General features: G+C 50.5%; 3 protein-coding genes and 1 non-coding gene across 5 annotated transcripts; 1 reads left to right on the top strand and 3 right to left on the bottom strand.

Moving 5' to 3' along the window:
- Window positions 1-10,015: 10,015 nt before the first annotated feature.
- Window positions 10,016-29,980, top strand: NCR3LG1 (natural killer cell cytotoxicity receptor 3 ligand 1). 2 transcript variants are annotated; one of them, XM_045796487.2, is made up of 5 exons: window positions 10,016-10,556; window positions 12,970-13,317; window positions 22,852-23,178; window positions 24,712-24,803; window positions 26,620-29,980. In XM_045796487.2, exons 1-5 carry the CDS (start codon window positions 10,403-10,405, stop codon window positions 26,704-26,706), a joined length of 1,008 nt encoding a protein of 335 aa, XP_045652443.2. In that variant the 5' UTR covers window positions 10,016-10,402; the 3' UTR covers window positions 26,707-29,980. The 2 variants fall into 2 exon arrangements, with proteins under 2 accessions (XP_045652443.2, XP_087711458.1); XM_087855332.1 differs by lacking the exons at window positions 24,712-24,803; window positions 26,620-29,980 and adding an exon at window positions 24,173-24,359.
- On the bottom strand, window positions 12,059-12,187 carry LOC123791685 (small nucleolar RNA SNORA72). Its single transcript, XR_006779475.1, has one exon. It is a non-coding gene; the product is annotated as a small nucleolar RNA SNORA72 (small nucleolar RNA).
- Window positions 29,981-31,627: 1,647 nt separating the features above from the next.
- On the bottom strand, window positions 31,628-35,364 carry KCNJ11 (potassium inwardly rectifying channel subfamily J member 11). Its single transcript, XM_045796600.2, has one exon. It carries the CDS (start codon window positions 34,388-34,390, stop codon window positions 33,218-33,220), a length of 1,173 nt encoding a protein of 390 aa, XP_045652556.1. The 5' UTR covers window positions 34,391-35,364; the 3' UTR covers window positions 31,628-33,217.
- Window positions 35,365-38,679: 3,315 nt separating this feature from the next.
- ABCC8 (ATP binding cassette subfamily C member 8) lies at window positions 38,680-112,196 on the bottom strand. Its single transcript, XM_045796603.2, has 39 exons — window positions 112,040-112,196; window positions 110,653-110,794; window positions 106,227-106,348; window positions 101,065-101,231; window positions 99,149-99,391; window positions 98,100-98,288; window positions 91,343-91,507; window positions 87,910-88,065; window positions 83,367-83,501; window positions 82,820-82,982; window positions 73,929-73,969; window positions 72,633-72,778; window positions 70,767-70,872; window positions 70,479-70,595; window positions 70,019-70,094; window positions 69,196-69,301; window positions 61,314-61,346; window positions 59,508-59,543; window positions 58,744-58,842; window positions 57,564-57,648; window positions 56,814-56,894; window positions 54,995-55,132; window positions 53,455-53,580; window positions 52,452-52,551; window positions 51,985-52,226; window positions 51,715-51,881; window positions 50,553-50,622; window positions 49,896-50,053; window positions 48,098-48,190; window positions 44,203-44,305; window positions 43,566-43,679; window positions 43,114-43,234; window positions 42,888-43,018; window positions 41,883-41,961; window positions 41,562-41,670; window positions 41,042-41,145; window positions 40,122-40,255; window positions 39,387-39,449; window positions 38,680-38,872 (listed from the first exon to the last, which is right to left on the bottom strand). Exons 1-39 carry the CDS (start codon window positions 112,185-112,187, stop codon window positions 38,735-38,737), a joined length of 4,746 nt encoding a protein of 1,581 aa, XP_045652559.1. The 5' UTR covers window positions 112,188-112,196; the 3' UTR covers window positions 38,680-38,734.
- Between the last annotated feature and the right edge of the window lie 9,051 nt (window positions 112,197-121,247).

The following is a 121,247-nucleotide window of genomic DNA, read 5'->3' on the forward strand; positions in this document are numbered from 1 at the left end:
AAGTGAGAACATTCTGTATTGCTTTTAAAGTAAATTTATATTGTTGTCACTCATAAAGATAGTCTTTTATAGGTGCTTATCATCCCCTCTCTTGATAAAAGTCTCTGTGATGTTCATAATTTTTCTTCTGAGAAGACCACACTTTCCCCCAGTGTTTCCTCTTAACTTCTCCTACTTCCAGCAACCTTAACTGCTAGAAATTCTACTAAATATCTTTTGCTACCACTTCAGGTCATGTTTTGGTTCATATTTTTGCTTTCTACTCTATTACTTAAGATCAGGTTCTGCTACAAACAAACAAACAAACAAACAAACCCAGAAAAACCAAAGATAACAGTGTTTTAAACTAAATAGGAATTCTTCCCTCTTCCATAAAGGAAATCTGGAGGTAGGTGGTGTCCAGGTTCCTACCTCTCTGCTCTGTTATCCTCAGTGCATGGTTTTTATCCTCAAGTTACCTCATTCTCACTGTCCAAGATTGCTTTTGAAGGCAGTGGGCAAGAGGAGGAAAAGGAACCCCCCCCCCACGCCCCAAGTTGCATCAGCTTCCTGGAGTCGATGTTCCTAGATTTGAACTTACGTCTCATTGGTCATGTAGCTACTAGGGAAGCTGAGAAAGCCATGTGGCATTGGGACCAGCTAAAAGTTAGGATCTTTAACTAAAGAAGCGGGTCATGTTTGGTAGGCAACTTTCAGTGTTAGCCCGGACAGCTTTATTGGCTACTTATGTATCTGTATACGCTCTTCTGAAACATAGAAAACATTACTTGCCCAGCCCCAAAAGGAAATGCCCCACATCCAATCCATTATTGCATAGAGCTCGAAGACCATGATACCCTTGTATAGTCCCCTCTGGCGGGTTAGGATGTGGCACCTCATGTTCCGGCCATCCACAAACTAAAAAATAAGGTGTCTGCCTCCTGAGTACCAAATGCATAGTGGTGGGATAGGGACAGGACAACTGCAATAAAATGGACTTTTCAGAAGAGGGGACAATAGCTACTGATCCATAACACTTAAAAGGTACTGCTTGGCCAAAAATAAGAAGGTCTCTCTGCTCTGTCTATAAATACATTCCTTGGTTTTTGCATCAGGAAACCCCTGATTCACTTTTGTGGGAGGAATTCCCTTGTCGAATGTCCTCAAGGGCCCTTGGTGCTGCCTTCTAGGAAGTTTTTATTGTCCATTAATTTTCAAGGACACATTTGAGCAGGCATTGGAAAGTGTGCTGGTCTTGGGGGCTGGACAGCTTTAGTTCTTCACTTCCTGTTATGGTGGGTTAGGGGCTTGGGAATTGTTCTAGATAGTTACAGGCTGTTGCTGGCCAGGTTTGGGGTTTGTGTTCGTTTTGGTTTTGGTTTTTGGCAAAAAAAAAAAGTTCCCTAAAAACTTAGTATGTTTCTGGTCTGTCTTTTGCAATTATTACCATGAGTCACCACAAAGATCTTGCCAAGACACAGTTTTTAACAAAGAACATCATCTTTTACTTGCTGGCTTCTGTGCTCTCTCTCTCTCTCTCCCCTTGGGTCTTAAATGAATGGTACCTCCTTGGGACCATTTTAAACTGTAGGCTTGGGTGGGATGGCAACAATCGGAGTCTGATCTCTTTCCTTACGATGGCTCCCATTACTTGGCAGAAGATTCTTAAGAAAGGTTGAGGCAGAAAAAGGAAAGGCAGAAAAAGGTTGAGGAAGCTTTAGCAGCTTCCTCAGAACCTTAACTTTGTAACTATTTCAGTTTGGAGTGTGGTAGTAGCTAACTTTTTCAATTTTTCAGGGCTCCAGATTGGGGACTCTTGTCAATTTATTTTGTGGAGAGCCATTCCCTCGGCAAAACTCTGTTCCTTTCCATCTCTGCAGTCTTTTAACCCTAGCCTGAGTCACATGTCTCCTGTAAGACTTTGCTGAAAGAGGCTAGAAGCAGCCCACACATGCTAGCATTCCGAAGTTCTACCACTACTTCCTCTAATACCTTAACCTTAGCGGCACGAGGTCTCACTGCCCAAAACCCTACCTCCTCAGCTAAGCTAACTCCATATTTGAGATCCTTTTACTGGCTGTACCTTACTTCTAGCTACCAAATTCTGTATAGGTCAGGATCCCTGGTTGTAGATAAAGGAATCTTCTTTGGCTATTAAATAGAAGGGGCTTGATTAAGGGGTGCTTGATTAAGGGTAGCTCACAGGGAAGGCGGATGAAACAGAACCGAGGCTGAGCCTCAAAGGAACTACATCACAAGAGTGGGCTGCCAAAGAAGCTGCTGCTTTTGGAACGATCGAGAAGCTGCCTGTCAGTTCAAGAAGCCTCCTGGGGGATTAAGGAAGCCATGTATGGTTGGCACCTCTAGAGCTGTAGCCCCTCTGCAGTGCTTTGTGTTGGCAAACGTGGACGCCTCCTGTGCTGCCCCTCTCCCCATGTAACTTGGTTCTGAGCAGAAGTCTCAAGTGAGTGCATCTGACTGATTGGACTAATCATATCTGGAACCCTAGCTGCAGGGGAGGTTGGGAAATCATAGTATTTAACTTCACTACCTCGGTAGTGCAGGAAGGCATGTGTAAAGCCGTTGAATGAGCCAATCTGTTGTAACATCTCATAATTTTACATTGTGTCTCTTCACATTAATAATTTTTAAAACTCTTAGTCCTCATTCTACGGAATTTTTAAATAATCGGTGCATGCTCCAAAGATACCTTAGGTTTTTTTTTTTTCTTAAATCACGGATCCCACGATTAAATGTAGCAATCTGGAAAAGTTCTGCTTATATACAGCTTTAAAAAAACACACGCACAAAAATCACTCAATAGAGTAATGCTGTGTTTCTTTAGAGATGGAGAAGGATTCCTCTCTGTATTGTTTAAATTGTAGGAAACATTACAACATGATCTGGCATATCCTTTTGTTGATGACTCTATCTGTGACAAGAAACTGATGAGACAGGGATTCACCCAGGGTAAACACTTTTAGATGATGGACTGCGGTTCAATCAGAAAGGAGTTGGAGACGACAATATCGTACTATGATTACATAATATGATAAATATGGATACAGGGTAATCATATGAGAATATATAAATGTATCAAAGTAACATGTACATCTTACATTTACATGATGTTATATGTCAAAGATAGTAAATTAAAAATATAATTGGAGGAGAGTTTAGAGACGTTTCTTAAAATGATCTTTTGGTATGAGTAATAATAGGTGGATATTACTGTAGTCATACCTCACAGTTTCTAGCAAATTATCATAATTTATATTATTAAAAAAAGAATGTGGGGCACCTGGGTGGCTCAGATGGTTAAGTGTCTGCCTTGGGCTCAAGTCACGACCTCAGGTTCCCGCTTCAGCAGGTGAGTATGTTTCTCCACTCACCCTGCCCCTCCCCCTACTCGTGTGCTCTCTCTCTCTCTCAAATGAACAAATAAAAATCTTTAAAATAAAAAAGAAAAGAACTGTTAGCCCAAGATTGTCTGTGGACTTAAGGAGTTCCAGTTGTTATGAGTATTGGGCATTTATGAGCCAATATTTTTTCGTACAGAGTTGCTAATAGTATTCTTTACAGCTCTGTTAGAAAATATTGGTCTTATGTTTAATTTATACCATTCTTTTTTTAATTTTTAAAAATTTTATTTATTTGAGAGAGATAGCGAGCACATGAGTGTGGGGAGGGGCAGAGGGAGAGAGAGAGAATCTCAAGCAGACTCCCCACTGTGCATGGAGCCCATCATGGGGCTCCATCTCAGGACCCTGAGATCATGACCTGAGCCGAAATCAAGAGTCTGACACTTAACCAACTGAGCCACCCAGGTGCCCCTATACCATTCTTCTTAATAATTTTTAGGTATTCAGTAGTCCTGTTTAGGTGACTTGGTGGTATGTATTAGTAACTTGGGGTTTTGTTTCACATATGAATTTTCATGAAGCATATACATTTTAGTATACTTAGGTATATATAATCAAAATTCGATTTTAAAAGATGTTAGTCCTCTGGAATAGTTGACTCTTGCTAAAAGAAACTGCAGTTTAGAAGTAGTGGTAAAAATTCTTTGAGATACGGCTCTACATTTTTTTTTAACCAAAATGTGTTTACAACAGCATTGTTTTCCATGCTAATTGACCAGATTTGTATTACAGGAGCCGAAATGCACGTTTTTCACAGAAAAATATAAAGAAAATTTTACAGTTTCAAGAGAATGTGTTTTTTAAAGTAGCCTAGTTACTAAAAGAGGGGGTTAAGAAATCTATTTTCTTTAGGAAGAAATTTTGACAAGACTAGTTCTGGTTAGTGCCTAAAATTTAATCTTTTTTTACAGCTGTGCAGTACAATGACGAAGCTGAAAAAGAGCCAAAGTTAGATGACGAGCTTCACGGTTCTCACGTGAGATTTTTATCGCTTGAAGACCCTGCTAACGAGGTCCACTTTCACCCTTAACCGCTGGTGCCTCAACTTAATACTTTAGTTTTTTTTTTTTTTTTAATTGAGAGACTAAGGTGTATTGAGTAAAGTGCAAAGTGTACTTTTTGTTTCCTGTGGGTGAAAGAATGAAAGACTGTACTGACAGCTTGCTTTCAAGGGGCGGGATTTGGAGGGAAATCTGGCATTTTCCTTGCTTTTTTTTTTTTTTTTTACACAGTATCATTATCCAGATTCCAATTTTTCCTTACTCACATTTAATTTACTTTTTAAATGTGTACTTAGCTATGGATTAATACCCATTTCTTAAACAATCCAAGAACTGAGGCAGAACAAGCAGCAACAGCAAGTGGTAAAGACACCAAACTGAAAAATTTGAATTTATGATTCCTAGTACTGCCGATCTCTTTCTTGAGACAAAAGCAAAGCAAAACCAATAGAAGCTTTTACTTAATTTTAGGTATTTAGATTTCCCCCCCAATATTGCCTATAGAATTATGTAGAAAAAAAACCCTGCATTTCATGTTTATAGACATCCACAGTTTTCCCTGCAGAGCATTTCGTTTACTTTTTTTTTTTTAAAGATTTTATTTATTTATTTGACAGAGAGAGACAGCCAGCGAGAGAGGGAACACAACCACGGGGAGTAGGAGAGGAAGAAGCAGGCTCATAGCAGAGGAGCCTGATGTGGGGCTCGATCCTAGGACCCTGGGATCACGCCCTGAGCTGAAGGCAGACGCTTAATGACTGAGCCACCCAGGTGCCCCTAATTTACATTTTAAATGGCATCAGTCGTAATCTTGATGAATACCTTGTACCAGCTTGGTTGTTAGCCAGCCCTCGACAGTGTGTTTTTCCCTATATGCTTACCTTCCATTTACCTTCAGAGCTGTGCATGCCTGTAAACAAATTTCATTTGGTTTATAATTTATTGCAAGCAACAGACTTGACTTTTGCTGTGCGAATTTCCTCATCTCTTTTTGTTTTAGCCTTAGTAAGAAGTATATTTTCCAAGATTTCCAGGATTATGAATATAGATCTTGTCGTTAAAATGTTAAGATATTTCATTTTACAATTCTTATAATTTTGCTGCTCTGTGGAATTTAAAAAATGGGTACTGATTTAGCTCCACATGATTTTAAAGTTATGACTTGTCTGCTTTAAAAGTGAGAGAGAAGAGATGAGTCCATCTAGTTCTCTTTGCCTTCTCCCATGAATCATTGTATTAATGTTGCGTTCAATTTTAGTCCACCCTAACTGTAGATTTTTAGTGATATGAGAGTACGTGTCATTTAACTACATTCCTGCCCTCATTATGAAACCCATGTACAGCCCGAGCCAAATTCTGTATTTGTTTTGTACAATGTTCTTTTACCCACTTTACTGTTCACTATTACCCTTCAATGGTTAAAGTGATTTGAGTTTGCTTTACTTTTGAATCTTACCCTTTCTGCTCTTGGTATTGCTTCTTTGTAAATATTTCCCTATTCGTGTAGTGATGTCTTATAGATTTTTTTTCCTTTTTTTTTTTTTAAAGATTTTATTTATTTATTCGACAGAGATAGAGACAGCCAGCGAGAGAGGGAACACAAGCAGGGGGAGTGGGAGAGGAAGAAGCAGGCTCATAGCGGAGGAGCCTGATGTGGGGCTCGATCCCACAACGCCAGGATCACGCCCTGAGCCGAAGGCAGATGCTTAACCGCTGTGCCACCCAGGCGCCCCTTTTTTTTCCTTTTTTAAAACATTTGCCATGCATCTTAGTGTTTAAACATTTTCGTGGTAGTATTGAAGCATTTTTGTCAAACACAACAATTTAAAACTCCTACCGTCTTCTTGTTCTATAGCGTTGAGCAATGGATGTTACAGATTATATCTTAATTTTTTTTCTGATGAACTCTCAGTTCTAATCCCATATACATTTCTTGTTTCCTTTGATGTGTATGTTTTTTCACTCTCTTCGATAGTTACAGCATGTTTCATTAAGATTCACGATTGATATTGGGGAGAAGAAAAACCACACTTGCAGAAAGTCAGTCAGAGCTATTTAGACAAGCAGGCAGGCATTTCTAGAGGGGTTTTCTAGAGCTATTTAGGCAAGCTGCAGTCATTCCCAGAGGAGTTCCTGAGCACTGTGGAGAGGAACTCTAACCCTCAACAAAGTTTCTAACTCGTGAGTAGAGTTCCTGACTCCTCTGCCACGGAATGAACCAGCTTATGGAGCAAATGCGTAGCATTCAGACTCTGATGAATGTCCTTTGTCCAGTTCTTTAGCTTTTTTGTACCCTTCTTAAGTAATAATAGTTAAAAAAAATATTTTGTGCATTCCAGCAGACATTTTCTGTCTTACAGTTGTTAATAAAAGGGGAAAAGAGTATTTTTTGTAATAGAAAGACCAGGACATGAATTTTGCATTCTCTGGTTAGAAGAAAAGTAGCATAGTTTTTTGTATTTGTTGTTTTTCCCCGGGTGATCTGAGTTGTTTTTTTTTTTAAGATTTATTTATTTATTTTGGGGGGAAAGGGGCATAGGGAGAGAATCCCCAGGCAGATTCCCTGCTGAGCAGCGAGCTGAGGCAGGCTCCATCCCACAATCCTGAGACCACGACCCAGTAGACCAGGTCTGGAAACCCAGAGTCGGGTTCTCCACAGACCGAGCCACTTAGGTGCCCTGATTTGAGCTTTAAGTTCTTTTCTCTCTATGAACTCTCCCATTTTCTACTTTTGTATTGACTTTCCCACTGCTGTGTTTCTAACGCACCTCCTGAGTCAATGAAGAAAGTTTTGACTGATATAGAAAGTGGGTAGCACCGCTGTCAGCTCTCTTCAAGTTTCACTGCCGCCAGCTTTTGGGGTTTATTATCAGGCCTTTCAGATGAATTCTGCCCTTCCCTCACAATCCTAAACTATTCATCTTTTCTCCAAGGAAGTCTGTTGTATTACTAAAGAAGATGTAGAGTTGACTTTATTAAAACAGGATTACTTTACAAGAGATTTATGTGAAATATAATAGAGGCTAAGGATTTTATTTTAAGGATAATTTGAAGCTAGTAAATGCCCAGAGCGCCTGTTTCATTGTTTTGTGATGGCTCTGGTGATTTCCAGATAGCTCTATTTGCACCTTTCCATCTAGTTTCAGGGCCTAAGAATGGAAGAGCCCTGGAGACTCATACTGTAGCAGAGGTGGAGGAAGGAGCCCCTTTTCAGTGAAGGTGTTTCTTTCTTGGAAGCTGTTAGTCCGGGATCTATTAGCACACATGAAGTTTATAATAAGCCCTTATAATAAGCAATTTTCAACGTGTCTATGTACCAATTTTTATAGCCGCTAATTGAAAGATCATAGTTCAGAAGCAATATGTGTACATGTATATGTAAGCTTGTGCCTAAAATAGGTGTGGAAGGAAGACCGTTATTCTGTGTCTTCTGAGAAAAATTGTGTCCTGGAATTAAAAAGTGAAAAAATTTTGCCTTTCCTTTTCATGAAGGAAACCAGTGCTGCATAATCTGTATTTTATCAGTATTTATTATGTTTTAAAAAAACTTTTAATAATGATGGTATATACATCCTATTTCAGAGGCCATTTATTTTACTTGTTATTGCTAAATTTAGGGGATTGTGGAATTTTTTTCAATTTAAATGTTGAATTAAAAACATAACCTTTTATAAATATATGGCCAAAAGTGTTCTGTTAATTTTAGAGTTTAGACAGAAATTTTATTAATCTGAAGTGTATTTAGATTTAATTCTTTTTGTCTTCTTTAGAAAATTGGATCATTTAAAAAAGCTATGAATAAGCTGGATTTTAATTTGATAATCAGGAAGACCCAGAGACCTTATACAAGTTTGTTATATTTATATTTGTTTTTTGATGTTATATTGTAAAAATTCTCCCAGTGCAATATTTGTCAGAAAATATTATTCTAGTCATCATTTGTATAGCTTTGTTTTTAATTATATTAAATGTAAAATCAGAAAAAATATGTAATATTTGTCGTAATTTTCTGGGGAAAAAGACAAACTTGGCAATGTTGAAAGAATGGGTTGTTTGCAAAACACAATTATAGAGTCATAAGGTCTGAGGGCCTTAGAGATCATGTATCAAAGAAGGAATTCCTTTTCCAGCATTTTTTAGTATCCAGCCCCTGTTTCCAGTTATAGCATAGAAGTGGAAATTCCAGTGGTTTGCAGAGTGACTTACTGGGCAAATAGGGGAATTCACCAAGTAACTTCCTTTGGGGGAAGTTACTTAAGGATGTCAGTAATACCAGAAGAGGACTTCTTCTCAGGTTAAGACTCCCTGGAAGAGGTAGCAGTTGAGAAGAGGTGTAGTTTAGGATTTTAGAATTCTATAGCTGGACCTAACCTTGCAGATCCCTTGTTAAAACTGTGGGTCAGAAACCGTGACCTTCTGAAGGTCCCTCAGCTAGTTGGTGTCAGTGTGGGCACCCCGCACACCTCCCAGTTCTATGCTCTTTCCCCTCTGCGTGCTGTTCTGCAGGTAAGTGTGCACGTAAACATTTGCTTAGTTACTGACAGTACCACGAAGTCTTCATTCACACCCAGCCTGATCCTGTAATTCTTAAACAGCCCTGCAGGGAAGATTTTAGCATCTTAGTTGTAGAGAAGTGAAAACTGAGGCAACTTGCCCACTGTCCCACGGTCAGTGATGATATAGCTGAAACTTGGGTCTTGAGTCCAGATCTGCCTGTGATTTTCTATAGATTACATACATTGTTTTTAATGATGTGAGGAAAAAATTCAGTAGGATCAGCGAGACTACTGGAATGCAAGATGCTTGGGCAAGAGGTGTGTGCATTTATTATAATGGAACTGCTATTTGTGTTCTTTTTTTTTTTAAATATTTTATTTATTTATTTGACAGAGATAGAGACAGCCAGCGAGAGAGGGAACACAAGCAGGGGGACTGGGAGAGGAAGAAGCAGGCTCATAGCGGAGGAGCCCGATGTGGGAATCGATCACAGATCGATCGATCACGCCCTGAGCCGAAGGCAGACACTTAACCGCTGTGCCACCCAGGCGCCCCTGCTATTTGTGTTCTGAACTTTGTAGTTAAAACTGATTTAAAAACTGGTCTGGAGGTGGTAAAACGTAATGATCACTTAATGAACATTTTAGGGTTTTTTTGTTTGGTTTTGTTTTTAAGAGAGAGCAAGGCGTTTGGTCAGGATGGGGGGAGAGGCAGAGGGAGCGGGAGAGAATCTCAGACTCCCCGCTCAGCAGGGAGCTTTGAGGGGGGTGCTGATCTCACCACCCTGAGATCGTGGCCTAACCCCAAATCAAGAATGGGAAGTTAGGGGCGCCTGGGTGGCTCAGTCTTAAGCGTCTGCCTTCAGCTCAGGGCGTGATCCCAGGAGTCCCGGGATCGAGCATCGGGCTCCCTGCTCCGCTGGGAGCCTGCTTCTTCCTCTCCCACTCCCCCTGTTTGTGTTCCCTTTCTCGCTGGCTGTCTGTCAAATAAATAAAATCTTAAAAAAGAAAAGAATGGGAAGTTAACTGACAGAGCTACGTGCTCTACCGTAAGAGCAGTGACCACGCTCCGCCCCGCCCCCTGACATTGCATTCACTAGCAAAGCCACCACCCTCCATGGCCACCAGGGTCCGCGGCGCCTTGCGGGAGGGGCACCTGCGGTAAACCGGCTGCCGGCTCCGGCCTCAGTTTACAAAGTGACCTGGGCCCAAGGCGCCTCCCCACTTCTGGAAGGCAGGCTCGATGCTCCACCTTTGCCAGCCTCCCGCACCCCTCCGCGCAGGCTCCGGCCTGTCCTCCCGGTAGGGGTGTGGCCGGGCGCAAGGCTCTTACGCCCGGGCCGAGTGGAGTGAATGAACTCCTTCCAACTCACTTCGCCGACTACCAGAGGGGACCCAAAGGCCTGGAAGTCCGTTCTGACCCTTAGATTAGTTCCCTCCATCGCCACCCGGGCTCAGCGCATCGCGCCGCAGTTCCGCCCGTGTCACAGCCACAGCTAGTTGCATGACTTCGTACGCGCCGCTGCCGGCGGCTTCGCGGAGTGTCCCGGGCCCCGGCCGGCCAGACCAGCGGACCGAACGCATGGCGCACTGGCGGCTGCTCCGGCTCGGGTTTGTGCCTCTGCTTCTGGCCCTGTGGTCCTGGCCACCCAGCACAGGTAGGCCCGCGGCGCGGGAGGAGCGGGTGGTGGCGGGGAAGAGAGGCCGGGGAGGCCGGAGGGGTGCTGGCTGCGCCACAGGTGCTCAAGGGCCGCTGCCGCGGGAGTCCCAGCTGAGGTCCGCAGCCGCCCGGGGCTCCCGTCTATGACCCGCGGCTCCGTTTACTTATTCTAATTTTTAGTGACGGCTACTCTGCACCGAGTTGGTACTTGTAGGAGCCCGAGACCGGGTGCCTCCTTTGATTCGGCGCCCGGAATGCTCTGTAAATTTCAGAGCCGCTTTTGCATCACTTTGGATGCAGGAGCTGAGAAGAAAAACTAGGTATGGGGGATGGGGAGGAGTGGGAGTAAGGAAAATACTCCCCTGCGTGCTGGTGAGGGGGAATATTTCACTTTACTGAAGCCTTTGCCAAAAGTGTGAGGGGAGTGTTTTACCTTTGTGGTGACATTCAAACGTTCTCTTTTACTTTTTTGGGCGGGGGGGGGGGGGCACGGATGGATGTTTCTAATTATCAAACAGGAAACCAAAGGCAGAAAGGCATATGAAGAGATGTTTAAACTCACTACTAATCATAGAATAGAAGTTAAAACAGTAAGATATCACTTGACACTTTATAGACTGGCCAGAATAGGCCGGGCTGTGCAAAGTGGTGGTGGCTGGATGGGTGGGGATGTGGGAATTTAGGGGACCCTGGGGGTGTCCCATCCCTGGGGCTGTGGATGAGCCAAATGTAGATTTGCATATGAAGAACTCATCATTAGCTCCAACCAATGGACTAGCTGTACACGTATCAATGAGAGAGGATTTGAAACAATGCCGGGAGCAGAAACAGTAACATGTAACTCCATACCATTTTCATAAGTTTGAGAAACAAAATAAGGCAGTTTTTTTTTTTTTAAGAAATACCCTATTGAAGGAATCACCTTTTTAAAAAGATATTATTTATTTGTCAGAGAGAGAGAGAGAGCACATAAGCAGGGGGAGTGGCAGGCAGAGGGAGAAGCAGGCTTCCCGCTGAGCAAGGAGCCTGAGTGGGAACTCATCCCAGGACCCTGGGATCACAACCTGAGCCACCCAGACGTCCCACAAAGCAAGGCAGTTTTAAAGAGAGCAAAATGGAAGCATTCAACATCTTAGAATGATTGCCTGTTGGGTGTGGGAGATGGAAATAAAAAAGAATAAATAGTATTTCTATGCACTTGTAGTGAGCAATCCAGAAATAAAATTAAGAAAACAGTTCTATTTATGAAACCATCAGAAAGAATAAAATACTTAGGAATAAGTTTAACAAAAGAAGCATAACATTTTTACTCTGAAAACTATAAAGCTTTTTTTAAAATTAAGTTTTATAGTTCATTTAGTGGCTAATGGTAATCATCAAATTAGCAATGGTTATCTCCAAAAGTTATTACACTAGCTTTGCCGTCATTTCTCAAAGATGATCAGATACCTAGAGTCACGGGCATTTCCCACATAAGATGCATCGTATAAATCAGACTTGGTCTGTCACCAGCATTGATAAAAGCAGACCTAAGGAAAGAACCAAATCCGGGGACACATGGATGGCCTTAATATAGCAAATGTTTAGCTTGCTCTGATTATTACATCAGAACAGTGAGACTATTTAAGGTTGAAAAAAATTTAAGTGAATCTAAATAAGTGAAATGGAAAAGCATCCTGTCTTAAGTCTTTTTAGGCCACCCTAACAAATACCTTAGACCTGAGGCTTAAACAACAGAGATTTATTTCTCACAGCTCTGGAGGCTGGGAAGTCCAAGATCAGGTGCTCACTGATTTGGTTCCTGGAGAGGGGCCTCTTCCTGGCTTGTGGAGGAAACCTTCTTGCTGTATCCTCTGGTGCTGAGAAAGAGGTCTTTCCCTCACGTCTTTTGTAAGGACACTAATCCCATTCATGAGGGCTCCACCCTCATGACCTAATTACCTCCCAAAGGCCCTACCTCCAAATACCATCACACTGAGCAGTAGGCCTCAACATATGAATTTTGGAGGGACACAAACATTCAGTCCATTGCATATCCCAAAAACAGAGTCATGGATTAGAAGACAACATTGTTAAGATGACAGTACTCCCCAAATTGATTTTCAGATTCAGTGTGATTCCTATTAGAAGCTCAGTGAACTTTTTTGTAGAAATTGATAAACTGATTTTAAAATTCCTATGAAATTGGAAGGGACACAGAATATTGAACACAGTCTTGAAAAAAGAAGAATAAAGTTGAAGGATCTTATTTGGATTAATGTGGGGCCGTGAACTAAGGAGCCTCTGTACCTGAGACTCCCCCTCCCCCACAATAAAAGGAATTTGTTTTCAATTACGTGGCAGCGTTTGAGAGCACCACGCCTGTGTTTTTTCCAAGGGTCTCCCATAACTGAGTTCTCTTATTGCCACAGGTTCTCTGCAAGTGGAGATGGCAGGGGAGACTCAGACGGTGCTCCTGAATGACAATGCCACTATTGTCTGCAAAGTCCAGGGTCCCCGCCACCTGGACATCACAATTATGGGTGTCACCTGGTTTTGGAAGCATCAGATGTCTGCAACAGAAGTTATACTGTTTCAGTTTTTTGGAGCCCACCGAAAGATAGTCCGACCTGGAGCCTCCGTGCCTCTATCGAGGCTGGAAAGGGCGGATGCCTCGCTGCAGCTCCCAGGGGTCCAGCTGTGGGAAGCAGGAGAGTACCGATGCGAGGTGGTGATCACCCCTCACAAAGCAGTGGGAAGAGTCCGGCTGGAGGTTATGGGTGAGTGCCTGGGGCAGGGCCCTGTGGTTGCTGTGGTGCTGAGGTTTGAGGTGGAGCTGTGGGCCAACCAGAGCAGAAACTTGGAGCGTGGGCTGCTGAGTCAGACAGACGTGGGTTTGAGTCCTGGGCTTCCATGGGCAATTGGACAACTTTGGGCAAGTTCTTAATCATGTAGACCCTCCTTCTGAACAAATGTAATAACACCTACCTAGGAGGCCTGTTGTGGGGAAGAGTCTGAAAAATGCAGGTAACACAGCATAGTGCTTGGCCCATTGTAAGTGCTCAGTGAAAGATAGCTATATTAGTTATGATATAATTCGCTTAGGGTGTGGACGGTGCGTGTTCACTGAAGAGGTGTCTCTGAAAGGCAGCTGGGAAGGGAGAGAGATGCTGGGCTCTGGTTCCATAGATCTGAATCCTCTTTTAGCTTTGCTGCTTCCAAACTGGGTGATTGGGCCAGCCATTTCACATTTTTGGGTCTGAATTTTCCCATGTACAAAATGGGTTGATAAATCGTACCTGTCTTGTAATATTCTGAGGATTACATAAAATAATGTATGAAAATGCCCAGCTGGGTACTGTTGTGAGGTCCGTGCCCAGTGAAGACTTGGAACAGCAGCAACACTATACTCCAAACACCTCTTTGAGCTTGACTTTTCTTTTTTTTTTTTTTTAAAGATTTTATTTATTTATTCGACAGAGATAGAGACAGCCAGCGAGAGAGGGAACACAAGCAGGGGGAGTGGGAGAGGAAGAAGCAGGCTCCCAGCGGAGGAGCCTGATGTGGGGCTCGATCCCAGAACGCCGGGATCACGCCCTGAGCCAAAGGCAGACGCTCAACCGCTGTGCCACGCAGGCGCCCCTGACTTTTCTTGATTCTGATTGGTCTGATACTATGTAGGTGGGCTTTGGGGGTGTATTCGTTTGCTAGAGTTGCCGGAACAAAATACCACCGGGTGGGTTAAATAACAGAAAGTTATTTTCTCATAATTCTGCCGTCCATCAGTCTGAGATCAAGGTATCAGGAGGGTTGTTTTCTTCCGAGGCCTTTTTGCTTGGCTTGTGGGTAGCCGTCTTCTCCCTTTGTCTTCACATAGTCTTCCCTCTGTGCACGTGTCCTCCTCTTTTCTTCCTGCAAGGGCATCAGGCCTGTTAGATTAGGGCCCAACCTAATGTCCTCATTTTAACTGAATTACCTCAGTAAAGACCCTGTTTCCAAATACAGTCACAGTCTGAGGGACAGCGGTTGGGACTTCAGCCCAGTACAAATTTTAAGAGGCCGCAATTCAGCCTATAAAAGAGGTACAGTGTCTATGAGCCCCCCAAATTGTACTGAGGACTTTTAATATTTTGTACATATGAACTTGGGGGATGGGGATGTTAAGTTAGGATTAATTTCCTCTGCAACCGACAGAAAGCTTAAGATAAAAGTATTTTATTTTATTAGATTTATTTATTTATTTATTTGAGAGAGAGAATATGCGTGCGTGTGGGGTGGGGGGGAGCAGAGGGAGAGGGAGAAAGAGAATCTCAGGCAGACTCCCTGCCCAGCCTGACATGGGGCTCAAACTCAGGAGTCTGAGATCATGACCTGAGCTGAAGCAAGAGTTGGATCCTTAACCAACTGAGCCACCCAGGTGCCCCCAAATAAAAATATCTAAAAAAAATTAATAGGCTTTATTTTTTTAGAATAGTTTATTTTTCTTTTTAAGATTTTATTTATTTATTTGTCAGAGAGAGAGAGCACAAGCAGGGAGAGCAGTAGGCAGAGGGAGAAGCAGGCTCCCCACCGAGCAAGGAGCCCAATGCGGGACTTGATTCCAGGACACTGGGATCGTGACCTGAGCCGAAGGCAGATGCTTAACCAATTGAGCCACCCAGGTGTCCCAGAATAGTTTTAGATTTACAGAAAAATTGCAAAGACAGTACAGAGTTTTCATATCACTCCCATCTCTGCATACCACTTCCCCTGTTATTAACATCTTGCATTAATATGGCATATTTGTTACAAATAATGAACCAGTATTGGTAATTATTATTAATTAAAATTGATAACTTATTCAGATTTCCTTAGTTTTTAATCTAATATCCTTTTTCTGTTCCAAGATCCCGTCCAGAATACCACATTGCATTTAGTTGTCATGTGTCCTTGGGCTCCTCTTGACTCTGACAATTTCTCAGACTTTCCTTGTTTTTGACAACCTTGACCTTCTGAGGAGTAGTGGTCAGGTATATCAAAGGGTGCCATTTTATTGGCATTTCTCTGTTGTTATTCCCATAATTCACTGGAGTTATGGTTTTGGGAGAGGACAATCACAGAGGTAAAGTGCCATTTTTGTCCCATCCCATCTAATTGAACGATTTATGACTATTAATCGTTTAGCTTAAGTAGTATTTGCCTGGTTTCTCCACCATAAAGTCACTCTCCTCCCCCTCCTTGTCTTGCTACACTCTTTGAAAGGAAGTCACTCTGTGCAGCCCACATTTATCAGACTTGTTAACCTGTACCCCCGTGAGAAACACTTTGTCAACTAGAGTACAGTATTCAATTGCAATTCATTTTGCCTTTGTTCTTTTTTTTTTTTTAAGATTTTATATATTTATTTATTTGTCAGAGACAGAGCAAAAGCAGGGGGAGTAGCAGGCAGAGCGAGAGGCAGGCTCTCTGCTGAGCAAGGAGCCCAATTCAGGACTCGATCCTAGGACCCTGGGATCATGACCTGAGCTGAAGGCAGATGCTTAACCAGCTGAGCCACTCAGGCGCCTTTCATTTTGCCTTTGTTCTTATAGACTCCATTTATTTCAAAAGTTTCTTAGGTCAGCACCTTTCCTCTGTCCCTTGCAGTGAGGTTGTTTCATACATTTGTAGTACACTTAGATTTGCTTATTATAGTTTACCTTCTCTCTTTCTTGGGATTCCTTGAACTCCTAAATTTTTTTTTTTTAATTTTGCATACCTTAAGAATCACTCTTTGTTTTTACAGTTCTGTGAGTTTGACGTATGTGTGATATCATGCACGTACCATTACGGTATTACAGAATAATTTCACTGCCTTTGCTTCACCTATTCGCTCCTCCTCCTGACCCCTTGCACCACTATTCTTTTTGCTATCTCCATAGTTTTGCCTTTTCTAGAATGTGAAATAATTGGAATTGGAATCATCCAATATGTAACCTTTCCATACTGGCTTCCTGCACTTAGTAATATACATTTAGGGTTCCTTTGTGTCTCTGGAGTGCCTGGGTGGCTCAGTCGGTTAAGTATCTGCCTCTTGATTTTGGCTCAGGTCATGATCTCAGGATCTAGAGACTGAGCCCTGCGTCAGGCTCCGCATTCAGCAAGGCGTCTGCTTGAGATTCTCTCTCCCTCTCCCTCTGTCCCTACCCTCCACTTGCATGTGTTCTCTCTCTCTTTCTCAAAATAAATAGATAAACCTTAAAAGAAAAGATTCCTCTGTGTCTCTTTTTTTTGGTGGCTTGATAGCTCATTTCTTTTTATCACGGAGTAACATTCTATCGTACAGATCTACCTCGTTTGTTTATCCATTCACCTACAGAGAAACACCTTGATTGCTCCCAGTTTTCGGCAATTAGGAACAAAGCTGCCATAAACATTCAGGTGTAGATTTTGTGTAGACATTATTTTTCATCTCAATTGGGTAAATACCTAGGAGTGTGATTGCTGGATCATATGTGTTTTTTTTTTTAAAGATTTTATTTATTTATTTGACAGAGAGAGACAGCTAGTGAGAGAGGGAACACAAGCAGGGGGAGTGGGAGAGGAAGAAGCAGGCTCCTAGTGGAGGAGCCTGATGTGGGGCTCGATCCCAGAACGCCGGGATCACGCCCTGAGCCGAAGGCAGACGCTTAACAACTGCGCCACCCAGGCGCCCCCTGGATCATATGTTAAGACTGTGTTTAACTTGTAAGAAACTGCCAGTTCTTTCAGAGTGACTGTATCATTTTGCATTCCTACCGGCAATGAATGGGAGTTCCTTTTGTTCTGTACCCTTGTCAACATTTGGTATTGTTAGTTTCTTATACTTTAGCCATTCTAATGGGTGCGTAGTCTCAGCTGTTTTAATTTGCAATTCCCTAATGATATATGATGTTGAGGATCTTTCCATTTGCCTTTTTTTTTTTTTTTTTTTTTGGTCACCTGTTTGTCCTGTTTTGAAAGATAATTGTTTAGATCATTTGTCCATTTTTCAGTTGGGTTCTTTGTTTTCCTATTGTTGAGTTTTAAGAGTTTTATATGTATTTTATCATTTTTTTTTTTTAGTACTCTGTGTATCAGATATGAGTTTTGTAAATATGTTTTCCAGTCTGTGGGTTGTTTTTCATTTTCTTCATTGTGTTTTGCAGAGCAGAACTTCTAAATTTCAATCAAGTCCGATTCACCAGTTTTTTCTTTCATGGATCACGCTTTTGGCAGTGTATCCAAAAGCTCATCATGGGGGCGCCTGGGTGGCTCAGTTGGTTTACTGTCTGACTCTTGATCTCCACTCAGGTCTTGATCTCAGGGTCATGAATTCAAGCCCCGTGTTGGGCTCCATGCTGGGCATAGAGCCTATTTAAAATTAAAAAAATTTAAAAATATAAAAAATAAAAGCTCATCACCAAACTCAAGGCCACCTAGATTTTCTCTTATGTTATCTTTCTAGAAGTTTTATAGTTTTATGTTTAGGTCTGTGATCTATTTTGAGTTAATTTTTGTGAAAAGTGTAAGTTGTATGTCTGGATTCCTTGTGCAGACTTTATGCATACGGATGTCTAATTGTTCCAGCATATTTGTTGAAGATTACCTTTTCTGCATCAAATCGCCTTTGCTCCTTTGTCAAAGATCAGTTGAATACATTTGTGTGGGTCAATTTCTAGGCTCTCCATTCTGTTCTACTGGTCTATTTGTCTTTTCTTTGACCAATACCATGTGGTCTTGATTGTTGTAGCTTTATAGTAAGTCTTTAAGTCAGGTTGTGTCAGTCCTCCCAAATTGTTGTTCTTCACTATTGTGTTAGCTAGTCTAGACTTTTTGCCTGTCCATATAAACTTGAGAGTTAGTTCATCAATATCCACAAAGTACTTTCTGGGCTTCGGATCGCATTGAATCTATAGATCAAGGTGGGAAGAATCGACATCTTAACAATATTGATTCTTCTTATCCATGAGCAGAGACGATCTCATCATGTATTTAGATCTTTGATTTCATTCATCAGAGTTTTGTAATTTTCTTCATACAGATTCTGTGCCTATTTTGTAAGATTTAAACCTAAGTATTTCTTTTTTGTGGGGGAGAGAGGGCACTAATGTAAATGGTACTGGGTTTTTAATTTGAAATTCCAATTGTTTATTACTGGTATTTTAGAAAGCAATCGACTTTTGTCTATTAACCTTGTGTCCTGTAGCCTGTTGTAATCACTTGTTAGTTCTAGGGTTTAAATATTTTTTGGTCAAGTCTTTGGGATTTTTCTATATAAATCATGTGTCCGAGAGCAAAGACAATTTCATTTTTCCTTCTTAACCTGTGTATCTTTTATTTCCTTTTCTTGTTCTCTTTTACTGGCTAGGACTTCCATTACAATATTGAATAGGCTTGGTTTGAGGAGATACCCTTGCTTTGTTCCTGCCCTTAGTTTTTCACCATTAAGTACAATGTTAGCTGTAGGTTTTTTGTAGATGTTCTTTTTCAAGTTGAGAAATTTCCCCTTATTCCTAGTTTGCTGAGAGTTTTTAACATGAATGGGTGTTGGATTTTGCCAAATGCTTTTTCCACATAATTGATATGTGGAAAATATCCACATTATACAATTTTTCTTCTGTAGTCTGTTGATGTCATGGATTGTATTCATTGACTTTTGAATGATGAACCAGTCTTGAATACCTGGAATAAGTCTCATTTAGTTGTAGTGTATAATTATTTTTATACATTGTTGGATTCAATTTGCTAATATTTTGTTGAGGATTTTTGCATTCAATGTAATGAGAGATATTGGTCTGTAGTTTTCCTTTTTTGTGATGCCTTTATCTGATTCTGGCATTAGTTTATTACTGGGGTCATAGAATGAGTTAGTATGTGTTCCTCTGCTTCTAGTTGCTAGATGAAATTGTAAAGAATTGGTATCATAATTAACTTAAATATTTGGTAGAATTCACCATTGAAACCATCTGGACCTGGTGCTTTCTCTTTTTGAAGGTTATTAATTATGGATTCAATTTCTGTAATAGATGTAGGCCTATTCAAATTATATTTTTTTTCTTGTATGAGTCTCGGTAGTTTGTGTCTTTCAAGGACTTCGTGCATTTTATTTAAGTTATCAAATATGTGGGCATAATGTTGCTCATAATATTCCTTTGTTATTCTTTTGTTCATAGTATCAATAGTGATCCCTCTTTCATTTATGAGATTAGTAATTTATGTCTTCTCTCTTTTTTCCTTAATTTACCTAGAAGCTTAGCAATTTTAGTAATTGTTGCAAAGCACCAGTTTTTGCTTTCATTGGTTCTCTCCATTGATTTCAACTTCATTGATTTCTGCTCTGATTTTTGTTATTTCTTTTTTCTGCTTGTTTTAAGCTTAAATTGCTCTTCTTCCTCTAGCTTCTGAAGGTGGAAGCTTATTTATTAAGATAGTTGATTTTATATCTTTATTCTTTTCTTAAATATGTATTCAATCTCTACATTCCCCTCTAACCATTTCTTTTGTTGCACTTGCCAATTTTCGTAAGTGGTATTTTCATTTTAATTTCATTTAGTTCAAAATATTTTAAAATTTCTTTTGAGACTTTTTCTTTGACCCCTATATTATTTAGAATAGAAGTGATTTAAACAGAAGGGGGAATGAACCACGAGAGACCATGGACTCTGGGAAACAAACTGAGGGCTTCAGAGGGGAGGGGGCGTGGGGAATTGGGATAGGCCGGTGATGGGTAGTAAGGAGGGTACGTATTGCATGGAGCGCTGGGTGTTATACGCAAACATGGAACACTACATCAAAAACTAAGGATGTGCTGTATGGTGACTAACATAACATAATAAAAAATTTTTTAAGAAAGAAAGAAAGAACCCCCCCCCCGCAAAAAAAAAAAAAAAAGAACAGAAGTGATTTATTCTCCAAGAAATTTGGAATTTTTCCAGCCATCCTTCTGCTTATTGATATCTAGTTTAACTCTATCGTGGTCTGAGAACATATTCTGCCTGATTTCTATTCTTTAAAAATGTTAAAGATGTATTCTATGAGCTAGAAGGCAATTTATCTTAGTGAATATTCCATATGAGCTTGGGAAGAATGTATACTCTGCTGTTGGATAAAGGATCCCATTGATTGATTTGATCCAGTCGATTGGTGGTGATGTTCCTTTCGACTATTTTCTTACTGCTTTTCTGTCCGCTGGTCTATCAGTTAATGAAAGACGAGTGTCAAAATCTCCGACTGTAATTGTCGGATTTGTCTTTTTCTCCTTGTAGTTCTTTCAGGTTCTGCCTCAAGTATTTTGATGTTCTTCTTCTTCTTTTTTTTTTTTTTGAAGATTTTATTTATTTATTTGAGAGAGAGAGTACAAGTGGAGGGGAGGGGAGAGAGGGAGAAGCAGGCTCCCTGCTGAGCAGGGCCCCCGATACGGGGCTCCATCCCAGGACCCTGGGATCATGACCTGATCCGAAGGCAGACGCGTAACCGACTGAGCACCCCGGGCGCCCCCGGTCTCTGTTATGTAATTTTTGTGTTTAGACCATTGATTTAAAGTGATTGTATATATAATTGGATTAGTATGTACCATTCTATGCGGTGCACTTGTTTTTTGTTTCTTTTCTTTTTCTCTCCCCCCCTTTTTATTGTAAAATATGTTTATTGATGATAAAACATATAATTTATTCCTGATACTTGATGTTACAAACTTTAGGGTCTTTGAGAGATGCAGGATCCTTGTACCTGGCATAAACCCCATTATCTGAGCTCTCTTAATCGCTTTTGTGATTTCTTTCTGTTTCTTCCCACAAAGACTTGCTATGTGCCTTCCATAAGTGCTTCCAGCAAATGCAGAAAGAAACTGGGACAATAACCGTACATTCTTATAATGTACTTACACGATTTCCACACAAGATACATTTTCTAAGAGGCTCCTTGTAAGGATTTTTCATCAGAACAGGCAGGTCCTCATTGCCGGCTGCCTGTTTTCCTTGTTTCCCTCTTTCTTAAGCAGAGTTGGTGCCTTGCAGATCTCTCAGTTTTCATCTGCTGTTACCACCCTGAGCCCTGTTGCTGTGGTGATAAAGGGTTGCAGAGGGGAAGCAGTCAGTCTTACCATTAAATCTCATTCTTGAAGTCCCCCGAGCCCCCAGGCTGTAACCTTCGGAAGCCTTTGTAGGTGAGGCCAGAAGGCCAGAGGGGGCTGAATTTAGCTAATCATCCTTTACCCAGGTCGGAAAAGGCTCTGGCAAAGTCTTTTCTCTTGAGCATCCTTTGTTGCCGTTCACGCGCGAGGTTTATTCTTAGTTACTTTTCCTCTCCCCTGAAAATAGGAGGGGATTTTTCTTGCACCTTCACTGTGAGAATCCGTGTGAGTTTCCCGTGAGCCTGGGCCCCCAGGAGTTTCTTCCTGTCAAGCTAGTCCATGCTCGTCCTTTAGCAATTTGTAAGTCACTGCTGAAGTGCTCCTACTGGTTTATGGCTCTGGCATCTGCTTAAGGTGACATGATCTTGGCCGTGATTCTTTCAGTCTGCCTGTCTCTCTAGTTTTTGGGGTGCTGGTTTGTCCTGTCACCTTAATTCTCTCATGGATCTAAGAAAACTTGTTGTCTTGTAGTTTGTTCAGCTCAGCTTTTTTCTTGTTACGACTTCCAGGGTCTTTACGTGGCAGAAAGGAAACCAGAAGTCAACAATGGCTTTTTAAAAAGTAGTTTATTGTCTTTTACACAAATGTAGCCAACCCAAAGCAGCTATGACAGTTCTGTGACCATAGGGGACCTAGGATCCTTTTATCTTATCACTTTGCCATTCTCACCTTATGTTTGGAAATGGCTTCTCCATCTCTAGCCAGCAAGCTGTTCCAGCTATTCTGCAGGAAAGAGGAAGGGGGAGAGGAGAGTAGGGTACGGTCCTTTTCTTTATGACACCCTTGTTGTTTAAGGGTACTCCCTGGAAGTTGCTCTCATCATTTCTGATTACATCTAAACGGGACCCTAAGTTCACGTGGCTACATGGAGGTTGAGAGAAGCAGCTTTAACTTGGAAATGTCATTGAAGAATGGAAATTGGCCATTAGTAGTCTCTACAACAGTGTTCTAAAGCTTTCCTCAGATTCTCACAGGTGCCTATGTATGATACAAAGTAGCTTAAGAAACCGTGCCCTATAAAACTGCTCTGAGAGTAGGGGGCCAGATCAACTGACACCGAAACCAACATACCCAAAATATTTAGCCTAAGCAGGATCCCATTCAGAATGCTCAGCTCTCCTGAAGGCTTGCTGTGGGTCAGGCATTGGGCTGATAAGAAATAGTCCCTACGTACCCTCGAAGCATGACTTCTCTCTCTTGGCAGCTTACCCAGTCAGCAGCTTGTTTCCGGAGCAAGCCATGGTGAAAGAAAATGAAGAACAACTTATTTCGTGTATGGCTAGTGGGTTCTACCCCACGAACATTAGCATTACATGGAAAAAGTGGACCCAGAAGGATCCCCGGTATGCGGAAGTTTCTGAGGATGTCTTCACTAATAGTATCACCAAAAATGAAGATGGCGTGTTTAATGTCACAAGCTTCTTGAGGCTGAAGCCCTCTCTGGAAGACAATATGACCATCTACCAGTGTGTGGTATGGCACAAATCCTTGCCTACCTGCCAGAGGCTCAACTTCACCCTGACTGTAATAGGTAAGCAGCCTCCTGAATATTTCCCCTACTCTTCACCTTGAGGTCGGGTAACGTAAAACTTTGGTTCCCAGGGAGTCTTAGGGAAGACAGGAGACGGTGGGGAAGATGGAAGCTTGGTCTGGTATAGCTCAGCCCCAGAGTCAGCAGTCCGGACTAGGTCTCTAAGCCAGGGCAGGTGGTCTAGTTGGTAGAGAATGGTGACAATAGTCCTCCGATGGAAATAGGGCTACCTTTAGCTCATGGTGACTTAAGTGATCTGGGTGGTCTATAAGGCTTGGAGTGTGAAGCTTGCTAGCTACAAGGAGAGAGGGGACAGGATCCTGTCCATGTCCTCTGAAGATAAGAGTCTCTCAGGGGCCAGGGACCCAGCCCTGCCAGCAACTCTTCTGCTCAGGCCCCAGCTGCACCACAAACTGTTGGCTGGTAGAGGCTGAATCAGTAGTTCTGTCTTATGGATGGTGCCCAAGATGGGGAGGCCATAGTAGGGTGAGCCTGCAGACGCTCAGGACTTTCCCCAGGGACATGGGGTCCTTAGATCCTTAGATCTTCAAGGTCTACAGGTCAGTACAGAATCCCTCCTGCCGGTGGGATGAGGTCCATGAAGCTCACATCGTGGCTCCCATGGTCCTGGCTATGGTCCTGGGTGGGTATGACGCTGCTGGTCAGATGCATCTGCCTGGAGCTAAGAGGGGTAAAGAAGGCAGCATCTGACCAGGGCCCCTGGGGGATGTGGTCTGGGTATCCAGGATGGCCCTGGAAGGAGAGAGGAATTTTCCTGGAAATAAGGGCTAGGAATGTGTGTGGGTGGTGTGTGAAGAGATGTGTGCAGAGTATGTGTGGGGCATGGGGAGTGTGAAATTGAAATATGCTTTGTGTGTGGTATGAGGGGTTTGTCTGGGTTACATGTGTGTTTTAGTCCATTCAGGTTGCTGTAACAATTTGCCACAGATTGGGCGGCTTAAAAACAACAGAACTTTATCTTTCATGGTTCCAGAGGCTGAAAATTTGCGATCATTGTGCCAGCATGGTTGGGTGAGGACTGTCTTCTGGGTTGTAGACTTCTTATTGTATCCTCACATGGTGGAAGGGATGAGGGGTCGCTCTAGGGCCTCTGTTATAAGGGCACTAAATCCATTCACGAGGGCTCCACCCTCCTGACCTCATCACCTCCCCCAGCCCTACCTCCTAATACCATCATGTTGGGCACTAGGATTTCAGTATATGAATTTTGAGGGGCACACGCATTCACTCTATGGCAGTAAGACGGTGTCATGGTTGGGAAGCTCTACACGTTGCATGGCGTGTGTGTGTGTGGCACGTGGCGTTTGATATTGTGGCATATTCTGGCCAGCGCCAAACATGCTGTTGCATGGGTCAGGTGCATGTGATAGGAATGGAGGGGGCCAAGACGTGTGGCAGAGGGTCACAGGGACAGGGAGAATGACCTACAACCACAGATCCTAGCGGTGGTTGTAGGGTCTCTGGCTCTGGCCACGAGGTTTCTTAATGTCCTTTTCCTCTTTCTCTCTGCAGAACCTGAGAAGACAACGTATACTTGGGTGTACGTTTTTGTCTCTGCTGGAATCTTAATATTTGTACTGATTTTATGTATTTCTTGGAAACAGGTAAGTGGTTCCAAAGCAAAGGGTAGCCCTGTGTTTTGGCGTTGGCTTTGGGAGTCCAGGGATTATTGCCAGGGTACGCTGTCGAGGAGTTCTTAGGACTGATATTGGGGTATTCTAAGTGTGGCGTGTGTTTGTAGTGGGTGGCTTTTTCTTTCTTTCTTTTTTTTTAAACATTTTATTTATTTATTTGACACAGAGAGATAGAGAAAGCAAGAGATAGCACAAGCAGGGGGAGTGGAGAGGGACAGACTCCCCGCTGGGCAGGGAGCCCGATGCGGGGCTCGATCCCAGGACCCTGGGATCATGACCTGAGCCAAAGGCAGATACCTAACCAACCGAGCCACGCAGGTGCCGGGGGGTGTGGCTTTTTCTGAGGTTCTGTTGATGAACTTTCTTTTCTGCTCTCCATGTGGTGCTTTATGACTCTGGGGAGACGTAGCATAAAGCCCCTCGCGTCTTCATAGTACACCAGTTTCACTGTATCAAACCTGACCTTATTGGTTCAGACCAGGTTTTTGAGCCATATGGGGGCTGCACTGTTGTTCTCACACATAGAAACGGTGGCTCAGAGGTAAGAAATCCTGCCCCCGGGTACTCCTATTTTGTTCATAGCTCAATGGGACAGCTTACCCCCAGATTTCATTGGTTTAACCAGGGATTTCTAACCCTCCCTAAGTGTTTCCAAACTAAAACATGTTTTCAAACATGTTTATCCCTGACTATGCCCCACATCGCAAATAAAACAACTCACACCGTAGAGGCCCAAGAGACCGGTGTAAACATGTCGGTTACGTGGTTCTGCATAATAAAATTGCCCTCACTTAGTTTGGACCTGCCAAGCCAACTCCGTGCGACAGCTAATACGTCTCATTATAAATGCCTCGTGATACTTGCGAATGTTCTGGTTCTTGCCTTCGTCTGGTTTCCGATAATCCGGGGGCTATCATGATAACCTCACATTTGGCAGTGATATTTATTGAAAAAGAGCCTCGAGCCTTTGTGATTAGCCTGGATTCTGTGGTGGTTTGCAGTTCGGGCTCCAAGCCTCCGCCCTTCCTCCCATCCTGTCCTTTGCCATGTAATTTGGAGCGTCTTCCGTTGATGCGCGGCCCCTTGACATTGGGCTCAACCTTGTGACCTGCTCTGGCCAGTAGAATGAGCCCAATGAAAGAGTGCCGGCTCTAAGTCTAGGCCTCAGGAGACCATTTGCGATCTTTGGTGCTTCCGATAGTAGTAAGAGGAGGGTGCGTCCAAGGGTGTCTGTTGGGGGCCGAGTGACACCGGACGTTAGAGCTGGTTGTGCTAGGAGAGGCCAGTCTAGATCAGACGATGGCCCACAACTCCCACTCAACAGAGCCAACTCTCAAATGCATGAGAAATACATACTTTTTTTTTTTTTTCTCCAAAGCCACTGTGTTTTAGGCTGGGTTTTACACAGCAAAAGCTAACCAATACAGCTCCTTAGGAAGTTGAGTTTTGACTAGAAAGTGTGGTTGCTATGGAGATGTGCTGCTGAGACCCCTTAGAGAGCGAGCCTGCTGTGGAGTGTACTCAGCCAGCATGCTCCAGCTGTGGCCTGTCAGGGACCTGCTGCAGTATCCGAGCATTTGAGGGAAAGCCTGGCATTTCCCTGGGCAGCCCCAGAAAGAGCTGAGAAATGCAGGAATCCTTGTAGCTCCCCTGAGACTTTCTCAGGCTTGCAGTGTAGTCTGGGGCTCTTGCTACACACTTCTCCCTTTAAAGATCTTACATCTGCATCATGGTCTAAAGGCTTTGCCGACATACTCATGTGCCCTCTCTCCTTCATCTTTTATAGGTGCCATGTCGAACAAATCCCTTATTCTCCGTCTTGAAAGCTTATTCTCAGGACACCCAAATTGACACAAGTACTGAAGAACTATAACGAGGTGCTTTCATTATGATGCGTTCATGGTTTATTCAGATGGGGAAACCACTGGAAGAACATTGGAAGTTCTTGCACAGAAACCACAGAGACAACAACGTTTCTCAGTGAATGCGTATGTAACTGAAATTACTTTCCCTGCCTTTCTTGATAACCTCCTGCCAATCAGCTTATCTAAGAAAAAGAAAGCAAGACTTTCCAAAGAAGACATACAGATGGCCAAAAGACACATGAAAAGGTGCTCAACATCGTTTATCATCAGGGAAATCAAAACCACAATGAGATATTACCTTACACCTCTCAGAATGGCTCATTCTGAGTATCGAAAAGACAGGAAACAACAGGTGTTGGCAAGGATGTGGAGAAAAGGGAGCCCTAGTGCACTGTATTGATGGGAATGTAAATTGCTAGTAGCCCCTATGGAAAACAGAAGTTCCTCAAAAAATTAAAAATAGAACTACCATGTGATCCAGCAATTCGACTTCTGGGTATTTACCTGAAGAAAATGAAAACGCTAACTCTAAAAGATACATACACCCCGATGTTCACTGAAGCATTATTTATAACAAGAAAGGTATGGAAACAAGTATCCATTGATGAATGGATAAAGAAAATGTGAGATTGTGTGATAAAGAAAATATATAATGAAGTATATGTATATAAAATGAAATGTATATATAAATATATATTTATAAATAATGGAATTTTGTTTATCCATTAAAAGAAGAATGAAACTTTGTCATTTGCACCAACATGGATAGACCTTGAGGGTATAGTGCTAAATGAAATCAGACAGAGAAAGACAAATACCGTATGATCTCACATGTAGAATCTAAAAACGAAATCAAAACCCAAGCCTGTAGATAACAGCACAATGGTGGGTGCCCGGGGCGGAGTGGGGTGGATGAAATGGGTGAAGGTGGTCAAAAGGTACAAACTTCTGGTTTTAAAATAAATTATGAGGATGTAACGTACACCATGGTGCCTATAGCTAAAAATACTGTAATGCATATTTGAAAGTTCCTAAGAGTAAATCTCAAAAAAGTTTAGAAAAACTTTTAAGAAAAAAATATTTTTATAACTATGTATAGTGACAGATGTTAACTAGACTTATTGTGGTGATATTTTGCAATATATATAATTATTAGATCACGTTGTACACCTGAAACTGACATAATACTGTATGTCAATTATACCCCTCCCCCAAAGTAAGACTTACTGTTTCTAGACTGTGACCCGTCTCCATTTCAAATTCTACTTCTTATGGGGCGCTTGGGTGGCTCAGTCGTTGGGCGTCTGCCTTCGGCTCAGGGCATGATCCCGGCATTCTGGGATCGAGCCCCGGATCAGGCTCTTCCACTGGGAGGCTGCTTCTTCCTCTCCCACTCCCCCTGCTTGTGTTCCCTCTCTCGCTGGCTGTCTCTGTCAAGTAAATATATAAAATCTTAAAAAAAACCAAAACAAATTCTACCTCTTAATTCCTTGTGTTCCACCTCTACCTGCTAATAGAAGAATAAACGTACGCAGCTGCACTTTTAACTTAATGTCTGAGTTATTCTTGAGAGATGAGTGACTTGTCTAGGATCTCATGGCTAGTAAAGAGTAGAGCTTGCATTGTTAATCAATATGCCGTACTACCAGCAAAGATCCAGGGTGGGGTTGGAGTGTGAAGGATGAGCTGGATCCTTAGGTCTAGAGGAGAGGCTCACTCTGCTGTTCTTGTCTGTTTTTAGGGGAGGACCTGTGGGTTGGCATGTTTGACATTGCCTCATTTTCTGTAACTGAACCAAGGTGGCTGATGCTATTCCTACCTGGACCTGTGTGCAGGCATCTCATTCAGGACAGAGGGTGACAGGGCTGTGGGGAGTTTCATGCCAGGTGTTAGGCATGGGTAAAGGTACAGTGTGGTTCTGAATGCAGTTATCAGGGGATGTGCCGTTGTATTACAGGATCTTTGTGGGGTAGACAAGCCCTGTTCACATCTCTACTGAAAGTTGAAGTAATGACCCTGAAAACAGTTTGGGGGCATGGTGGTGGAGAGGGGCACAGTGAACTCATTCATGGCCATAACTGACATGGAAGACTCTCGCTTGGAGAGAGAGAGAGAGGACAGCCAGTAGCTGAGCTCCCACCTGAGGGTGATTTAGAGTGGCCTCTAGTGGCGGCACTGGGGATTGCGAAATCGGTTTACTTGGTGCCTTTATCAAGAATATATCCTATCATTAGAGGAGACAATGAATCTCATAAAGTGGAGATCTGGAAGGAAGAACAGGGCAAGAGTTAGAACTGTGAAACAAATGAGGTAGTCGAAAGCCACCTACAATCATTGAAAGAGTGATTCAAAAAGAATGACACCCTTTGGAAAAAAAAGTAAGGCAGTTGAGATTTTAAAAGAAATAATGATTTTGTAGAGATTACAATAGAGTAATAAAGTAATATAAGGAAAAAATAAAATTGGGAAAATGACAAAAGGGATCTTTTTATCGGAAGATAAAACATTAGATGTAGGGGCGCCTGGGTGGCACAGCGGTTAAGCGCCTGCCTTCGGCTCAGGGCGTGATCCCGGCGTTCTGGGATCGAGCCCCACATCAGGCTCCTCCGCTGGGAGCCTGCTTCTTCCTCTCCCACTCCCCCTGCTTGTGTTCCCTCTCTCGCGGGCTGTCTCTATCTCTGTTGAATAAATAAATAAAATCTTTAAAAAAAAAAAAACATTAGATGTAAAATGTGGGGGATTGTAGGATGGACATTATTGATTGGAAGGGAATCTATGATGCAGGAAAAAGAAAGTGCATTAAGGAGTTACTAAGCTCAGAAATGAGTATGCTGGTCAGACCTTCAGAGACGTGAAGAGGCTCACAAGAGGCAGAATTATAGGATGATTTTCATTCTACTTCCAAGCTGGATGGGAGATCAAGGACACAGTAGGAATTTGATGACAAATGAAAGTCTCAGTCAGAACTGTATTGCATTTATTTCTCTCGGGAGTAACTCCCCTTCCCCAACAATGATGGCATCATGAGAAAAACTGGAATTGATCAAATGAAGCAGAGAGTACACAGAGGCAGGGCTACCTGGTCTGTGTTGCTTCACCTTGAGTGCCGACGGTCTGGGGAGGAGGAGCGTGGGACAGACCGTGCTGCAAAGAAGGATACTTTCATGAAGTACAGGCGTGTGACTCATGAAAGCTGAAGAGGGTTTTGTGTGCTGTTGCCCCATACTCTTGTACATCATTGCTTCTCCCAATGAAGGAAATAAATTGCATAGTTGCACAGTACTTCGAATCACCCATTCCACTCATTGGTATCAGTGCCCGGAAGGACACAAGATCGGGGAAAGGTGGAAGTTTGCACTCCTTGTACCCAAGCTGGCCAGTCTAGGTAGCCTACCTTTCATATCAGTCCAGAGTGGGGCCTTCCCAGAGTGGGAGGGTGTAGGTAGCACCTTCTTCCCTTTCCGTGAAGGTGTACGCGATGCCCCAGGCAGGTGGACATGGCAGAGGGGATGCCAATAATCTAGGTTCTAGTGCAACAAATCCACTCCCTGGAACCCAGTTCTGACTTTAACCCCATCACTCTGCCTTTTCCCAGCCGCTTTCAAGCTGGAACAGATCTGTTGTGCTTTCAGACCTGCCCCGATCTGGGGTCAACATGACTTTGACATGCAGAATTCATGTCTTAGGGTGTCTGATACTTAAAACTGGGGAGACCTCAGAGGTGAGCCCAGAGAGCTGGGGGGAGCCAGGGGCTACTCTACTCCTCACCACAAGCTCCTTAGGGAAGGATGTTGGGGAGGATCTCACGTTTAGGCTGGAGCTGGAAGGATGCCACATGGGGAGAGAAGGTGGGTCCTGTGGAAGCTGAGTGTGTCCTCTCCAGCAGAAAGGCCAGAGGGCCACCTTCATGGGTAACATGTGGGCCTTGCAGTAACTGGCAGGAGATACCAAATCCATAGGCGTCAGGCCTGGCAGTTTTCCAGTATGGCTAGTGGGCTAGTTTTTCCAGACTAGCAACTGAGTTTCACTACAGGAAGACGGTGGCTTGGATTCCCTTTCCTGTTGAGCTCAGCAGCTCCCTCCATACCTGGAACTTTCCAGCTGCTCCCTGAGCTAAGCCTTAAGGCTAGGAGGTCTCTCTTAGGAGTGGAAAGACTGGGACCAGTGGCCCTGGTTTTCTCTCAAGTAGGTCTTCTTTGTGGCCAGCAGGTGGCGCTGAGCCCCCAGTTCTGTCGGTTCGCTGTCACCAGCCATTTAAGGTGGAGGGAATGGAGGACGGTTACTTTGGATGGGGTCCCAAGAATGGTGCTGCTGAGCAGCTTCTCATTAATGAGTCTGGCCCCTCTCCTGGTCTTAAGGACAGCCAAGCTGAGTCCCAGGAGCCAGGCACTGTCCCCCGAACTCCGGGCTGACTCTGAGTAGCTTCTCATCCCTCTGCTCCTGTATCACAAACTGGTCAATGTTGGGGGGCTGTGTGGGTGCAGGAAGGGGGAGCTTAGAGCCTGGACCAGCAGCAGCAGCTTCCTGGCTCTTCAGCCCTACCTCCGGAGTAGCCCAGGACAAGCTCTCACTGATCCAGCTAAAGCCCACTGCAGGCCTCCAACAGCACCAGTGATGCTGGCTTGTTGTCCTATGTACTATGCATCGTTCATTCATTCTTTCAGCACGTACTTAGTGTCAGACACAGTGCTGAATCAGATACAGTTTCTGACCTCAAGGAGCCACAGACTTGGGGATGTCACAATCTCTTTCATTCGTGTAAGGAAGAGGCAATTGATGTGGTAAACTTCACTGATGTCTAATTTTTTAAAAATTGCCACAGCCCCCCAACCTCCAGCAGCCACCACCCCAATCAGTCAGCAGCCCTCAACATTGAGGCAAGACCCTCCAGCAAAAAGATTACCACTCACTGAAAGCTCAGATGATGGTTAGCACTTTTTAGCAATAAAGTATTTTTTAATTAAGGTATGTACATTGTTTTTTTAGACGTAATGCTATTGCACACCGAACAGACTACAGTATAGTGTAAACATAACTTTTATATGCGGTGGGAAACCAAAAAATATTCATTTGACTCTCTTTATCGCACTATTTGTTTTGTTGCGGTGGTCTGGAACCAAACTTGCAGTATCCTGTACACTAATGCATCTGATGGCCCCACCCCTTCCCTGACCACCCCAGCCTTCCAGCAGATCCCCGGAGTGGAGGCCAGGCCCAGGGCTATAAGCCTGGTAGGTGCCCCAAAACTGAGATGGTCAGACGGGCTGGCAGGGCTGGGCTGCCTGAGGCAGAAAGGTGAAAGTCTCCTGAACCGGGTGATCAGGGTCGGCCCCAGGTCCTTTTCCTGGCCGCCTGGCTAGGATCTGTGGCACCTTTGGAATGTGGGCCGGCCCCTGCCCTCCCTGTCCGCCAGTGTGCCCCCTCCCTCCCCCGCAAGAACTGCCCAGCGTTTAGGGAGGTTTTAGGGACAACAGAGAAGGCAGCATCCCGGGCAGGTATGCGCAGCACGGCTCCAGGAGCCCCGCCTGCGGTCAAGCCCGTGGGGACTAAGGACCTCGCTCACCCCCACCATCATGAGCTTTCCAACACCTCCTTTTCTAGCGACCCAAAGACCCTCCACGGACACCCTCTGGCCAGCCACTGGTGGGGAGCCAGAGCCAGAGTTCAATCTGTATGGTAGGCCCAGGCCCCCCTCTCCTCAGCCTCTTTCTGCTTGGCACACCGATGTCTGCCCGAGCCCGTCCCAGCCTCCCGGGGCAGGGACGGAATGGGAGCAGGCAGGCACAGCAGCCCCTCCCCAGAGAAGCCTTGGTGTAAGGGCACGGGGCGGGGGCCCAGGGGCCCAGCTCCTCTTTCCTGTGCCTGACCAGGGCTCAGCATAGCTGCGTGTCCTCACACCACTTCCTCCGTGCCTGAGTCTGCCCTAGGGAGGAGAGTCCTAGCAGACTCGGCCTGTCCCTGTCTGTGTCGGTTCCACTACCTCTAATCCTCCAGCTGGAATACGCTCCTTCATTGACTGCCCTCCCCAGCTGGCAGGGCCCACCCAGTAGGCCATCACTTCTTCAGGGACCAAGAGTGGCCGGTCATCTGTTGGGGCCACCGAAACAGAGTAGCAGGTTGCCCACCTGGGACTGTTCCCCAGCCACCTGCCCAGCTTGTGGTCAATTGATCACGGGGATGCAGAGCTGGCAGGAGACCCAACTTTAGGGTCCAACACTTCCCACAGCTTCCCCAGCCTGGGGGTGGGTGGGTAGGGAGGTGAGCCAGTCCTGAGCTGGGGCTGGGAGGGGCAGAGACAAAAATAACCCAGTACAGGCTCCTGCTGAGGCCAGAAATAGAGTAGTGACAAGTGCCCTGTAGCACCATGGGCTAACAGCAGGAGGGGAGGCTGAGCTGAAGAGGGCCCAGCGTCACACCAGGTCCCGGCCCGGCCAAGGGGCCCACACCATGTCCACTCTACATACCATACCACACTGCCCCCGTGCACACAAGCAGCGTGGGGGCCCAAGGGACCATGGCTCAGGACAGGGAATCCGGAGAGATGCTAAACTTGGGTTTGGCCTTGGCCACAGCCACACTGCGCTTGCGCAGGGGGCCACGGGCCGAGGCGAGGGTCAGGGCGTCCAGCAGGCTGCGGTCCTCATCAAGCTGGCGGGCCGTGCAGAGCGGCGTGGGCACTTTGATGGTGTTGCCAAATTTGGAGTAGTCCACGGAGTAGCGGCCATCCTCCTCGGCCACAATGGGTACAAAGCGCTGGCCCCAGAGGATCTCGTCGGCCAAGTAGGAGGTGCGGGCCTGGGTGGTGATGCCCGTGGTTTCCACCACGCCTTCCAGAATGACGATGATCTCGAGGTCTTGGTGGTGATGCAGGTCACTGGGCGCCAGGTCGTAGAGGGGACTGTTGGCATCGATGACGTGGTAGATGATGAGAGGGGCCACCAGGAAGATGCTGTTGCCCCCCACGCCGTTCTCCATGGGGATGTCCACCTGGTGGAGCGGCACCACCTCGCCCTCGGGGCTGGTGGTCTTGCGCACCACCTGCATGTGGATGGTGGCGCTGATGATCATGCTTTTGCGGAGGTCACCCACGCGCAGCATGAAGCACAGGCGGCCGTGGCGCACCGCGATGACAGCGTGCTTGCTGAAGATGAGGGTCTCGGCCCGCCGGTGGGCCTGGGCGGTCTTCATGAAGATGCAGCCCAGCATGATGGCGTTGATCATGAGCCCCACGATGTTCTGCACAATGAGGACCAAAACGGCCAGCGGGCACTCCTCGGTCACCATGCGCCCGCCAAAGCCGATGGTCACCTGGACCTCAATGGAGAAAAGGAAGGCAGATGAAAAAGAGTGGATGCTGGTGACACAGGGCACAGCAGTGCCCTCGCCAGGGGCCAGGTCACCGTGAGCGAAGGCGATGAGCCACCAGACCATGGCAAAGAGCAGCCAGCTGCACAGGAAGGACATGGTAAAGATAAGCAGCGTGTGTGGCCACTTGAGGTCCACCAGCGTGGTGAATACGTCCTGCAGGAATCGGCCCTGCTCCCGGATGTTCTTGTGCGCTACGTTGCAATTGCCATTCTTGGACACGAAGCGGGCCCTCCGCTCTCGGGCTCGGTATCGGGGCTCCGCGGGGTCCTCTGCTAGCCGTGTCAGCACATACTCCTCAGGGATGATGCCTTTTCGGGACAGCATGGCTCCAGCAACCACCAGGGAGAGGCTTCCCCCATGGGGGGCGCCCCCCTGACCAAGCCTTGGGCCTCACTGTGGAGTTTCCTCCCCGGGGAACCCTTCCACTCTGGGACCGTCCTCAGTCTGTGCTGGCCTCACTTCAGAGATGCCTCCCCAACCAGACTCATCCTCACCTCCAACTGGCCCCTGCTTTTTTAAACCAGCCTCACACCTCAGCCCACCTGCCCGTCGCCTAATGAGCCTCCTACCCCGCCTGTTCCCTAGCTTGCTTTCGATCTCAGCTCCACTCCTCCACCGTTGACTTCCCCTGGGCCTCCCGCTAAGACTCCTTCTCAACCCACCTCCTCTACCTTGGAACTTAACACTTCTGGATCTTACAAAACTCACCAGACCTCACACAACCCCCGCCATTTCTCCTGCCTCACTCACTTCTGCTCCCGGCCCCCCTTCCAAGCTCCAGCTTCATATTCTGATGACCCCCCCGTCTCGCCTCCAGGTATGCCCCCTTTTCTACCCTACCCTCTGTAGCGCCCCCGCGGCTGATAGGATCCTCCTCCAGCTCTCGTCCTTTCTGTCTCCTTGGGATCCGTGCGCCCTCCAGAGTCACCACCCGACCCGACTCCACTCCAGGTCCCCTCGCCCCCAGCGCAACCTGGCCGGGCTCACTCACAGTCGCGGCCTCTCGGCTCCCAGCCGGCCCACGCAAGCCGGCGCCGCGCCCCCGCCCGGCGCTCCGCTCCGTCCTGCCCCGCCCGCTCGTCGCCGCGGCACCTGCTTCTGCTCCTCAAGCTGCAGCCGTCGCCTCCCCGCCCCTCCTGCTGCCGGGGCGTCCCAGCGGGTCGTCCTCTCGTCCGTCCGTCCGTCCGTCTGTCCGTTGGTCCGCTGAGACCGACCTGCGCTGGGTGGGGGCAGAAGATTGAGGGCGAGGGCGCCAGAGGAATGGAGTGGGGACCCGGAGCCGCCAGGGGGAGCCCGACCTATTCCTGAGCCGGAGGGGGGGCGGGCACGCGCTCAAGCCCCGCCCCTCGCCATTCACACCCGCCCCACGCCCCGCCTTCCTGTTCCAGATTCAGTCTGGCCTTGGGGGTTTGCCCAATCGGATGGACCAAAAGAGGTTCCTCCTGCCCACTCGGGGACAGTGAGGGGAGTCGCCACCCGCCCTTTCAGTCAGGACTGCAGCCCCTGTTGCCTTGACTTTCCTCCTCCAATTTTCCCCTTCTCAGCTGGGCCAGTATCCACCTCTCCTGCAGCCTTGGGCTTTGCGGGTTCCCAGCGAGGGGAGGCTCTGAGGAGATGCGTCACCAAACTGGTGACTGCAAGAGGTTAGGTGGCCTGAGGATTCCTCAAGTGACTGCTTCTTCTCTTTGGGGATGCTCTTAATCTTTTCTGAGTCGTGGATTCTCCCAGAATTTGACGAAAGCCACGGACTCCCTCCCCAGAAAATAATGGACCTTACTAGCAGGTGTGGGAGCACGGTTTCACACCAGCCCAGAAGCCTGGGTGGTTCCTTCTTAATCATCCCACAACGACACCCTTGTATTTTAAAGAGAGTTGGAACTACGGACGCTTGCTGTACACCTCCTTACACCCGCAGCCTGGGCTCTTATACCTTAGGTAATAAATGGAATGGACGCGGGTCCGAGGGGCTGTATTAGGGTTGGCTTGGGAACTGGGGGACTTAAGCTCTTGACCTGAACATGAGTGGTGCTTCTACTGCAGGCATCAGTCTGCAGCCCATGCCCTGTGGCTTGGGCCTCTAATGGGGCCCTCCAGTTCTCAGCTGGGAGAGGAAGCCTGCTAGGTCTCTGTTGTTGGGACAGTAGCGGCCCCACCCCCTCTCTGGGGCTCAGATCTTTATGTAGCCCTGACCCGTGTGTGTGCATTTGTTGGAGTGTGGGCCTGAGGCAGAGCCCCAAGATGGGGGCAGTGGGGATATGGGTCACAGTGGGGCAGACTGTGATTTTCATATTGAGCTTTCCTTTCTGTCTCATACTCACCTGCAGGCAGAGTCTACACTGTTACTCAGGGTAAGTGTGAGCTTGGGCTATATTAACAGAGATGCAGTGCCTAGAGTGGGGAGGGGAGAACATGATGATCACAGTGGGGGAGCTCAAGGAGACAGGGTTACACAGGAAACCTTTGAGTCAACTACATCTGTTCAGTCACCAGAAAAAGAGCCTCAGAGAGCCCCCTAGGGAGTTTGGGCACTATTGCAGAAACCCCAGGAGTCCAGGGGGGATGGACTAATAGTTTTATGTGGCCCAAAGTATAGAACCAGTACAGACACTGAGTGGAAGAGATTTCACGTATGGAAGAGTCAGTTCTAATAACCAGAGATGACCCATGTCTTTGGAGTATCCAAGCCAGAGTCGGCAGGCCATCAGGGATACTCTAGCGGGGTTTGGGCCAGAATGGCCTTGGGCATCCCTGCAAGACTTCAGTATGAACCCTGCTACCTCCCTTCAATCCCTTGGGGTGTGGTGGGCACGAGGTGGCAGTGGGGTTGGGAATCTTCTCCCTTCCCAGGCTCTACTCTTGGGAGGCCCCTCAGTGGAGAGGGCTGCTAGGCCCCCAGAGGCATCTTAGAGCTGGAAAGGCAAGGCCCTGCCTCACAGTGTGGCCCTGAGGCCTCAGCCATTACCTGCTCCACCCTTTCTAGGAGGGGGAGCCCCTTACCCAAAGAGCTCAGCCTCCTGCCCTGCTCCATTCTTACCTCCTCATGCTCATCTCCCCCCAAAACCGCATTTGTCAGGTTCCTTTCTCACTCGGAAGCCTTCTCCACTTCCCTTTTGTTCATAGGCTTATCCTAGATTCCTTGTCCTGGCATTTAAGGCTCTATGATCTTATGCCCCTACCCCCTGCCCCATGGGCCATTTTCTCTAAGTCTGCCTGTCCAATTTCCACCCATCTCATGCCCAACTCCCATCTTGCCTCCCCCAGGCAGCCTGCCAGGCCTTACAGAGCTCTCACTTCCTGATCCAAAAGGTCTGTGTTAGGCCTCTCTCCAGGGACCGGTGGGTTTTCCTTACATTGCTCTGACCCCATTGCAACCAAAAGGGACACAGGCCCAAGACTCCTGGGTCTGCACCCCAGAGCTGGGATAGACAGTACTGAAGTCAACATGTAAATGATAATAACGTGATATGGAAATGAGCACCTGCCATTTCTGGGCTGGGGGAGGTGTGCACTCCTGTTGCACGATGCTGATAGACTCTGAGGACATCCGTTGTTTTGGTCTCCCCAGAGTGTGGCCTCAGCATCTCCAGCCACCACCTGGCTGACTTGTGGTATATGCACTGTGCTTCCCTCTGAAGGACCACCTTCTCCCATTCTGAATGCCTCTCCATGGGGGACACAGATGGGAACATGTGATCCGGGCCTAGCCAGTCAGTGTGTTCCAGTCCTCTGACCCAATGATTGGCTAGAGGTACGGGTATGATCTAACTTGGTCCATTGAGATTTGCTCCCAAGACTTTTGCTGGGACTATTGGGAAAAATCATCTCTTTTTCAGAGGGGTAGGGTACAAGCTGGAGGTGCTAGTGACTACTTGTCATCAGACAGGGAGAGGAAGATGGAACCCAGAAATGGAAACACATCCCTGCAGTCAGACGCCTGGGTCCAGCCATGCTTGAAGCAGTATACCTCCTGGCCTTCTCCATCACAAAGGGCAATGAATTCCAGTTTTTGTTTAAGCCCCTTTGAGTTGGTGTCCTGTCATTTGTCATGGAAATGGTACTAATCCCAGGTACACCACAATTTTAATCCAAGAAATAAAGTGAGAAGGAAAGGGACTACTTTGTCTAATGAGATAATCACAAAAATGCGATAACCCTTGTTATGGACCCAATTGTGTCATCCCCCCCGCCCCCCCCCCCCCTCCGCCGCGCCAGTCCATTTGTTAAAACCCTAAACGCCCATGTGGAAGCCATGCAGTGTGACGGTATTTGGAGATAAGGCCTGTGAAGAGGTAATTAGGTCCTTAGGAGAAACCAAAGCTCTGACACTTTGATCTTGGACTTCCAGGCTCCAGAACTGTCAGAAAACATTTCTGTTTAAGTCTCCTAGTCCGCTATTTTGTTACGGCCACCCAAGCAGACTAATACAAACCTCACTTCACAGATAAGGAGACACGCTTCTGGCCACACTCACACAGCCTCAGCTCTGCCTGATGCCACACAGCCTGGCTCCGTCGGACCCACAGGCCACCCCAGGCCCTGCCCACCAGACCTGAGAGGCCTCCAGTAGGAAACAACCAATCTCTTTATTTACAAGTGATTTACAGTTAGAAAGCCCAGGCGGGAGGCGGGGGCAGGAGAGGGTGTGGGGTGGCACTTGGGCTCCGGCGGTCACTTGTCCGCACGGACAAAGGAGGCGAAGACGCTGTCCTTCCGGCTGAGCAGCTTCTCTGGCTTGTCGAACTCAAGGATGGCGCCACGTTTCAGGACAATCACCAGGTCTGCACTCAGGATGGTGTGCACGCGGTGCTGGGGGGCAGGAGGGGGCTGTCAGGGTGGTGGGGGGAGGGAGGGAGGGGCAGCTGAGGGGGTCCCTCCTGCAGTTCGGAGGAGGAGGCCTGTGAATGGAATGTCCCATCTCTGGGGTGGCTGTGACCCCAAGCCACTAATGACGCCCTCTCCCCTCACCAAGTCTCAGCTCTGCCCTCACCTCTGGGCTCCAAGACTCAGAGATCGCCTCACAGCCCAACCCCCACTATGGAGACAGTACTCTAGCCTAGCTCCTGGGGCCTTAGGACAGGGGCGGGCCCTGGAATCTGCAGATGGAGAGGGGGATCTGAGGGAAGTGCGGGTGTAAGTCCTTCCACACCCCACGTCCTGCGGTCCAGGTTCCCTGCAAGCCCTCCAGTCTCTGCATCGTGGCTCCAGGCGCCTGTCCTGATTACCAGGCCCAGGTGAGCGCAGTGGCTGCCCTCTGAGGGCAGCTTCAGGAAGCCAGCCCTCTCTCCGGCTGTCCCCCGCACTCCAACAAGGGGCCCCTTACCGCGATGGTGACCACAGTGCGGTCAGCGAAGGCCGTCATCACCACCTTCTGGAGGATGTTTTCCTGCCAGGTGGGAGGAGCAGCGGTTGGCTCATCGGCCTAGTGGGTGGGGTCTGGCCTGGCTTTGGAGACATGGGCCCAGGTCTGCGGTCCGGCTCCCATGTGACCCCAACACTAGCCCACCCCTCCTTCTGTCTGCCTGGTCCTTGTCCCCACAGGACCAACCAAGTTCTAGCATTCAGGGGCTGGGCTCAGCCTGTTGGGCGCTCGGGTCTGTGCAATGTGTGTGCGCTGTGAGTGTGTCTGGCTGTGCTGTGTGGCGGGTGATGAGTGTGAAGTCTCTGTGGGTCTGTGTGCAGCTTGTGTGTGTGTGTGCTATAAAAGTTGGTTAAGCGTCTGCCTTCAGCTCAGGTCATGATCCCGGGGTCCTGGGATCGAGTCCCACATCAGTCTCCCTGCTCAGCGGGGAGCCTGCTTCTCCCTCTCCCACTCCCCCTGCTTGGGTTCCCTCTCTGGCTGTGCTTCTGTCAAATAAATAAATAAAATCTTAAAAAAAACATGCCCTGAGGCTAGCTGTAGTCAGGGTCCCCCCAGCCCTTTGCTTTTTCTGCCACAAATGGCCCTTGTGTTAAAGACAACTTGAGCTTCGGGACCACTTTGTGCAAATTTCACCCTAATACCCCATGACAACCCTCTTCAAGACCCCCCGCCCCCACGGCTATGCTCTGGACCGACCGTGGCCATGTCGATGGAGGCCGTGGCTTCGTCCATGATGAAGATGCTGGTCTTCCTCACGAAGGCCCGAGCCAGGCAGAACAGTTGCCTCTGGCCCTGGCTGAAATTCTCCCCACCTTCCGTGATGATGGCATCTGAAAACAGCCCCGGGGACGAGGAGCAGGGCTGAGTCAGGCTGGCAGTGGGAGTTCAGGGGATAGCATGGCTTCGGGGGTGTTAGGAAATGCATGCACAGGGGCAGATACGCAGGGGTGTGTCATGAGGCGCGGGTGTGCAGGGCCGCTGCACCGTACCTGACCACACACGTGCCATCGCATGAGTTACCCCGCAGGGGTGCGCTGCCGCGGCCCCGGGCCATGCCGGGAGGGGGAGCGTGCACGAGTGTGCATGTGCTGGATGTGCGGGGGCACTGGCGGGGCCAGTCTCTGAAGCCAAGTCTTGGCCGGCCCCCATGCCCTGGGGGCAGTAGCCAATACCACCAAGGCTCCCTGCCCTCTGGGGTGGGGGGCAGTGTCTTCCCTGCACCCTGGAGGGGTGACCCGTGCCTGTGATTTTCCCCTCTGTCCTCTCCTTCCTCGGGGCAGAGCTGGGCAGGCTGGTGGCCGGGGTGGGCAGGGCCGAATACACTGCGTGGGATGACGGACTTGTAAGCCAAGTCTCACGGTGACTCCTGCTGGCCCCCCCGGATCCCTCGGGAGGAGCTAGCCCCTGAATTGACCAGTCGTGAGGCCTGGGACAACTCACTTGACCTCTCTGAGCTCCCGTAAGGTAAACGGGTACACGGAATGGTCTCTGGGGTCCTGCCAGACCCTGGACCAAACCCCGGGCAAACGTCGGACACGGGTGGGCGTGTTCCCTCAAGCCCCCGCGGACGGCCTTGAGCGCCGCCGCCGGCCCGCTGCTCCCGCGGGAGCGGTTACCCAGGCCTCCGGGCAGCGCCTTCACCACCAGCTTCAGCTGGGCTATCTCCAGGGCCTCCCACAGCGTGCTGTCAGAGCACTTCTTCTCCGGGTCCAGGTTAAACCTGCGGGGTGCCACAGAAAGCTCCCTTAGGGAGGGAAGCAGGGTCCCGGCTCATGCCCGGGGACTGGCAGAGGCTGAGGCTGGGGAAGGGAGCAGTGAGTGAGAACTGCTGCCTCGGGGGGCCTGGCTGGAAGGGGGCAGCAGGCCGGTGAGCGGGTGGAGGAAAGCAGCCCCAGCACTGGGGGGCTACCTCTACCAGCACCTGCCCGGGCCTCCCAGGAGAGAGAATGGCACGCGGGGGAAGTGTGAGGGACCGGGCCAGCCCATAGTGCCGGGAGCCGGAACAGGGCTGCCTGCCTGGGGAGGGGTACCCAGCTGAGCACTCCGGGCCTCGCCCACCCCTCCCCTCCTCACGCTCCAGCCCCAGGGCGCTGGCCTGGGACTGGTTGGGGGGCCTGCGGGAGTGGTGGGGCTCACCGGATGGTGCCGCTGAAGAGGACAGGGTCCTGCAGGATGATGGAGAGGCGCGAGCGCAGGGTGTGCAGCGGCAGTTTGGCGATGTCAATGCCGTCGATGATGATGCGCCCTGCGTGGAGACAACGTCACGGAGGGGGGGGGGCACGAAGGAGTGGGGGGAGCTGGTGGTGCCGGGGACAGGTTCAGCCTGGGAACGTGGGTCCCACGAGGATGCAGGGGGAGGCAGTGATTGCTGGGCCTCCTATGACATCTGACCAGACACTGGGACTGAGGTCCCCTCTGGTGGCTGTGGGTACACGTGGGGCGCCTGTCACCACTCACCTTCGAACATGTCCACCATGCGGAAGAAGGCGAGAGAGAAGGAGGACTTCCCACTGCCTGTGCGGCCACAGATCCCAATCTGGAGAGAGGAGCACGTACACCGTGAGTCCCTGGGGGAGCTTCTGGGCTGTGCAGGCATTGGAAGTCACAGCAGCTCTTTTGTCCTGGCTTCCTGACCAGCTTCTATTTGGGCTTGCTTCCTGCAGTGGGTCTGGAGGGACCTCCCACGGGGACCCACAGGCAAGTGCAGGGTGTAGATGTCCATTTCTTGGGCCTGGGTGTAGGCCTTGCTGTGCCTGGGACGGGGCTGTGGGGGAGCTGGGGCACCGGTGCATAGTCCGTGCGCGTGGGCATGGTAGGAGAGCCTGGGGTGGCTCAGTGAGGTTTGCAGGGATGTGCCCACCGTAAACTGGATCATCTCTGACCCCACTGCTTCCCGACCATGGGTACCAATCGAAAGGACAATAAGGGACCCGTACAAAGACCGAGATGGTGACACAGAAGGACGAGAGAGGTAGGGACAGATGGGAGGAGCCAGAGGCAGGGACAGAGAGTGAGACAGACAGCCACAAAGACAGAGAGACAGAGACAAAGAGACAGAAGGAGGGGGGCAGTGTCAGAGCAGAGGGGGCGTGAGGAGGGAATCAATCAGAGAGTTGGGTCAGAGTGCCAGGCAGGGGCTCCCTCCCCAGGACAAACGTGGCCTCGCTCTCTGTCCCGAGGACCTGCTCTGAAGCTCAGGGGGCAGTGCCGTGGGGGAGCCCTTGACCATTTGCAGAGGGGCCCTGACAAAAGCCCTCTCAGCCAGGGAGTCTGGGGGGTCCATCTCCTGGTGGATGAGTGAGGGCAGCAGAAGGAGCAGGGAAGACGGAGTGGGGGAGAGGTGGGCTGAGCCTTGTCCGTGTGAGGGGCCCAAGGCCAGCGACTGGGGGGTCTGATTAGGCGGAAGCCCTGGGAGGCCCGGGGGCCGCGAGTTGACTGTGTGAGGCTGTCCGGCCCACTGACCTTCTGTCCTGGGGAGATGAGGGCGTTGACGTGCTTCAGCACCGGCTTCAGGGAGCTGTCGTAGCGGACACTTAGGTTCTGTATCTGGATCTTCCCTTGGTCGGGCCAGTTCTTCGGGATGAGCGAGGGGGCTGGGGGCCAGACCGGGGCTCAGCCAGCAGATACAGGCTGCAGCCGGTATCCGGGAGGGCCCCCCCACCCATGCGCCCTCGTCCGGGCCTCTCACCCAGCAGCCCCTCGTAGCTCTCCGCTTCGGTTTTCAGGAGCCCATGGATGCGCTTCACAGCCCCCAGCTGGATCTCCATGTCCGCCAGGTTCCTCACCATCCAGTTGAGGTAGTTGGAGACCTGCGGGGAGTCGGTGAGCACTTGGTGCCACCCCGGCCACCGGGACGGCTCTTCTTACCGCTGAGGGGCCAGGGGCCCTCCATGTCTTCTGCTGGCTATTCAGGGGGTGCCCCCCTGGAGGCAGGGGAGGGTTACGATGAATGCGGATCCTTACCCACCACCTGTCCGGGACCCCGGCCCTGGGTGAGCCCTCCTCCCTCATGGTCCCTCCTGCCTCAGACTCAAGTAGCTTGGGGTAGGGCCTGGAGGGTGTCTCAGGTGGGGAAGGCGCCTGAGATTCCCCGCGTGCTGATATCTGAGCCCTCCGCTGCCCCAGTCTGCGGCCACTCACCATTAGGGCGTAGGTGAGGCCCAGGCCCACCAGGCCGGCAGAGAGCTCCCTGTGCAGGGAGTTGGAGATGGAGGTCACGGCGGCGATGAGGACCACGCAGGCACCGATGTACTCCTGCGGAGGGAGGCGAGCCGTGGGGGCCCTCGGGGGTCAAAGCCACAGTGCCCCTCCCACCCACCTCACTCCCTTTAGGGCAGGGAGCAGCTCCGCAGAGACTCTACTCCAGCAACACGCCCACACGTCATCAGACACGCGGGAGGCCTTGAAGGCCGGAGCCCCAGGAGACAACGTGTGCACAGAGCTTCTGCTGCTCCCCCACCCCCAGCCATCTGTGCAGGCCTGAACGTGCCTGCCTCACCAGACGGCCCACTTCAGACACACCCTCGTCGCAGTGAAGCACACCTCAGGTGCACGAGCCCCCCGGTGGAGATGGGGAAGAGGAGGCTCAGGTCAGACACCAGGAGGGCCGCCCGGGCTGGGGCAGCAGGAGGGCTCGGCGCCCGCCCTGTGTGCACACACAAGCTGCTATTCCATCCCCTCTCCCTACCCTCCGGTCCGCGTTTGACCCTTGCTCTGGCTCCACACCCCTATCAGAAGCCCTTGTCTCGGGGTCCGGGGGGCGGGTGGGTGCACTTGCCATGCGGACTTCTAGCCATCTGTTGGCGGCCGTGAGGAAGAGGGAGGCAATGTTGTTGGAGTCCGTGTATTCGAGGAGCTTCTGCTGGAACCTAGCCTCATACCTGCAGGGAGGGTGGGGAGGGTCTGAGGGTCCACATGGCCCCCAGGCCCTCCTTACTTACGGAGAAGCAGCCAGTAAACATGCCGTGTCTGACGTTGTGTACGCCATTCCTCTCTGACTGCTCTCCCAGCTCCTTGCTGTTTATTCAAACTTGTCCAGACTCTCACCTCCTTCAAACTCCTGCTTTCACCGCAGGACCTGTTCTCTCCAGGGCCCCCTGTTACAGTGACGTGCACTTCTGCCCTACTAGATGCTCAGGCCAGAAACCGAGGAATCACCTGGATTCACACACACTCCCTGTACAAGACCTCCTATTTCCACTTGTAAAATAGCTCTTGCTTCTGCCTGCCTCTCTCCTGCTTGCTGCCCACCACAAACTCACCGGGGCCACTGCGCCAGCTGCCCCACAGGTCTACCTGCTCTCTCCCCACAGCCTGCTCTGCTCACGGCGGCCGGCATAATTTTTGTAAATCACAAATTACATCCCATCTCTCTCCTGCTTAGACTATCAACGGTTTTGAGGCTGAAGAAGCCCCTCCTTGCCAGGAGCCTGCGTGAGCTGGCTCCTGCCATCCTAGCCTCCTTCCATGCCACAAATTCCCTTGCTCACTGCCTCGCAGCCACAGAAATTACAATAATTTATTACTTGCCCTTTCTCAGTTTTGTGACAATACCAAGGTCTTTCCCACCCCAGGGCCTTTGTACATGCCTGGAATGCCTTCTCCTCTGCTCTTCACCAGGCTGACTCATCTCAGCCTTCAGGCTTCACCTCAAATGACACCTCTTCAGGGTGGCCTTTCCCGGCCTATTGTTCCCCATCTCTGCAGCCTGTATGCTTCATAACCTCTGCTCATATGTTCATTTCTCTAGCTGCTTATCTCCCTCACGAGACTGTAAACTCTATGAGAATGGAACCCATGGCTTTTTGTTCACCAGGGCATCCCTGGCACCTGGCACTGTCAATAAATACTTGCTGAATGAACAAATGGAACCTTCCCTGACCCTCTAAGGTGGATGGGATCTCTCTGTACAAGGAAGGAACTCTGGACGCTTCTTTCCTTCTCTTGTGTCCTCATCATGTTCTCCTTGCGCTACTTTGAATGGACCTGCTTTTTCTCTCTGAGCAGCCTGGGCTCCTGGCATCTCTCACCCTAGCCACCGCCCCACACCAGGCTGGCTTGGCCAGGCCCAGAGGAGGGGGCGGAGCGCTTGTTTCATGATGAGCAAAGGAACAAATGGAAGCCGAAGCCGTCTTAGCATTGGTCTCAGGGAAACAACTGGGGACTCAGAGGACTCAGAACAAGTCTTACTGAGCATTTGCTTTTCACTCTTGGAAGGTGTTTGTTCTGTTTTGATTATTTCCAGGTGGAGGGGCTGTGCCTGACCCACGTGTCTGAGGAGAGCAGAGTGAGTCTCTGAGGTGTGAGAGAGCGTACGATCGCACAGCCACGGTGGCGGTGTGTCAGTGGGTGGTGTGGCTGAGGCGAGTGTGTGTTCTGAAGTCTGAAGGGTGTGACTGACTGTGTGCTGAAGGTGTCTACCTGCTTGTGCTCGTGTGTGTGAGAGGCGAGCCTGAGGGGTGGGTGTGCATGAGGGTGTGTGGGGGCTGCGGCTGCTGGGATAGGCGTGTGTCAGCGTGAGGGATGTGGAGAGCCCCAGCGTGGGGCCACGCAGACCCACGTTCTTACTTCCTGGCTGTGTGTCAGGACTGAGACTCAGTTTCCGCGTTAGTAAAATGGGCCAGTAATAGTTCCCACCTGGGCTGAGACCGCCTCTGAGCCCACCACTGAGTCTGGGGCTGGGGTACGCCTGAAACTTTTCTGGGAAAAGGCAGGGCCTCCTAGAGAAACCAGAAGGTCCCACAGGCCTGGGTTCCAAGCCCAGCCCTGGCTCTGCCCACACCACGTGTGTGACCTCCGGTTGGTGACTCAGCCTTATCTGTTGAAAGGGGCTGCTCGGATCTATGTCACGGGGCTCTCATGAGCATTAAATGAATAATAAACACACAGCACTTAGCACAGTGCCTGGCACGTGTTAGGGGCGCGATCAGGAAATGCTAGTTAGCTCTCAACAGGGCCGGCTGCTGCACAAGAGCCAAGGAATTAAACACATCCAGGGAGGACAAGTCCCTCATCCACATGTAAAGATGCCCCACTGTGTCCATGTGGGGCGTGCGAGGCCTCACTGGGCAGCAGTCCCGCCGACTGACCGCAGGCTGGGTCTGAGGCTGCCTGCAGGATGCTGCGTCCACTCAGATCCTACTGAGAGGGTCGAGGCCTGTGGAGGAAAGTCACAATCTCTCCGCCCAGGCCCAGCCCGAAGGCCGCCAGGCCAGCACGTGTAAGAGGAACGGTACTAACACGGAGGAGAGGCCAGGCCCAGGAGTGGGGAGGGCACTGGCAGTCAAAGGACCTGCGGAAGTGCAGGCCTGAGACAGGAAGGAGGCTCAGAGGAGACCTTAGTGTCATGCCAGGTTCCAAGGGGTTTCTGTGCGGAAGACAGCACAGGCTTGTCCAGGGGGCAGAGCCAAGGCCAGGGCACAGCTCTGAGTTGCTTTACTTTACTCAGATAAGACCCCTATGAGGACCTTTCGCTGGTGCAGATGTCCAGGGAGTGAACGGGGCCTCAGTGTTGCACCAGGGGCCTAGAGCCTTGGGGCTTGGAGGGAGGAGCCGCAAGCCTCCCTGAATCCTTTTGGCTGGTCCTTGAGCCCTAGGGTTACTGCTGGACACGGGACCTGGTGTCGCATGCTTACTGTCACACCCTGCACAGCTGTGCCATCCTAAAAATAACCTGGAATCACTCTCTGGGTAAGGCTTAGAGACCAGAGTCCAGCTATCCGAGGCAGGAGTCTCTGGCCTGTTTGGCTGGAGGAGAGATGTTCTGATACATCAGACAGAGTCTGGGGCAGGGAGCAATGGCCCCTCTACTCCCCAGGCAGCCTCAGATGCTCCTGTCCAGCCCAACATCATGACTGAGGGTGGAAAGCGGGGGCACTGAAGTTTTGGGGGGAGTTCCTCCAGCTCGGTGAACTTTTATTTACCCTTTGATGCTGGCTCCGACAGCATCTCCTGTGTGAAGCCTCGGTGACTGCCTCCCTTCTAGATCCCACAGCCTGCATTCCCCTTTCTTTCAGAGTCCCTGCCGCGTGGGCCCCTCCTGGCCTGCTCAAAGCCTGGACTGTAAGCGCCTCCAGGCCGGCGGCTCATCTGACTCATCTGTGTCTTTTCAGTGCCTGGCTTGAGCTTTGGCTCTGTACATATTTACCGAATGAATGGGCAGATGCAAGCCTAGGCTTTAGAGGACCTTACACAGAGCGGTTATATAGTCTCTCCGAGCCTCAATTTCTTTGTTTGGGAAATGGGAATAACACATGTACTGCCTTGGATTGCAGTGCGCCATGAATGAGATTGGCATGTAAATTGCTTAGCGTAGTGTTCAAGTCACCGGAGAGTCTCCATAAAAGATGGCCTTAGGGCTGGCCCACATGATGGAAAAGCCTTCCCAGCATTGATAATGTGAGGAAATACTTCCCGGCTTTGTTTCTTGTCCTGCCTTAGCTCACAGAGGCTCTGGCCTTGGCTGCGGGGCTGAGATTTTCCTCTCTGGATCATACAATAGAGCCCACCGGACCTGACCCCTCTGGGGGACATCATCGAGGCTTCTGGGCCTGAGGAGGGGTTGGGAGACACGAGTCCTGGGTCTTCCTAAGCCAAGCCCTGACAACCGAATCACATGACCTGTGCCCCTGGCCCCAGTCCCACCCACCCCCGCCTCGGGGTAAATCTGGTACCTGAAGGCTCGGATGGTGGTGAGACCTTCCACAGTTTCAGCAAAGTGGGAGAGCAGGGGGAGCTGGGTGGTGTCATCCAGCTGCTGCAGGTCCCTGTGCAGGGGAGCAGAGCAGAATGGTCAAGACAGCGGGTGCAGGGCTCAGCCCAGGTCTGAACCCCAGCTCCACCCCCAACCACTGTGTGCACCGATGGCTTCACCTGTCTGGGTCTCAGTGTCTCCCCTGTAGAGAGGGAAGCCAGTGGTGCCCCCAGCAAAATGCTTAAACAGCACACCGGGGCAGGCACTGTGACCCCGGGCACTGTCTACCTCCCAAGGGAGTCTGTCCCTCACTCTCCAGTAAGGCGGGGCAGGCACGGTCGCTTCGCTCTCCCAGGGAACAGCTAGCGAAAGGAGCAGGAAGACCTGACACAAAGCTTTCAGTCCCCTCCCCAGTAACCACATAGGTTTTGGCACATCACGGGTCAGGATCTACAGAGCTCCTCGAGGGGGAAAGGCCAGAGGTTTCCACGGCAACAGGATTGCCCCTGCTCCCCACAGCTGCACCTTGACAAGCACATCAGAGCCAGGGAGGTCAGGCTGGGATGCAGGAGGCAGCTTTCCTGGACAGACTGTCCCCAGGGCAGAGTGGATGCCAGGGGAACAGGGTGGTTTCTCTGGCAGAAGACACGAACTTTGTAAAACAGCTTGTACAGCGTTTAAAAAGCCCCAGTGATCTGTGAACACTAACGTGCTCCTCCTGGGTGCCGGGCGGTTCTACACCACCCGGTATGCGAATCTCGATCCTTGTGGGCAAGGTGACCGTGGTCGAAATGGATCTAAATTTAATTGTTCTTATTGGTAATCTGCATTTTGACTCCCGTTACTGATCAACTATGTGCACTTGGGAAAGGTACTTAACATTTGATTGTAACCTGCGGTAAGAAATGCATTTTATACTACAATCATTGCACACACACACACACACACACACGCACACTCCTACACGACCCAAACAAAGGTTTCATGAAGCAAAACTTACTATATGCATACAGTCCGATATGATCTGTTCAATTTCATTTGATAAAGACGCTGGCTGTGATCTATGATATTGACTTCATGACCCACTGATAAGTTGCAATTGGCAGTTTGATAAACACTGGTCTAGAGATTCTTTTAAATTTTCCCGACAATTATTTGAACCTATGAGTTTAACAGAAGCGCTCCCAGAAAGAACTTCTATTCTAGAGAATGTTCTTAGAAACTTTGGAGTAGGAAAGAAACCTGTGTGACTCGAACACTCTCAAGGGCGAATGTGATCATTGTGAAAGTCTCCTTCAAGTCAAGGCTCCCAGGCACGCGCTGGCCTCCGTGAGCTGGGGGGTACAGTTGCTATACACCCCTGCCATCAGGTGCCCTCAATTTCTTGCATCAGCAATCAGCCTGGTCACTGCACTCCTACAACCCTCCTGAGAAGCATTTTGGCAAAATGAAGGAAGGGCATAAAGGGGTGTATACACCCTGACCTAGCAATTCCACTCCTGATCGTATCTCCTAAGGAAATAGTTCCGATACTAATGGCAGAGTGTGTGTGTGTGTGTGTGTGTGTGTGTGTGCGCGCGCGCAAGTGCGCGCCGACAGGTGGTTACATCAGGGCAGTGGAAGATGAGTATCTCTCTTTCCTTCATTTCTCTCTTCCTTTTCAGGAGGGAAGACAACTCTACTACTTTTTGATGATTACTCTAGTAGGAATACCCAACTGCCCATAGCAAGCACCTCCCATCCTTCCTCCCCCTGAGGCTGGCAAAGGCTGCCATCACCTGGACGCCACCCGGAAGTACTTCTGGATGAAGTAGCACACCACGGCCAGGGGCAAGAGGGCCACGAGGAACACAGGCGTGACGTAGGAGATGACAGCCAGGGCTGAGACACAGAGCAGGGTGGAGCGGCTCAGGCACTCCAGCGTGGACGGGATGTGCTGACGGAGGAGAGGGTGAGAGAGGGAGGTGAGCTTTGGTGTTTACCTTCAGTGTGTTACCTGCCGCCATGTTTTGCTCTCTCCCATTACCACAGCCACACGTCTTCTCTCTCCAGCTACACTGTAGGCTTCCTGAGAGCAGGCGTCAGGACTTTGTTTCCTCACCATCTAGTACGATGGTAAATCAAGAACACAAGCTGAGTCGAAATGAATCTTCTCCACAAAACCAGTCACCTTGGTTCAGACAATGCTGGAACCTCACTGAAGTGAGCCAGCGGGTACTGGATGGAAGCCAAAGGGATGTGGTTTCCCTCCGCCTTATCATGACGGTGTCACAGGGGCAACCCCAGGCCCTGAGGCAGCACTATCAGATTGGGACCCACTGGGTTCCTCCCACGGGGCTCTGAGCACCAGATCTGGGGAAGCTGGCACCAGAGAGGAAAATTGTGGGCGCCTGGCCTCTCTCTGAACTGGGGAAATGGGTCACAGGCCTGTGTACCTGGTCGATGGTGTTACAGTCAGCTGAAAATCTATTCAGGATGCTTCCAAGGGGCGTGGTCTCAAAAAACCTAAGAGGCAACCAGAAGAACAGTTACTCATCCGTTTATTGATTTCCTTCCTGTTTATTGAATGAGGGTAGTTATTTCTTTCATTTTAGTGTCTCTGGGGTCATCTCTGGGTCTGGCGTCCTAGGGGTGGTTGCCTCTGCAAGTCTGTAGATATCTGGCCTGTGTTCCCGAGAATTCCTGCAGCTGCCCAGAGGGGTGCTGGGCCCTCACTGACCTCTCTGGCTCTTAAGCCCACTGCCACCTTCCTCAGTTGCTTGCTTAGCCTGACTCACTCAGCAGCTGTCCTGGGGACGTGGAGTCTTCTCCGGAGGGACGATCTGCCAGGGCGAACAGGGCCCTGGGGACAGCCTGTCAGCTGGCTGACCCTGCAAGGCTACTCAGGCTGTCATCACTCCGGCTCTGACCCAGAGCCGGCCCAACCCTAACGAGAGGATTTCAGAAGCTCAGATCTGGGACAAATAGAGGGTAAGTAAACATTGAAGTCATGTCTGTGGGCCACAGAGAGCTCATGAGTCTGAAAAGTAAAAAGTGTAGTCAGATGGTGAGGCCTTGGCATTGACGAGGGCCAGATAACCCGTTTGCCTGTCGTGCTTTAACGCTGAGTCAGCCGGTCGATTGGGCAGTGACCACCTTAAACCTGTTTCACACCAAGTGGCCTTTGGGATTTGTACACACCCCATTCCAGTAGATTAAAACATGTCCCCATGTCCCCAGTGTCAGAACCTGCACGCTGGCTGGGGGAGGAGGGGGAGAGCCGAATCTGTGGGTGGAGACGGGCAGATGGTACCTGCCTGGGGAAGGGAAACGTGCAAGAACGCAGAGCCTGCGGACGTTCACTCTGAAGGGCTGCTGTGACAGCTAGATGAAAAAACCGTATAAAATGCCGAGCACCGTGTGTGGCTGAGTAAATGCTGGTTTTCCTCTGCTTTCTGCCCCGAGGAGGGCACTTTTACACACACTGTCTCCTTGAGCCACCCCTCCCCACTGCAGCCTGTGACAGAGGTTGCATATCCCCATTTTACAGATGGGAGAACTGAGGCCCAGAGAACAGTGACTTGCCCACAGCCCCGCATGGCCGGGGGAGAGCAGTACCTCATGGGAGCCAGGATGATCCGGTTCAGCAGGCTGCGGTGCAACCTCTTGGCTACCTTCAGCCCCGTCCACTCTACCGTGACGGACGTGACAAGGCACAACACGATACCCAGGCTGCAGAGCACCGTGAACACCATGGCATAGACAGTCTGGTCGAGGGTGCACTCCTGGGCCGGGCGGAGAATGAGACGGGGTCCTGGGGGGTCCGTGGGGCAGCCCTCTCCCCTCCCTGGCGCCCCCCGACCCCTGCCCTGGGGCTGCCAGCCACACCTGGCTGAGCGAGCAGTTCCCGGCCGCGGGGCTCAGGGTCAGGGCGCTGTCGGTCCACTTGGCCAGCCAGTAGTCAATGGCCACCAAGACCATGTGCTTGAGCAGCTGGGAGAAGACGAGCAGCGACAGCAGCAGGATGCCGGCCGACGACAAATACTTGGCGCAGGCTCGCCACGGGATCTTGGCCCGCTGGTGCAGCACTGAAGACAGGTTGTCCTCCTCCTCGCTCTCAGCTGCTTCCTCTGCAGGCCGCAAGAACCCCCCCTGTGGCTTCCTATTTCGCATCCCTCAGGCTGAGCCAGGGGCCTGTTATCCCCGCTTACGGATGGGAAAACCGAGGCACACAGAGCGGAAGGGATTTAATGACAGTCACAGTATCTCACCACCCCCAGAACCCCGAGCCTTCATCTCCCCATGGTCCATCAGACCTCAGGCCATGATTTCACTGCCAGTCCCACTGTCTGTACCTTCCTCCTCTTCCTCATCCTGCAGAAGGCCATCTCTTGAGGACATGGCCCGGGGCAGGCCCTGAGATGGCTCTGTGGCTTTTCTCTCCATGACGGTCTCCTGGAAGACAGATGGAACCTGGCCACTGTCCTCAGAGTGTGCAGAGGGAAGAAGGGAGGATGGAGGACAGCCATCCCTGGCAATGAGCAGAGTCAGGTTTCCAGAGTGCCCCCACCTGGGGGAGGGTCCAGATGGACGCGAGTTTGTCTTGCCAGAATTTACTCCTCCCCATTTATCGGCTCACAATACCCCAAATATTCCTGTGGGAGACCCTCTCTCCCCTATTCCTAGTCTCTGTGACTCGGGTGGGATGATCATTCTCCCTGGCTCCCCGGGTGGACACGAGACTCAGGGCTGGCCAATCTCACATTCCACATCCCTGGCCACAGTGATTTATCCAGGGTGGGCACAGGACCAAAGCGGACAAAGGAGAGTTGGCCTGGGGACTTGTGCTGAACCGTTGTGACAGAGGCATTCTCTTGCTGGCAGAGGTGTTGAGCCGGGAGAACGTAAGCCCGCGGCTGCTGATAGCTCTCTCCGCCACCACGAGAATGAGGTCGGTCTGAGGGGAGCAGAGCCAAGGAGGGAGAGAAACAGGTTCCTGATGGCAGTGTTTAACTACCTGGATCCAGCTCCACCTGAAGCTGGTCCTTTTTACTTTCATGAGCCAAAAAATCCTCAACTCTCCCCTTTCCTGCTTCGCCAGTTTGAGCTGATTCTCTGAAGCTTTATAACTAAATGGTTTCTGGCTATTTCAGGGGACGGGGAAGGCGTCCACCTGAGTCTGCGCTGAGTAGACGGCACAGGTACCGGCCCTCCTCTGGCAGTTGGAAGTGCTCGCTCAGCCCCCACATCTGTCCTTGGGGGAGTTTCCTAGGGCAGTGAGGGCAGGAAGGCCTTTGTGTGTTCACGTTTCCACCTTCTCCTCCGAGGTTGTCTGCCTGGCCCCTAGGACATACTCACCTTCTCCAGCTCTTGGTCCTGCCGGTTCATGAGGGTCTTCCAGTGCTCAAAGAGCTGGCACTCAGACCTCTGGAAGTCCTTGAGCGTGCCCTCCCTCTGGATGGTGCCATCCTTCATGGCGATGATCTGGAAAAGCAGAAACAGACCCGGCCCGGGGCTGAACGGGAAGGGGGAGTGGCGGTCACACCCCTGCCTCAGCAAGGAGTCTGCGGTGGACCGGCACACATCCTTTCCCCCACCACAACTGGCCGCTGGCTTCCCCACGGCAGTCCTCACCGACCTACTCCCAGGATTTAGAGGTCTGTACTTCTCGGGGGGTACTTCTCAGAGGTTGCTCCAGGGTTGCTAAGAGGGTTTGCAGAGCAAATTGATGTATCCTCGTCAAGCGGTCTGATTCCTCACTAGGATCCCATCAGGGGCAGCTGTTTTCACACACTCAACAGCTAATCGCACGCTACGTCTAGATCCTCTGACCGCACGTCTGGTAGGTTCCACCGGTGGTTGACGACGCACCTATTGGTCTAAGTGTGTGTGGCCATGCCTCTTTGAAATCAATAAAACTGATTTTATTTGAAACACTCAGTGTTTCCCACTCATGGACACTTGTCATTAATTCAGAGACCCTCCCCTGCTCCTTTACCCCCTGGGGTGCAAGGAGGGATGCCTGGGAGCCTTGCTCACTGACATTTCAAGGAACCAGTCATGGCTTTGTCTGCCTTCTTTGGACTAAAGATTGTCCTGAACTGCCTTGCCAAGGTCACCATGGAAACTCAATCACAGACCTTCTGCACCTGTTACAACAGTTTTTTTAAAAATATGGATTTTTTTTCCTCCCTTTTTCATAGTAGAGGGAGGATTTTACCACATGCAGAAGGAAGACTTAGGTCCATTTAGCATAGGTCTGAAGCTCAAGGAGGCCCTCAATTTTCAGGGGCAAATTTATATAGGAGTCTGGCAAGGCCCCGATTGTAAAAGTCACGTGATTGCCACCTTAAAGGTTAAATGCTTTCCAATTAATTGAGAAGTAACTGTTATCTACGTATTGAGGAGTGCAGAAATTTGGATAATGTGAGGTTTCACAAAATTGCAACCCATTGATAATACTGATGTTTCCACTAATACTTGTATTGTTTGTTTCCGTATTTTCCAGTTGATCTTGACTTAAATGCATCCAACCCGTGGTGGGTCAGAGGGCAGGAAGCTGGCTCTCCCATCCAAATCGGCAGTCCCAAGGCCAGGGGGATGAGCCATCAAACTGGGCCATAAACAGAAGGTAGGAATTGAGTGTCTGCTCCTTTCTGAGACTTCTCGGTGCCAGCCTTGCAGGTACCCAGAGGGGCCCCAGGTGAGGGTGGGAACATCTGAAGCTCTAGGTGACACTGAGCCCTTGGCCTGCAGGATCTGCCGAAGCTACGAAGCCATTCAGTGTGCATCTCTTCTGCCCTCAGCAATTGCTACTGAGACACCGACTCCTTGGGAGATGTCCTACTGCCTCTCCCACCTCAGCCCTCTATAGCGTGACCTCCTTGTGGCCCCTCACCCAGTCCGCATGTGGCAGGTACTGGAGCTTGTGGGTCACTAGGACCACTGTCCTCTTGTCGTCCTGGAGCAGCTCAAGGATCCCGGCTTGCATCAGGTGGTCACTCAGATGGACATCCAGAGCTGAGAAGGGGTCATCCTGGGCGGAGGGGAGAAGGTCGGGGCAAGTGTGTGGGGAGAGGGTAACAGTGAGAATAAAAACCATCAGAGTTATACCAGCTGTGGTCCAGGGACTGGCACTAGTTCGCTAGTTCGCTGTACAGCCTCGGACAATGTACCTAACCTCTCTGGGCTTTACATGCCTCATCTTAAAATGCGGCTGTTATCAGTTATTGCTTTCAAACAGATTTAATCACAGGCACTTCCTGACTGCCGAACCTTCAGTAGCTCTCCATTGCCTCTCAAGTCCAAATTCCTTAGCGTGGTGATCTAGGCCCTCTATTACCCGCTCAGTCTTTCTGGTCTCACTTATTTGTCCTGTCCAAGTTCCCTGTATTCCAGGTTTCCAGAGAACTTGCCATTCCAGGTTTTTTTTTGTTTTTTTTTTTAACCTATGCTCTTTCCTCTGCCCCAAGTGCCATTTTGCCTTTTGTCTGCCTGGTGAACTCCTACTTACCCTTCAGTGCTCTATCCTAGCTCTTCCTGTGTCCTTTCTTCACTTCCATGCCTAGCCTTCCCTCCTCTCAATTCCAGTTTTAATAGTTATTCGTCCATTCCTGTGAGGCCCCCAGGAACCGACACCCCTTGTGCCTGGTAGAGTAGGAGCTTAATACAACTTTGCTGAAATAAACAAAAATACCCACTTTACTTCTAACAAGGCTGTTTAAAGCTCATATAAAACCATGAATAAGCTAGTACTTTGTAAAGTGCTATGTCAGATGGTAACAAAGACTATGAACCTTTACATTTTGAAGTGTGTTTAGTGGGGAGCATTTATGTGTGTTGGGGGCAGAAGGGGGAAAGAATAAAACCAGGTTCAGAGACCTGAGGTTCCTTCTTCTGACTCCCCACCCAAACGTCTTTCCTCTTTCCTTCTGTTTAACCGACTCACTCTTCAAGGTCTTCCTCCAGGAAGCTCTCCCTGATTATTCTAGCCCTCACAGTTGTCTCCTTGGACAAGGCTCCTCATAGACTGTGCCCCACAGTTTGGCTTTCAGCTGGGCTGTGGCTCTTGGGTGTGGTGACCTCCTGGGTGTGGTGACCTCCATCTCCCTAGTTAGACATCTCTGAGGCCGAGGACTGGCTCTCAGAATTCTCCCGGGTCAACCAAAGCACCTAACGCAGAACTTGGCATGAAATAGGGTAGGGATCGCTAATAAGCTGACCTCACGTTTGACCGCTAGTGGTTATCTGGAGTGCTGTGTGGAGAAGGATTCTGAGGCCAAGTGAAGTTTCCCACAGAAACTAATGTGGGGTTTCACAGAATTGCTTTCATTGATAATGCTGAATTTTCTGTGACTACTGCTGTGATCAGTTAGCAATGTCTGCTCTGGGCATGGGGATGGGAAGTGCCAGCAAACATTCCACAAATTATAGTGGGGCTAAATAAGTGTTGATAGTTGGGGCCATCCTACAGGGAGGCGGCCTGTAACTACTCCACATCTCCAGTGTGAAGTCCTCAGTGGGTCATTTGCACTATCCTTGCCTCAGTTTCCCTGTCAGTGATTAGGTAATATCTCTGGCAGGAGAGGCTTACTCCTGGAGAGGGAGGTTGTTGGGTGTTGTGTGTGTGCGTGCGTGCGTGTGTGTGTGTGTGTGTGTGTGTGAACGGGCCGTGAGTCAGGGAGGCCCCCGAGGGAGATGCCAGCTAATACACTTACCAAGAAAACAACGTTGGTGTGCTGGTACAGGGCTCGGGCCACACTGATTCGCTGGCGTTGGCCACCAGATAGATTGATGCCCTGCGACCAAAGGAGAGGAAAGGTCATGCTCTCAGAGCCCCTCAGGAAAGACTGTCCTGCCCCTTACTTGACTGCGAGCTCCTTCAGGTGGAGGCCTGGCTCTAGCCACCTCTTTCCTGCCCCTCACTGTGAAGAGAGGAGGATCTTACACGTGTTTACTAAATTCATTCAGAAGTGGGGAGCATGATCCCCCCATCTTTGAAGACTCATCATGTAGGTGCTAGGCACTATCTGACCGGGGACGACTAAGACAGAGGAAGTAGGGATTTAAATCATACATAAGGAGGACAGTTGTGGGAGAACCCGATTTGCCTAAGCTTATGGCAGAGGGGCCCCACCTTGTGAGTATACGTGAAGGATAGAACCCCGGGCCTACCGCACCATCGTGTGGGCCCTTCGGACATACGTGGGGCATGAATGAAGGAGATGCCAAGTCACCTCCAGCCCAGGAGGGCGCGAGTGGCAAATGTGTCGAGGACAGCCAGCAGCCCAGGGCTCAAGACCGTTTTGAGCTCACTGCAGGCAGCTCTTCCGCCCTTACCCTCTCTTATTTTCCAGTTCCCTGCTCTCCCTGAGAACGATCTCAGGGCATGCTGGTGGCGATGGGTGGGGATCAGGGGAGCCTGAGGGCCCCTGCCTTGAAGGGGCCCCATAGAGGCTGCTACTAACCCGTTCCCCAATCTGAGTCTGGTCTCCATGGGGCAGAATGTCGATGTCCGGCTGTAGGGAGCAGGCTTCGATGACCATTTTGTACCTGGAGTGGTTGGGACAGGGGGCGGGGGGAAGGACAGAGCCGATCAGCCTGGCCAGAGTCGGGCCTGACCACATGCAGGGGGTCATTAGCTTCTGGGCAGCTGTGCTGGGCAGGGGGGGGGGGCAATGGCTTTAATGGCCTTCTGCCTGGCTGCAGGCAAACACCACGGGAGCTTGAAAAGAGCTGAGGGCAGCACCTCCCAGAATCTTGGGGCCAGTTAAATATTTGAAGGATGAAATTGGATAGTAGCAAATATGCCATGTAAGTGACAAGAGGGGGCCCGAGGCCCCTGTGCAGTGGGGGAAGCTACTGCCAGAGCCCACACTGGGGGCACCACCAGGGAAAATCACTGCTGGTTGGCTTAGGCAGTAATGATGATGGCTGATCAAATATTTGCCCAGCCTGTTCCTTTCATACTTCCCCTGGCCAGCTCTTAGCTTGGGCAGGTGCCAGCCAGGGTGCATGGAGGCGACAGAGTGTCTTGGTGACATGGAATTGGGTGTCAGGCAGCCTTGGATTTGAGACCCATTTCTCTCACTTATTGGCTGGGTGGCCTTGGGCAAGTTACCTAACCCTTCTGAGCCTTGGTTTCCTCCTTTGTAAAATGGGGGTAATAATAGTAGCTGCCTCCTGGGCGGCTGTGAGCATTAGAGGAAACCACGCATGTAAAGAGTAGGACACGGCACTTGGCACCCAGGAGCTCAATCAATGGTAGCAATTATTATCATTGGAGGGAAAATCGTGCACGAACTACAGAGCTGGGTGTAGGGAATAATGGGAAGCTGGGTCAGCCTTCCCCTCAGCCTCAAGAGAAGGCATCAGGGCTTTCACCTAACTCCCCCTCTTTCCTACCCTCATACCCACAGGAGCTGGACTGCCCTGATACCCAGGCCCATCTGGATCATTTCCAGATGCACCATATGGAACAGGCTGGAATCCAGATAAGCATCCTGGAGAGCAGAATGGCTGGGTGTGGGTGATCAATGGAGGGGCAGGGCAGCCAGCTGGGGCTCGGGCACCGGGGAGGGTTGGCTAATGCTGCCCTTGACCAGTTTCTCCCCTCCCCCAGCCTGTCTTCCTCTGAGAGGCGTTTACCGTTGTTTGTTGAAGGGACTCTCAAAGGTGATGTTCTCCTCCACAGTGGCATTGAGCAGCCATGGTTTCTGAGAAGCATAGGCCACGGGGCCTCTCTTCCTGGAATACAGCAGGTGGGAGTAGGGGAGGCATTCTCAGGGGCTCGTTCTCAGAGGCAGTTGTCAAGCAGATGGTTTAGACCAGGGAGGTGCACTTAGCAGAAATCTGCTTTGTGTGGTCTCCAGTGGCCTGGGGCGGGTTTGGGTGCCCGGGTCTTAGCAGACTAGGGGGAACACGATTGCACCCCTGCCCTGCCCTGCATCAAACCTGTCTCCTCCCTGTCATCTGTTCTTCCTGAATCTTTACCCAGAACTGGGAGGAGCCCAAAGTGTAACCAAACCCTCAACCCCTAATTTCCTGCTTCCCTGAGGGGCCCTCAAACCACCTGATTTTGATATTAACAGGTAATTCTCCAAGTGGAACTTAAAAAAAAAATAGCAGAGCCAAGGAAACCACATTTAGTGTGATAAGGTTTTTGAAGACCAAAAACAAGGGGGTGGGGGGGGGAGATAAAAATGGTCTGATGTGAAGGGAGCAGCTTAAAGCACAGAAGCAGTGGGGGCCTCAGAACAATCTGATGAGCACAGAGCCCCCCTGGGTCTCTTCCCTGCAGCTAGGCTGGGCCCTGCGGGGAGGGGCTGCCTTCAAGGGTTCTGAGGCTCCCTTGGGCTGAGAGCCCTTCTGAGGAAGTCTCCCCAGCGGGCAGGTGCTCCCAGTCACAGTACCTGACGTCCGAGTCGGCCACTGGCTCCCGCTCTGGGCTGCAGCAGGAAGAAAAGACACAACTTCAGGGCTCCCATGCACGCACCAACTTCTCCCTAGACATCTGTGCTCCTTCAAACCTGGCATGAGGGTGCCTTTATGGTCCCTGGGACGCAGGATGCAGCCACCCGTGTCACATGGAGGGGTGTGGAGAGGGGCTCGGCCATCCTGGGGGTGCCTCCACTGCCCGACCCTGTGTAGCACCCCCAGTATGTGTGGGGTGCGTGAGGAGGGCCCCAGGGCCCAGCTGAGAGGGAGAATGGGGGAAAGGCACCAATGGTGTAAGCTTGTGTGTGTGTGTGGTGGGGAGAATCCCGTGTCAGAGGAGTATCAAGGCCAACACATGGCTCCTCTAGACTCCAGCGTCTGCATCGGGGCTCAAATGCACAGACGCGTCTCAGACAGACGTGGCTGCCCAAACAGCTGGGGCAGGGAGGGTTGTCTGGAAGGAGCCAGGCCAGGCCCGCAGCTCGTGTGTGGGAACGTTGAGCCCATGGCACTCTCGCGGTGGCAGCCAGAGGGCCGAGAAGGGCTCGGGCGTGACTGGAAGCCTGGTGTGGCCCTGTCAGCAGGCGGCGGTGGAATCTGGGGGATCTGAGGGGAGGGGGGCATGGTCAGCTGCCGTGTCCACGTGCCCCGGGCTGCCTGCAAGGGCTCCAGCGCCAGCTCCGCTGTCCCGCTGCTCTCATCACAGGCCATACTCGTCACGTACCATGAGCTCGGCCGTTCGGCTCAAGGACCGTGGTTACTGTGGCTAGAGAGTACGGGGCCTGTCATCACGCCCCGGCACTTGGGGACAAGGTGGGAGAAAGGGCAGAGGAAACACGGGCAAGCGAAACACTCCGGCGTCAGAGTGAAGGCCAGGAGCTTGAGCTGAGTTACGACGTTGAGTCAACGTTCCCAGTCCTGACTTCAAGCCACCGCCAGGGTGTTTCGCATGTTCTGGGGAGATGTGAGGCTGGGGAGGGGCGAGAGGGTCTCAGAGCCTCATTAATCGATCTCACATGGACTTTTTCAGACCTGTACACTAAACATAAAGCAGCACGGCTGCATTTTCTGTCTGGTCTGGGGGATAACCACCTCCTCTTTCCCAGCCGTGTTTCTCAACTTTTTTTTCCCCAGGAGCATTCCCTAGGGCCTTTTTAGACACTTTTTTTCCCCTAATTGTCTTTTCCCTGCCACATTTGTTTTCCAATTCTAAAAACCATTGAATGATCACAAGGTTGTCACAAGGTTGTGCAAGTATCACCACTAATCCCACATTTGTATCACCTCCCCAAAATAAACCCTGTACCCAATAGCAGTTACTCCCTTTCTCCCTTCCCGCCAGCCCGTGGCAAGCAGGAAGCTACTTTCTGACCGTCTACCACGACATTTTAATTAATTAATTAATCAAACATTTTTTTATTTTAAGTAGGCTCCACACCCACCATGGGGCTTGAACTCACGACCCTGAAATCAAGAGTCTCATGCTCCACACGGACTGAGCCAGCCAGGTGCCCCGTTCACCACGAAATTTTTAAACCACAGATATATTGTATATCTGTTTATATATTACATAGCCCTTTGGAGGGCCACAGACTGGCATGTCTAAGTTTTTTCTCTCCAGGAACCAGAGAAAGCATGCCTTATGTGTCCAGTGCCTCTGACACAAAGTTAGCTGCGCTCCCTGCAATCCAGACTCAGTACCCCCCAAGCCCTCCCAGCGCCCTCGCCCCAGCTTCTTCCCTTTGTTGGGACCCCCTTCTAACCCAGTTCCGAGGCTGTACCTGGGGTCCTCTCCCGTCTCATCAGGAAGGCTGCTGGGGCACAAATGGGAAAAACCAACACAGTTACTTCTCACTCCACTGCATTTCTCCCCATCACAAGGGTCTTTGGAGAGAAGCCATCCCGCCATCCCCACCCCTCCCATCCCTCCCACCCCTCCCCAGTGTCCCCAAGTGGCTTCCTTGGGGCACAAACCACTCTTCTCAATCTCTGTCCTCCCACAGCACCTAGACGAGCACCCTCCAAATAGCAAGGGCTAAATCCGTGCTCCTGGCACGGGCTCAGAGCAGCCGTGAGGCTGGCCGGGCATCGCCATGGTTTTCCAGGTGGGAAAACGAAAGCTCAGAGAGGGACCTTGACTTTGCCAAGGTCAGAATCAATGTATGCAGTGCTTTTGAACTGTAGATTGGGACCCGATAACCGGGTGTGAATTAAGAGAAGTGCAATTGCACTAAAAAAAAAGTGTGCACGGCACGTGGTTAAGATGTGCCTGACATAACATAATAAAAAATTATTTAAAAAAAATAAAATTGTAAAAAAAAAAGATGTGGTGAATTTTTTCTCTTATCTGTCAACGCAGAAACGTAGTGGCCCGTGACATAAATGCATTTCACACTGTGGATTATAGTAAAAAAAAAAAAAAAGGAACACACTGAGTGAGGCAACCTGAATTTTGGTGCCAACTCTGCCGGTGCTCTTCCTCCTCCCCCAGACCACCTCTCAACCTTCCAGAAGTAGCCCTCTGCTGATAAAATGGGTGCTTCCGACATGCACATTTGGGGGAAAACAATTGGCTCTGTTTTCGTACAGATCTTACTTTAATCATACTGAAACCAGCTAACATTTATGTTGAACTTTTGTAAGCACGGTGCTCAGTACCGTAATAGTATCATCTTCTTTAAAGCTTTAAATAATCACATGAAGGTTGATTTGGACAGTCTCCACTTTACAGACAAAGAAAGTGAGGGTCAGAGAGGCTAAGTAACTTGCCCAAAGCCACCCAGCCAGCACGTAACAGAGGAAACAGATCTATCTGACTCCAAAGCTTCAGGGTCTTAATGACCAAGCTTCATTACTGCCCTGTGATTTGTCAGGAACCCTGGGATGGACAAAAGCAGGCATGGAAAGGAGCCTGAGGAATTCCTTTCTGTCGCTTGCTGAGGAGCAGAGCTGAGAGGTGATCCTGATGGATATGCAGTCCCACGTCCCCTCAGATTCTGTTCTCTGATCTTTGGGGTCTCCTTTCATTCTCTCAACCCCACCTAACCTTGTGTTCCCCGACCATCCAGATTGCTGTCATTTCTGGGCAGCTGGTAATGTGAGAGATGAAAAACCAGAGCTTATAAATTCCAACTGTGGCCATGGCCCAGATAAGCTCGTCTCTGGAAATCTCCCTGCTTTGCCTGCTTCCAGAGCTCCAAAGAGCTGTCTCCAGAGTTGTTACTTATCGGGAGGAAAGAGCATTTGCGGCCTCCCTGAGGACCCCAGCACACAGCGAGCGCTCTCGGCCCTAACTCAGTTTGCATCGTTGTCTGCACTGCTCAATGAGACCTTATAATGGACTATCTTACTCTCTAATCATCTCCTGGTTAAGTCTTTTATCCCCAGTGGGATTTTAAGGCAGGAACAGCATCTTTTTCCAGCCCCCACCTCGCATAGCACATGACAGACCTGTAATAAAGGGAGGTTATTAACTGACATCTTAGTCATTTGGGAAGAAGAGAGGGAGGGAGACTAGCACTCAGTGAGGGCCATCCTTATGCCAGGCACAGTGTGAAGCTGCTGGTTTGCACCATGTCATCCACAGGACAACACTATAAAGAGGTGTTAGTATCCCCATTTTACGGATGGGAAAACTGAGGCTTGGAGTTTGCATGACATGCCCAATGTTACAGTTAGGACGAAGGGAAGCTGGGGTATGAATCCAGGTACATCTTCACCTTTTTCCAGTGTAGCCCCAGCCTCCCTAGAATGAGCCTCTCCAAGGCTTCGTGTGTAGCTGTTTCCATCTGAAAAGTACAAAAGGGTACATGTGGCACGTACTTTCTCTCATTGATTACTGGGGTCTTAAATGTGTGGGGACCATTCCATCCCTCCTCTGCCTGTACCTTTGGGACCAAGCACTGAGTTGAAGGACAATTCCCCCCAGTTCTCCAACCCCACGTCCTTCCCTCCAACCAGCTAGGAGCTAGGCATGCGTGTGCGTACCAAGAGGAATCGAGGCCCACGGCCCACCCTCACAGGGCTCGCCGTCTGGTAGAGCGAATCAGACAGGTACAGAGGTCAGAAAGTTATGAAGGCCAAAACAAAGTAGGAGTAAGAAAGTATTATAGACATTTCAGGCGAAAGGGCCCACAAACACTTTGCAAATGCATAGAGAAAAGACTGGAAACTTCTAGGTGATGGGATATTAGGTGGTTTTTACCTTCTTTATACTTGTGTGTCTTTTCTAACTTAATGAATGTTCTTCTAGAATCACGGAACAATGTAAATTTAAAAAATAGTTTGGGGGAGAAGAAATCTGAGAGAGTGAGGAAAGGCTCCATGTAGTCAGAGCTGAGATGAACTCTGTAGGAGGGGAGGACCGAGTGCAGACAGAGGGAGAGAATTCTAGGTCGGAGGAAGAGGCAGCTCGGGAAGGCAGGCAGCTCGGAGAACTGGAAAGAATATGGGCTCTGAAGTGCGTCTCTGAGGAGTTTCTCTACTCACTGGTTGTGAAATCTTCAGCAAGACCCTTCCCTTAGGGGAGGCTCTGTTTCTTTCTGTAAAAAATTGGGGTCATGGCACAAATCTCAGTGACACTGGGAGAATATATTATAAAAACAGCTCATAGCTGGTTGGAGGCAAGGCGTGGGGTTGTAGAACTGGGGGATCACCTTCTCAGCTCCGTGCTTGGTCCCAAAGATTCACACAGAGGAGGAATGGAATGGGCCCACCACTGGTTTAAGACCCCAGCAATCAATAATAAGGGAAGAGGTAGAAATAGGTTGAAAGAGGAAGTTAGAACTTTTGGGTCTCTGTGGTCCCTTCACCCTGCCCCTGACAGGCCTGTAGCTGCCGTGAAATGTCACCTTTTACCCACAGAGCCCTTTCCAATTAATGTCATTGGGTCCTAACACCAAGTCTCTGAGAAAGGAAAGCATTTTTCTCATTGTCCTCATGAGGACACTAAAACTCAGAGAGGTCAAATAACCTGCCCACGGTCACACAGCAAACTAGGGACAGACTCAGGACTACAACCAGAGACCATCGGGTTCCAAGCCTGGCTCGTCAACTCCATGCAGTGCCCCTTGTCTTGTCTGCTTACTACCTCACTGCACCTGCCTCTCCAGGAAACCTGGGGTCACCTGAGTCCTTTACCCCTACTCCCCAAAGGCTCCAGGGGAGACTGGACCACAGGGCAGTCATGAAAGGAAGTGGTTTCTCACCTCCTGGGACATCAGGGGTCTCGGGAGGCACCCTTCACACCAACCCCCACCAGGCAACAGCATTCTGAGGCCGCCCCGGGCAAGCAGGGCCCAGGCCGCCTGTGGGGCACAGACAGAAGTAACGAATGGTTCCTACAGGGACGCCTCGGCAGGTGGTGGGAGCAGGGGCAGCAGGGAGCTCCAGGGAGGCTGATTTATAGTTCCTCATCAGGAAATGGAACATTCCTCTCCACCCCAGCGCTTTCCCCAGGGCCCTGCTTCCTGCTGGCTCCCTGGGGACATTTACAATCATTCTACTGTGGCCATTAATGGCCCTATTCCTTATTTCTAGGGAAAGAATTTCACTGGTGTATATCTGCTCGTATTAACTTTTCATCCAAGTGTTTTCTTCTTAGATATTAAGGAGACGGTTTGCAAATTCCCGGGCTGACCGTGCGCTGAAGCGGAGAGCCCGGCACCGGCAGTTAGTAAAGCAGATGTTCAGCGGCCGCGCAGTTCTCCCTGAGACCCCGGGGGGTGGCCCAGGTGCTGCATCCGCCCGGGGCCGCTGCGGTCAACCTCCAGCCCAGAATGCAGACCCTCACCCGACGGACCTCCGTGCCCACCCTGGGCTCCGTCTGCATGCCTCCATCCACCCAGGGCTCGTGAGCTCCCCAGGCAGGTCTTCTCCTTTGTCGCCTGCACGGAGGAGTTCACAAGACACACCTCCTGTGCTGGGCACTCGGGGTACAACGTGGACTAACCCTTCAGTCCTGCCCTCGAGGAGCGCCGCGTCGTAGGGGAGACGACACGTCAGCAGATAACTACAACAGCAGAGGCACGCACGAGGAGGAGTCCCACTTTCCAAACGGTGGCGGGGAATTGGGTGGTGGAATTCTGGGTTAGGGGAGCAGCCTGAGCAAAGGCACGCGGGAGGAGAGAGACGCAGAGACACATTTACGACGGCAGTCTCGTGAAGGTCAGAAATTGCTCCCGGTTTGTTCAGTTAGCAAATGGATTCATTTAGCCAAGGCTCTGTGGATACAGAGAGACAAATAAGATATGGTCTCTGTGCCCAGGGAACTGACTACCATCTCTCCTGGGAGATAGGCCGGAGCGCATTCCAGAGCCACAGGGAAGTCTGTACCTGCCACAGAAGCCCACTGTCAAAGAATATTTATGATATTTATGGGGCACTCACTACATGCCAGGTTAAGCCTCACATCAACCCCATGGGAATAAGAGAAGCCGGGTGCAGAAAGGTCACGGCATTTCCCAAAGCACAGAGCTCACACCTGAACCCAGGCATCCTGTCTCCGGAGCGTTTGCTCCTATCTGCTCGGCCTCGCTCGTCATTGTTCTGTGAAAGAGTAAATGAGCGGCTGTACAAACCAGCCCATCTCTCCAGAGCATTGCCCTTCTGGGCGTCCTGATCCCCCAGCTGCCTGCCTTCTGCCTCCTGGAACTCCTTCTGGCTGCCTGGTCACCAGGCCTTGGCGGTGGCGTGGATGAAAACGCCGGGGCAGCCTGGCATCGCCCCTGCCTCTGGCCGCAGAGAGGCAGACGTGCCGGAGAGGCTGCCAGGTTAAACGCTGTTTTGCTCTTGGCTCACTTTGCAAGTGCATCCTACCCCTGCCGACCCAGCCCCAGTGTCTGAGGCACGGAGCTTGCCTGCAAGGGAGGAGGCCCTCAACACGCAGCCCCCACGCTTAAGTCACTCGTTGTCCACGACAGGTGGGCCGGACAGAGCTTGTACATGTCCAGGATTTTGAGAGGCAAACAGCAGATGAGGGCAACTGAGTCATGTCTGTCCAGACTCCTTCTCCCAGCCACTGGACCCTGTAACAAGCTCCTAACTGGTCTCCCTTTCTGCAGTCCACCCTTTTGCCCCCCCCTTCCATTATCACCAGCATGATTCCTCAACAGCCTTCCGGCTCAATCTTATTTCCTGGGCCTACTATATAGGGGTGTCTGAGCTGAGCCCAGCCACCCTCCTGCTGTCCGCCACTGCACCCCACACCTCCAGTGCTCCAGGTTCCAGAATCATGTTCTTTCACATCAGTGTGCCTTTGCCCATGTCGATACCCCTGCCTGGAACACCTTCCTCTCCTACCCTTGCCTTTTTCATCTGCTAAAACGCCGCTCATCCTTCAAGGCTCAAATACCACATCCACATGAGCCTTCTCTCCTTGGCCACAGAGACCCTTGTTCCTCTATGCTCGACCATGGCACTGATCTCCTCTCCCCTCCCATAAAAGCAGGGGCCGCATCTTAATCATCTTTGCACTGCTGTCGCCATGCCCAAGGTCTGGCCCACAGTAGGTGCTCAATAAACAGGGCATGAGTGAATACATCAAGGTAGGGAGCCTGGACTCTGAGTTGCATGGCGAACGAAGTCTCACAACTTCCTAGGGTTGGCTGCGGGCTCCCCGGGTGTGCCTCGCTATGCTGGGGAGGGAAGCTGCATCGTGGAGGAGGGCAAAATGGATCCTGAAGGAGCGAGAACCTTTTCATCACCACCCGCTCCCCCAGACTCAAACTGAGCCGGGAGCTAGGGCCCAGCTCCCTGTTGAGAGTGAGCATCGTGAGGACGGAGCTGTGAGCACCTGGGCGGTGGCTCTGCTGACCGGACAGGGAGGTGCCCTGGCCACGGGGGCTGCTGGCCTTGGGACCGTCAGGCTAATGATTTCTTCACACTGCTCTTGAGCTCGTTCTCCCTCAGGACTCAGTGGAAAGCCCAGGCGCTTGAGCACCCAGGTGTGAATCCCACTTCTGCCATTTGAGAGCCGGGTGGCCTCGGGTCACTTGCTTCACCTCAGTTTCCTTATCTGTTAAGTGGGGTTAATGACGTCTACCTCACAGAATTTGGTGAAGACTGCCTGAGACAATGAAGTAAATAAAGTGCCTTGTACAGGGCCTGGCACATAAGAGCTGCTCAGTGTTAGCTGCCCTAGAGAGGCCCTTCGTGTCCCCCCGGGCTGGGGCAGAGGTTTCCAAAGAGAAAGGTGGCAGTAGTCAGACCCTGAGGGCTGGCAAAGCTTGGAGAAGAGGCGGGGGCCGGGACAGGGCTGAACCCCTGCCAAGCATGCCTGCTGCCTCTGAGGAGGACAGACAGGGCCTGATGCTGGTGTGAGGGCACCCGAGGCTGGGGGCTGGGAGAGGGGATGGAGAAAGTGGGGCAAAGGGGTACAGACCCAAGAATCCAGGGGCAGCCCCAATCTCTGGGCTGCGTAATCCCATCTTCCCTTCACAGATACACACTGTCAGCCAGTGGACAAGACAGAGCCCTCCCTTCACAGCCCTAAGGGGCAGTTGGTACAAAGGACCTCCCCAGTCAGGCCTTGTTGAAAAATTCCCCAAATAAGATGGGGAATGGAGGCAGAGACCCTTCTGTCCCTGATAGAATTTAGACTCCAGAGATTGAGGTCATAGGAAACCCAAAGGGCTTGTCTGTCAGCCCATAGCCCACTGAGGAGGGGCACTTGCCATCTGATGGATGTCCCCACCATTCAGGGACATTTTGGAAAAGCAGGGAATGGAGGTGCCTACAGATATTCAGACACTGGGCCCAAGGTCTTTCTCTCCGCGCAGTTCTGTACTCAGGCTTTTGAAAAACCTGGCCTCTTGAATGATAATCTCCCCCTAGAAATGATTGTCGGGTAAGCTTGTCCTCTGCTGGAGTGGCTGCAAACTTTATTCCTGAATGCACTCTACAAACCTGTCAGGTCCCCCTTGCCCTCGGCTGCGGGTGCGGGGTGGGGGGCCCGAGCTAGGCCCCACCCAGGCTTCGGTACACCTTTCCCACTCTCTTCACTCTCAGCTCCTCTTTGCTTTTTAAAAAGCTCCCAGTTTATATGTACCTTTATCAACGAGTTTCAAGTGTTTTTTTGGAAGTAGGTGGGTATAAATAATAGATTCACGATTGACTCAACCTGGGCTTCTGGCTCTTTCATTAAGAGAGTGAACTTGGTCCAGAAACCCACGTCTGTCTGGGTTATCTCTGGCTCTGCAAAACACCCACTGGGCAGTCTGTGTGGCTTTGCTGATGACCAAGCCGGAAACCAACGTTTGTGCCGCTGTCCCCCCACACAGGGACGCAGCGCAGCTGAGCGAGCATGAGATTTGGAGTCAAACAGAACTGAGTTCAAGTTCCAGCTCAGCCACCTATTAGCTGAGTGAATTTGGGCAAAGAGTTTAACCCTCATGGATAAAACAAGAACTGTCGACAATCTGAACCTTGCTGGTTGTCATAAGGATTAAGTGAAATCACGCATGCAGAGGACTTGGCCAAGTACGTGGCACATAGTAAGGGTTTAATAAGTACTAATGACGATGATGAGAATAACAATGAGCAGCGCTGGTTGAGTCCCTGATAAGTGCCTGGTGCACCCTCCCCTGAGGATAGTTGAAAGAAAGGCTGCCCACCTGCCCACCGTCTGCTCTCCCCACTAACTGAGCCCCGAGGTGCATTTAGTACCTGTTCCAGAAGACGGCCCCTGAGATCTTCTGCATCTCCCCTAGGGTGGCTAGGAGGAGCGAGGACTTGCCACAGCCCACCTGCCCCACGATCATGGTCAGCTGGCCTGCAGGGAGGGGGGGCAGCAGGTGGGACTGGGGCAGGAGGGAGTCCGAACGACTAACACCCAGAAAGACAGACAGATACACCCAACGCTGGGACCCCCGTTTGCTTTCCTCCTACTTAGAATCCCCCTTTGAGCCTTTCTTTCTGGAACCATTCCTAGGTCCTTCTTTCTCCAGTGATTCCCTGCTCCTTCCTAAGCACTCGCTTCTCCTTTCTCATGCTCCCCAGGGTGAGCCCAGCTCCTCCTGGTCCCAACAAAGGCCACTGTGGCTCTCATCTCCATCCCACCTCCATGCTTCGCTCATGCTGCTGCCTCTGCCAGGATGCCCGCCGTGCCTCATGGCCTGAGGGATGCTGCTCTTTCTCAGAAACCCCGCCTCCTCCACAGCGCCTTCCCTGGTGACTCAGGACTGCTCTTCCTGTGAAGCACCGTATGACTGCCACAGAGGGCTGGACACCAAGGTCCTGCTGTCTTGTGCTGTCCTTGCTGCTGCGCTCCCACCAGCACGTGGACTCCTAGAGGCCGTGCCCCCCCCCCCACAGTGTTCAGATCCCAGAGTACCCACCAAGAGCGAGCACTGAGCAGGTACTAGTACTCAGTACCTGCTGGTTTTTCTTTTTCTCTCCACGTCATTCAGTGGACATGGGGAGGGGGCACTCAGCTCCGACTCTGAGGGGGCACCCCCACACCATGCTGGAGAGGTGAGCCAGGCCGTACCTCGGGGGATGCGGATGGTGATGTTGGACAGTGTGGGGATTCCATCAGGGGTCCACGTGAAGAAGCCTCCAATGATCTTTATTGGTGGTACCCCACCGCCCGGAAGAGAACAGAAAGGCAGCTGGGTTCTCAGTGTGAATGGTCTCTTGCCTCCCCTCCCCCACGAAAGCCAAAACAACTGATTTCAGGCCCTGAATCACTTCTAGGGCAGAGGAGAGGGGGAAGGGGCCTTCTCACGCTGACCCCTGCCCAAGGCACCCTCTCCAAGAGGACAATCATGCGTTCCCCCATTTAATGGAGAAGGAAGATGTGTCCCTGGTTTCGGGACTGCTATGAACCCCCCAGGCAGGCAGGGTGACCTGCACGGCAGAGGACCCAGGACATAGGTCTCTGATGCTGAGCTCCCTCCTGGAGGTGGTGCTAGGGAGCCAGGCATTGGGGTGCAGGGTCTAGGACTCACCTGGACACAGCAGTTGTCAGCATCCCCATCTGCACTGGGGGCCAGCCTCTGCAGCGGGGCCGTGAAGCCCCGACAGTCCTCCCGGGCTGGGTGCTTGCGGTTCACAACCTTAAGGGGCTGGGAATGGTCAGGAGGAGATAAGGGCCCATAGGGCTGGGAGCTGTGCAGGGAAGGGAGTTCCCCTTCCAATGAGGAAAGGCGGAAGCAGGACATGGCAGGGCACAAGTTACAGGCACTAGAGAAAAACACTGAGAGGGGCAGTGGGGGGATGGGAAGCCAGGCACTCACCACTGCCTGGTACTTGCTGGCTTGGCCCTGGGGCGCAGGCTCGCGGGGAGCACACTGCTCCTTGCGGATCTCTGCACTGGACAGAAACTCGCTCAGCTTTTGCACGCTGCAGAGGAAGCACAGAGACACCCCTCACCCTTGCCAGGGGCAGAGGGGAGGGGAGAGGGAGGAGGGCACAGCCTGAGAGAGCAGCTCTGAGAATGTTCCAGGTCCTGTGGTGCTGTCCCCGCAAAGCCCACACTGGAGGGGGCCAGACCAGTAGGCATGTGTCGTGGGCAGTCGGTGTTACCTGGATTTGTTAGGGCTGACCAGTCAGCAGGACTAGGTTAGGGTCTGGGTTGGGGGAGATTGGTTAGTTTTAGGCTTAGTTAAATGTTAGAGCTGGTTCACTGATGTCGGGCTTTATCAGTTACTGGTGGAATTAAGGTTGGTCAGTGTTAAGGTTAGTTAGGATTGGGATTGGTTATTAACAATAGCTAGTATTTATTGAGCACATACTAGATGCCAGACACTGTGTTAAATGCTTTATAAGCATATAATTAAATCCCGCTGGGGAAGGTGTCGTTTTTCCCAACTCAAGGAGGAGAAGGCCTCAGATAGCCTGGTGACCGTGAGATTAGGAGTGTCTGCATGTGGAAGTGCTTCTGGGTCTGCACAAGGGATTTCCAACAGGGACAGCATCCTCGAACCCTTGGTTTCGATGCAGAATCACAGAGCTGGGCTGGGGTGGGGGTGGGGTGGAGGGGTGATCAAAGTCACAACGCCGAGGCCGACTAAACCGAATCAGCACAGCCAAGCCTGGAAATGGGAGCTAATCTTTTCCCAGCCCTGGTTTAACTACTCCCTAGTTTTAAATTCCTTTGACCACAGTTCTGCCTGACTTATGTCCCCTTCTATCCTTGAACCCAGCCAGAGCCTCCTCGTGTGAGTTGCTCTTTCCATCAGTGACTTTGCTCCAACAGCTGTTTCTCCTTGCCAGCTTGCAAGGACCTGCTAGGGTGTCCTGCGTCAGGGGATGTCACTCTCCTCAAGGTTGACGGGGCTCGGGTACGCAGCACATTTGTTACTGTCTCGTCCCACTGGCCGTGGGAGATGACGTAGCCGGCTCTCCCCAGACTCACGCCAAGCCCTAGCCTTCAAGGAGCTCTTTCAGAAGTTCCGGGAGATCTTCACACTCCAGGTATGGAATCCCCCAGCCAAAACCTCAGCCCTCTACCCTCAGGCTTTCATTCCCAAGAGGGTGATGCCTCTGGGACAGTGGCCGCAGGGCTCTAGAGCCCAGCAGCAGGGGCTTCCCGGAGTGGCAGGCTAACGGGGGACGGGACATGCAGGCACTTAGGGGAAAGCTGCTTTACTGACCAGGGTCGGGAAGGCTCTGGGACCCGTGGAAAGAAGAGGGGTTGTTCAGCCTAAGGAAGACAAAGATTCAGCGGATACCTTCTGGAATCCGAGGGGCTGCCATGCGGGGGGCACACTGCTCGTTCTGGGTGGCTCTCGAGGGTGGAACCACTACTGATGGGTGAAATTTATGATGAGATACCAATTTTCGCTCAACATTGTATTTTTTTCTTTTCTTTTCTTTCTTTCTTTTTTTTTTTTTTTATAGAATTGTCTTGCAGGTGCCATTGAGTTCCCTCTCCTCAGAGGTACATAAGCCAGCTGCCTAATTCCTTCTCGGGGATGGCATGGAAGGGACCACACATGGCTAAGTCCCTCAGGCCAACTATGACCACCTTCAGCGAGGCCCAGGTCAAGAGGGAAGCATGTCTTGGACCAAACAGCTGTAGCTGTCGTGGTCACTGGTGCAAACCCTGGGGCCACCACACGAGCTCCCTGTCCAGTGTCCTTGCTGGACCCTCCTCTCACCTGACGAGAGCTTTGACGGTAGACCGGACCACGCTGGACAGCAGGAACAGTGGCGTGACCAGGATGTGGAACAGCGAGAGGGAGGCAAAGGCCACCGAGGGTGAGAAGTCAGCCCCCTTGAAGAAGCTGACGTGGCCCACGAAGGTCTGTGGACAGAGGCACATGTCAGATGTGTGACTCAGAGTCTGGGCCTCTCCCACACTGGCAGCACCCAGCCCTTGGACTGGAACAGGGGACCCCCAGGAGAACTTTCAGTTCGAGACCCCTTCATCATCTTCAGTCATCTCCTGGAAACGTCTCCAACAAGCTTAGGATTTCAAGCTGGAGGGGCTGCTGTCCCCTGTCCTGCTCCCTCCTTGCCAGGAATGACTGGAGAGGAGCCCTTGGGTTAGGTCAGCTCTGCCCCCTCAGACAGGAGTCCTCAGTCAGGGAAAACGTGCACACGATCATTCCCGAACCATTCCTATCTGTGTCCACGCCCGGCTACCTGGCTGGCTCAGCAGCCTCCGTTACCCAGAGTTCCCCAAGGAGCCAGGCCAGAACCAGCCCAATAAATCATGTCAAAAGTGAATTCCCAAGCGTGCCTGACAGGCTGTGAACTCGCCACAGCTCAGAGACACCGGCCCCGGGGGGAAACAAATGCATCTTTTTAAAGAACTGTGACCGTCACAGAAGCCGGATGGGAGCCCTGGGCTGGTGGGGGCCTGGGTCTTTCTGGAGGGGCATACCTTGGGCCCCCATTGCTCGGCTCCCACACAGCTTGGGCCAAAATCGCTTTAGAAAACCTCCATTGTAATATTCAATGACACGGAGACTTGTTCGCACCATGTTCTTAAATTTCAAAAAAGCAGGTTACAAAACGGCATGTACGGCACAATCCTATTTTTGTAAAAATGTCATATTATGTGCCTTAAAAAGAGACTGGAAAGAAACACATTAAAGATGTTGCCAGTGGGATTATGGGTGATTTAAATTCTTTTCATCCTTTCCTTTCTGAATTTCCCAATGTTTTTGAATAAATACGTCTTTCTTTTACAATTTAAGAGTTTGATAGCTCTTTTTAAAAGACAGAGAGCTCTCTTTAAAGCTTAAGCTGCTGGTCGTCTGGGCCCAGAGGCGCAGGCCCCTGTCTGCCCGTCGGGGAGGGACCTGCTCCGCATACAGACTTTCAATGTATTGTCCTATTTTCAGTCCCACTGCTGAGCGCATCCTCCGAAGGCCAAACCCTGGGTGGCCCCTAAATACAACCATGCTCTGCCACCCACCCCAGCCGAGAGGGAGCAGGGATCCACTTACGATGAGGACAGCTGCGATGGGGATGGCCGTGTTCATGAAAACTGTGGAGGAAGCACAAGAGATTAGTGGGAGGGAGGAGATCGCTAAAAATGAAGCTGCCCAGGGGATCCCAGAAGTAGTGTGGCCCAGGGGGTCCTTTCTCCAGCCGGTGGGGCGGAGCTGGGCAGGGGAGGGGCAGAACTCCAGCCCAGCGGTCCCTCCAGCTCGTTACCCTGCTTCCCTCAGGACTCTTGCCCCCTGTGTCTGAGACCCCACCTTTAGACAAAAGCTTAAACACTTCTATTCTGCTCCGGGTGGCCAGGGTGAAGGATGACCTGTGCGAAGTGGTGAGAGAAGGGACTGGCGAGTCGATTGTCTCTGGGCAACTGTGACGTCCGCAGCATGTGTTTCTGGGGGCACTAGGTTGCTACCCCTTCCTCTGCCTTTGGTCCCTGTATCCCCTCAAGCCAGGTTCTCTCTGAGGCTTAGAGGATTCCTAACCTCTCAAGGCTCCTGGGAAGGACTTCAAACTCACTCACACTGAGTAACTAAGGACTGCTTAAAAGAGGGTCTCCCTTGGCTCTAAGGCTTAGTGTCCCTGAGCAGATGGGGAGTTGGTTTGCTGCCACAGGGGTCCCCTCCTTATTCTGTTTCAAGTGTGGCCCCTGGACCCTTCATAGGGATCCCAGAGAGCAAAGAGCTGGACTTCAAGTCAGAGAAGGGTGGAGTCCCTGACCTCGGGCCGGTCATTTACCTTTCCTGTGCCTCGGTTTCTTCCCTTGATTTTTGTTGACTTGTACATCCTTGTTCACACACTCTCGCTTCTTCCAAGGTAAGACGGGATAATGTAGGGAACAGGCTCTGTGAGCCCGGGATGCTGCCTGAGTATCACACCTGACAGGCTACTAGCTTGGCTCTGCTCCACAGGTCCCTCTCTTCTGGCCCAAGGTGGGAGATGCTAGAGACACCCCGACCCCAGGCCTAAACTTCCAGAGAGCAGCCCTCCTGGAGTAAGAGATGGCTATCCTAGCTGCCATCTTCCCATCACCTCCTCCTTCCTGCCAGGAGCCTCTTCCAGACCAGACTAGAAAGGAGTCTGGTTGTATAATTAGCCAAATTAAAGCAGAAGGAGCCAGGAGCCAGGAGCCAGACGCCAAGGGATCAGCCTGTGCACATGGCCCCTATCTAATGACGATGAAGTCTGTGGAGCTCCTGAAGAATTACAGGTGGTCAACACCATTCCAAGAAGCTGACTGTCCGCTTATTCCAAGAATCCCGTACCAGCTGGTACCTACGCAGTGCGTTCTGGAGATGTGCAAGCCCAAGTGAGTGCAAGGACATGGTCTCTGCCTGTGGGGGGGGTCCTTGTCTGAGGAAGGGGACAGAACTATGCTCTCAGGAAGCCCTGTTATGATGGGGAGACAGGGAACATGCCTCTGGGGGGGTTCCCCAGCAGACAGGAAAGACATTGGCCCATTTTGGGGGGAATGCCTAGTCTGATGAGGGAAACAGACCCAGCCATTGGAGAGTTCCCAGTTTCAAGGAGGGGATCCAGCTGGAGCTGCTGGGGGCACTGCTCGTCTCTCTGACCACAAGGCTTTTTATTGATACCAATATCATACCCGACCTTTAACTGCCCTTCCCGAAGAAGGCACTATGGTCTCCAGGTACCCTCCACAATGCTACAGCACTCCCTCAGAGTCTCTGGCAGGGGGCAGTACAAATATTATCGGGTTTCCTACAGCGTAAGGGACCCAGATCAGGGATGTAGGACAAAGCACAGCCATCACGGGCTAAGGAGAGGGAGGGAGAAGAGGACACCAGCAGGCCTGGGCCCTTGACCATCACCAACCATACGGCTCTAAACACTGGGGTAGCCATGCTCATCCCCTCCAGGGCCAGTTATTCCAGAAAGTTCTTTCCAGGCAGGAGCCTCCGTCTGTTTCTCTCCTGCTCGTCCCCATCGATGAGCAGATAGGAGAAGACATCTGAGCACCACCCTGAGGCCCTCTGCCCCAGGCCGAGACCCCCTCCCACACACCTGGGGCTCAACTCCCAGCTCAAGAATAGGCTTGAAGTTAGGTTGCAAATTGGTACAACTCTGCTTAGAAAGCAATCGGGTGCTGTGTTAGCTGGAGCCACGCAGACGTTCAGACCTTGTGCTCCTATAATCTCTCTCCTGAGAGTTTACCTTGAATAATCGCTCAGGAGAAGCACAAAGCCCTCAGCAAGATGGTGTTAGCTGCCGCTCTCTGTCAAAGCAGGACAAAACCACAACCACAGCAAGAAACCACCCGAAACGAAATACACTGGCAGCACCCAGGGCCAAGCGGCTGTTTCAGGACATGTGGTACATCAACGCTAGGGGAGATTTTGCAGTCAGAAATGTGTGATAATTGATACTTTGTTCTGCTGCGTGTTTTCTCTGGTCGTGATTTTTTTTTAATTTATTTTTTTCCTATTTTATTCCTTATTCTTGTAGCGGCCTGAACTCCTTTGAGGAATGAGACAAGCTATAAATAAATTTGAAAATGGGTTTTCCAAGGCTGAGGCAGCAGTGTGGAGAATGTATATGATATAATTAATTTCTGCCTGGCTCTGTTGTTGTATGGAGACATTAGCGAATGAAAATGTAATTTTCCATTTCCCTCACCCTTCGCTGGAAGGACAGCGTTTGTGCAGGGAGCTCAGGGTCCCATTCAGGGCAGGGGTTGGGGCTGGAGAATCACCAGGCCTCTTTTAAGACCACCTCATGGGTCCTCGGGTGGCCATGGCGGGACCGGGGGTGGGGGGCACTGCAGGCTCTGGTGGGTCTCTGAGCTCAGCAGACACTCCGCTACCCTAGTGAGGGTGGGGGGAAGGGAGTGGGGCGTCCCACCTGTCATGAGTTGAAGACCTAAGTCTTGCCTCCGTTTTCCTGAACCCCATAAAACCCCGTAAGACATTAAAGGTGGTGAATGTGTGGGAAATATGACCAAGAATTGATTTTTCTCCAACTTTGGCGTGGCTGGGCTGACTTATTTGGATTTCATCTGGGTGGGGGGTGGGGTGGTACCGGGGGTGGGGAGGGGGAGAAGAACATGGTAGTGCTCAAATCGTAAATGCTAGGGAGCAAGAAGTACTGTGAAACGGCTCTAAGTGAAAGCAGAAGATGAGAAAATCCTGAGTGAGTGTGGTACCGGCTTGGAAAAGTGTAACCGCACGTAGGCAGGCCTGCCATGCCACCTTTGAAAGTGAAAGTCTTTCTGTAATGGTGTAGTCATATGGGTCCGTGCTGTTTTAACAGCCTCCTCTCCAAATATCCTGTAAGAAGTATTCTTCCGAAAATGACTTGTTGAGGATCTTCTCTGTCCCAGGTGTTGTGCTGGGTCCCGGGGGCATAGTAGTGAACAGTGGCGTCAGCGTTTCATACCTCACCCCTCCAAAAACAAAGCAAAAAACAAATCAGCCCAAGCCAAAGCAGGGCTCTGATCAGCCGCTCCCCCGGCTTTGCTCAAGGAATGCCGCCTGGCCTTGTGGGTGCCCTAGCCTGCACCCCAGTACCACCAGGAGAGTTTCATTTCCACCGCATTGATAAACATTTCAGAGGCCATGTGTCTGGGAGGCACACCCAGCCATTCGTGCCTCCGGTTAGCCTCATCTTTGCCTCCACGCAGGGCGATGGGCGGGGGCGGGGGGGGGGTGGCTGCAGGCTGCAGGCGGGCCTACCTGCAGGCGCACCGGCCAGAGGGGGAAATGTATTTGAATGCACGTGGTTATTTCCCATCCAGTTGGAGAGCTGGTCCGCAGTCTACAGAGGGGAGGGAAGGGGGTCCGCTGCTGGCCGTGGACGACGTGTGGCAGGAGGGCCCACAGACACACTGATTCTGCCCCTTCACGGATGCCCCTGCCTGGCTCTCCCTCGGCCACCTCTCCGCCCAAGCAGGCCGGGATCTGCACCGGCCGCGCAGTGCGGCTGCGCCAGCCAGCGGCGGGAACGGCGGACTTTGAAGAAGAAATTCACAGAAGCTGGAGGAAGAAGGGGGACCAGGTCTGGAGGTCACTTGTCCTGCAACACTGCCTGCTCTGAGTCAGGGCCTCCACGGAGGAGGACAGGGCAGGACTCGCCAAGAACAGCCAGGCCCTGGTGGGTGCTGGGTGGCCTGAGAATGGGGTTCACCAGCACCATCCTGCCACTCCACGCCCCCATCTGTGGCACAGTTGGGCTTGGGGGTTTGTTTTTGTTTTTCAGGACATGGTGTGAGGCCAGTCATATCCCTCCAAGGAGGGCCCACCTGACTGTGGTTCAGACCAGCTGGGAAGACCAAAGACCCCTGATCCCACAACAAAGAGATGGAAACATGCCTGTTAAACTCTTGCAGTGGCTCTACAGCCTCAGGAGAGGCCAGGGGTCTGAACACAGCACACGGTCTGGTCTTGTTACCATCTCCCCACCGAATTATGTTCCAGTCTTACACATGCCATCATCCCTCTCACCTCTAGGCCTTTGTGCCTGGCACATTCTTCCCCTCATCTGGCTAACCTGTAGTCATCCTTCGGGCGCCTCTGACAGGGTTTCCTTGACACCTACGTCCCGTAGAGAGTAGGTTGGGTCGAACTCTACGGGCACCTAGAATACCCCTTCTGTTCCTGTCACTCACAACACAGTTGCTCGTCTGTCCTCCCTACAAGGCTTGAGGAATCTTCAGGCAGGACCACAATTTCTTCTCAGCACCACATCCCCTGTGCCTGACACAGGTCCTGGCCTGTCATGGGCGCTGAGTAAATACTTATCAGATGAGTGATGAGAGAAACAAAGAGGCCAGGGTCAGGTAAGTACCACAAAAGAGAAAAGCCAGGGTCAGGTAAGTACCATCTGGAACTGAGCCCCAGGCTCTGGCCTCATTCACGGCCACTGTTCATGGCACGGTCTCTCTCGAAACTGTGAGGGAGAGATCGTGCTTGCCCCCTCTTCAATGCCCAAAGCCCCGGTAGAGTCTGGCACAGGCAGAAGGCTCTGGGATGGGTGCTGAAGGAAGGACCATGAACTGGCAGCGTGTTTTTTGTTCCACTGGCAGGGCCCAGGACCCCTTTGTCACTCCTGCAAAGCTCGTCCTCCTATACGTGGCTGGGCTGGACACCTCGAGTCACCTGCTTCTGCAGGGAAATAAGGAACCAACTTCTCAGGGGAGTGGCCCCAGCATTGCCTCCAGCTCTCCCCACTTTATTTTCTACTCACTGAAATCCTGCCCACTCTACGAGGGCAGCTCAAGCCACCTCCTGCATGAAGCTCTAATGACCTCCCAGCCCATAGGGGCTTCCTTCTGCTCTGTTCTCTGCCATTCACTGGCTGAGGACCTGGGCCAGTCATTTCACCTCCCTGAGCCTCAGCACACGGGGACAGTAGAGTCACACAGCCCACAAGGCTGCAGTGAGGACTGAGTGCCATTAGGCTCTCTAGGCAGCCAGCGCAGGGCAGGTCCAGGCCGCTCAGCACTCCCTGCCACACTCTCTCATGTACGGCAGCTCTGACTTCTCAGCAGAGCAGAAACTCCTGGAAAACGGGGAGCACCACTTATTGTCTCTTGCACCCCTCCCCGGGCTTAGCACAGGGCTGGGCACCTGGGGCTGGGCTCACTCAAGCCCTGCTGAGGGACCTGCATCTCTTTTCCTTCAATTCTGGATTTTGATGGTAGGGAAACTGTACCCATCTCCTTTTCAACCCCCTGCCCTGCCCTTCCCTGCACCAGCTCAGGGCTCTGACGGGGACACCATGTGATAGAGTGTCAGAGGTACTCTAATCCGCCCAGCAGTCTGACCGCCGGGCAGACGAGGAGCGTGCCCAGAGCCCAGCGGGCGGCACCAGGATGGACCCCATCAGGATGAGTGGCTCTGGGGCGCTTCTGCGGCACCAGGACCCCACGGCTGGCGCCAGGGAAGAGAATGAAAGATGCCCCATTACCTCAAGCCTAATGACCTGTGTCCTGATCCCTGGTGACAGGGAGCAGAAGGCAGGAAGTCCAGGAGGAGGTAAACGAAAACACACTCAAAGCATATACCTGAAACCAGGAGGCACCCCTCCCGCCCTGGCTCCCCCCTCCCACTGCTGACTAACAGACCCATCCCAGGAAGGGCCAACACTGAGTAAACAGCACTTAGCGTTCAATGCCCTCCCAGAGGGCACTTGCCTTTCCCTCCCACTGCCCTCTTCCAGGGACCAGCCTGGGATGTTCTGTTTATCCTTCTAGGTCGCTGAGCCCTGGACAGACCCCTGCTTGGCTCTAGAGCCCCTCACTCCTAACACAGTCATCTCAGTCCCTGGCAATATGGCATCTTCTTGCCCCACGTCCTGCTGGCTCCAGGACCTTTACAAAGTCATGGCTTGTCTTCTGAGGGCCCAATGGGACAAAGAACACCTACTAGATAGGCTTCAGTGGGCTAGCCTGGGAACCTAGGCATCACACAATATTGTTTATATACAATACATCCCAGGTCATAGTTTGCAATGCAGGCAACAACCATACCTCTCCTAGAAGCAGAGTAGCTGTGAGCTGCCCCCATCTGTATGACCTGTGGCTGCCCCTACTTTGCTGCCAGGAATCTTGGGGGCCTAGTGCCCCCAGTTTCCTTGCTGCTTCCCTTCCCTATCTCCTACTGCAGCAATGGGAAGCCTGCCTACCCCTCTCTGTTATGCTGTTGCTGGGAGAGGAAGTCACCTGGCTGTGGGGGGATCCCTCTCCGCCTCAGCAGCTGTTCCCATTGATGAGATGTCTGGAAGCCAGGTGTCCTCACCTGGGTTATACACAGTGTGGGGTTACTGTTACCACAACCAGGCCCAGGGGCAGGCAGAGCCAGCAGGGAGGAGGGTGAAGAGGACCTGGGGTGCAGACACTGGTTTCTCTAGGCTCCCCACATGTTCCTTTCCAATTCCTCCTATCTGTCCTGTGAAGTGCTCAGCCTGAGGGTGCTCAGAGGCCCTGAACACCGCATGGTCAGGGCTAAGGGTCAAAGTGAGACACCAGTAACCTGGAGTGTCTTGGTGAGGAGTCCAGGAAGCCACGGCTGCCTGCCATGTTCACAACTCCCTTCTGAGAAAAGCAGGCCCTAGCAGGACTGTCTCCAGAAAGATGCCATGACTGGTGTCATGGATGGCGGATGGTCTGGCCACACCAGACACCATGGTCTGGATGGACACAGGGAGGTGGGAGACTTGGGGTGCTCTGTGGAAGCCCTGCCCTGTGAGAAACTTCAGGTGGGATGCTGGCCACCTGGCCCCACCGGACCCTCTCTTTAGGCAATAGGAACACCAGGAACACACAGATGACCAGAGTGGCCGTCTCATTCTCCATGGCCCTATCTGGGAGGCACGCCCGGTGCGCCCTCCTCTACCGCCCCCTACCCGGCGACCCCCACAGTGGTGTTTCTTCTTGGCACACCAAAAGAACCCACTTCAGCTGAGGGAGTTGGTCAGCGTGTGTGTCTCTTCTAATTTTCTCCCTCGTTTCCCACTCCCATTAGAGACCATTCTTAGTTGTTTGTCTCCTATTCAGAGAAAATCGCTTGAAAATGGTGCCCCATTGTGTCCTAAATTTTCCTCACCCCACGTAGGTGCCCAGCTGTTTTCTGTCTGAGCCATGCCTTTAACCTCAGGAGTGACCTCAGGAAGACACCCTACTACAGGCCCCCATTTCACATCTGTAAAATAGTTCTCTCAGCTGGCAGAAAACACTTTCTTCATGTCTCCTTGCCACATTCTATGTAACTTCCACAGATCTAGCTTTTAACTCACAAACGTTCTCTTTAGCTGTGTTAATTCATTTAAGCTTTACACTCGAGTCATTTGTTTTTTGTTTTTTTTCTCTCTGGGGGCTTCTCCTTGGCCCTTCCTACCATACTGGCTCTTCAACTGGACAGGCCAGGGAACCAGTGTGAGGTCTGCCAGCTGCTAACGACCTCCATCCCAGCCATGCAGCTGGGCAGTAAGCACAACAGGGTGGGTCCTTGGAAGCCACCTGACCAACTGTAAGATCAACGTGGACCAGGATTCCATCGGTCACCTGACCTCCATAAGCCCTGGCCTGACCTGGGGACTCCTGTCCTCCAAATTAGTTTTGATAACTACATTTTTAATTTCTAGAAGTCCTTTTGACTCTTTTCCCCCCAATACTTTTCTGTTTTACCTTATGGGTTTTACACCCTCCTTTAGCTCTTGAATTATTTTGAACAGGCTTATTTTATGCTGTCCTTCAGACCATCCTATCGTTTCCAGGTATCGAGGGAATAATTCTCTTCTTGTCTTGCATGCGATGGCTCTTACTCGGGTGATACATTTTTCGCTGGTGGAGCCCCATGTTCTCTGGAAAGTAGTTGTAATATGTGTGTCTGCTGGGACCGTAGGAGTTTTACCAGTTTGGGTCTTTTTTTCCTGTGTGTATATTCTGGGCTTGGGGTTTCCTAACTATTTGGATTCAGTCCCTACATCTGTGAGTACCTCATGTTGGAACTTCTGTTCTTTAAGAAGAATGTTTCTCCTTCTCAGACCCCAGGTAGAGGGGAGCTTCCTTGGAGCTGCCCCAGGGCAATGAGTCCTCACACCCCGGAGAAGGCAAAACGTCTGCTGCTGATTCATTTAAGGCTGCCTCCCCATAAGAGATCAGTTCGCTGGAGTATAGAAGACCTCCCTCGTCTTTGTAATCACTGTGTCATCGCTGTGTGATCTACATCGCTGGCGATCTACATTTGCTGGGTAAGTGACTGAGGACACCGTGACTTCTGGGGGCTCCGCTCCAAGAGACAGTGTGAGGCTCCCCTGGATTGGGTGATGCCAAGGTCTCTTGTCTCCGCCACTTCTGCTCCCCCGCCCAAGCCTGGACCACCCTCTCCCAGCATAGAAGTAGCAGCGCGAGTGGGGCTGGCTGGTCGGGGGGACTCACTGGAAATGGACGTGTACACAGCGAAGGCCCTGAGGCTGGTCATCTCCTTCCGGCGGGTCATCTCCACGCGGGCGCAGAAGATGTTCTCCCAGGCGTACAACTTCAGCAGCTTGATGCCACGGAGCATCTCGTTGGTCTGCTTCAGCCTCTCGTTGGAATACTCCTGCCGGCCGTCCCCAGGTTAGAAAAGAGTCTCCTTTGCCCCCATCCCGCCCGCGAGGAAGGAGCCGAGTCGATGCCCACTTCGCAGACAATGCCCAGCTCCTGTGCCCACAGGGATGCCCCCTGCCTTCTCCATTCATCCCCGTTCACAGACAGAGAAACTGAGGCCTGGCCAGTGACGTGATCTGCTTAAGGTCCGTGATTGCGCATGCGTGTGTGTGTGTGCGTGTGTGTGTGTGCGCGCACGTGCCCCTGTGCATGGCTGTGTGGCGGCATCTGGGGGAAGAGGGAGAAGCCCCGCTGATGTACAGGGAGAAGGAGCAAGCAGCCATATGGGAAAAGGATGGGGAAAGGGGCCATGAGCACACCTGGGACACCCACTCACCAGTGTGCTCCGCTGGGCCTGGGAGAGCTTGGTGGCCACGAAGTACTGCACAGGGGCCAGTAGGATGATGACCGCTGCCCCGATCAAGGCGCTGACGCCGAGGATGTAATAGAGCAGAATCACCCCCACGACGATCTGAGGGAGGGTCGTGGGCTGAGTTTCCTCTGACCTGGTGGCTGCCCCGGGGGAGGGGGTGCTGTCCCCTAGGGAGGGGCATGCCTTGGCGCCCAGGGGTTCCGGCTGTCCCCAGGGGGCCAGAGGGGGAGGTGTGACAAAGCAGTTTCTGAAAGAGTGACTAACATGATGGGGTCTCGCACAAGCCGTGGCTTTCTGGGCTGATCTCCAACTGCATTTGTCTGCCAGCCTGCTGAAGCGTGAACTCTCTCCAAATCTACCTTCCAGATGGGCGTCTCAGAGCTGAGGTTGCACAATGAGTGTAACAGCACCTTTTGTTCTGTTTGCTGGCTGGTGAGGCTGACAGGTCCCTCCCGTGGGGAGAAAAGTGACATATGAGCACAGGGGCGCTGCTGTGTCTGAGCCGGACAAAACCGGTCCAGGGGCTCAGAGCTCAAGGTGCATTCTTAGGCTTCTGGCACCTTTTTAAAGATAAAATACGAACTGTCTTCTATTAAGCTAAGACATACATAAGAAAATGAAAATGATCTCTTAAATTTGTGCCATACCGTAGAGTGGCCTTTGGATTAAAATAGAAGTTTTTATAATTCTTAGAGGCAGATACACTTTATAATCTATAATACATATATACATTATATACACGAAGGCTGGTGTCTTCACTTTTTTAGTGAATCTGGCAAGTATTCTCTGGAAAGAGAATTATTCTGTTTCTAGCTTTATGCAAACGCCCGCCTGCTTCTGAATATTTATGAGAAGTGTAAATTACTCTTGCCAGCCTCTGAAGCATCAAGATGACAATTTCTCAGGTTGCCTTCAAAGGCAGATGGCTCTAAATTCAGGGCTTATTCTAAAGGAACAGATGTGCTGTCTTCCTTAATTGGAAAAAAAAAAAAAAAGTCTGCCTGGGTTGGCCCTGTACTCCCCGAGCCCTATATGAAATTGGCAGTAAGCTCCTCACACTACCTCAAGGACAGAGGAGCGGGTGGGCGGCTCTGTAATTTCTATGAATCACAGAATACCTCTTGTGTTAGCGGGATCTTAGAGGTTGGCAAGTGACCCCTTCACCACCTGCCTCCCAGGGTCTCACCGATGTTAAATGCTGACACAGGGGTGCAGAGGAGCGTGTTGGGAAATTAAGAACCTCCTACTCCTGCCCAGCTCTGCTCACATCACTCCAACCCCAAAATTATCCCTGGCATCCGGTCGTTTCATTAGGTGTCCTCATATGGAGGCAGTCAGGGCCTCGCTCAGTAGCTTGTAGAGCCAGACAACAAGGGAACTTCCAGAGCACTCCCAGAGTCACCACCATGGCACCTGCTGGGGGTCGGTGCCCGAATCCCCAGCACCTCCAAGCGCTGGCAGCTGCTGGACCAGGACCTGGAGACATAGCTGCTGCTTCTGCCGGGCTCCTTCTCACCTTCCGCCCACCCCTTGTCACGCTCCCCAAATTCTTCTGTCCAGTCCTCTAATCTGCAGGGGTCTGAGGAGACCCCCGCCTCCCCCAGGAAGAATAGACTAGAAATCAGGGATTCTGAGTATGCAAAGCAAGTGTGGGGAATCCAAGGGCTATTGTAGCCCCTATTTGCAAGTTAGGAAAGTGATCTAATATAGTAGTGGGGAGATCGTAGTCCCTGGGGTCTGCAGGCCTGAGTTTGAATGCAGTCCCAGCACTTAGCTGTGCAATCTTAGGCAAGTCACTCAACCTCTTTGAGTTTCAGCTTCTTCATCCTTAAAATGGTGATTTTTTTTTTTTTTTTAGAGAGAGAGAGCACACATGAGTGGGGGGGAGGAGCAGAAGGAGAAGCAGACTGCCCACCGAGTGGGGAGCCCGACACGGGACTCGATCCCAGGACCCTGGGACCATGACCCGAGCCAAAGGCAGAGGCTCCAGCGACTGAGCCACCCAGGCGCCCCTATAATGGGGATTTTAATGCCCACTGAGCAGGACTGCTATGAAAATTAAATGAATATATATGATAAGCATATATATTAGAATAACACCTGGCACATAATTAGAGATCAAGACCAGGTTGGTAACCCTCTTTTTACAAACAAACAAACAAACAAACAAATAGGCCTTGTGGGAACTCTGTCACTAGGGAACCACAGAAAGGAGATATCTTCGAATAGGGCTGCTACCAGCTCACTGTGCGGCCCACCATCTCCAGGCCTCCAGTGCCTGCGGGATGAGGAATCAAAGAAGTCCCCACTCTTGCCAAGTTCCTTCACACGGCGTTCATAAGCTTCAGGGGGCCAGCAAAGCCCCTGAAATGGTAGGCAAATGTGTGCATGCACATTGGTTTTCTGAGAAGGTTTCATTAGATTTTCAAAAGTATGTGTAAATCAGAGATTGCCTAGGGCTGCAGGAGGGGATGGGGAGTGACTGCCAATGGCACAGGTTTCCTTTTGGGGTGATTCAAGTGTCCTAAAATTGTGATGATGGTCACACAGCTCCGAATATGCTAAAACCCACTGAATTGCACACTTTAAATGGGTGAATTGTATCTTAATGAAGCTGTTATTTTAAAAAGTATATGTGACCAAAAAAAGAGAGAGATTAGACATGAAGGAGCACCTTGGGGCTAAAGCAGTGGAGCTCCTGAGCTGGTTTCAGTATTCTCGAAAGCCGCATGGCCTGTGGCCGGCCGGGCTGCACAGAGCATCCTGACTAGGTCGAAGGCACTGGGTCAGCTCTGGGTGGTAAGGTTGGGTCTTGAGGGTTGCTGAAAGCTCTTCTCAGTGGCAAGGGTACAGTGTTTAAGGAATTAAAAATGGAAAGCCAAATGATACTTCATGATAAATAAGCAAAGGTAAGTGATTCGTGGAGATAAAACCACCACACCCCGGTGTTGGGAGGGCTAACTGCACAAGCGAGAGAGGCTGGGGCAAGGGTTCTTAGTTTTTATTAGTCAGTATTGTTAGCAATGATGTGTGTGCCATAAGCATTATAAGTAATAGTAATGATGACAATACGGTAGGTTTGGTGGACAAACTCTTTCAAAGGAGGTGGTTTAAGGGGACACAACAGAAACTGTTCTTGTGGATAAAAGGCTGGTAACTAGGGGCGCCTGGGTGGCACAGCGGTTAAGCGCCTGCCTTCGGCTCAGGGCGTGATCCCGGCGTTCCGGGATCGAGCCCCACATCAGGCTCCTCCACTATGAGCCTGCTTCTTCCTCTCCCACTCCCCCTGCTTGTGTTCCCTCTCTCGCTGGCTGTCTCTATCTCTATCAAATAAATAAATAAAATCTTTAAAAAAAAAAAAAAAGGCTGGTAACTGTATTAGATGAACTCTCTAGGCCCTTCTATAGCTTCTATAGTCACTGATCCATTTTGGCAGAGAAGAGGGGTGGACAGGGGTCTAGGCATGGGTAAGTGGTAATAGGGACGGGCATATAGGGCTGTCCCCATAAAAAGGACCATCAGATTCCCTGCCCTACCTTCCCATCAAGATGCCTAGCTGACTCCCTGTGCAAGCCTCTCCTTCTATTTTCCTTTAATGTCTTTCAAATATAAGCTTTATGGATAAGAAGGACCAATAGAAATCAGTTGAGATTAAGGGACTTATGGAATTTGCAACCCAAGGAACAATGGCTTCTGGAATGATAGAGTCCTCACTCACCCCAAAGTGTACAGTTTCGAGGGATCTGATATTTACTTAGTCACTACTCTGTGCCAGGCACTCTGCTTGGTGCTTTACTTACGTCATCTAATTGAATCATCATAGCAACTCCAGAGGGTAGGAATCATGTCCATTTCATAGATGAGGAAACTGAGGCCAGACCAAGGGTCAGGTAAGCCATGCTGAGGATTCTACTATCGTTGGGGGAGAATGCACCTCCTTCAGAGCCAGCCCCAAAGGTTGTCTGGCTTTAGAAAAAATCATGGTTTTGATTTTCAAAAATAATACACACTTATTGGAGAACTTAGAAATGCATAAAGAAATTAAAAACTACTGTAATCCCACCATGTGGCCTTCTAGTTCTTTTTTCTGTGTGTATCTGTGCAAATATGTATATACACATACTTTCCAATTCAGTGCGAAGCTCACTGCATATACTATTTTGTAACTTTTTTGGCTTAAATATACATCATGAAGTTTTTCAATGTAATTAAGTACTTTGCTGCAACATAACTTTTAAGGTCTGCAAAAGTGTTCCACATATGATTATTCTATAATTTTTAAAAGTTGACTGCTTTTTAAAAACCTTAATGACAAGAGAGATGGCTAGACCACTTGCCGAGCATGAGACCGTATAGGGAGCCAGGGGTACACCTTATGGAGACCCCAAAAGGGTGGAAGGTGCAGGCAAACATGGAATGGAAGATGGTGAGCTCCTAGTCACTGGGCATGTACCAGAAGATTCCGACGTCGTGCCCTCCACCCCCACCGCAGACACGCATCCCTTACCTGGACTGGCATAGCCCAGAGGTTTGGGCACAGGAAGAAAAACCACATGAGCTGGTTGGTGTCGATGGCAACCAGATTGCAGATCTGCGCGGCTGTCATTTCCCCCATGGATAGGTTGGAGGTGGACAGGTGCATAATTTTGTTGTAAATCTTGGTCTGGAAATGAGAGTAGAGTGTTCCACATTTGTCATCATCATCATCCTAATCCCTCTCCCAGATGCCATGTGTCCACAGTGTACCAGTACCTTCTCACACGTTTCTCCACAGAGCCCCAGAGCAGCTCTGTAAGGGGGCCAATTGGAAAATTAGTGTTCCAATTTCACACGTGAGGTAACTAAGGCTCAGAGAGGTAAAGGGCTTTGATTATAGATCAAGTAAATCAGAAAGGCAGCATTCAAATGGGGAATCCACGCCAGCATGGCAAGCTACTTCCCCAGCAGAGCAAGACCTCTCCCCTGGGGACAGGACTTAATTAGCTCTTAAATCTTAAAAGCAGATCTTCATGTCCAGTTGTATTCTTGACTAGCCAGAGGCCAGTGGAGAACACGCTTCCAAGCCATAAAAATGATAAAGTGGGGCAGCTGTCTGTATACATGTGGCTGTCTTCAGCCGGGGTGGGGGGGGCGGATATGCTTCGAGGCCAAGTCCTGACTTAACGGAGCCTTGAAACAGAACAGGCGGTCAGCCTGGGGAAGGTCTTATGTGACAGGACATACAAGTGTCTATCAGCCCCACCACCACTGGGAGGCCGGGTACCTGGAGCACCTTGCTCTGTCTCTCCAGGGCAGAAGGGGAGCAGCCGTGGTAATGGGAGAGCTCTGAGCCTAAAAGCTCTTTGTGCAGAGTGAGCATGCCTCCTAGAAAGATGGCAGTTTTCAGGCTGTGTGCTCTTAAACAAGGAAAAATGCATTCCCATCTTCGATGCCCTAGGGACGCCTGTTCTTAAATGAAATTCTATTGTGCATTCGTTGTAAGGTGGATGCCCAGCTCTCTTAATTCATCTTTTGTGAAACCCAGGCTTTTTTGTGGGTCAGGTTTGCTTAAAGCATGAATCTATTCTATGTCTTGTTGTGAGTTTGTATACACCACGGGTAAAATTTAAAATAATGGCAATGACATTTTTTGACAGATCTACGTACAACTAGGTTACGTGAAATCAGTCTAGAAAGAATAATAATAAATCTAGTTTTAGTGAGGTAGGAACATAATCTATCAAAGAAAGCATTATTCAGTAAAGACCAGAATATACAGAAATATGTAACTAATAGCTGGTGTATCGAAAAATTATACAACTAATACAAGAATTTTGCTTAATAACTTCTTATGCAAGAACTGTGGTTATTCTCAAACTCATGAAGACATGGACCTATATCTATAATTTTACGTAAATCTCTGAAAAAAAGAAGTTTTATTTTTCTAATTTGTTTCCATAATTAATGCCAGCATTTTCTTTTTTTTTTTTTAAAGATTTTATTTATTTATTTGACAGAGAGAGACAGGCAGTGAGAGAGGGAACACGAGCAGGGGGAGTGGGAGAGGAAGAAGCAGGCTCCCAGCGGAGGAGCCTGATGTGGGGCTCGATCCCACAACGCCGGGATCACGCCCTGAGCCGAAGGCAGACGCCCAACGACTGCGCCACCCAGGTGCCCCTAATGCCAGCATTTTCTTTTCATAGCATATGAATTTAGCTCTCCTGGATTCAGACAGTTTGATAAAAACAATTACACGCTAATACATTTAAAACCCATTTTTGGCTCTTTTAGTGTAATTAGAAAATACTGGGCCAGTGTGTAATTTATGACATATAAACAGAAAGATTTAATTACAAAACTGACTACAAAACTCGCTGTCGTCTATGGCGGTATGGGCCTGCCAGTCAATGGAAGGGTCTGTGCAGAGGCTGGAATTTTCAGAGAGGTTTTCTGAACTGAGGAATAGCTTGGTTCCTCCTAGCTCTGAGCCCCTATGAAACTCAGAGGGTCTCAGATTTCCTGGGCTCTTTCCCCCATTCTCATATGATGACATGCCTGAGGAAATGACTCTGTTTTCTCAGTGAAAAACCACTGGGGATGGGCAGCGTTGTCATGTACAGAAGCACAGGTTGTGCACTACACAACTCCAGGGGGCACCATTCGCAAGGACTGTATTAAGATAACCAGAGTTTGGACCCTGGCACGGTCCCCAGGCCAGGCCATCCCCTTCTTCTCTCAGGCCCTTTTCTGTAAAGCCTCTGATCCTGGCTCCCAAAGGACTGGTTGGTGTTAATAATTCTGAGGAACATTTCTGTCCTGAAGTATGAGGTGGCTTTGGGTTTAGTCACAACTGCCAAGTGTTCTACTGACTTCATGGGAATTTCTGGGTATGGTAGAATCAACTAGTTGTCCCCCAGGATCCATTCTCTCCTTTCCACAAGAAGAATTTCTAGCAGGACTTATATGGCTGTCAAGAATAAAGACCACACTTTCTAGCCTCTCTAGGTATGGCCTGGTGGCCAAGTTCTCATCGATGGGGTGAGAGAGAATGTGTGCAACTTCCGCATTATGATTTTAAAAGAAGGCAGCATTCCCTGCTGTTGCCCCACCTTTCTGCTCTTGCTGGTTTAAGTGTAAGCCCAATAGTGACAATGCCAATAGCCACCTTCAACCATAAGACAAAAGTCACGTGAGAGCAGCATTCCAGAAGGAGCCAAGGTCTCTGATGAGCACGCCGCTGCCATACCAGCCCTGACTCAGTGTGAAAAACAAACTTTTATCCTGTTTAAACCACTATCACACCAGGTCTCCTCATCCCAACAGCGGAACCAAAATTCTAAAGAAAACACTAGGGCTTAGACAGCTCTCATCACTGCCTTGCTTAAAACTGCCCTGAATCCTTCCTGATTTTGATCATCCTTTCAACCCACACTGAGAAGGAAGCCACCGGGGGAAGAAGCAAGAACCTAGACCTAAGGGACTTAGTGGGCCAGATAAATCTTGTTAGGACCCAAGATTTAAGAATTCAAATTGATATTCGAGGCTATTGAGATCTGCCAAACTCAGTTTTTGTTGTTGTTGTTGTTGTTGTTGTTTTTTTTTGGATTCAAAGAAGACTGGTGGCAGAACCCTGGAACAGAATCTGGAGGATTCTGTCTGCATGTGCATTCAGCAGGAAAGAGTGAGGTGAGCCCTTCGTGATGCCTGTCCCACTCAAGGCCAAGCAGGTGACATCACAGAGCCAGTGCCAGGCAGAACCAGGGCTGGACCTCCCACACTCCCCGAGTCCAGCCCAAGGCACTTTCCACTCTCCTACACTCTGCTTTGTCAACAGTTATTATTCCAAAGCACTGCTGAAGGGCAACAAAAAAAATAAACTCACCGCAGAATCATTCTTGAGTGCCCGTGAGGACGAATAATGTGGATTTTACTGCGAAGTGAAAACATCATTAGCCAAGTACCTGTATTGCTCCTCTCAAGTTAATTCCAGTTTCAATGGCGACATAGTAGGATGCTTGCAGAAATGTTCTTTGGAGTAGGAGGGCGAGGAACAGAAGCACGGCTAGGACGTAGGCATTAGCAAGGAACTCTTGGGATGAGACAAAGTAAACCCCGAGAAACTGCGTCTGTTGGAAAGAGAACGGTCAGAAAGATGACCGCCATTAATACCTGTTACTGTGTCACGGTGGCCACTATTATAGGACCCTCCATGCTTGTAAAGCCTGTGCAGCTGTGTATAAGGGCAAAATTAGACTGCTAAATACAACTAAACATCCTTCTAGCCACAGGGAGGGGGTTGCCTATACCCTCTTCATCCTCCTACCTAGCAGAACAGAGTGTGGCCCAGTTCTAACCTCGTGCCCATAAATATGACTTTCAGCTGTGTGGCCACCAGGCCCAGGGGAGCTCACTCTGAATGGAGCAAGAATAAACAGAGCAAATCACAGAGCAGCCCAAACCAGAACTGCTTGAACAAATCCCACAATGTGTGTTCCCTGCTACAAAAAAACCTGGAATGAGCTGGGTTTTGTCTGACACTCACCAACAGCCTGCCCTGTAGAAATTTCTGGGGAGAAAAGGCCAGTGGGAAAACTGTAGTGCTCCCAGGCGAGGTGGAAACTCATCACCTATGATGGACTGAGAAGATTTCAGAAGCCCCCCGGTCTCGTGGGCTGCCGGGACCTCCTTTTAAATTGTCCCCTTGCTACACTTCCAGCAAGATCCCAGATGATAAGCACTGGGAAAAAAACCCAAACGTTTTGATTCTGTTGCTAAAGATACCAGGAAACAACAGCATGTCTGTTTCCAAATTCAGCATCAACAGCTCCCAGGAAAACTTTGATCCTGATTAAGTCCTTTGCTCCCCAGCAGAACCACATCAATGTTTCCATGAAGACAGCACTGTCCCCTTCCTGAGACTCTGCCCTGAACTCTGAAAGCTATTTGCAGGGTGTGGGAGCTGCAGGGTGAAGGGTGGTGGGAAAAAGTGATGAGAAGGAGTCTGAGGGCACGTATCTGGCCAGGATCAGGCCCAAGTGGTCAGAACGCCAAGAGGAGTCTTTTTCCTAGAGTCAGAAATTCCTAGATCATGGATACAAGGCTTTCTGATAGTAGAAAGATCTTGCTTCTTAGTTCAACTGGGCCTTCTCAACCAGCCCTCACTGCTTCGTGGAACTTACAACTATCTCTCCCTGGCTCTGTGGGACAGGAGTCTTTTCCTTTTGGGGGCAGCAGGAAGCAGACACAGAGAGACCATTCAAGTCTCGTAGAGGAAGACCCTACCGAGGCCTGAAGTCCCCAACTCTGTCTCATTTGTCAAAGTACCAGAGGAAAAGGCAGAGAGAGAAGGTAGGAAGTGTGGCGGGGGAGGGTGGGTTGGAAGCAGCAAAATGGACCTTAAAATTAGGCTGCCGGGGTTGTGACCTGACTTGGCAGGGAAGCAAGGTGCAGGACACAGTATTTCTCAGGGGCAGAACTGCATCCTCGCAATACACCAGTGAGAACACCATTATAACCCTAATTGCATGTACACGGAAATGGAGTGTCAGCATGACTACAGGGCTGGCTCGAGGTCGCATGCTGATAAGGCAGAACACGGGAACAGGAACCTGTGGGATGCCAAAACACTACCCTAGATCACCGTGCCCAAAACACTCACCCGGCCTCTTGACCTTGAGACCCCTATTGTCAGCTACACGTTTGTGGGGGACAGACCCAAGGCCACGTGGCTGGTTCCGGGTCAAAGATGAAGGCTTGGGAAGACCTCGTCCTATTTAACATACTTTGGAACTCTTTGGTTCTACCATCTTCGACAGAGACCCAGCTCTGGAGAATGGAGTCCATTATGTTAAAGCAACAACGCACATTCTGGGAATTTACCCCACAAGAAATCCTTAAACATGAGGAAATGAAGGTGTTCTATCTCTGGGTTACAGCAGGGCGAGAGGTGAAAAGCCATGTCCACGCGCACCCACAGGGAATGACTGGGAATATTCTGATGCTCGTGGGAACGCTGACCACCACGAAAGCTCTCGAGCAGTGTGGAATGCCACACGTGTGCTGTCTCACAATGATCAGAAAACACATGGGCTGGAGAATGAGGACTTGAAGAATCACCTGATCACGTTATGTTGGTTAGAGTATGGGTGGCATTTATTAAATAGGCTCATTATTTGTACATTTTTAGCAAAGCAACTAATTCCTTTTTGACAACTTTAAAGGCAAAACCTGGGCCCCTTCCCCCAACAACACACACGCTATTGTCAGAAACTATATTTCTTTGGATCAAGAACTTTGTGGACTCTTAAAATGAAAATCTCCCTGCAGGTCTAAGTCATTGGGACGTTATTGGATCTCTCTTCAAAGAGACAGCTTAAAAGAGATGGAGACCAGAAGAGCTAAGTTTTTATTAAGGAGTGGGTCCTAGACTAGCCAAAGAGACCCGGGGTCCTGCCCAAGGAAGGCAGGCCCTGGGAAGCTCTAAATGGGTGTGAGGGCACAGACCCTGCCCAGCACCTTGAAGGCTGGAGAGAAAAGACCAAGGACCTACAACTGGACATGAGAGTTAAACGCTTCAGAAGATCAGACGCCATAGTCTAACACTTTCACAAGCTCTCAGGGAAGAAACTGTTGGTTTCCAGGGGTTTCCCCACTAGAAACTAGGACTCTTGACTCTACTGTTTTGACTCCCATTGCCCCTGCCTGGCCAGAGGTATGACTGGAAAGGCCCCCTTCCCCTGTTCTCTAGAGCTTAATGGACAGGGATCACGTGGGCTTTTGCTTCTTATTTGGGCAGGAGCCAGAAGGCCAATTGCTCATAGGTCCTAGCCCTGGAAGGCTCTGGGAAAAAACGATGACAACCATCTTTGATCACTCATGGACCAACGTACCCACCCATCCTTCTCTAACCATTTAACATGGTGGTTTAGAGCCTGGACTTAGAGGTTAGCCATATCTGAGTTTGAGTCCTGACTTGTTATATACGAGCCACTGTGTCCTTTTGTAAGTACCTCAATCTCCCTGAGCCTCAGTTTCCTCACTGTAAAATGAGGCCAGGAAGGGTTTCTACCCAGAGAATTGTTGCGAGAATTCCGTGCAATAATGCAGGTAAAAATATCTAGTAAGCATAAGCATTCAGCAGGTGGTAACTTCTGTATGATTCCCTGAAGTATCATGTCTCCTGTGTCTCCTGGGTGTCAGGCATGGAGCTGGGTGCTGGGCACAAGGAGGGCAAATAATGCAGTTCCTGTCTTAGGGGACTCAGGGTCGACCTGGGAAAGAGACCAAGGGTGTTGGATGGTGCAAGTCCAGGATATTATGGGAGCACAGAGGAGGGGCATCTCATCCAACCAGAGGGAGTCTTCCTAGAGGAGGCGACATCTGAGCTGAGTCTTGGGGGTGGAGAGGCGCTAGTGAGATTAAGGGAGGCATGCCAGGCCAGAGCAGCTGCGTGGGCATTGTCATGAAGAGACCAACCCACACACTGACATCACAAAGTCACAGAAATGCATATCAATTTCCGCAGTCACCCACAGTGATAGCTACAAATACGCGTACCCAAATGAAGACATAGACACACATGGAGAAAGATAAACCAAGAGACACAGGACAAACAGAAGGACATACATACAGAATTAGAAACAGTTCCCAGGAGAACTCATTCAGAAACAAACACATACACACTCACGAACCCACACCCGTTTCCCCTCTGAAGTTAGTGGCTGTTGGGAGCTTTGGCCCTCAGACCAAACCCATACTGTTCTTTCTCTGCTCAGCTGACAGCCTAGAGCAGAGCTTGGCAGTTTTTTATGAATCCAGGTCCCTGGCCCTGCAGCCAGATCAGTGGCGTCTATGGCAGGTGACAGATTGTGGGTGGGGGTTAGGTGGGAGAGGGGGCTGGAGAGAGAGAGGTCATGGGCTGCACCCAGCCTGGGTCCCAGCTTTCCCTGGGGAGTGACAGAGGAGACAGGAGCGTGGAATTAAAGAAGAAATAATGTTTGTCCTCGCGGATGCCAAGGGCAGTGTGATTCTTGCCAACTGTTAGTGTCCTGGAGAGGGAAGAGAGGACAGGAAGGGCCTGACAATGAAGTAAACAATGGCGCCCCGCTGTGCAGCCTGCAGCCGCAGGGATGGAGCCTGAGCCCAAAGAAGGGCTTTCTCACAGAGGGTTGTTCACGGAGAACTTCCTCTTCCGTTCATAAAGACCAGAACACCACCCGTCTCTCTGGGTGAGAGCTGCTGGGAGGCAGGGGGATGAACCAAAGGACCTCAGTAAACGACCCCTTTCCCCCATTTTCTGCAGCCAGAAGCCCAAATGAGAAGTAAGTCATATCCCAGGCAACCACACGATTGAGGATTCTTTGTTGCTGACACTGGAGACTTATATTTACTTTCACCTCTCGTTTCAGTGTCTGTAATTTGCTGATTGCATTTGGGCTGCAGGAAACAAATATTAAATCTGATAAGGCCTGCTGCCACTGAGGCAGAGCCATCTGCCTCGGGGATTTATGGACTGACAAAGAACCAGGACAAGAGCATTCCAATGAGAGGGCAGTAAATCCCTGCGTTGGTAGATAAATAAAGAGAAAAGAGACGTTCAGATGAACTACAACTCCAAGTGTTGTCCTCCCTACCTCTTCGGCACATCCTGCCTCAGAGTTCTCTCTCTAGGAGAATCCCACCAGAGTTCTGGGAGACACAGGAAGAAGACAACGGTGAGCACAAGCTGAGAAGGGCTCCGGCCAGTGTCGCTTCCCTCCTGATACTAGCACCGGGCTCTTGCTGCCGTGGGATTATCAATGTAGAATATTCTGGAATCCTCTAAGGTCAGACTAGAACTGAAGGTGACACTGTTGTAGACAAGAGAAGCCGCCCTTTCCTCTCTTGAGGCCAAGTACAGTTCAGAGGCTCAAAAGCCAGAGAAGGCCGCAAAAGCCATCAGGGTCTAAATAGGCAAGAAGAGTCCTCACGTCCTTGTTGAACTAGAAGTCTGCCCATGTGAGCCTGGCTAGCTCCTACTCCTATGTCAAGGCCCCAATCAAATACTTGTTCCTTTATGAAGCTGTCCATGACCACTGGCTGAGTTAGTCACTTCCTCTTCCCACAGTTCTCCGTATATACCCCGTAATAGCAGTGTTGAACACACAGTAGAAAAATCTTTTATTTAGATTTCTCTCCTCCAGTGGATTTCACAATCGTTGCAGCCAGAGGTGCTGACTTGATGATAGTAAGTCAATTTAGCATGACAGTCCTAAGCACCCACACTCGGGAGTGAAAGAGACTTGCATTCAGATCCCGACTCTGTCGCAAAGGAGCTGAGAAACCCTAGGGAAAGTTACTTAACCTCTCTGTGCCTGAAGTCCCTCATCTGTAAAATGGGGATAAAATATCTACCTCGGGAGTTGTATGGTATGTGAATTATAGCCCAACAGAGCTATTACCAAAAAAAAAGTACTTACCCTAAAAGGTTGTGTTAGGCAAGAAATGAGACGGCACATGGGTAACTCCCACAAGCAGCCAGGCACGTGTTAGGTGGTCGGTGCGTGGTTGTTATTATAGTTAATAGGCCCCATCATAACCACTGCCTCTCGATTCCCATAGCCAACCTGGGCCTGGCACACAGTAGGGTTCAATAAGTGTTTGCTGAATAAATCAGACAGACTTGGAATGTCTCGTATTCCTGACCAGAAGTGCTCAGCGGATTAATTCTACCCCTGGGAAAAATTAATATAAACCACCGGAGGATTAAATGCTCTCGGCGATCTTAGAGCCAATGAGATGAGTAGTGTGACACAAGGGAGTGTCATAAATCATTAAGATCCCTAATTAGCAATTCTCAGCATCATTTTCGGACTGTTTCTGGTTAAAAGTTTATAATGATATTCCTGCTGGGAAAATAAAACTCTGAGTCTTGTTAGAGGTGAAAAGTTTTCCATTTTGTGACCATCTGAACCTAAGTGGCGGCAAAGAAACAGATGAAGGAATTCAGTACCCCACCCCCAACCCCAGAGTGGATGCTACTGCCCAAAGCAGGGAAAATAAACCCCCAGAAAGATGTCCTGCCTCTTTGGTCCAACAGATTTCGGTCTGTAGCACCTTGAAAGCTGCGAAGGCCATTAGATATCATCCAGTCCCATGAGTTTCAAGTACTTAAGACATGGAGTCCTTTCGTCAAAAAATTTTTAATGGGAGAGTCTAACATACTGATAAAACAGGGGAGTCTTTGAGTGAAATCTGGAATTGGGGGGAGAAACCCATGGAGGTTTCCCTCCCCCTCACCCCCAATAGCAGCCTCCAAGACTCACCTGTGGAACCTTGGATGCCACAATATACAGACAGAAGAAGACAGCCGTGAGAGGTTATTGACGTAAACGAAAGCCAACATACCCAACACGTCAGAGAGGCCGTAGACGCTGGGCAAACAAGTGCACTTCCTACAACTTTCTGAATGACTAACACCTGGGAGAGGTATTATGGCAGTGACGGCATGGTGAGGCGAGCACGGCGCCATAAATCTTCCTGGGGCACCAGCTTGCCTCCTGGCATTTCTGCTAACCGGATGCAGAGGGTTCTAGAGGGAGATACTGCCAAGGGCTTTGTGCCAGTGTGGGGAGCTGACCCCGTGCAGCCAAAGTGCACACATGTTGGCCTCTCGCACATTCTCATGTCCAAGGGACAATCTCCCAAAGGGTGCTCTGCTCTCCCCTTGGGGCGGCCTACCTTGGGCTGGGAGACGCGGTTCTCCTTCCCAAGGTGATCCACAATGCCGAAGATGCACAGTGGCCCGGCGAAGCCCAGCAGGTCGGCCAAGATGCGGAAAGTGCTGCTGAGGACCAGGCGTCTCCCGAAGGCGTGGCAGAGCGCCTGCCAAATGGCCCGGGCCCCCTGCGTGCTCTGCGAGTCCTTCTGCTGCCCAGAGAGAGCCCACGGCCAGGTCAGAAAGGGCCGAGGGCCCGTTCGCGGCAGGGCCCGGCCTCCCAGGGAGTCCCTGGCTCCTGCTGCCTGGGGAAACCCAGTGGCCACATTTGCTGCAAACAGGTGAACTCCAGGAAGAAATCACGGGGTCGCCAAGTGCACAGTTAGGTGGGCCCTATCAGCACCAACATGGTCCAGATGGGAAAACCGAGGCCAGGTGCTCGATCAAGGTCACATAGCCGGTCAAGGACGATGTGATGAGCACAGCACTGCAATGAGGAAGTGGCATGGGGCACCCTCATTTGTCACCACCTGCGACTGCATCTGCCTCAGTGTCTCCCCACTGTGCTAGCGCAGAGGCAGTGGAGGAACACAGGGCTGGGAGCTGGGAGACTGGTTCTCCACCTACCTCTGTGGCCCGGCTCTGGGCAGGGGCCTCCATTTCCATGGCAGTGCGGTAGGGAGACCCCTGCCCGGCTCAGCTTGTAGAGTTCTTGGAAGTATCAGGCCACTAAATGCCCCCCTTTAAAATGGGTGAAAATTCCCACCTTTCTAGTCACTGAGCTCTAGAAGGAAGAACATGGGACATGAGGGACTTCGGTGGGGTCACTTCCTTTCTCAGGGCCTCAGTTTCCCCCTCCGGACAATGAGGGTGTTAGCTCAGATGACCTAAATTGTAAGGGCTGTTCTAGCTGTGACTGCCCTATGAATCTTTACTACTGGACTTGTCCCCGGTTCACTGTGTGACTTAGGGCATCCCTACCAGGGGTTTGACCTGATGCCTTCTAAGGTCCCCGTCTGTGACTCTGACCTGGAGGGAGGGGAATGGACGGTGTGGCAGGGCCCCCACTGACCGCTTGGGTGTCGAAGGCCTCACAGAGCCGCTGGTAGTTGGTGAGGGCCCTCATGGCAATAGGCAGCTTCCCAATGGCTCGGAGATCAATGGGCTTCTTGTGGGCAGTCTTGATGAAAGCATTCATCCACCAGTAGGTGCCTTTGGACAGCAGGTTCACGAAGGGCTGCAGGAAGCGCACCCCCAAGTCCTGTAGGTCCTCAGGGGGCTTCACCTCCCTTGGTGACTTGAAGAAGATATATCTCTGCGGGACACACAGGTCACTGGGGACAGGTAAATGCAACTTCTCACCCCTCTCCACTTTGCCCCAAGAAAGATCTGGGGTTGTGACTTCCCATCCTTGACCCTGTCCTTTAACATATGGGGCCATCTCTTGCCTATTCCCAGGAGAAGGATCACTTTGCACCTGTTGGCTACCAGTGCCAGGGCCTCCTGACTTATAACTCTTCCTTGAAGTCTACAGTGAATCCCCTTGGCTGGGTTGGATTGGGTTGAAGTTGGATTGGGGAAGAGCAGAATCTCCCATATACCATCCCATGTATCACAGACCTAACGACATGACCATGTTTCATGTTGGGTTTGCAGAACATGGAGTCATGCAAACCTTGGCTCAAATCCTGCCTCTTCCACTTACTAGCAAGGTGTCTTTGGACAACTCTCATCTAAAAAGTTCCCCTGTCTAAAAAGTGGGTGGTAGTCGCATCCCAGGGGTGCTGTGAGGGTCAGTGGAGGCAGGGAATGTAGTTGGCCTTTGTACCCTGTACATCACCAACTAAAACAGGGGTGTCAGCAAAATGCAAATTCAAGTAACGAGCACTTCACACTCATCACCCCAATGGGGCTGGCCCCATTGCTCGTTGGAGGCAGGAAGAGGATTTTCTGATGCCTTACTGGTAGATTATAGTCTTTCTGGAAGGCAATCTGCAATACTGATTGAAATTTAAAATACACAGACCCTTTGAACTAGCAGCTCCACTCCTTGGACTCTCTCCCACAGAAATAAAAGCAGCGATACATAAAGATATAAGTCTGTTTAATACACCATTATTTGGGAAGGCAGAAACTTGGCAATGAAGTGAAGGGCCATCGATTGGGTAATGGCTGAAGAAATTACTGCTCATCTACATGACGGAATATTATGCAGCCATTGAGAAAACTAAATTAGCCATACCAGACTTGGAGGGGGTCCCAAGAGAGATCTGGTGGGTGAGAAAAACAAGATGCAGAAAACTGTGTATAATATGATCCTATTTTTATAAAATGAATATTGAGAAGAAAAAGCTTTACTCTTATACGTGTTGAGAAAAAAGAACCTCAAATAGATACAAATATATGGTATTCTATTAATAAAACCAAGAGTGGAAGGGCACACGAGTTTGCTAATCCGGGTTACCTGCGGAAGGAAAGGTCCGGGGAGCGTCGCGTAGGGAGAGGGGAGAGAGGGAAAGGGGGCAAGCAAAAATGGTAATGAAACAAGACAAAAGACACGTGTGCAGCCACATTTACTCATTCAGGTATGTGAGTAACTATATGAATCCATTAAAATAACTCCCCTCCCCCAAAACAACAACAACAACAACAACAACAACTACAACAACAGAGCTCAGAGAAGCCAGTACTTGAAGCTCTTTTCCCTCTCTGATCTTTCAACCTTGGCTAACACTTCCTATCACTTCCATTCCCTCTGGGAGCTTGGGGGAGAGGGCAGCTGGACCAGATGGAACGTTCCTCTTGAACCTCTCCCACTGGTCTCCATTCCCCTTTGGGGGCAGCAGAGAGAGTCTGACTCTTTCTAGGGCTCGGCTGAGTAGCGGGGTGGGGCCCACACCCAGGGGCAGGACACTGATCGGAAGCCCCACCCTGGCCCAGGTGTGTCCAGAGGTGGGTGCTGGGGTGGCCCAGGAGTGGCCTGCTTACCCTCACCCTGATGACATTGACCTCCACGAGCAGCAGCAGTCCGTAGAGGATCACCAGCAGCCCCGTGAGGCAGAAGCGCAGCTGTGAGAAGCCGATGGAGTGGTCATAGAACTTGACGAACTTGATGGTCTTGGTGATGAAGGCCAGGGTCCAGTAGACTAGCAGGGCTGCAGGCGAGAGCACGTGTGTGTGGGTTCGCACGCGTATGCACTCATGTGTGTGCAAGGGTGTGGGAGAGAAGGGGAGAAAAGAAGTGTGTCAGGGAGGAGGCGTGTGTGTGAGTGAACGAGCCAACGTGATGGGTGTGAGTGCACATTGCTGAGTAAAGGACTGTGTGTGAATCTGTAGGTGTGTAATTTTGAGATGGTGTACGTACATTGAAACGTTCATGATGGGTATGTGCGAAACATTCATAATCTTGTAAGTCAAGCTGGTCAGCCAAATTTCCCCTTACAGTAATTAACAAATTATTTTTTCAGTTGAACTAAGTTGTGGGCGCTGTGCCAAGTAAGCACTTTAAGTATTATCTCACTTATTCCTTACAATCACCTTGTGAGGGGAGAACTGCCACCACCTGACTGAAGAGACGAAGGAAGCCAGGCTTGGGTAACGGATCGGTCAAGTGGCGGAACTGGGCCAGCCTGACGGGAGCCCATGTCCGGAGGCTCCATCCCATAACGGTTTGATTGTGGGATTTCCAAGCTGGGAAGATCTTAAAGGTTCTTCAATCTGCTCTTTCATTTTATAGATGAGACAACCGGGGCCCCAAAGAGGATGTGACCTGCCCAAGCTCACTGCAAGCTTGGGTGCGCCCAGTCGAGCCCACGACAGCACAATGATGCTCCTCGTGGAGCCTGGGGGGCTGGGGGATACAGACAGGTAAGGCACAGTTTGGTGAGGCAGTGAGTACGGCGGTTAGGGCAGGGCCCTGCGGCCGGATATATCTGGGCTCAGACCCTGTGCTTTTACAGCTATGTGACTGCTGGTAGTCATTTAACCCATCTGGGCCTCAGTCTCTTCACCCATAAAATGGAGATAAAAACAGCACTTCCTCCAAGGTTGTTGTGAGCAATGTAGGGAAAGCATTTGGCACAGTAGGTCTGGCACACAGTAGGTGCTCTTTACACATTAGCTGTTAATACTGCTATCATCTCCAGATTTCAGACCCGGGACCATAAATGTCAGAAGCTAATCTCTAAATTCTCACCACCACCACCTGCTAATAACCACTGCTAGCTGGCAGCAAGAGAAAGCAGCAATAACTAGTCCCCCTTTAGGAGACGTTTTAGCGAGGGGGGCTCCTTCCCCCTGGCTCCCTAGAGCCATATGCAGACAAGGTCAGCCTAAATTCCCTAGAGCTCCTCTTTAGTGGGACCATAGAGAAGGAGACACCTTCACCCTGTCCTCCATCCCCAGGTGGGCCTGGTCACATGAATGCCAGGGCATCTCTTGGAGACCAAAGCTGGGGTCTGCCCCAGGCTCGGTCTGGGCTAGGAACTAGGCCAAGATGGTGCACTTGCCCAGGGAGGGACGAATGCCCTCTCTCAGGTCCCTGGGTGAGGGCATTAGGATAGAGGGCAGAAGGGTCTGCCTGCCTCTGGCTCAGGACTGGGACGATAATCTCCTCAAGCTTGGTCTGGTCCCCAGGTCACAAGGATCACACAGCTGGAGGCCAGCACGCTGCCTCCATGCCTACACTGCCCGACAGAACCCAAGCGTCCACCTCTTTGGCCCTTCATGAGGGTCACCTACGGGGGCCCAGACTTGATAATATACCTTACAAGAGTCCTAACAGATGTGGCTTGATTTGCTCTTTATAACAACCTTGTGACATAGGCAGGGACTTATTATTCCTGTCCAGATAGAGAAACTGAGGCACACAGAGGCCGAGTGTCATGTCCAAGGTCACGCAGGGAGTTAGTGGTAGACCCAAGACTGAGCCCCAGGGTCATTTCCCCACTGCCAGACATAGCAGCCCTCAACCAAAGCTTAGCGCTTGACTGAGAGAAAGGCAGAAACGCATGGTGGTATGACACAGGGGCTGCTGGTGAGGTTCAGGCTCTGAATTCCTCTTACCCCTGTGTCGTGCTTTCCCTTCCCCACAACCCACCTATTACCGAGTTCTGTCTCCTTTACCTCCTAAACACCTGGGCCGGCTGGGTCACCATCCTATCTCTTGGGGGGCCGCCATCTTATCTCCCGTTGAGAGGCTTCCCATGGTTTCCCCACTTTCCCTCTTGCCCGCCTCCAGTCTAGCCTCTATAAAGCAATAAATCTGATCAAATATATTCTCATGCACCCATGTTCTTACAGCATTATTCACAAGAGCCAAAAGGCGGAAGAAACCCACGGGACCACTGATGGATGAATGGATAAGCGAAATGCAGTAGAGCCATACAATGGAATAGTACTCAGCCTTAAAAAGAGAGGATGTTCTCACACATGCTACAACACGGGGGACCCTCAAGGGCACCAGATTAAGTGAAATAAGCCAGTGACAAAAGGACAAAATAGTGTATGATTTCGTTTATATAAGGCACCTAGAGTAGTCGCGCTCATAGAGACAGGAAGTAGAATGGTAGTTTTTAGGGGTTGAGGGGAGAGAGGAGAACAAGGAGTTATTGTTTGGCGGACACAGAGTTTCAGTCTGGGAAGATGACAAGTTTTGGAGATGGGTAGTTTGGAAGGATGGTGGTTATGGTTGCACAAAAATGTGAATGTATTTAATGGCACTGAACTGTGCATTTAAAAGTGGTTAAAATGGTACATTTTATGTTATGTATAAGTCACACACACACACACACACACACACACACACACACACACACACAAACACCCTAATCCTCAAAGCCCATGGGATAAAAATCAGTGCTTATGGTGTGGCCGTTGGGGCTCTGACTGGTACGGTCCCCGTCTGCCACTCCAGGTTTCAAAGTTCAGCCCTCTTCTGCTCTCTGCATTCCAGCCCCTGGTTTTCTTCCAGATTTCCTAACATGCTTCTCCTGCCTGAGGGCCTTTGTGCATGCTGTTCCTTCTACCTGCAACATTCTCTTCTCCCTTCTCTCAGTAGTTCCTCTTACCTATCCTTCAGTTCCCAGCTCAAATGTGACTTCTTCACAGAACATTTCCTTGATCTCTTCTGGGGCCTCGGGACCAAGGTTATTTTGTGGGACAATGTAAGCCACATCAGGGTTCACCTTTCTCCAGGACTCTGGCCCTGTGACCAGACAGGAGTCTTCTCAGAGGGCCAGCAGTCCCCCAATACCCACGGCCCTCAATCCCTTCAGTTCATAGGGTGCATCGTCTCTGCTTTTACCTGTTCCAGAATTTCTGGCTCTGCAGAGCAAAGCTCTAACAAAGGGGAATGGAGGGAGTTAGTCCTTATTCTTTGGAGAAAGAATGGTCCATCTGTGGGTGGTAATTTGTGCTTTAAAGAAAGAACATTACGTGCTTTCCGGAGAATGAGAAAATGAACGTGCCAGATGCCCAGACAGGATGTTTCTAGGGGCACTGGTCAGCCAGGTCCTGGGGTTCATAGGGGTTCTCTGTACAGGAGGAGCTGCTGCAGAAATTTCAGGAGAGGGAGGCTCTCTGATGTCTGCACCAATCCTTTCTCTCTCTCAACTTGCTGCTCCCTAGTTCCCCAGCCACACTCTCATCGCTTCACCCAAATCCCTTCCGCCTGCTCACGACACTGAGCTGTCTCTGGCTTAGCACAGTATTCCAGACTCCAGACGTCAATTAGATGTTGTGACTCCTAAAAATCATAGCCTGACTTAATGATACACAGTCTGACCACAGCCCGACAGCCAGAAGTACAGCCCTGACCTTAGACACGCAGACGGAGCCAAACACAGAGGCAGACCTCCAGATTTAGACCTTTGGCCCAAGCAGTCTGAAGACCCTTAGACGCACAGTCTCAGAAGCGGTTAAGAGCCTGCTTGGGTGCCAGACTCCTGGGATCTAAACCTGGCTCTGCCCCTTGACTAGTTGGGGAGACTAGTGTAAAACACTTACCCTCTGGGTCTTAGTTTCCTATTGTGTAAAGGACATAGGTGTGATATCGAACTCATAATGTTGTTGTAAGGATTAAAGGAGTTAATATGTGTAAAATGCTTAGGGGCATGCCTGACACATAGCAAGTGTTAAACGGATGCTTGCTGTTGTTCTTTATGACCTCTCTGAGTTCAGTGTCCACATCTGTAGGATGGGGATAGCAATGGTCCCAATGTGGAGATTGTGGAGATCCAGGGAGATAGTGCACGCGCGGAGCTTAGCACCACGCCTGGCACACACTACGTGCTCAGTAAACATCAACGTTCATTGCTGGTGTTTCTGCCTGGACCCCAGCCACACAGGGTCAGGAGGTCTAAGTAGCCACTCCTTTTTGAATCTTTCTAAATGCTCACAGATTACAGGCTCTAGTCCTGGGGTCTTTCTCTTCTCTCTCCAGGCGACCTCAGCCAGGCTCAAGCTTTCGATGCCACCTATAAGCCCCTGACCTCTGAATGTCTGTCTCCAGTCCTGACCTCCCCCATGTGCCTGCCTCATTTCTCTAACTGCCCACTTGGCACTTGAGTTGGTTGTCTCAAATTCCACATGTCCCAACCCACCTCCCCACCGCCAACTCCCCAAATCCCGACCCACGCTCCTTTGCCATGCCCATTATTACTACCACTCTCTGCCCAGGCACTCACACCCAAAGCCTAGGCATCTTCCCTGTTCCTCTGCTGGCTCCTGACTTCATCTCCTACCATCCTTCCCCTTTCTCGGCTTTGCCCACACTGGCCCATTTGCCAAATTCGTTCCTACCAGAAGGCCTTTGCACTTGCTGTTCCAAAGCATGGAAAATTCTTCACTGAAATAAACGCACGCTCACTCTGAGATCTTCCTGACCGCCCTCTATAGATAGCGACTTTGCCATCACTCTCAAAGCCTTGACCGGCTTTATTTTCTTTATAACATCTTTTCTACCTATTTGTTTATTCGCTGTCTTTGCTTGCTGGTGTTCTCCCACCAGAAGGCAGGGATTTTTTTCTTCCCCACTTCTGAACCTCTAGCTACCTAGAACAGTGTCTGGAACAGAGTAAATGCTCAGTAAACCTTATCCGGAGGAACGAATGAGGGTAACTATCCCTCTCCTACCCCTCCCACGCCCCTACCTATCAGCAGCTTGGGGAAGTTGGAGGTCTCGATGTTGTGATAGTAGACCACGGAGGTGACAGCGGCCATGAACGCCATCCCAGCTGGCATGTACAGGTGGAGATGGCGGGATTCGGTCACCCTGAGATGGGGGAGAGGGAGAGAGAAAGAGAGAGAGATTGGAGGTAGATGTGCCAAGTCCCCTAACAGAACAGCCCAGGCCCCGTGCGTAGGGCTCAGCACACAGTAGGGCCTCTGGATCACATGCACAACATACCGCAAGCATGCCCACTAGTTAGGGGTCCAGGAGTCCACACGATGATGCGATGTGGGCTCAGTGTCCAGACTTTGGAACTCACGGCCTTCTCTTCTGGGTTCGTGCTTACAGAACCCGACATGGGGAAGCCGGCCTTGGCAGTCTCAGCTGCAGAGCCTCCACCCTGGGACCACCTCTCTGGGAGTGAACACCGCTGGGTTTCTGTCCCTGGGGTCCCTTGAGCAGTACAGGGGCCTGCCCACCACAACTCTCTCAGTGACAGCCTCACTTCCCATGAGCAGTGTAAGTCAGCCCTGGCACCTGGCCCCAGGTGGTGTAATGACAACACTGGTAATCAATATTTATTGAGCATTTACCCTGTGCCAGGCACTGTTCTAAGCACGTGATATATAGGAACTCACTTAATCTTCATGAAATCCCATGAAGTTGGTACTCTTAGTCTCCTCATTTATAGTTTCCTACAGAAAACGAAACTCACATTGCTCGGACTGGGACCAAAGGTCCAGGTGATATGGCCTCAAACCACTTTTTCAGCACTGCCCAGCCTTCTCTTCCTGCTGAAGCCATTTTGGGACCCCCTCCATTCGCAGAAGGCCCCCCTCCAATCTCCCGCCTCAGGGATGTCCTTGCTTGCATCGCTCCTTCTATCCAGCATGCCAAGCATCCCTGCCCTGGGGCGTCCCTCAAGGAGCTGGCAGTAAGGAGGGGCAGCCATGCTTGAGCTAACTGTCTAACTAGGCTTCAAAGGAGGTGATATTGCAGATGGACCGAAGGCTGGGAGCACAAGGAGCAGGTAGGCAACTAAGGAAAACTGCACAGGGGAGGTGGCACCAGGCCGGACTTTGAAGGGTGAACAAAAGTTCAACAGAGAAGGAGGGAGGACATGGGGAGAGCCATGTGGGGGCCCTAGCATATAGGTGTAGAGGCATTACGGGCTGTTTATCAGATAACATGTTCCCCTTCTGATTTGCTAAGAGAATAAGTTTGTTCTAGCAGCAATGTGCCCAGCCCTAGGGAATGATGGTGATTGGTTCAAGCAGCCGTGAAATTCCACACCCCTTTGCCGGTGACTGATCGAAGGGCGCCCATATAATTCAATTCCGGCCAATGAGATGCAAAGGGAAGCCTGCAGAGGATGATATCCTGCATAAAGAAGGGGCATGTGGGAGCATGTCTCCTTTGCCCTTGCCTTCCTTCCTAAGTGATACCTGGAGCTAGGCAGCCATCTTGCAACCATGGGGAAAGATACGGCAGACACACAGAAAGATGGGAAGAGGCTGGGTCCCTGATGACATCACTAAGTCCCCAAACCAACTAGAGAGGCAACCTCTAAATTTCTTGTTAAATGAGACCGTAAATGATGATATTCTTTGAACCTTAATTGGTGGATATTCTCAGCAAAAGACTTATACAGGAGGTGCAAGGCAATCAGTCACTAGTGGGGGTCACTGGGAGCAGCCAACACCCTGTGTGGGGGTCTTCAAAACTCCTGTCTTTGTACTCCTTGAAGTAAGTTTTTTAAAAACTCTATACTCCCTCACACATTTTTAAGTGACATCTTAAATATTATATCATAAGTCTGAATAAATTCATGTTTTGCAATAGGAGGTAGAAATGATAAACATTTGATATAATTAAATAAGATGAAGAATAACCAGAATTGAAATAAATATTTCATGACATGACTTAACAAAATAGACCTCAGATGTTTTACGGAATAATATGCACTAAATTAGGTTAGATATTAGGTAAAAGTTTTAGGTACGGGCTTTTTCCAGTGTATGGTGATCTAGGAAAACATTCTAGTTACATTGCTAAAAACAGTGTTTCCTCTCTAACTTGTACTGCTTTGGTTGTTCTAAATTCAGAGCATCACACAAAAATAATACCCAAAGGAAGAGAGGAAACCTATAAATTTTAAGATGCCTTAATCACTAAATGAGGCTTATCCTAAACCAGGCTAGAGTTTGAAGACCACTGCTTTAACTAGCCCCCACTGCCTCCTGCCCTTACACTTCCAAGTAGGTCTGCGCACCCAGGCCAGGGAGGGCTGGGGGTGCCAAAGGGCAGGATCTGTGCCTTCTCTTCCTGTCTGCTCCCTTCCTATGCCCTTTCTTCATTCTTGTCTGCCCAGGGGTGTGTCCCTGCAGATGGAGGCCAACAAAGACCAGGTGACAAGTGTCCAGTTCAAGAGCCAACCTCCCTGCTGGGGAGGAAATTGCAGTCGGCACTGAGCTGGGGGAGATATGGGATACAGTTGCAGCCCCCTCCCCAGGAGGGAGTCCCTGACCTGATTCATTCCAGTCTCCCACGTTCTGGGAATGTTCTATCTGCCCAGGGCTCTGCCATTCTCTTTCTGCACCCCGTCTGTGCTCTAATTTCATCCTCCATGGCCCTGTGAAGCGGGCAAGGCACGGATGATGATGAGATCACTTCACAGGTAGAGAAAGTAAGGCCCAGAAAGCCTGAGTGGCTGGTCCAAAGTCCTAGAGCTGGTAGGCAGCAGAAGCCCAGCAGATGAGCCAGCTCTACCTTCTCCACGGCAGGGTGCTTTCCTCTCTGCCACCCCACTAATTCTAACTCAGGGAGAATTTCTGGCCTAAGGACTCCTAGACACCCTTTCCCTTTTGAGCGTTTGTGCTGCTTTAGGGAAGGGGTGTCCAGATGGGGGTGGGAGGTGGACTTGTCACCTGCTAGTTATGTGGCAGCATGCACTCTGGTTTTCTTGCTGGTCTGGGGGACTTGGATAAGCAGCAGGAGCCCCAAGCAAGCAGTTGTTGCAGAGATTACTGCTGGAGCAGCAAGCAGGGACACTGGCGGTGGGAGGCTGAGGTAGTGTGTGTGGGCGGGGGGATCCCATCCCCCTCTGGCCAGCTGGCGGGAGTGGAATCTGGGCATAGTCTGATTCCTGCTCAGAGTGGCTGGATCTCGGATATGTTAGCCAAATGCCCTCCACCCCCCCCCACCCCCTCACCCAGGCAGTCACTGAGCCTTCCTCCGTGAGATGGCGGCTTTGTCTCCTCGTCCTCCGCACCTCCACTGCTGACACGTCGTTTCCGGCTGCAGTTATCTCTCACCTAGACTACTGCAATCAGCTCCTAAGTGCTGTTTCTACCTCCTGCCTCTGCCTGCCTCCAGCCTGCCCTGGACACCCCGTCATGCTGCACAGACCATGGGTCTCTTCTGTTCCAAACTGCGGACAAAATCCAACCCAGACACAGCCTGGCATTCGAAGCCCTTCTAGAGATGCCCCCAACCCCATCTACAGGGCCCCCATCACTCCCCTGCATGTGTTTCATGCTCTAGCCCCCAGGAACCGTCCCCACTCCAACCTGCTTTCCTTCCCGTGCCTTTATTCCTCCTCCCTCCTGCCTTCCTGGCCCTCCCTCTCTGGACACCTCCTCTGCTGTCAGAACCCTTGTCATCCATCCAGACTCAGCTCAGAAGCCCCCTCAACCATGAAGCTTGGCCAGCCCTGCCTTCCTATCTCCCCCCACCAGAGTTCTTGCTTGGACCATTATTTCACGTATGCTCTTACAGAGCCAATAAATGTCTATGGAGCTTTGTTGTGTGCCTTGTGCTATAAAGACAAAGATGAATAAAACCCAACTCTGAGGCCTTTCTCACTCAGGGGGAGAGAGTTTTGTAAATAAACGTAAACTTTAAATACGGTATGATGTGTGCGGTGGCAGGGGTGTGAAAAGTGTGCTGTGAGGCCCAGAGGAAAGATGGGTGAGGGGAGGCCTTGGCAATGAGGCTAGAGACGGTGGGGGGGGGGGGCTGACTGTGAGGACCCCAGATGCCAGGCTGAGTACCTGGGACCCTGAAAACAACTGGGAACCAAGGAAAGGTCTTAAGCAAGAGTGGTTTTTATTCTTTCCAAGAAGGTAACTCCCGGAGCTGGGGCACCCTAAGAAGTTCTAGGATTGTTTCACTGGGTCTTGGCATGAGATCCGTATTCCCTCTGCCCTGCTGCACTGAGGCCAGGGCCCGGGTCTCACCTGCGTCCAGCACCGAGCACAGACAGCCTGGCACACGGGACATGCTGGGTCAACAGTTGCTGGATTTACGAGCAAACGTTACTGCTTCGTGGAACGCAGGTGAGCTGGGGTCTCCCCTGGCCTTCCAGGAAGCACCCTGGGGTCGACCGACCCTCCTGAGGCACTCACCCATCAGACAGGATGCCCTCGGCGATTTCACACACCAGGACAAAGAGCAGCATGAAGGTCAGGATCCAGCGCAGGTTGTGCCCGGGGAAGTGGAGCCACGTGCTGTGGTGAATGTGCACCTTGGAGCTTTGGCTGCCCCATCCTGCAACGAGACACAGGAAGAGGGGGATGCTTGGCTCTCCAGGAAGGGGTGCATGAACCCCAGGAGGGTGCTTAGGTATAGGGTCCACCGTGGGGAGTGTAGCCATTTGTACGCCTGTGCATGAGAACTCCTGGGTCTGGTGCCTGCGACCCAAGTGTCCAAGCTTGAAGCCTGGAACCATCCAGGCCCACCTACGCAAGTACTCACTTTCTACGCAGACCTCTCGTGCAACAAATTATCGTGTGAGTAAACCATTTGTTTGAGAACAGAAGTGGAAGTATTGGTACAATTTTTGATACACATATAAGCATAAGTTACACAGGCTTCCTCCCAATTTCTAATTGTTTATCCTTGCCAGTAACTACTAGCATCTCTGCCTGGGCAGCGTCCTTCCCCTTTTAATTTTGTGACAATCTTTCCTTTCTTCCCAAAAGCTGAATAAGAATTTTAAAATCTGTTGTTGTTTTTTTTCTTAATTAGAGTGAATTAACAAGTTTTGCAGAGCCAGGGACCACCCTATGAGTTGACAGAGCTCTAGCCGGCTTGGAAGATGCAAGGTCTGAAAGACAGATGAGGGGACCCCAGGGAAGAGGCATGTCGGATGGTCCTGACAGGGGTGCCCAACTTTGCAGACGGCTTTCAGGCAGGGACGCTGACCCAGGTGGGGTAGCAGAGGAAGGGGACCAAGGCCCTAGTTCCCGCCTCTTCTCGCCCAGGGCGCGCGGGACGTGAGGAGCTACTGACCATTGTCTGGCTCAGCCCCGGGAAACACAGGGGTGCACGGGGCCTCCGTCCCGGCTTCTGAGGCCAGGCTGCGCTCCTCCTGGGCCCAGCTTCGGCTGACAGGAAGGGTGCCTTGGGGGAAGGGTGTCCTGGCTCCCTACACAGCACTCCTGGGGGTACAGCCCGAGACCCTCCCGACCTTTCCAGTGCCTGCAGAAACCTGCCCTTTTCCGGTTCTCCATTTCAGCTTTGGCTCTGCGGTAGAAAACTTGCGGGTTCCCTGGGTCCAGAGCGTCCGCTGTGTTTGGTGTGGGTTCGGGGGCACCTCGGGGTGAGGGGATGGGCGGGGGTGCGAGTGCGGGGACCGCGGGGTAGAACACAGAGCAGGGGACCCCGGGAGGGAGGCGAGCGGCGGTCGCGGGGCCGGAGGGGGACAGAGAGCAGGGCGGCGCGCGGCGCCTCCTCTTCCTCCTCCCTCCCCGCCTGTGCCCTCCCCTCCTCCCCCGCTCCCGGCGCGCTCACCGATGAAGAGGATGGGGAAAGTGATGAAGAGCAGGAAGACGTGCGGCACCACGTTGAGCGCGTCCACGAAGCAACCGTTGTTGAGGACGCCCTGGTCCACCCGGTAGGCGGCCGAGTGGTTCTCGCTGCCGCAGAAGGCCAAGGGCATGGCGGCGCGGGCGCGGGCTCGGGCTGCGGCTGCGGCTGCGGCTGCGGCTGGCTCCACGCGCCTCCCGCGCCTCTGTCCCTCGCCGCTCGGCGCCCGGCCCGGCAGTCAGGCCCCCGCCCCACCCCCGCGGCCCCGCCCCGCCCCGCCGGCGCTCCCGCTCCCCCCACACCCCGCCCTCGCTCCACTACCTGCCCGGCCCGCGGGGGGTGGGGGGGCGGCCGGGAGCCGGAGGGGCCGGGCCGCGCCGGGCCCCCGCGTTCCAGCTGTGGCGGCCCGCGCGCCCAGCTGTGCTTGGGGGTGCTTTGAGTGCCCCGCTGAGCGCGTGTGCTGGAGGAGAGACGGAAGGCAGACTGGGTGGGTGGACATGCTCGAGTCTGCGTGGGAGGCGGTGGACAGAAGACAGGAGGGTCCGAGTGGGTCCCGATCTGGAGGGCGAGCTCACTGCCTCGGGGCGGAGAAGTGGGCTCACTGGCTTGGCGAGGGTGGGTGTCGTTAGATCAGAGGGTCCTAGTGCGGGCAGAGTGGAGCAAGCCCTCACCCCACATGGATAAGAAAAGCAGTGAAGATCATTCCCTTGGGGAACACTTGGCATATTTTTCAAAAGTGGTCCCACGCGCGGAGCGCTCATAGGTGCTTTGCGGTGTATCCAGCGCTTTCACAAAGGGGATCTCTCAACACTCCCGCTAAGTACAGGTTATAATTTCTCCCGTATTTCTGATGAGGCAGTCGAGGCTCAGGGAGGTTACCTGACTGATTCAAGGTCTCACCGCCAACAAGTGGGGAAGCATAACTGAACCCAACTCCTCAGATCCCCTCTTTCACCCCCCACCCATTTCCCTCAGGCATGCCTCTAATACATTCGAACATTCCAGCGACCCATTCCAGCTGAATGGGTAGAATGGGTCCCTTCCCAAGGCTGAAAAAGAGGCACTTAGGGAATTAAATCCAGGAAAAGCAATGGGAGGCAGCCAGGAGGGGTGGAAAAAGAGAACACCACCCTCAGCTGTATTCTTAATCTGATACCAACAGGATTGAGGAGTGGAAGGACCTGATGGAATTATAAAGATAATGTAATGAACTCTTACACCTTTGGAGACATTCTCACAGGTCCCTGGCCAAGAAAAAAAAAGTTTACATCCGAAGAAAGAAGGGAAAACGGGATTTTAGAAGAATGCCTTGAGTTAGGGATATAGAGAATAAATACACATGTTCTCAGGAGGAATAGGGGGACACCAAGGGAAGCTCTTTTCTGCCCATTTCCCTAGGAGCTTCTCAGAGCCTGTTCTGAGGCTGCTTTGAGGCTCCTAGCCTTTACAGGATGCTGTCAGGCAAGGTCTCAGCTCTGCCTCAGGTTCTGGGAGAGGGGAGAGCAGAACCAGGCACTCTGGCAAAGGACAGGTGGGGTTGGGTGAACAGCCTGGGGAGAGCGGAGCTCAGGGTCCGAAGGCCTCTTTTAGTCTCTGACTCCGGAATGTCTTTGAAGCCGCAAGATGTTTCCTCCAGTATCCGCCAAAATAATGAAAACGTGGTGGCAGTAAATTGTCCAGCACCAGCGGCGGGAGTTAATCAATCTGGGTGATACAGCCTCTGCAAAGGTGATTGCTGAATCCGTGTAGACAAGTGGGAAAAAGTTATGAGATAATGTCAGGTGAAAAACGAGGAAACAAAATTGTGTGTTTGCTGTGATTATAGCCCCATGAAATATGTATGTTCGAAGGCAAGTCTGCAGGGGGCGCTCAGAAACGGAAACGGCTGCGGCCGCGGAGCAGAGCGCGGGGTGCGATAGCCACCGCCGCCGAGTTAGTGCCACTGTTCTTACCATCCATCCTCTTTCTGTAAGAACGAGACGACCGCGGCTCAGAGAGATGAGACGATGTGCCCACGGTCCCCTAATACGATTTTTCTTTTTAAGTTTTGTTGTTGTTCCAAGTTTTTTCTTCAGACTTTCCGCGAGGCTGCCATTTTATTTTTGTAGCAGCAATTTCAGTTTTCACACTTTCAGGAATGCTATTTTTCCTCTTAGTGGTGATAATCTATGTATTTTAAAAGAAAAGTCCCCAATCCTGGCTCTACCACTACGAGTTTGTGTGATGTGGGACAAGTTATTATTCTGGGCATCAAGTTCCTCCTTCCTAAATGAGGAAGATAATCATACACACCCCAGAGGAGTGAAATGAAATCCGAGGTATCAATATGCCTTGTAAACCAGGAAGATAGTCCAGGCACTTCATTCTCTGGGGGCCCACACCTGGGACACCCTTAGTCACTGCAGCTCATCTAATGGTGTCTCCTTTCCTTGACATTCAGCTTGGCCCAACCCACGCACTTTGCTCTTCCAGGACATTTGACATAAACAAAAGGCCAGGTTCAACCCAAGCTGGACCCACGTGTAAAGGACTTAAGGGACCATCAGCTGGGACTAAGAGTGTGAGGTCTGGAGACTGGAGGGAGCACCATGTTTGCTATCTCTAGTGCAAACCTGCCATGTGACTGTGACCAAATTCCAACATTCCTATACCTAGCTTTATAGAGAGGATACTCATTACACTGCCCACCATGTGGGTGCTAGAGTTATTTTGGAAAGTGTGGAGTCAGGTGCACAAGGAGGCATGGAAGGACTTCTGCTGTAGCACGTATTATAATCTTGGAAACAATTCAAATGTTCATCAGTAGTGGGCTGGTTAAAACAAACCCAACAAAAAACACGGTAATATCCATACTGTGGAATAATGAGATAGGACGGAGAATAAAGTAGGGTTATATATCCTGACATGGAAAGATGTCCAAGGCATAGATACGGAGCAGCCTGTGTAGCATGAAACCATTTATTTCTACAACAGGAGACACAGAGCTACACGTGTCTCTGTGGGGAGGTGCTGGGTCTCATGCTTTCCCACTTTGGACAAGCCAGCATGCTTCTGATGCAGGGGACCAGAAGAGGGGCAGGCACCAAAAGCTAGCTCCAAGCAAAGGTATTCCCCCTTTGAGAATTCTCAGCCTTCCTCCGGCAACATGGAAAACCTGGGATGGCTCTCAGAGACCTGGATTCTTGCGCCCACGAGTCTACTGGGTGGGTGTGGCCGCAGGCAGGGCTCCTCCCTTCCTTTGTGCAGGGAAAGGGTTGGAGCAAACCTTCAGAAAAACTCCCTTCTGGCCCCATGTTGTTCAGGCTTTAGTGCTCTGCCTTTTTTTTTTTTTTTTTTAGATTTATTTATTTATTTGAGAGAGAGAGAGCAGGGGGAGGGGCAGAAGGAGAGGGAGACAACAGATTCCAGGCTGAGATTGGAGCCTGAGGTGGGGCTTGATCCCAGGACCCTGAAATCCTGACCTGAGCGGAAACCAAAAGTTGGGGGCTTAACTGACTGAGCCACCCAGGTGCTCCTGTGCTCTGTCTTTATCTGGCTAGCCAGGTGTGTCAGTGACCATGGCAGAGGGGGTCATCAGGATGATAACGGTGACATAATAGAGTGGGGTGGTAGTTCAAGAAATTAACCCTTTTAATAACCCCAATCAACAGTGAGCTGATTAAAAACAAACAAAAACAAAAATTATGGTATCATCCATACTATGCAACAAGTATGGAGAATAAAGTCGGCGTATCTGTATAGACCCGAGAAGATGCCTTCTCCACTAGCCGCCCCCCCCCCCCCCACTTCAGGCAGGTGACTGTGAAACTGGGGCCAAGTGGAAAGCAGACGATTGCTGTGTCAAAGCCTGTGTCCAGGGGGAGCTTAGAAGACTGTAAAATCACTAAAAAGAAAGAATTGAATTATAGACAAACTGTGATGGCTGGAACCTGGAAGGGAAAGTTCATGTTCCCTTTTCGGTCTACACCCTGCTCTATTGTCAAGAGGAGGGAAGGGGAGGGAGTTCTCGAGAACAAACCTGTGCCCACTCTCCCTGCCTGCCTGCTGTGCCTGTGTGTACTGGGCAGGGCAGGAGGTGGGGAAGGTACCCAGCAAGGGAAAGGCTGTGTGTAGGTTGTGCCAGAAAATCCACACCAGGACTATTTTGAAGAGAAGTTCCCTTGCCCCAGGGCCGGGCCACCTGAGTGACAGAGGCCTTGGAACCTCAGCTGTACTGGCATGGGTGTTTGCTGCAGAAACTGGATGGAGCCTCCCCAAGTCTCTTGGCACCACGTAACTGGGGAGGTGTGGAAGAAACTTCAAGAAAGCCCCATGTTAACATTTTCTGCCCGCCTGGTGGAGCGGGGGCTTGAAATAGAAATTCAATCAAGTTCTTGTTCTTGCCCACTGAAGGTTTGGTCCAGGATCACGCTCAGTATAGTAGCTTAACCCAGAAGGGTGAGTCCACGCATGGCCTGGTTACTCTATATCCTTGAGGCCACTTGGAGTCAAACTTACTCTCTCATTGCAACCCCGAAAAGGCCCAGCTCCCCAACGCACGAGTAGAAGTGGAGGCTTTACTGGACTCTCCATGGGGAGAGGGAAAGACATGATTCTCATACCTCACAGAAGGAACTTAGTGAAATTCCATCATTTCTTTACCCTCAAAGGTCTGGTCCCTTTTGTACATCTTATGTCTCCTCTTCCTTTCTTTCACACAGCCTTTCCGAAAAGACATGCTCCTCATTTCTTCCAGAACAATTCAGCATTTGCCTGCAGCTTGCATACACACTCAGCGTTTCTCAGGCATGCCTCATTTCCCTTCCTAAACTGCTGACCATCCTCAAACCTGCTGTCTTTCCGGACAGATGGCGTCGGGGGCAGGGGGAATAGGGAAAGAGAATAAGATTGTCTCCCTTTTGTTTCACCAACATTTGTTGAGAATGCGTAGTAATTGCCACACACTTCACCTGTTTTAAATCACAGAGTAACTGCCAGCAGTTACCATTAGCAGAGAAAACGGAGGCTCGGAAGATTTTCCCCCAAGATCACATAGCTGGGAATTGGTAGAGAAAGGATTCAAATCCAGTTATGCTCGGCTCCAAAGAGTGTGCTGTTAACCACTTCCCAAAGGGATGCTGGGGCTCCTGAGGATTCTTCTGTCCCTGAGAATTTATCTCCTGAGGAGGGAGTGCAGACCCCAAAGGACTGACCTTTGGGGAGTCCTCCCTGCCCATCTGCACATTCTGCCTTTTCTCTGTGTTAGAGACCAGAGGAACAGCCCCGTCATAGCATCAGTCACTGGCATCGAATGGGAGGACTTGAGAGCCCGGGGTCCTGTGGACTGGGGCCTCTTCCTGTGGGTGAAGGGGGCACACAAATGACCCTGCAGAGATTTGCTTTGGTCAACTTCCATTAACGACAAACGGGAATGACTGCATGTGAGCCGCACAGGGACCCCATAAGGTGTGCTGGCCTGCTCCTGTCCGCACCCGAGGCCGCCCTGAGGCAGAACCTTCGTCTGGCCTCAGACAAAATGGACACCTCTTTCTGGCACAGGCTGGCCCTCCGACAGGTGCCCCTGGCAGGCACAGCAGGCTTCAGCTGCCTGGGCCTGAGGGCCCTGCCAGAGCTGGGGCTGAGGCCAGGTGAGGTGGGTGCCGCTGGACAAACTGTTGTAGCTTCCTCCCCTCCCCCCAGAAAGATCTCAGCTCCTGTCCCCTGAGCAGTGGCTCCTGGACCTGGACTCCGTGCTGGGGAAGTTCAGGTCCCAGCTTACCCCTGACCAGGCCTGAGCAGAGGCAAGCCATCCTCCCTGACCCTCAACTGTAAGGAGGAAGAAAAATCCCCCTCGTGGACCACATGTGTGAGAAAGCCTGGCACACTACCCCTCATGGCAGGCTCTTCCATTTTCAGATCAGCAGATCCCAAGACACTGATTTCTTCCCCCCTTCCCCCCATCCCAGTTTTATTGTGGTTTAATTGACATATAACATCATACACATTAAAGATACAACATAATGATTATATATATATATACATATATATATAAATGATTACTATATAGGTTCAGTTAACACCCATTACCTCACATATTTATAATTTTTTTCCTTGTGATGAGAATTTTTAGGACCTACTCTCCCAGCAACTTTCAGATGTATAATATTGTCACCTACAGTCATTATGCTATACATTACATCCCCCAAACTAATTTTTCTTAGAACTGGCAGTTTGTACCTTTTGACCCCCTTCACCCACTTCCCCCACCCCCCACCCCATCCCCTACCTCTGGGGACCCCCCATGTGTTCTCTGTTTCTGAATGCAGCTTTTTAAGATACCACGTGTAAGTGAGGTCATACAGTACTTGCCTTTCTTTGACTTATTTAATTTAGTTTGATGTCTTCAAGTTTCATCCAGGTTGTCACAAGGGGCAGGATTTCCTTCTTTTTATGGCCCAGTGATATTCCATTGTGTGTATAGACCACATTTTCTTTATCTATTCATACGCTGATGGGCACTTAGGTTGTTTCCATGTCTTGGCTATTGTAAATAATTCTTTTTTTTTTTTAAGATTTTATTTATTTATTTGACAGATAGAGAGACAGCTAGAGAGAGAGGGAACACAAGCAGGGGGAGTGGGAGAGAAAGAAACAGGCTCATAGCGGAGGAGCCTGATGTGGGGCTCGATCCCAGAACGCTGGGATCACGCCCTGAGCCAAAGGCAGACGCTTAACCGCTGTGCCACCCAGGCGCCCCTATTGTAAATAATTCTGCAACACTTACTGATTTTTAATACTTGATTGAGTTCCTACCTAGAACTTAAGTGGGCCAGAACAAAGTGCCAAGCCCTTTATTGCATTAACTGGCTTGATCGTCATCTCCCTTTAAGGCAGGTGGTATATTTGTCATTACACAGGTGAGAATAAGGCAAAGAGGAAAACCCACTTGCACAAGGACCTCCAGCAAATTAGGTAGCGAACCCGGTTCCTACTTGGGGCATCCTGCTGAGAAATGAGTGAGTCGGGGGCAGGGGTGGGGTAAATGAGCAAGACAGAAAATGGTTTTGAAAGTGATCTAATTGGAAGGGGCTGTGAGTCAGCACATGGGGACTTGTCTGGCAGTGGTGTCTGCACAGCCAGTCCACGGGCCTTATTTAGACTTGGCTGCTTGAGCCTGTGCCTGCATTTAACATGTATGGGTGACTTCCTTGTGCGCAGGAGAAACTCAGCTCATCCCTGGAAGTAAGTGTGGGGCACGCCTGCGACCGTGATTCCGTCAGAGAGGAGGGAAGAAGACCCTTCTCTCTGGTGCTTGGGCAGTGCAAGACCTCTCCATTCAAACAAGCGGAGACCCGGAGAGGAAGCCGGGAGAGTTGGGGACAAGAGAGACAGACTCACAGCCGCTACCTAACATTTACGTGCTCTAGGGAAACATTGCTAAAGTACTCCCCTCAGCTCCACATAGTCGACATCTATTTTTAGCTAAAATGAGTACATTAAAAATTCAAATTGGTAAATATGTTTCATTTTAAGCTTTTCGGATAATCAAGTGTGCCCTTAAAGGTAATCATTGAATGATGTGGGTGATCTGGGGCTTGGGCAAAGGAGAGAGTCTGGAGAAGTTTTGTTTAAGGAAAGTGAGCCCCGCGGCTTGGAGAGAAGCATCACCTTTTCCATCAGAGCTGGAGAATTCAAATCAAATTCTTCTGCTGGTCAGGCCCTTGGCGGGAGAGGGTTGGGGAGAGAGTGTTGAGGTGTTGCTTGCTCCCCTAATTAGGAGAAATAACCTGGCTCAAGAATGGATGCTCAGGTCTGTAACTGAGGCAACTAGCCAGTAAATTAGCAGACATTTATTAGATATCCATTGGCTGCCAGCTGGGTTCCCTTGTAACCCTGCAAAGTATTATTGAGTCCTTGGGAAACTGAGGCCCAGAGAGGCTAAGGGACTTGCCCCAGCTCACACAGCCAGTGCGATGCATAGCCTAGATTGAAATTTGGGTTCAGTTGGGTCTGGAACCCGTGTGCTTCCCATACCAGAGGTTCTCAAAGTGTGGTCCCTGGACCAGTAGCATCACCTGGGAATTTGTTAGAAATCTACTAAATCTGAAATTCTGGAAGTAGAGTTTAGACGTCTATTTTGGCAAGTCTTATGTGATTCTGATGCACGCAACATTTGAGAACCATTGCTCTCTACCACCTTGTCCTCTGATAAAGAATAATAACAGATTGTCCCTCTCTTCAGGGGCCTACAATCTGGTTGGAAAACACAAGATGAACGCATGTATTAAAAAAAAGAAAGGTGACTGACCTTGGAGAGGTAGACTCCTGGAAGCTTTGGGGGAAAGGTGGTCTTGAGGGGTGGCCCAGCCTGTACAGGTGAAGAAGAGGGGAGACTGGCTGGGGAGGGATATCCGTGTGTAAAGTGGGGAGGCTGGACTACGACTTTACAGACGCCATGAGTGATCCAGTGGATAGGGCACATTGAGAAGCGTCATGGAAAACAAGGAGGACTGGATTGCTAGCTCTCTGGGATTTTCAGCTAAGGAGCTCCCCACATAGATTACGCCCCTACAGAGAGCCACTCTTCATTTGACAACCCACAGTGAGGGAGCACCTGTTGTGTGTGCCCAGCACTGGGCAAAGGAAGCTAAACACAGGTTCTCTCACCCTCTGACTACCTGCTTCCCAGCTTTCAGCACTGGGCTCAAGTGTTACGTCCTTGCTAAAGACTTCCCTGAGCCTCCTCCAAGCTGGGCCACTTCAATGTCCCTCCCTTGGGTCTTTTGTACAGTCCCTGTCGCTGCCTTTACCACCCAGTGCTGTGAGGGTTCATTCAAGGTCTGTCTGCCCCACGGGGCTGGGGGCTGCTTGAGAGCTGAGACCGAGTCTTATGTAGCTTTGGTTCTAGCACAGAGCAGGTGTTCAGTCTCAATAAATATCTGATAAATGAATGAATGAGTGGACAAATGAGCAAACGAATCAATCGGTGGTAATGTTTACCCATGGACATAACAGCTGTGTGCTTGCTCGGCTAAGTGAAAAATTGATGTCTATAAATTGGACTCAACTTTCCCATTGACTTACGTTACATCATTGAAGTGCATTTTCTTTGTTTTTGACGGATTTTTCATTAATTTGTTGGTATATCTTTACTGAGCACATACTGTGTGCTAGGTGCCCTCCTCATTGCTGGAGATAACAGTAGTGAGTACAG

The sequence above is a fragment of the Ursus americanus genome, chromosome 24 (genome assembly GCF_024610735.1).
Source record: "Ursus americanus isolate L20-20 chromosome 24, mUrsAme1.1.p, whole genome shotgun sequence".
Taxonomy (NCBI): domain Eukaryota; kingdom Metazoa; phylum Chordata; class Mammalia; order Carnivora; family Ursidae; genus Ursus; species Ursus americanus.

Bases quoted from the DNA above. Each gene is read 5' to 3' on its own strand.
- NCR3LG1 (XM_045796487.2), top strand. From the start codon at position 10,403: ATGACTTCGTACGCGCCGCTGCCGGCGGCTTCGCGGAGTGTCCCGGGC. The intron at 13,318-22,851 runs GTGAGTGCCTGG...CTCTCTTGGCAG, and splicing joins AGTCCGGCTGGAGGTTATGG to CTTACCCAGTCAGCAGCTTG. The intron at 24,804-26,619 runs GTAAGTGGTTCC...CATCTTTTATAG, and splicing joins TATGTATTTCTTGGAAACAG to GTGCCATGTCGAACAAATCC.
- KCNJ11 (XM_045796600.2), bottom strand. From the start codon at position 34,390: ATGCTGTCCCGAAAAGGCATCATCCCTGAGGAGTATGTGCTGACACGG.
- ABCC8 (XM_045796603.2), bottom strand. From the start codon at position 112,187: ATGCCCTTGGCCTTCTGCGGCAGCGAGAACCACTCGGCCGCCTACCGG. The intron at 70,873-72,632 runs GTGAGAGGAGGG...CTTCCTCTGCAG, and splicing joins ACCGTCAAAGCTCTCGTCAG to CGTGCAAAAGCTGAGCGAGT. The intron at 69,302-70,018 runs GTACGGCCTGGC...CCCTCCCTGCAG, and splicing joins CACCATCCGCATCCCCCGAG to GCCAGCTGACCATGATCGTG.